Source organism: Thunnus albacares, chromosome 7 (assembly GCF_914725855.1).
Source record: "Thunnus albacares chromosome 7, fThuAlb1.1, whole genome shotgun sequence".
Classification (NCBI taxonomy): Eukaryota; Metazoa; Chordata; class Actinopteri; order Scombriformes; family Scombridae; genus Thunnus; species Thunnus albacares.
In genome coordinates, this window is record NC_058112.1 from 14,319,013 (window position 1) to 14,461,923 (window position 142,911).

The 142,911-nt window shown below is 40.7% G+C and overlaps 7 protein-coding genes across 15 annotated transcripts in view; 3 read left to right on the forward strand and 4 right to left on the reverse strand.

The window, feature by feature from the left end:
* Positions 1–10,108: 10,108 nt before the first annotated feature.
* kras (v-Ki-ras2 Kirsten rat sarcoma viral oncogene homolog) lies at positions 10,109–21,746 on the reverse strand. 2 transcript variants are annotated; one of them, XM_044356465.1, is made up of 5 exons: positions 21,350–21,667; positions 18,792–18,909; positions 17,612–17,790; positions 16,915–17,074; positions 10,109–12,586 (listed from the first exon to the last, which is right to left on the reverse strand). In XM_044356465.1, exons 2-5 carry the CDS (start codon positions 18,900–18,902, stop codon positions 12,470–12,472), a joined length of 567 nt encoding a protein of 188 aa, XP_044212400.1. In that variant the 5' UTR covers positions 18,903–18,909; positions 21,350–21,667; the 3' UTR covers positions 10,109–12,469. The 2 variants fall into 2 exon arrangements, with proteins under 2 accessions (XP_044212400.1, XP_044212399.1); XM_044356464.1 differs by having other exon boundaries at positions 12,510–15,240; positions 21,350–21,746.
* Positions 21,747–25,512: 3,766 nt separating this feature from the next.
* LOC122985878 (ras association domain-containing protein 8) lies at positions 25,513–39,831 on the forward strand. Of its 2 annotated transcripts, none has more exons than XM_044356867.1 (6): positions 25,513–25,878; positions 31,887–32,088; positions 33,664–34,457; positions 34,692–34,889; positions 35,518–35,662; positions 37,672–39,831. In XM_044356867.1, the coding sequence occupies exons 2-6, from the start codon at positions 31,986–31,988 to the stop codon at positions 37,791–37,793; spliced, it is 1,362 nt and encodes a 453-aa protein (XP_044212802.1). In that variant the 5' UTR covers positions 25,513–25,878; positions 31,887–31,985; the 3' UTR covers positions 37,794–39,831. The 2 variants fall into 2 exon arrangements, with proteins under 2 accessions (XP_044212802.1, XP_044212801.1); XM_044356866.1 differs by having other exon boundaries at positions 25,514–25,878; positions 33,664–34,463.
* Positions 39,832–41,789: 1,958 nt separating this feature from the next.
* bhlhe41 (basic helix-loop-helix family, member e41) lies at positions 41,790–45,006 on the reverse strand. 2 transcript variants are annotated; one of them, XM_044356332.1, is made up of 5 exons: positions 44,537–45,006; positions 44,376–44,442; positions 44,127–44,234; positions 43,908–44,019; positions 41,790–43,547 (listed from the first exon to the last, which is right to left on the reverse strand). In XM_044356332.1, the coding sequence occupies exons 1-5, from the start codon at positions 44,989–44,991 to the stop codon at positions 42,604–42,606; spliced, it is 1,686 nt and encodes a 561-aa protein (XP_044212267.1). In that variant the 5' UTR covers positions 44,992–45,006; the 3' UTR covers positions 41,790–42,603. The 2 variants fall into 2 exon arrangements, with proteins under 2 accessions (XP_044212267.1, XP_044212266.1); XM_044356331.1 differs by having other exon boundaries at positions 44,127–44,237.
* Positions 45,007–46,279: 1,273 nt separating this feature from the next.
* sspn (sarcospan (Kras oncogene-associated gene)) lies at positions 46,280–54,968 on the forward strand. The gene is made up of 3 exons (XM_044356333.1): positions 46,280–46,738; positions 48,512–48,598; positions 50,335–54,968. The coding sequence occupies exons 1-3, from the start codon at positions 46,514–46,516 to the stop codon at positions 50,692–50,694; spliced, it is 672 nt and encodes a 223-aa protein (XP_044212268.1). The 5' UTR covers positions 46,280–46,513; the 3' UTR covers positions 50,695–54,968.
* Positions 54,969–57,870: 2,902 nt separating this feature from the next.
* Positions 57,871–115,754, reverse strand: itpr2 (inositol 1,4,5-trisphosphate receptor, type 2). 3 transcript variants are annotated; one of them, XM_044356241.1, is made up of 57 exons: positions 115,313–115,754; positions 109,680–109,750; positions 109,328–109,446; positions 109,154–109,240; positions 108,077–108,235; positions 107,147–107,245; positions 106,801–106,884; positions 106,505–106,651; positions 105,659–105,754; positions 105,372–105,416; positions 103,828–103,979; positions 102,891–102,990; positions 102,628–102,788; positions 102,397–102,538; positions 101,944–102,102; positions 100,761–100,933; positions 100,262–100,381; positions 99,858–100,040; positions 99,428–99,679; positions 99,185–99,332; positions 98,616–98,763; positions 98,058–98,245; positions 97,840–97,963; positions 97,659–97,716; positions 97,278–97,443; positions 96,760–96,927; positions 96,107–96,193; positions 95,891–96,016; positions 95,669–95,791; positions 95,164–95,364; positions 93,329–93,580; positions 93,017–93,142; positions 92,708–92,836; positions 92,250–92,370; positions 91,758–91,939; positions 91,461–91,603; positions 90,552–90,660; positions 80,315–80,435; positions 79,859–80,046; positions 79,568–79,748; positions 78,567–78,820; positions 78,272–78,472; positions 77,063–77,173; positions 76,673–76,768; positions 76,424–76,543; positions 75,151–75,285; positions 74,880–75,072; positions 74,569–74,694; positions 72,176–72,351; positions 71,914–72,078; positions 71,590–71,773; positions 69,955–70,041; positions 68,668–68,789; positions 68,323–68,488; positions 68,069–68,229; positions 61,100–61,261; positions 57,871–59,304 (listed from the first exon to the last, which is right to left on the reverse strand). In XM_044356241.1, exons 1-57 carry the CDS (start codon positions 115,402–115,404, stop codon positions 59,224–59,226), a joined length of 8,070 nt encoding a protein of 2,689 aa, XP_044212176.1. In that variant the 5' UTR covers positions 115,405–115,754; the 3' UTR covers positions 57,871–59,223. The 3 variants fall into 3 exon arrangements, with proteins under 3 accessions (XP_044212176.1, XP_044212177.1, XP_044212178.1); XM_044356242.1 differs by lacking the exon at positions 69,955–70,041; XM_044356243.1 differs by lacking the exons at positions 109,328–109,446; positions 109,680–109,750; positions 115,313–115,754 and adding an exon at positions 107,855–107,870 and having other exon boundaries at positions 109,154–109,238.
* A 3,864-nt stretch (positions 115,755–119,618) lies between these two features.
* Positions 119,619–132,227, forward strand: plekhg7 (pleckstrin homology domain containing, family G (with RhoGef domain) member 7). Its single transcript, XM_044357789.1, has 17 exons — positions 119,619–119,912; positions 120,798–121,584; positions 122,428–122,453; positions 124,859–124,977; positions 125,684–125,724; positions 126,079–126,180; positions 126,645–126,794; positions 127,058–127,153; positions 127,429–127,527; positions 128,229–128,342; positions 128,734–128,908; positions 129,905–130,020; positions 130,374–130,461; positions 130,555–130,634; positions 130,737–130,890; positions 131,138–131,235; positions 131,937–132,227. The coding sequence occupies exons 2-17, from the start codon at positions 120,943–120,945 to the stop codon at positions 132,045–132,047; spliced, it is 2,211 nt and encodes a 736-aa protein (XP_044213724.1). The 5' UTR covers positions 119,619–119,912; positions 120,798–120,942; the 3' UTR covers positions 132,048–132,227.
* Positions 132,228–133,149: 922 nt separating this feature from the next.
* The window catches only part of eea1 (early endosome antigen 1), an 18,602-nt gene continuing 8,840 nt past the window's right edge, over positions 133,150–142,911 (reverse strand). For all 4 annotated transcript variants that reach the window (XM_044356611.1, XM_044356610.1, XM_044356613.1 and 1 more), the window contains 16 exons: positions 142,571–142,774; positions 142,219–142,419; positions 141,954–142,067; positions 141,586–141,741; positions 141,173–141,312; positions 140,664–140,994; positions 140,406–140,507; positions 140,116–140,310; positions 139,803–139,985; positions 139,254–139,439; positions 139,029–139,160; positions 138,382–138,567; positions 138,030–138,268; positions 136,515–136,635; positions 136,226–136,324; positions 133,150–136,126 (listed from right to left, as the gene is read on the reverse strand). In XM_044356611.1, the coding sequence (XP_044212546.1) occupies positions 136,004–136,126; positions 136,226–136,324; positions 136,515–136,635; positions 138,030–138,268; positions 138,382–138,567; positions 139,029–139,160; positions 139,254–139,439; positions 139,803–139,985; positions 140,116–140,310; positions 140,406–140,507; positions 140,664–140,994; positions 141,173–141,312; positions 141,586–141,741; positions 141,954–142,067; positions 142,219–142,419; positions 142,571–142,774 (2,712 nt within the window). In that variant the 3' untranslated portion in view covers positions 133,150–136,003. The remainder of the gene's footprint in view (positions 136,127–136,225; positions 136,325–136,514; positions 136,636–138,029; positions 138,269–138,381; positions 138,568–139,028; positions 139,161–139,253; positions 139,440–139,802; positions 139,986–140,115; positions 140,311–140,405; positions 140,508–140,663; positions 140,995–141,172; positions 141,313–141,585; positions 141,742–141,953; positions 142,068–142,218; positions 142,420–142,570; positions 142,775–142,911) is intronic.

Consider the following 142,911-nt stretch of genomic DNA (forward strand, 5'->3'; position numbering starts at 1 on the left):
AGAGCGGGAGGCGGGGATGGGGGGGAGGGAGAGTGGAGGGAGGGGGGTGACAGCGAGATAACTTGGTTCACTTACAAAAAAAAAGAATCCACACAGCCAGTTCTCTACATCAGGGAAAGCCTCCTCTTTTAACTTTTCATTGGCTGTCAGCAGTAAGTTGTTTAACTTTTGACTAATGGCCCTGCAACAGCTCGCCAAAAATAAAAACTATCGTTCCTTAAACGTTCATTCCTCAGAATATTGTTTTTTTTATGAGGGTTATAATTGATTACACACTGTGCTAAATGAATATTGTGGGAGCTGCAGGTGCATCTGAAAATATACCTCACACATTTAGAAAAACTGTTACAGTTTAAAAATAAAGTGCTGGGGTAAATAAAACACAATCCCTAACACACACATTTTGAATTTAAACCCCTTTCTTTCTATCTACCTTGTGAAATAGTCGTGTGCTGCTTTGTGGGGTTATTTATTTTCAGATACACAGTATAAACTACAAAGATGTGGATTTTCATCAAATGTGGCAACCTAATTGGGGCCATTGTGGGCAAACCATATGGCAACGTCCAGTCTTAACAAATGACTTAATTAGAAGAAAAAAACATAGTAAACAATCAACTCTCAGCAACATAAGTCCGAAAAGGATCCTCACGTAATATTTTGCTCTTCCAGGGCTTTTCTCTTCTATCCAGTTGTGACGTTCACTCACATTATTAGTAAGTTATTGCACAGCTGTACTGAATAATGAAAAACATTTAGTATGACCTTCAAGGGTACAACTATTACCTGGATAAAATACAACCTAATCTAAATCTGTGGCATGCTGTGTGTAATAAATTATTAATTATGGATATTAAATGGCTGAATTTATCACTTTCAAAACAACCTGGGTGGATTTGGGAGATTGATGGCAGGGAAACAGATGTGTGCGTGTGTGTGTGTGCGTGTGCATGTGTGTGTGCGTGCCCATTTATTTGAGAGTGTATATATAAGAATTTAAACCTTCTCTCGTGGCCCGGTAGGAATCGGCACAGAGAAAAGACTTAGCCAAGGAGCAAATCCCTTCTCCCCATGCCCTCCAGCATCTCAGCCAACTGCGTTCCACATCAGTGAGTCAGTATCAGGAGCAAGGACACTGGAGGCTGGGCTGAGACGCAGGGTTGACTACACATAAGGGGATTGTCTAAACTGAGACGTCTGCCATCTTGAGCTGTCACAACTCTTGTGTATAAACAAGGTTACACCTGACAAACTTAATGAAATGACAGATGAGGTAAATGGAGCCTCTAAGCAAGTCTGAACTTTTGTTTCCCTCCTTAATCATTCACCATCCTGATAATGCAGCACATTCGCATCAAGGACTGAGAGAGTACCTGCAAACTAGTCAAGAACCACAGAGTAGAACACAGTTACAGCTCTACAGTTTTTCCTACTGTGGCTGCTCTCTACAGCTTCTGATGCTTAACAATGACTAACATGACAGCAAAACATGATCTGAGTGCAATAGCAGGCTGGTATTAAATAAATTGGAGCTGTTCCCCATGAGTGGTTGGAGGTGAGTGGTGGTTCTTGACATCCTTGCTGGCTTTAAACAAGAAAGGGAGACAGGGAAGAGCCAAAAAAGCAGCAAGGAAAATGCAGAAAATGTTGAAACGAGACTGTTCGTGTCAGCCGTGTTGACTGATGCTTGAGCGGCTCTGAACCTCCCTCAGCAGCAAGTTGGAGTTGTCTTAAGCCCGGTATTGCTCAGCTCCTCCATCAGCTCGGAGTTATCTCCATAAAAAGCTGGTCTATCACCCTGACAGTGAGGCTGAGGCGGAGGCGCAGCACTCAATCCTTACATTTCAAATTACTGTAACCTACCTGCCAGACACTTTCCACTGTAGACAGAAGTGAGGCCATGTTACCTTGTAAGGATTTGTTATCACCGAGATATTGAAGTTGCTCGTCCATGTGATTTCAAAGCTGCGTGTGCGAGCGAGTGTGTGTGTGTGTGTGTGTGACATCAAGCAAGTGGCGCATGGCCGTGGATGACTGTGTAGCCTTCTCTTCACTTTTCTATTTTGTCTTGAATCAATCCCCAGAGTGTAACAATACCTATTTCTCTCTGTATAATTGGACTGGATGACAGGCACATCTGAAGTCAGTGGATGAAAGCCTCTCCTGACAATGGAGTGTCTGGCCTGTGACATGACTTGAATGAGGAAGAGATAACGCTGCCACACGCTGCCACATAGGCACACACACACACACACACATACTGTAGGTGCATACGACTTAGATAAGGAAAAAGGCATAAAACCTGCACATACATTTACTTACTCATTTGTCAAACATACATACAAATCAGAACAGCTAGTGAGCACAAAGACAAGGCAGAAGAGATGAAATGATATAATTTGTATTTGTGATGATCTCAAATCTGCCCCGTACAATAAATCTCATCAGTATAGCCGGAGATAAGTTGCAGACTGAATTTATTGCACAGCAGACCAAATATTTGCTATCAAATTCTGCATTCTGCTTGCTCTGCATAACGCTAGTGTGACAGACTGTAAGTTTGAATAGCTGCCAGTGAAGCAAATTATTATTCAGTTTCCCCTGTATTCTGGCTCGCCTATTTATATCTGCGCGTGAGAGTATGAATGTAATATCCTACATCCTGGTGCATATAAACTCACATGTAAGCACATGAGGATCACACACACACACGCACACGCTAACAGATTGTGAGCAAAACACTGTGAATACATCTTAATATAGCACTCAAGGAGGTATTTGTGAAACCAGATTCCCAACTTGCGTCCCCAAAAGCACAAGATGTCTCTCTCTTAGTGTATTTGCTGTTCGCTTTGTCACCACGGAAACCACCATTACCCAAACATCGCCACGCTGATGGACACTTACATTAAAAGTGTCTTCCCTTCTCTCCCCTCTATTAAGCCCCTTCCTTCCCTCTCTCTCCCCTGTCATCACTTAGCATCATGTGGTCGAGCAAGTAAACATCTCTGTGCAACTCTCACAGTCAGTGTTTTTTGTTATAAGCCCTCATAAGCCCCCTTTAAAAAACTCAGTTTATTCAATATTTTTTCAAATAAATTAAAGCCACTGGTGGAACACGACGTGGTGCCTAAATCAATAACATTACAAGGCCCAGAGTGAAATGTTTCTCTGGACAGAACATCGATTATCTCACCCAAGTTGGCTATATTCATACTGGCTAATGACACCCTCTGTGTCACATTATATACTATGACAAAGGTCTGTGTACATAGATGCACAGAATAGGTGGAAGAGTAGCAGCCATAAATCAATATGATACAATGTCCAAAAATGATCGGTTTTCTTTTTGTCCTTTAAATCCCCTTCACAACCTGAATATAGCCTCCTGGAGTATGAATCTCTCTGCCTATAAAGTGTTTAATGCAACACTAATTCAAAACAATGATTTATTTAAGTGAGAAAGTTCTGCAGCCTGGGAGCATAAAAACTGCAGACTGGGAAGATATTTGTGAATAAATAAGAACAAAACATTAATCACGCACCAATTTAATCATATAAAGAGAGAGCAGATTATTTTTTAAGAGGAATTCTGAGCTTCATCTTTCTACCAAATTGCCTATTTATAGTAAAAGCCGTGATGCTGTGCTCTCTGTGTATACAGGGGTTGGACACATTATCATGGGCACATGTACAGTTTCATACACCCCTGCAATAAATACTGAAGCTTATAAAGTCACATTTATGTCGACAGTCTCAGATGGGTCTTTGGGAAGTTTTGTGGTCGCAGTTTGTTGTGTTGTTGCTGTAGATAGCATTATAAGAGATTCATCTAAAATTTTGCCGACCTTCCTTATATATTTTGTTTTCCTACTGTACATACTTATCAGGCAGGATGAAATACCATTAACACCTTAAACTATACTGTAGTATTGTCTGTGTAGCTAAAGCTTGATAACAGCTTATTAAGTCAGTCCAACATTCTCTGTCCTGCTGATTTAAACACTCCCCTTTGATCTTTGGCCGGCTTTATCTTTTAAAATATAATGCAATATCCATGCAACGCCTCAAAAATTCAGCTCCTCTGCCAACAACATAACCACATTTTTTATTGACTGTTGTATTGTTGCATTAGATTGTAAATGCGTTCGTGATGTTGTGTCCATCTCCTACATAACAGGAGAGAAAATCAAGTTGTGTATTATGTATGTACGCTAGAGTGTGTAGGGTTTTATAATGAGGAGAGCAATGGAAATGATTTAATGATTTCTCCCACAGCTTAGTGTATCCATCATAATATGCCTCCCTGACACATTGGTCAGCAGCAGCAGGTGGTATGATGTGGCTGAAGTGTAAGTGGCTTTCAGAATGCAGGATAGCCTGTCAGCCAGAGGCCCTTTGGGGAACAGCTTCACACCATGTCTGGTTGCAGAATGGCCTTTACACACTCCCTCTCTTTCTGTGTGTGTGTGTGTGTGTGTGTGTGTGTGTGTGTGTGTGTGTGTGTGTGTGTGTGTGTGTCTAGTCGCCATAGAAGCTCATCTCTCTTGTTTTCTGTGTGTGTGTGTGTGTTTGTGTGTGTGTTAAAGCGAGAGAGAGAGAGGGTGTTAGTGGGTGGGTGTAAATCTCTGTCCGGCAGCACGTTGGGATGGGTGTTTGGGGACTGGTTGGAGAGCTGGCTCACAGGAGCTCAGATTGATGAAGTGATGGTGATGGATGGAGGTAATAAAGGCCTGGATGTCCTGTCTGTTGCCAGTGATGAGGCTGGTATGAATCACCCGTCTGGGGCTGCTGAACATGACGCTGCTCAATCCCCAGGCCTTCCACCCTGCCACCCCACTCCGCCTCCATCCCTCCATCCCTTTATCTCTCTGTCTTGTGCCTCACCATCATTATTTGGAGATTGCTGTCTGAATGGAACAAAGTATAAACATTCAACAGTATGCCATTACTGTACTGTGCTGATGCATACTTTGAAAGATATTATAAAGCTTGTTTATCCATCTCGAAACACAGCGTGCACACAGTTCAAAGCATTGCACGCTGTTCATTAATTTTGTGTCCAAACATCACTTGTTGAGTGATTGCGAAGCGTGCAAGAAAAAAATCCAATCAAGTCAGTCAGCCACTCCTCATGAATAGGGTCATTTGAATAAAGAAGGGCATCTGAAATTGCAGTGTTTGTGTCAACATAACAAGTTAATGATCTCAGATGATAATTGGTAGTTGGATGCCAGGGCGCTGTGTTGTGGCCCGTGAGGTTCAGTGGCAAGGACCTCCTGTGATAAAAGAAGCAGCATGAGGGCTTTCAAAGTGGCACGACGCTGTAGGCAACACAATTCATCACCGCTCCATGAATATTCATCCAGCTCTCTGTTTCCTCCAGGGCTGGTGAAAACACGTCGGTATTAAGTCTCTCCTATGTGTTGCGGTTTGAAGACACCTGAACCTTCTGGCCTCTCATTACCAGACTGTGCTCTTGCTGCCCCACACTCAGCTGCCTGCCAGAGAGGGAAGCCACGCTTCATTAAAATAAAAAGGAAATTCTCTTGCTCCGTGCACTAACAAGGCAGAGGTCAGACAGTCAGATGATTGTGAATTCACCCCTCTGCACACATTCACAGGGGTCAGAAGTGGTGATTGTGAATGTGCTCGCTCCATATAGTGTGCACAGGGCAAGTGGGCAGAGGGATTTGCCATCCTGGGCTGGATGGTTTCTGTGTGGAACCGGTCTGAGGCTTGGTTGGTTGGTTGTTAGCAATTTAGGAACATTTGCTGTGTCTTTTCCTCCCCCACCCTTCTGCCTGACAGGAGCCCAGAGTGCCACGGATTGCTTTCTGGGGCATCTTTTCAGCGTTTTTATCAGACCTGCAGGCTTCTCAGCGCTGTCCCCAGATTACAGTTTAGGGAGGGGGCGCTTGACTGACAGGCCTTGGCCTCTGCGGTCCCTGGGGGGGAAGGGAGGGGGATTTGTGATGGCTGCACTGACTCGTACTTCTCTTACAATTTTCTCCAGGCTGGTTTCAGACTGTCAGGCTGAGAGAAAGCTCTCTCTGCATAATTCATTAGATCTCCTCTCTTTTTCACTCCTGGCTGCTATGTGGCAGGCACCGTAGCCCCATTGTTTAAGAAGAAAGAGTAATGGAGCTTGTCACAATATGTTAACATAGTTTATTGTTCACAGCAACAGTCTGGAAACAACTTAACTTCCTTTGAAAAAGGCTATCCAGCACATCCGATGTAAAATAATTATGAAGATAAAAGAAAATTCAAATGGACTATTAAGATAAAACATTTAATAACACTTTTAATTTATAATTGACAAAAGGATTCAGTGAGGATCGTCTTAGCTCATGTCAATAAACAGCTTTGGCTATAAGACAGTAATCCAAAATAGCATACCACTGTAGAGGCTGCTTCTGCGCCAAACATTGTTTTTCAGCCAATTACCCCAGCATTGCCTGCATATGACACATACACAGCCATGTCCTTTTGAAGCTTGTATACTGTCCCTGGTCATGATCAAGTTGGCATTTATTTCTTGGAAATCTGCAAAGAAAAATATCTTTGATGCTACATGACATGCCCCCTAACAGAATATGACTAAACAAACACACAGTCCTCCGCGCTGAAGCCAGAGGACAACTTCTGTCACTGTGGCAGTAAATAAGGGCTGGTGAGCTGGGACTTCATATGAAACTGTGCCAATACAGTCATGCTGACCTCTAAAGCACCCAGTATGTGTATAATGTGTCAAAAACTCCAGAAATATGTTGACACTGGTGCTCTTTTTCATTTTTTTTGTCTTGTCTTGTATTGGTTGGATTTTGTTTATCAAACAGTACAGTGACAGGAAAGTTTAAACGCAGACAGTTTACGTCTGAGGTTACAAACGCAATATTCAAAAAGTAACAGGTATAAAATTGTACATTGTTCAATAGAATCAATTAAATCATGTTATGAAAACAATTTTGTTTACTTGCTTTTTGTTAGTGTGTTCCTAAAGTGTTCAATATATCATCTTACTCATAATGATGGATTGAAAAATACACAACTAAACTCAAAAGTTAAAGGCGCAGTAAGAAATATTTTTAAAGTCCAGTTATAGTGCTATAATGGACAGTTCCTGCATTACATTTAACTAACTTTCTATGATCTTTTTACTGTTTTACACTATTTTTGGCACTTTTTCAACATATCATCTATGTGATATTGATACAGGTACTGTATATTTCCTTTTGTAGTTGAATTCCAAACTAGTGAGTCAAGTCAAATTTTATTTATATAGCCTGATATCACAAATGAAAATGCCTCAAGGTCCTTTACAATCTGCACAAAATATGACACCCTCCTATCCTTAGACCCTTTAGATGTTTTATAAACAAACACTGGCTGAATAGTACAAGTCATTCCCAGTAAAGATGAATTTCACTGATATTAAAGTGAACTGATTTTTTTTTTTTTATGATTATAGCCTGATATAGTATTCTGATGCTGCTTTGTGCAAAACAGTCTTGACTTCTCATTAAGAGTTATGGATTACCTTTGCAGGCTAGATCAAACATCTCTTGGGTTGTTTTCTGTGTTGTTTAATACTGAATCTGAGCATGAGATGTTTTGCAAAATAGATTCAAACCAATTCGGTCCCACTCAAAAACATTCAGAATCAATACTGAAGGAATGGAAATGTGAAAAATAAAAAAGCAAAAATAAAATTGTCCTTTAATACACATAATAAGTAATGCTAGTGTTGATTTTAGGTTTAAAAACAAAAATATGATGTCCTTCAGACGTAATTCTCGACATTGGCTGTAACTGATGTAACTTTTATTCCAAAGGGACATACATTTTTATTTATATTTATTAATTGGTGATGGCTAAATATCTAATTGACTAACTAAGCTAATAAGATATAGTATGGCTACATTATGTTGAACCTGTACTGTGAACACAAGTTATTCCGTAGAAAAGGGCACATGCTGTTTGGACATGATGATATAAAGCAACGATGCGTATAATTAAAATTGCACAATGTCTGACGAGGAACTTCATCACATAAACATCCTCTTTATACCAAGGCATCAAAACTAGCAGCTAATGGGATTTGTTTGGAAAGTCTGTACACTATATTGATAATCTTAATTGCTGCATTGAAATGCAGCTCTGAATTGTCTACTTCTAAAAGCAGTTTTGCCTTATTTATCCACCCAACAATAGACACAAATCTTTTTAAGAAAGAGCTTTTACATAGAAACAAAAAATGTGAATATTGTGCATTTGCCTAAAATTACACTTACACACAAATGACTGAATCTAACACATTTGTTTAATACTGTTACATACTTTTCACAATCATTAATGTTTTGGGGGATTAAATCTATCTGTTGGACCTAATAATTTGTTTGGGATTTGCTTTACTAATGTTGCCTGGAGTTGCATTTAAAATATTTAGTCTAATGATAAAACATTTATGACATTTGGTATTTTAGCACCTTTTATAGTGGGATGTTACTCATTAGAGAGAGACAGGAAGAGTGATGTATTTGTAGAATGCAACAGAAACTCTGAATGACTCCTCGTGCCTTTTGTCTTCCGGTGAAATTAAATTGTTATTTATTCATTTCAAGGTTCAAATGATTGATTTGATTTCAAATTCAAAGAAAATCAACTTGACAATGCATGAAATGATTTCATCCCGACCAAAAGTAACTGCCCATGCATTTCAACAGTTGGAATGCCAGTGTTTTGATTAAATGAATATATTTAGTCCTTGTTTGTTTTGGTTTTGTAGACAAACTTATTAAAGCTAAATCCAGGCTCACTCTGTGTGGGAGTGTAGCTCCTTCATGGATTTTGTGGCCTTTAAGAAGCAAAGAAGCCACAGTGAGTGAACAGTGCCACCTGCTGGAAATGTTTGTGATGTGCAGACATTACAAAGGTGGAAACATTAAAACACACTGTCTATTTGCAATAAAGTCACACATTTGATACCTGATGAATGATAACCATAATCTCCAGTTAGGTGTGCTGTGATGGACCATACATGTGCAAATGGTTAATTCAAGCGTCAGAAACCAGTTAATAATAAAATTGTAAGAGAATGAGAATCATAGGACACTTTAAAGCCCCCCACCACACAAAATGTTTTTCTCATTGTTCAACTTGGATGTTTGAGCTTCACAGTGCAGAATGATGCATGTACAGAATGTTACTGGAAGGCTGTTTTCACATTCATCTTTTACAGAAGTAAAGATTCTCTGTGCTTACCTTAAATCTGCGTAGGTACAAGCATGATTTGTGACATCACAACTAGTTTAGAGCAAATCATGGTCCAGTATACAACTTAAACAAGTATGATGTAGAAACCTGAAGCTTCAAGTGCACAAACACTGAGAATGGACTTGTAAGTGCAGTTGGAAACATATTTCTCCATTGGTTAAACTTTTGTAATGACAAGTATTTGCAAATTCATAGATTCTGGATTTTCAATGATGGAGAAGTAGGTGTCATTTTAAGAATAGTTAAAAGGACGTAACTGAACATTTTGTGGAAAATAAGCATCGAGGAAAAAAAAAAAGAGTAATTATATGTATTTAAAGGTATACTATGCACGATTTGTCAGTTGGTGTTTGTAAACAAAATCCAAATTTGGCCCCTCCCCATCTCAACAAGCAACAGAGGGAAGCTATGGTCAAGCGAGCTAGTGAGTGAATGAAGAGAGCAAGCAACACTGGCAAGAACAAAGCAGTGAATCAGATAATTAAAACGTTATTTTCTGATTGTTTCATGGCGGTTGCATTTTAAACCACAAATAAACACACCCACACCTCTGCATTGCGGGAAGGTGCTGCATTACCGGATTTTGTGAATGTGGAGCTACACACCCTATGCCCAAAGATTGAGAACCAGAAGCTTCCCGAACACAGCAAAATAGTAACAAAATAAGAAAATGCGGGCAGAGGGCAGGGTCTCTATAGATAAATACATGTTGCATAATTCCAGTGGGTCATAAGTGATGATAAAGATTTCTTTTTTTTAGAAAAATCCTGCATAGCATACCTTTAAACTTGTCTGGAGGGGATCTTTAAGAAAGAATGACAAAGTTAGATTCCGCTTTACTTTGTTCTTTATTACACATTAAATAGGAGTGGTGAGATTCATGGCAAAAAATAGACTCATTTGAGATCAGATCACCACTCTACACTCCCCACAACAGGCGTGTTGTAAAGTGGTCATTCATTCACTTCCCTAGACCTGGACACAGTCACACTCTCTAGTCACATACACAGAGCGGAGTGAAACTCCATTAAAGCAACATTCATTTAGACACACCAACGAAATGAAGCACAATTTACAAAATATGCACCTTTCAGTATCACAACTATACAAAGGTTGTTAAAATACGATCAAGGTATAAATGATACATTTCAGAAATCAGCTGTTGGCACGCAATAAAGGAAGAGGAACATAAAACTACTTTTGAAACAGTATTGTTAACAAGAGGGCTCCATAATTAAAATTGCATTAACAGTTATTATCTACTTCATGAAAAAAAAAAAACGAGGTAATAATAAACTGGGTCAAAATTCATTAATCCTGAAAGAAAAATGTATCATGTCTGGATTTTCTGAGTCAATAACATTACTCCCCTAAAAACAGCATTTTGTGTATTTCATGAGCACACACAGACAAAGTAAATGTTGTCTCGGCTCTTTCTACCGTCTAAATGTAGCACCTAATGCAAACATAAAAGGCAAATAAAACTCCCCAGGGGAACAGCTTGTAAATATGATGGAAAAGGTGAAATACAGGTTGACCCACCAAAGAAACTAGGACTTTTTTTTTTTATAAATTCAGACAATCTTGTCTAAAAAACAATTTTATGGCAATTATTGCCTAATTTACAAACATCAGTTCCAGTTACATCACCACGATACACAAGCTTTGTGAGAGAAAATGACAAATTATCTCGCTGGACAATCATTTCTGTTGAAAGGCAGCCCACCAAACAATTTCAACACTTTGGGGAATTAATGCAAAAACTCTTTCAAAAAAAGGGAAGAATTTGAAAATCCATTTGAACAACATTTTGAACAATCTCCAACACCACACCAAGAGAAATATTCCTGAAAGCTGTTTAAAAGATGCATTCTGCTTTCTAGCCAGTCACAAGCAAACGAGTCAGCTTAGGAAAAAGTGGAAGGCGTGACACCTCTAGGGGTCAGCTACTGGAGCATCAGACATCCTCAAATTTAACAAACATTGAATAATAAGCGGGTGAAAATGTCCGCATTCTGTTTGAATATGACGCCGTTCGCTGAGGTCGACGTTCACAGGTGAATTCTGCCTTTGATTGCTTGTAACAAATAGCGATGAAATGGTTCTTGTCAGGATGAATTAAAACAATCCTGCAGTCGAGTCTTAGCACAAAGCATAGCAGGAAATATTTAACAAGCTGTTTAACATTAGCTTGTGACGAGGCATGAATCCTTGCAACATAAAATGACTCTGACCAACACAGAACCTGGCTGCTAGTCACATTTTTATATCACAGAACCGGTAAAATCTGGAACATCATGGATCTTTAAATTGTGTCATATACGAAGCAAAAACACATTGATTACTGTATATAAACCTGAAAAACTGGATTATTTGATGTCCACTTGGGTCAGAGTTCCTCGTTGCTAGCTCTGTTAAATGTATCAACCAGAGGCAGTTTGCAATACCCATGCCATCTAGGACACAATGCATGCAAAAAGAAAAAAGAAAAAACAAACGTCTCATGTAGGCAAGAAATCACTCCCCACACAATACAAAGCATTGACAAATTGCAAAATTAATTAATAGCTAATTAGGGTGTTAAAACATTCGGAGAAGAGTAGGAGTTTGCATGCATACTTATATCAGTGACATAACTAAGTCATACCTAGAGGTCATTAGAGATGGGGACATTACACAGTGGCTGGGACATTTGGATCTCATCTGGCTGAATGTTGGTCCTTTCTTCATGTCTGTTTTGTCTATGTGATTGGGATGAAAATTAATTCTTTGGCATCCCATATTTCAAAGGGCATTAGAGAATTTTTGCAGGTCAAGACCTTTCAAGCAAAGGAAAGAAAAGAAAAAAAAAAACTCCAAGTTGTTACTGAATAATTTGTCATGCCTGAGTTGTGATGAAATTTACTCACAGCTCAGCAGTTCTAGAAAATTATCCAAATCAACATCATCCTATAAAGATCAAACAAGCTGTTGGACCAACACATGTGGGCAACTGGCACTAAACTGAAAATAAAGCTTATTGGTGTCCAAGTAGCAAATAACAGAAAGGCAGAAAAATCGGGTCAGGTTTAGTATTCAGTATGGTGGGTATTGAGAAAGAGGCTAATAATTTAGTGTAATGTACAAAATGTATTACTTTAACTGTTCAACATAGTTTCTTTTTTAGTCTGTCTTGAAAAGGGGTGATTATTCACATAAGTGTACACTTTGTCTTGGACTTCTTTTTCTTCTTTTTGCCCTCCTTGCTCATCTTCTCCTTATGCTTCCGGATTTCTCGCACTAATGTGTAAAAGGCATCATCAACGCCCTGGAAAAAAACATGAAAAGGATGCAGGTTACAGTCACAGGTTATTATATTCATACTAAAAAAGGATCAAATAATCAAATAAACAAAACAAAACAAAAAAATTACAACCGGATAGCATTTTAAGTATTGACAGTGTTCTTTTATTATGACATGATCTCTTAAATGCTGCTTGATTTAAAAGGTAATATCACTCTATTAAAGACTCCACTAAAGAATAGTTGGGACAGATTAAATATTTCTGTTAACAGCCGTGTCCAAAACTAGAAATTAGACAACCAGCACTCCATTCTGCAATGTCAACTGACAGCATGAAGCTATTCCACTTCCAAGAAATGGCTTCATTCACAACTTTTGCAATCATTTTTATATCTATGCTAGTTTCATTTTATTGTTGTCTCCCCCCCAATTCAAAACCATAAATTAAACACTTAAATTTTGAATAATGTAAATGTCTTCTCTGTCCATTTTATGTCTTAAACTCATTTTCTGTCTGTGAAATGTAAATCAGCTTGACACACATCAGAGTGCAGGTAAATTCATCAATCCAGTTGAGGATTATGTGAGACACAGCTGAAAAAGAACAGAGCAAACGTATCTGTAACGTCATGTACCTCAGAAGTAAAAGTCAGTAGTTCACTCGCTGACAAATAGCTGCAGTTACATGGGCCGACTGTTTTCCTTCTGGATTTAATCAGTGCAATCGACGACTCAAACAGTGTTTAAATGGCCGCTAAATAAAATGACAGGGCAAGATGTCCTGTTCATATTTCAATAGTGTTTGTGCAGTCCGCCAACACAAACAAACTGTTTATAAAAAATAAAAAAAAGATGGGCCTGCATCAAGCGCCTGGCACCAGTACCTGTTTACTGCTGTGGTTTTGTACAAGTAACAGTTTTATAAAAATATTCTGCTATCAGAGTTATTGAAGGCGAGAAATACAGAAACAGAAGGCGAGCCTTCTGTTTATCTCTCCAAAACTAATAAACATAAACTATTCAAAGGCTGTTCCCCCAGAAGAGATGCAACAACCGGAAAAAGGTGATAAAAAAAATAAAAAACCTCTCATAAGCAACAAATAAAAGAAGAGAAAGTGGAACATCTCCCTCAGGTGAACATCTTTGATTTCAGTTAAATTAATGCAAAAAGGAGCATAGATACATTCCGAAAATCCAAAATAATCTGCGAGACAGTTCATAAAAAGGTTTAAAACCACTTTAGAACCAAATAATTTTTTTTTTTTTTTTGGAATGAGCCAATTTATTCTGACGTGGTGTTTAAATGAGGCTTTTATAGTCTAGCTGAGCTTTTGTTCTGATTGTTAGTGAATAAAAGGCTCCATGTAAATGCAGCTACTTTCTGTTGAGGCGAGTACATGTTAAGCACTAGAACAGTCTGAATACTTCAATAAATGTGACGTTGAATCTGCACGGAGCTGCAGAGGAGAGAGCTGAGCTATCTTCAGGTTGTGATAAAGACAGCAAGTAAAAGGAAAGAATAAAAGAAGGGACTTGTGTCTCCATGAAAAACTTTCTCACCCACAAACACACACCAACTTTTGTTCACAACATCATCTTAACACACATCCTCCTTGGAAACATTTCAGCACATGATTTGGTCCCAGATTCACCATAATCTCCATTAATCACACAAGTTGGCTTACGAGCCCATACCCGTTTCTTCAGGTTGATTTCAGCAGATTGAGACACTTTCACACTGGTAGTTTAGCCAGAATCTGGGGACGGTTCGCCTAGAAATTTGGTAATATGACTGCTTTTTCTGAATCTGAGTGAACACCAAGGAACCGTGTCGAAGCATGTAGTCTGAGATTGGTTGTGAATACAGATTGTGTGCAGTCAAAATTCAACCCGTACTCCCCCAGGAAAAACTGCGCATTTTATAGCATCAGTTGCATTTTTAGCAATTAAACAGGACTTAAAAAACCTCTCCGTAGGCATAGAATTACTATCAACCTATACTTGAGGTCATGTACATTTTTCCCCTAGTAGGGTTGTAGAAGAACTGATGCTAGTCTTTTTTACTTTGCTGCAGCTCGTTCTGATGGTCGCTCCGTCAATGGTGTGGTTATGCCTGCTTAAATACATCATCCACCATTTTCCTTACATACATCAAAATGGGAACAGTCATCATTTCCTTATGGAAGTGATGTTAAACACCTGCACCTTGGTGCCAACGTATCCCAGATCAGAACCAAATTACACACATATAGAGATGGAGTTAGAGGACAACCGAAATCAAGTTCAGATTCAAGTATATCAACCCAGTGTGAAAACAGCCTTAAATAATAATCAGCCATGATACACAGAGACACACAAATCATCAGCTGTTTCAACCTCCTGTTAGAGCCTCACCACAGCCCCAGTAGAAACCAGCAGGTTAGCTTTGAGAACCCATGAAGCACCAGCTCTCACTGCGAATCCTCTCCCATTGCCTTCTCCACAATCCCTTATAACATACACACACACACACACACACACAGAGCTGGTGGGGGCACGGCTGCATACACTTACCCCTTTCACATCACAACACATTTTTTAAGCTTGACACAGCGCGGAGTCTTTTCTTCCTTGCTGAGCCTATTGAGCCGGTACAGCCTGATCTCCCGTACCAGAGTGTAAAAGGCATCTTCCACTCTCTGCAGTATGAGACACAACTTCCCTCAATGTTGAGGAATACAGGGGACATATTGTATGTGATACAGCCTACAGATACAAAGAAGCGAAGCAGACTGATGGTCTGAGGTGGGTCTACCTGCAAACATCTGGCCTGCTGAATCTACAGGTGCTTTATCTACATAAACTCACCGCTCAAAATCTATCTTTTGAATATCGAACACTCACCTCCTGTAGGCTTGAAAGGGATCTCAGTTTCCTTCCTTGCAATGAACTGAATTCCAATAGTGACAAGTTTTAAAATTTCATCTCTAAGTATGTTCCAAACAATCATCATTTTGCCAAAAAGTACAATGCTTCTTTGTTGCACTTTTACCCTCTTTGAATCTCTGACAGAAGCGGTGTGGACATATAGAATATATGGGGCATACAGATGGACAGTGGTGCATTCATGTGCAGGAGTGGAATCTTCTAGGAACATATGAATTTAACAATTAATTTTCATAAACATGTCACCATTCAAATCCATTTTTAACTGAACCAGCTACAGAACAACATTATAAACTTTCAACTATAAACAGCCACCTTTCAAGCCTACAGTGGGTGAGCTGACACTAACAAGATTTGGGTGGAGTATCACTTAAACTGCATAGCCTTAATGTAAAAGAGAAGTGCATGCATTAGGAGGGTATTGTTGATTGTGTATTATATGTGGGAGATTTCCCTGAGATGTCTTGCAAAAAAACAAAAAAATCACTGAGATTTGGGAAACACTGAGTGGCTTTGAATGTAAGAGACAGATACTGGTCCAGCAGCAGCACCAGGTGGATAGTGAATTATCGGTACACTCAGGTACAAACAGGTGAACTGAGCTGTAAGAAATTAATCATTGTATCATTAATTTCCCCCGCACCAGAAGGAGCTGTGATTCACCCTGGGTCAGAGAGAGCAGGAAAAGGATGTTTTTACAGATCACCGCGTCAGCCAGCCAATCACCTAAGGCAATATTCACAATACACACCATTTGACGCGACTACGCCACGGCAAATCTTCCAACACCCAGTCACAATAACCAGTAAGCAGAATCATTAACCCCCTCGCCCCCGCTCCCCCCCCTCCCGAGAAATTACCGACAGCGTGTCCTTTCATGCAGACTCCTTGACACACATTTACAGATTTGCTGATTATTTATAATGCAGGATCCTGTGCAGATGGCCCTAATGATGAAGTAATTTCACATATCCATGACAAAGTAGCATGCAATGATTACATTATCACCCATAAATTAAAAATTCAATTAACCAGAGAGGATTTAATGATGCGCAGCACATTTCCAAGCAACATTATTATAAAAAAAGACCATTAGAGCCACTGAATGTGACACAAATCAATAGCACCACATGACTCAAGACTTTAACATTTCTTGTGAACCAAGTACTAAGATTATCAAGCCTTTGCAAGGACACTTGTCAAAATTACTTTGAGTTTATGCCTCTCGATAAATGAAAATTGATTCTCAAGTGAAATTTATAGTGATGGCTGTGTCCTTTAAGCCAGTAACCCTGAGACTGCATGCAACTTCAACATTCAACATGCTCTGCAGAGCTGCAGTGGAATACTACAGCAGTTTAGTGACAGATTGACAAGTTACGCTGTTTAAGTCTTGAGGGTGTGGCCGACTCTGGCTGGACTCTCACCTGTCTGGTTTTGGCTGAGGTCTCAATAAAGGGAATGCCGTAGCTGCGTGCTAAGTCCTGAGCCTGCTTGGTGTCCACTGTCCGGGACGGGAGGTCACACTTGTTCCCCACCAACACCATGGGGACGTCCTCAGAGTCCTTCACCCGCTTAATCTGTTCTCTGGACATTGACAGATGCAAATATTTGTTATTTTTTATTCAATTAAGGCAGTATCCAGATGACTATTGAAATGTGAAGCTAAAAAAGCTTTGACATTTTAACAGAATATGTCAAATAATGTTATAATAAAACAGTAAAAACTTCTACTTAATGTTTCAATCCATCTGCACATAGGTGGGTAACTCAGATTTTTCTGTATTTTAAAACGTTTCAATTTTACCAGCTCACAATCTAATAAATCGCATGCAAATGCGTTTTCTTTAAGTTCCACAAATGTGAACCACAATGTTTGAATATTCAAATTTTGTCCCAATATGATTATATGGAGTACATAGTGATATATTAGATTTGATTCTTTTTTTTTTTCTTTTCCTGAAATTGTGCATGTCAATAGGTCATCTTCACATATCAAAAAATCCGCCATGAACCACATGAGGCAATTAAATGAAGCGCAAATCCATTTAAAACGAGACGTAAAATCCTATTACTTTTATCTGTGATTAAAACGCCCTGCAGACTTTAAGCCTCCCAGCTCACCTATAGTGGTGAATGTCCTCGAAGGACTTGGTGTTGTTGATGGCAAAGACACAGAGGAAGCCCTCTCCTGTCCTCATGTACTGATCCCTCATGGCGCTGTACTCCTCCTGACCTGCAGTGTCCAGGATGTCCAGCAGACACGTCTCCCCGTCGATCACTACCTGCTTTCTGTAGGAGTCCTGGAGGAGAGAGAGGTCAGAAAAGTGATCAGTGATCAGCACAGGGATTATAGTGATGAATGTCCAAATAGCAGCTTCATAAAAATAAAACATAATTTATGCATTATTCATTTTCACTATTATCTTTAGTGCGTTTTAGACATCTATGTTATAATAGAGTGCAGACATTTTTAATACTGGGCATGATTCTCCTAGATTCAACATTCTCTTATGACCAGCTGATATTAAGACAAACTAATATCAAAATCAAATTTGACATTGGTGAATAACATATCACTATTATTATTAAATGTATATAAATATATTGTATGAGGCATATTTTCTTATATGTAAAACAGATCTATTTATCATACTAATATTGATTCATCATAACATGAACGTACTGATATGATTTTACTGGAAGATACCACAGTACTGTATTAAATGATTACCCTACTCCAACTGTAGTAGGCCACTCCATTTATCAGCAGGCCTCAAAATATAATGAGGTCCTAATTCCCACTGTGTCAAAGCACTCCCTCACTCCCTCACTCACTCTCGCACACACACACACACACACACACACAAACACACACAGATGGCCCCACTCACTCTACTCCAACAGAAATAATTACTGTCTGATGCAGTGAGCGGCTATTGTTTCAGATGTTATCTTGTATTCAAATAATCCATCGTGAAGGTCTAACCCTGCATCAGTACATCGATAATTGATTGAAATCATAATAAGACTGTTCACTCTGCACAGGTTGGTCCCCTGGGAAAAGTAGGCAGGCTGACATGCATGGAAAGGTATTAAAAACCTGTTTGGCGTCTTTTTAAAGACTTGAACCAGTAGAACCTGCTGTAACTACTTTTTTTTTTTTATGAGGAGTTTCTCCTTGTTCCACCCCCATGCCAAAATACACACATAACCATGGAGACAGTCATGGAGACTTGAGTGCACATAAACACACATATTCAACAGATACAAATGCATGCACGCACACATATAGCTTCTTTACCTCAATGGTGGGGTCATATTCATCCACAAAGTGATTCTGGATGAGCTGAATAGTAAGTGCGCTCTTGCCAACACCTCCAGCTCCCACCACTACCAGCTTATATTCTGTCATGATTCACCTGCGGGACCAAAGGAAAGCATGTTACACTCAGACACTCATCTGGCACAGCATCAATTCATTACATTTAAAGAAATTGTCAACGCCTAAAGGAATAGTTCAGAAGTGCGGATGCTTAAGCCTCTCTGCACTATAGATGTTGATCCTGTTGTGAATGGTTAGCACTCTTTCCAGGGCTGTGGCTTAAAACAATTTTGTTAACTGGCTCCATTTGCAGCTCTTCATTTCTGTCTGACAAGTGGTCAGCTTACTGGGAAGTCTCTGTACTTGGGATTGGCCGACTGAGAAAATGTCTCAACATCACTTTCAGTAAGTAAATCACACCGCCTAATGTAAAAAATAACCTCAACTATCCTTTTAATAACACTGCCGATTCACTGGAAAATTTGATTTCATACCGCCATATTTATTTTGCTTTTCATTTACAAAATGCCCATTTTATTATTCAACAAGAAGCTTGCAGAGGAAATTACAGTCACCACCAACAGAATATGATGGTTCACCTACAAGATATTGTGTGAAAAATGCTGAAAGTGTGAGAAACTGCTACTGGATTCAGGAAAAATTGCCAAATTAAATCATTATCAGCCCTGAAAAGCAATCAAATGGATGAACTGAAACAGTTTCCAATAAAAACTGTTTCTACGACAGAAAGAAATAACAGGCTTTGTATCACAATTAATCAGGTACCAAAGTGAAAGAAATGAAATGAATAAATATCACGGAGATGGAAGTAGTTACGTGTTCTCTTTGTAATCGAATGTCTAATTCTAGCAACACATTTGGTGGTATTTTCTGAGTAGCAGCCACACAACAGAAACTATCCCCAGGCAGAAATCTATGACATTACATTAAGGCTCCAAAATTGACAAGCAAGTGGGAAGCTCTCTGCTGTCTGGCTGCTTTGTGGAGCAGCAACCATCAATAGTGGCAACAGGCCTTTTCAGATGTTACAGTACATTCTGCTCACAGCCTGCAGTCAGGGAGGAGTTCGACTGAATATTATTGCTTTGTCTAGACAAACACAATGCAGAATGTGGTTTGATGGGTATTTAGCCAGCGAAAGATATAGTTTTACCACCCTGGTTAGCATTCTCAAGACTTTAAAATGCTCTCTGAATGTCATATTTTACACGCAACACAGTCTGTGATTTACACATAGTACAGTGACACTTATTCTGTCCATTAAGCGAGCCGGCGGTAAAAGAAACGGTCTTATCTTTACCTGAGCAGATAACCACTGACAGTGTTACAGATCATTTCAGGAGTACTTGAAAGCTGTCCTCCACATGCTTGCCATGCCTGTACAAATACTATCACCTCTCACCTTATTATGCAGTAAAAGTGCCTTTGAATGACTGAACATAGTTCAAGTACAGTCAGCTGTCAACTCTACTCAGCAGCAAACAGGGATGTAATGGAGGGTTACAGCTAATTTATGGTTCAATAATAGATCAAGTCAGTTTAATCGTTCTCATATGCGTAATATTAGATTTAAAATACCTTTTAAGGTTGTAAACTGTGGTTTAGTTGTGATGGTGTGGTATTTAAATGGATAAATCTCTTTCTAAATATATTTCTATGCCTGCCATGGTTGTTGTTTTTTTTTCCTTATGTTGACGCCATCTGGATGGCATAGTGTACCCAGCTTTTTATTTACTAAATCATTGACAACAAGGCAATATCAAATGGAAAGCTCCACATTTATCAGAGAATAACAAACCAGAGGAAATTACAAACACGGTTAAGACATATTAAATGTAAATAAGCAAGTAAGTTAATTAGCAACCATTTGAATATTAGACTACTTTGCAACAGTTAGTAACCTATATGAATTACCCGAGGTTAAAACAGGCCTCACCACTTTTCAATTAAAGCCCCTGTGCTGCGTTCAAGCAGGCAATAACACCTAAAGCAGGCTTAAAAGTCGAAAGGAATTTGATTTAAATCCACTGCTCTGTGCCCGCAGGGTTGCCAGATTTGGTTGTGTGAAAACCTCTGAGCACTGTTAACAAGCAGGCTGCTGTGTTAGCTGTTAGCTAGCCTAGCATTAGAGCTCGTCCACGAAGCTAACCGGGCTTTCATGGGCGAACCACACACGATTTACTAAAGTAATTCATTAATGCAGCCCTGTCTGCACCGTGTGCCCTGGACGAACTCGGTATCATTCATTCAAAAAGGGGGAAGGGTGCAGATTTTAAAGCCGCCATTGACAGGCTAGTTAGCCAGAAGGTCTGCATTGCAGGGCCAGCCGTTAGGTTAACAATTGGGCGTAGTTTGCACTTACAACGAAAAATGGATAATACTTCAATAACTAATATCGCTCAGTGGTTACAAAGTGGACGCATTTACCTAACCATGAAGTGAGGGAGTACAATACTGCAATGAACCCTTAAAAAAGGGGGGACACGGCATGTGTGAATGTTATCCATTTGTTTTACCTTTTAGAGAGTGGAGTTCCGCGTCCGAAGTAGCGACCAAATAAGTCAAGCTGATAATCCTCTCGTTTCACACGATCTCTGCATTTCCTATTTCACAGCGAAACGCCCGCATTTAAGTCGTTCTACCTCGTTTCAGAAGCAAGCGGGGAACATGCAAATAAAAAAAAAGAAAGTGGACAAATTAATCGATTGAACTTTCCATTTGATCCAGCGTCCGGGCCTCGCTGCTCAGGTTGGCCTCCTTCACGCGAATATGGGCGGATACCGGGGCGCACTTTACCCAGAAAGCATAGCTGGGGATTTCAACCGGTTTGGGGCATATCACTTGACTCTGTGTCGCAATATGAACAGCACTATAATAGGCTACGTTTTCTTTTGCCCTCTATAGGTATACTATTTGTATTTTAAATAGGTTTAATTTATAACAGTGGATGACTACAACCCATATAACCCCATATCACTACAACAGCAACCCCTTCTTGTCCTAATCCACAAATTATGCAATTATCACTAGATTTTTATTTTTTATTTTTACTAAATCTAATTTGAATCCAGCCAGACTGATTCACATTCATGTTTTAATGATCACAAATAATATTGTAACTATATAGGTCACATGGTGTCAGTTTCAGGACGTCTCCTTTCAGTGTGATGATCCCCTGCTGCTGCCTGCTGCAGAGTCAACAAAGCCTAGGGGGCGACTCCACTATATATAGGCTCTAAATATAACTGGAATGTGCTGCAGGGACGTCATTCCCAGGCAAGGAAATGATTTGGCAATCCCTTGTCAGTTTTCCTAAGTGTTCACGACTCTACCTCCTGCGCACTGGATGTGCATAAACACAAGGAAAGGTTTATTACAGAAAACACAGATTAAAAAAAACAACAACAACTTTTGAAAGATATGCTAAAGAAGTAAAATGAAGGAAAGGAATAAATTAATTCACATTTCACGCATATGAATACATAGTTATTTTAATCACAGGGACAGTCAGTCTCTGGTAAAAGACACAGTAACATTGTAATTAATATTGGCGGGACAAGACGCAACAAATTTAATAACTAATAGCAATAATAGCTACAGCACATACAAGAGGCATAGAATGACTCCATATACAAAGAGGCGATACAGTGTTTATTTCTTGATACAGTAGACACGCTAGAGGTCACTATTGACTCCTTGTCCATATACAGTCTATGTTTGTCTACTGAGATCACAGCTGGTTGTATGATAAAAAAAAACAGAAGTGAAAGTCTGTCTCAAAAAAGTATGTGTAGTTGTGTTTTATTCCTCGATAACACGATAATAATAAAAGTGTGAGAAACCAGAAATTTATAATTAATTTTTCAAAGGCATTTAATGAGAATCTATTGTACTGAAAGGTGGATGTAAACCTACATCTATTTTGTAAACTGCTCATAGTAATTTATAATCATGCACATCAGCATTTTACACCTAAATTGCACTCTGGTTAGATGCCAATGCACAGGCAACTTTTACACACAAATAGTTTCCCCACTGCATTTAGTTGTAGTTGCATGCAATGCAAATAAAATCATATTATGCATTGTTCTCAACCGGTCAACAAGTAAACATTTGTGAAACAGAATCTGCTATGAAATGTTTTTACTGTTAATCAGTTGGATATAATAATATTACATAATTCTGTCATTTTATCTCTCGGACCCTCGATCATTTCCCCAGTGATGGGCCCGTTCCTCCTGGATTTAACTGTAGATAATCCATATAAAAACTTCAATGCAAGCAGTAAATCTCCACCTAAAAGCAAAATCATTTCTGTATAATTACAAAAAAAACTTCAAAGAATAAAGTTGCCATATTTTTCACAGACAGGTGCTATAATATAGATAAAATATATAATTGATTTAATATCCTTTTTCACAGCAGACATTTTAACAAAGTTTTTTTTTAAATCATAGATGTTTTAAATAACAATTGTATTGGTTGCAGTCCATTGAGGGGAGCCAATTTCAGGGCCCTGGTATCATGTGTGCTGGATCACTGGATTGGTTACTGGGACACTTGATGGAAAAGAGCCATCATTAACTGAATTAGTAAAACCTGTGCTTTTCCTGTTATGACAAGTTATGTATGCCATGAAACTGGTCTATACTGGCATAGTTTTTTAACCGTTTGCCAAAGATTCAAATAGTATTTATGAAAGTGATTATTTCATTTATATAAAAACACTTCTGTAACATGAAACTCATCTTTCTAACTTTAGGGAAGACTTCCTGATCAGAGAATAAATCTGTAATCCTGATTTAGCCAGACTTGATGAATAAGAACACTTACTTACTGATTACAACACTCTATAGTTCCTGGCAACTCATCCAAGAAAGGACAATATTTAAAGACATGTTCGTCCAGTAGGCATTTTGCTACGACAGGAAAGTCTGTCCTGCTCCAAGTCTGTCACAAGAGGGCAGTGAGCTTCCATTTTTATATGGTCGTATTGCCAAAGCTTATCAGCTGCTCCAGTTGAATACATGTTGTATATGTTGTGTGTAAGGTGAAGTGGAAATATAATTAATTTTGCATTATCTTCTGTACAAATCCACTGTTTAATCCACCAATGCCTACTTTATGGAGTAAATAGTGAGCAAAATAGTGACTGTTTTTAATTATTTTCATTCAGAATGTGAAATATTAAGGGTTTGCATTACTATTATATAGATCTCAATCATCTTTTCATTACCCAGTGAATTAATTTTGATTGTCACTTTGTGTATATTCATGTGTATTTGTGCACAATGCCTATATAATGTGGAATATGGCAGCTGCATATTATTTTTAGCCATCTTAATTTGCATTTATGTGCTGTAATTATACTGTATTTCAAATAATGTTAGTATGGTTTGGGTTTTTTCCTTACAGAAGATTAGTTTTAAGGCTTTTATTCTGCAGAAGTACTTATTAACTCATTATGGACTCTTAACATCTCTTGTTCAATAACAAAGTTTCCATGAAGCAATGAAAGTACTCAGTAGTAAACCTGAAGTCTTAGTTCAACTTCATTACAGTTTAGATCGATGCCCTTCAACAATTAGCATCCACAGTCTCTCTGTGTCTATCAGGCCACCTCACCTGTCTCCATCTGTGAACATTTTCCAACCGCTGCTGCTATTATTGTTATTCATTTTTATCCACTGCTACCACTATTATTGTTAGTCATATTTATATTATTGTTGTTTTTGTTGTTGCTGTGTTTCTCTGTGTGCCTCCCTCTCCCCCTCCTTTCTCCCCCTCCTTCTTTCTCTCTCAACCCAACCTGTCAAGGCAGATAGACGCCGACCTAGTACCTGGTTCTGCTCAAGGTTTCTTCCCCTTAAAGGGGAGTTTTTCCTTGCTCATGGAGGACTGTTGGGTCTCCATAAAATAAGGGTACAGTCCAGAAAAGGGCCCTGAGATAACTTCTGTTGCGATTTGGTGCTGTATAAATAAAATTGACTTGATTTGACTTCCACTATTCATCTGTCATTTCTCCCTTTGTGCCTAAACGTCTCACTATCTCTTTCTCTCTATCTCCACATTGATGTGACCTGTCTTTCTCTGAAGGCATTCTCAGCCTCTGGTCTGTTTCTGTCAGGAAGGTGAAAGAGCAGCTTGTGAGGGTTTGTTTATGAGACACAGCAGCCATAAAAGACTACCAGCACAGCACCTACCAGGGGAAATAAAAGCAACTTTAGATGAAAAGGAATCCATTTTAAAAGTACCTTTATCTACAAGGGAAAGTAGGTTACCTGCTCTCTCGATTTAGTAGATGAGATTTGAAGAGGTCTCTTTAAGAAAGGAGCAGAGCAGAACTAAAATAACACAAATTGCTGAGAGACACAGCTGGACACGAGAGGACAACAAACAATGCATTGAATGGATTTGAAGTTTAGGCGGGGAAGCTCTTTAAAACAAATCTGTCTATGGATTGCTTGCTGATGCAAGACGACCCCACCTTGCTCAGATTCCTTTCTAACAACAGGTGGGACTTATATAGGTGGAGAGCTCCTCGTAAGTCTATATCTCATCAAAAGACGAGTCTGTATGATCCCCATTCTTCTGTTTAAATGTCCTGGATGCGTAAAAGTTGGCTGTAGGTAGCCTCCCCCCTCAGAGTGTATTGCAGCTTTAAACAGTCCACAATGCCTTGCGGTGTCCCAGTTCCAATGCGATGTATTTACCAGCAGGAGTAATGAAACGGGGAGAGGGGCATTTTCCGCAGCCTATTGGTGAGACCGCAAAAGACTAGCGCACAGAGAGGATAGACACAAACTTTCGGACAGTGATACAAAACGTCAATTATCTCTTTTTTTTGGAGGCGTCTGTTGTCTTTTTTTATCCCGTTTTCACCCAGCTGCCAAACGTTACTTTGTCGCAATTCGTTGGAAGTGATTTACAGGGCAATGGTGAAGAAGGACACATTTTGCGGAATTCTCGCCTTTAACGTGTGTTTCCCCTCTAAACTTCACTTCGGATAGGCAGCAGTGAGTTGAATCCTCTTTGCACCTTAAAGGTAAGACCATTACACGGACCTAATTATAGCAGAATGCGCCGCAGTTGAGCCTGCTGTTAATTGTGAGGCTGAGATAACGGAAACATTTCTGTAGTAGAGTAGTTCGGCTACTCTGTGAGCCCACTACAGCCCATTATCGCCATTTCTCCAGCCTCGTCCCACTACACCAAAAATATGAGGCAGAATGCAGGTCTGTGTCAAAAGATACCTCTGTGTTATATGTTTCAAGACGTTAAGTGCAAACATATCAAGCTGTTACTGCTTTTAAATCAAGTCTTTGTCTATTAGTTTGAGAAATAAGACGAGTTGTAAGTATTTTATGCGGTCTCAATTGGTTCAAATTTTATTACCTTGCAGTATTATATTACCAGGCCTAGAAATCCTGTAGAACATTCACTTTAAAAAGTTGCTTTGCCCTTTATGACACTCCTGCCTCTCATCAAGTTTCGCATTATTTGTAAATATAATAAGCTTTCCTGGTCTCAAAAAGTCTTTACTCATCATAACAGAATGTAAATATGAAATAATTTATAGTCCATTTCACACAACTTATAAACATACAGCAGGTGTAGCAGAACCAACCTGTAGAGTTGTTGCACTCAGCCGGGGTTTCATGTATATCTAACAGCCATAGACTCTGATCTTAAAGGACTGCTTTAGTTCAGATATAGAATCATGTAATTCAGTGGACTTTGCTCTATTTAATGGCATCACAGCAATACAAAGACCAGGCTGCAAAGAGCTACCTACAGACCGGAAAAATAAATAAGTTTTGGTGCTTTTTGTGAGTGGCTGCCATTCAGCCACTGCTGGCTTTGCAGCTCTGTAAATGCTATATGCAAGAGTGTGATTCAACAGCAGATGATGTTTTACAAACCGCAGTAACATCTAAACCTTGGCCAGAGGCCTCTTGCTGCCCTGCTGTGTTGCTGCTTTGCCTCTTTCCCCCCCCCCCCCGTGCAGGAGCCCGCTGCCTGCCCCACTGGCTCTTCAAAGCTGGCTAGTGAGCAGTGAATATGGCAAAGAAACAAAGGCGGCATTATAGCTGGCCGAACGTGCCGTCCAGATGTTCAAGATGCTGCCAGCACTGACCTCCCAAAAAGGGGGAGGCAGCTCCAGCGCCTAATAGTTTTAATATCAGTCAGGCAGAGAGAAGAGAGAGAGAGAGACCAGGAGGCTCGCTCCAGGGCAGGGGCCACTGGAGAACTTACAGGAGCTGAGGGTGTCTGTAGCGTGACTGGACATGGGTTCAATCCCAAACACCCCAACCTTCAAATTGGAGCAAGAGCAGAAACTTGGAATACAGTTAGAATAATAGTGCTCGGATGCATTTGGGAAGTGCTTCATCCTACTTTGGTTATATTTTTAGGTTGCCCCCTTGGTTCTTATGGTATCCAAGCAACATCTCATTTTGTTTTACACACTCAAAAACCTGTTAAAATAAATGAATTTATCTTAAAGATCCCCTCTAAATGTGTTTTTAAGATGTTTATAGAATAACTCTACTTTAAATAATTTGTGTCTAACACAGATTTCCCACAAAAAAAGTTCAATTTTCCCCTTAAAATCCTTAAAATGACATCTACTCTTTCTCTCTCATTAAAATTCCAGAATCAAGGCAAATATATTTCATCTCAAAAGTTTAACAGCTTTCTAGTGTCAAACTCTACACACGCATCATTCTGCACAGTGAAGCTTAAACATCCATCTGAAGTGACAATAAGCCAAACACATTTTTGAGTGGAAGGGGACTTTAAGCAATTTTGCAACTGTCTCTTATCCTCCTAATAGAGGGGTGGTACAGTGTCACATTTAATTTGTCATTCATGAACTATTATCTGTACTGCAGGCATTTGGTCCTGTCATTTTGTAGAGATTAATGCAACTGAGACACTAAATTACCTGAGAGGACACAGACATTTTGCACAGCAGCGGCTTTTTAGAGACTGCAGGAAAAAAATTGGAAGCATCAATTTATGGATTGGCCATTTTATTTGTGCAGAATGTTGGAAGCAAGTTCGCTGATCGTGTAATAATTCTTCAGTGTAAAAATATTCCACGTTTGCTGCAGTGTGTTGGCGTGTCATTCCATTGCTGTTGCCTGTTGCAAAGCCGTCAAGATCACAGAGCAGAGGGACCCATAGCTTTCTTATCTTGTAGTCATGGCCCGTTGCATTCTCACGGCTCAGGAATGTATACCCTGGACGTTATCAGTTTTCACTCTAAAGGATCAAGGCCTGTCTCTGGCAACAGTCTTTGCCATGCTCTGTAATGTTTACACTTCACAGAGGGTATTATAAACAGGCTGGCATATTTGGGATGAGGAACTTCCTTATCAGGTTCTCATTGCAAGACCCTTTACTTTTAACCGCAGCGGTTCCTTCCTGTCTGCATGTCTCACATAAATGATATATCGCTGCCACCCAATGTGCTTTAGGATCAGTGATTATTCTGGGTTGTAAGCACTTGATGACAATCTGAAGGAATTGAAAGGGAGGGATAAAGAGATTTCTCCAGTTTGTTCCACCCGAGACAATACCAGTGCCTCCACAATGAACCAGCGTCTATCCTGGTGCTCACAGAGCTCCGTTTCACAACAGATCTGTTACCAATTACAGCGGAGTATAAATTGCTAGTAATTACACATTGCTCTACAGGAAGTGAAATTTGAATTAAAGTTCGGTTAGCAATAGGCAAGAGGTTTTAAGCCCTCGAACAGAACTGCTGTCGCTCCAGTCTGTAAGAAGTATCCCATTGTCTTTAATTAACAGCAGCATGGGGTAGTTTTGCAAGTCAGACACTCTCTATAATAAATTAGCTACTTGTTTTAATTAGCTCCTTGGGTATAAAAGCATTCAAACTTACAATGGCTTAAACTTCTGTTCTTCATGAAAGGCTGCATTGTTTTCCACCTTAGTGAACAATGGTTAGCAAATTTGTTCAGGAACAAAGGTGTAATATCATCTATTCTTGGAGCTAGTACTTGTTGGAACGTAGAGTTTTCCTGTGAGATCCGTTTACTTGGTTGAGTTGCTGCCCCACCTGCTTTCTCCTGAGCAGAACTCACTGTTGGTTTTGTTTTAATCTTCTAAATGCCCATTTTGTTTTGCTCAAATACCCCCTTGTTCAGGAAACTGCTAAACTGCACCATACTCAGACCAGTTCATGATGCTTGACAGACTGTAAATCCCCAAGAGAGGCAGCGCCAGATTTAAGCTGCTATAGTAAGAACTCCTACAGTATTTTTTCACGGGGTATGTTACAGTCGTGTGTCGGTTCGTGATGAAACACCCACAGGACCATATGGTAGGTTGTTTACACCAGCAGCCCGTGGAAGCCTTTTCCCTGCCAACTCGGCGTGCTCCTGTAGGCCTGGAGAATTGTCATCAGCAGCCGGGCGGGCAGGCTGCTCAGTGCCGCTCACACACACACACACACACACACACCTCACAGCACAGGGAGGAATGCATCTTGAGTCAACACTACTCAACCAATACGAGACTGAAACAAATGCAGTGCTCCGGAGTCATGAGGGGTTGAGGTTTTGCAGCAGTTGATCATCTCTCAACTGAGCTCAAATCGATTTCACAGGAATTTAAGCCGTGTTCTGTCTCGTGAAATGCTTCTCTGGCATAAGACGAGCTGCACAAATCAGGGAGCGGGCATCTCCCCAGACTGCGGCTTTGACAGGCCAGAGGAATGGAGCTTGCAGAGCTCAGGATGGCACTCTGCCCCACACCGCTGTGTCTGTATGATCAGTCGGGTATTCTGGGTTAATGTTAATGAATAATATAAATGTTACGAGTCTGGACTGACATTTATAAATGCCCTGCAGAACCTTCTCGAGCTTGTGCACAGACGAGGCATTGAATCAGCTTGTTTTGTCTTTACTGCACAGGAAAATGTTCTGTTTTGTTTGAGCAGTCGTACCTTTTGTGTTTTTGGTCTGTTTTGACTAGAAACACAATAACTACTGTAACATTTCTTAATGCCGGTACATTTGTACAGAATTCTATGCAGTGGTTTTTGTAAATCCCTCTCATTCAGATGGCTTCAAAGGTTATTATTCTAGGTAGCTTTTTTTGTGTGTGTGTGTTTTTTTTGTAGTTTTTTTCGCCTTCCCCCTTCCCCCCTCCACTGTATTCAAACCCTCTCCCTGGCTGATCCGCTGTGCCTGCTTTGCATCAAGACCTCCTCAGTCCCTAATACTGTTTCCACAACCCCCCCTGGAAAAAGGGTTAAACAAAATGGTGACAGTGTTTTGGGTCAGACTCGCAGTGTTCTTGTGAGTGACTGTTTTCCTGTTCTCCTCCATCCTTCAGCCCTGTAATGCCATATAAGGGCAGTCTCAATAAAAGACAAAAGCACTTTCCAACCAGCTGTGAATACGCCAAGAATAGAGCAATCAAAAGCCAGGCCAGACAGAGATGACACTTGCCTACATGCAAATGCACAGTTTGTATGGAATTTAAATAGAAAATGAGACACATATATAGTCCATTCTTGCACATAACCCACACTTGAATCTGAATGCATAAATCTCTTACATCTGGCTAAATGTTGTTTGTGTTGGTTGGTAGTGCTGAGATGATTAGTCAATTAATTGGTTAGACAACTGATTGAAAGTTAATCAACAACACTTAATGTTATATTAAGTCACTTGTAAAGCAAAAATGACAAATATTTGATTGTTTCAGCTTCTAAAAGTGAGGATTTGATGCTCATTTTCTGTTATTTTTAGTGCAAGTTAGACAAAGCAAGTAATTTTGAAGATGATACCTTATTTACTTTTTTTTAATAAAGTAAACCATTAATCTGTCAACCAAAAGTGCTCAATAGATTATATAATCATTAACTGCAGCTTCATTTGTTTATCCAACTTTACAAATGTTACCTTGCAGCACTGCTTAATGTCTTCACCATATGTGGAAAAACAGTGGTTGGTGGGTAAGACAGGCTGGTGTGGATGACTTTGTGAATGTGGATAGAGAGTATGAGGGCCGGGGGGAGGTGTAATTGGTGGGGGGTTGGAGAACAAAAGGACCTTTTGACTCGGTAGTGTAGGTGCAGTGAAGGTTAGATCCATGAAGAGTGATACAGATCTGGAGAGATGCCATTCATTCTCTCCCAGTGCAATGTCCTTGAAGAATGTTTTTGAAGGATCCCTAGATGGATAATTCATATACTGTGTCATGTGGTTAGTTAACCTTCACATTTTTAATATGTACTTTGTAAATCTGATAATGTTAATGATAGCGTTTGCATTTCTGCACAGATTCATATGTGAATCGTTTAAATTGCATCTATAATGTGATCAGTGGCTATTATATCAAAACAAGCCTCATGAAAACACTCAAAAGCTTTACATTTTTGTTGTATTTTACTTGCATCATAGTACTGACCGCTCTAATGAGCCTTTAGGGAATGATGTACACTGTAAGTACAGACAGCAGGCCTCTTAACTCTGTTACATGTGTTACAGAACAGTGGCATCAAAAACAAAAGCCCACTTCACTCCCTTGTGTTATGATCCTTTCCGGCTCGTGCTCCTTTTTTTTTTTTTTTTTTTAATGAAACATTCCTTCTCTGTTTCACTCTCTGTTCCTGTCTTGTCGCGGTTACTGACTCAATCTTCCTGGTCTGTCTTCGCTGCTTCCATGTAATTCTCTATACAAAAACAGGAACTGGGCTTGGGAATGTCTGCTGGCAGTGTCTTCCTGCACCCCCAACAGACATGTACCTATTCATAGAGAAGCACAAAACAAAAGCATTATGGCCAGCTGGTCCTGGCAGGCCTGGCTGTATGAGCTATCCCTTTACCTTTTAAGCAACTACTAAAATAGCCTGATTAAACTTCGTATTAAATGATGCGTCATCACAGGCGGAACTGTTTGCATCCTTGTATGTCTATTCAGATTTGATCCTTTCAGGGAATAGAGCATTACAACCCTGGCCCTGAGCACATCCTGACTAACTGTTTCCTGTTTTCCCTTGTGTTTCCTCCGCAGAGAAGTAGCCAGAGGGGTTTCAGCTGCCCTGCACCACTGAAGCCTTCAAGAATGTCGGGGCCAACACACCACAACAGGCCTCCTCACTTCTGACCCAACATGGAGCTCAAGGTCTGGGTGGATGGAGTCCAGAGGGTCGTCTGTGGGGTCACCGAGGCAACCACCTGCCAGGAAGTGGTGATTGCTCTGGCTCAGGCCATAGGTAAATCATGCTCTAGAAGAAATCCACAGCTGTGATACAAGCTGTCATCAGGCCTGTTGGAACTTTTCTGCTGAATTAATGTATTTTTGATTTCGCTTTGAAGTGAAATTAGAGTTAATTAGTATGTTAGTTGATCCCTGCTATTTAAAAAAGCTGGAAACTTATATTTCCTGAGTTGACTAACAGCGACATGTACCCAATTAATGTTTACTTTTAAAAAACAAGTTATACCACATATTAGTTATACCACATTTCATGTCATGAAACAACCCACATTTCTACATCTTCCTTGCTGTATTTTTGATCCAAAGCTATTTCTGTCACCTATTTATTCCTAATCTTAGCTCCTCCGCCATGTCACACTCATGTAGAGATGGTGATCGTCAGACAAAGCAACTGTTTAGAAAATATGCAGATGATCCAGGCTCTCAACTACACTTTATGAAACTCCAGTGTAGCGTGGCTTTCATGCTCAGCTGAGTGTTGCCCTACCCACTACAACAAATCTTGCTTCATAATAGTTACAGCCTGATGTTGATGTTTGCCATACCTCCATCTCAAAGCCATTTACACAACAGGACGGACTGCTAAAAATGCCTCTCTCCCATGTAATGCTTTTTAAGTTCTTTGTTATGTTTGTTATTGTTCACACAAAGTAACTTTTAACGTTTTATTTCCTTCACACTCGGAGAACCTGAAAGTAAAAAACAGGAAAAGCTTTTGAATCGAGTGTGTTTTTAAGCATGCATCATCTCACAACTGTAATCTGGGTATAAAGCTTTCCAAAAATACCAATCTGCTTGTTGTTAACTGAAGAAATCTCTATGAAGTAAACAAGTACTTGAGTCCCCTGCCTACATGTTAAGCTCCTGCTGAGATACAGTGGGTCATAGTCATAGGCTTTATTGGTACTTTCTTGGGATCTACAGCCCCCTCCCTGTCCCATATGGCTCTGTCAGGAGCGGGGGCACTTGAGCAGACTGTATTGACATCACTTCCCACAAAAGGAGGGTGGGAGGAGGGAAAGTCTGACTCATCCTTGGCTCTTCTGCCAAGCTGAGAAAGCAGCACTTCTGAGCCCCCTCCTCTGCCTTTTCCTTTTCTATTAAAAACATATACGCTATGTTAAGTGATCAGACACCGAAATTGATTTGGTACTTTGGCATTTTACCAGCTGTTCAAGTGTTTCTGTCTACACAGTGCTACGAGTGTTTTGTCTAGGTTTTCTTTAAACAGCATTAAGCAATTTGTTTTTTATAAACATTAGATCAAATGTAATGTGAAAGGGCTGCTCGCAGTGCCAATCCCAATGAGAAAAATCACCACAACACTGCAAATCTATGCAGCTTTTAGCCACTTTTAGCTGAGTGTTCTGGTTTTCCAGCCTGCATGTTTACCGTATGCTTGAGACTCTCATCTCTCTTTTAAAACCACTGCTGCCTTTTTCCAGCAACTGAACTCAGAAAAGTAGATTGACATTGGACTCGCAATTGGGCTTTATCATCTACTACCATAAAAATCAGAGTCGAGTCACATATTTTTATTAAGTATGTTGTTCTGTTGCGTTGTTCACAGGTCGCACTGGGAGATACACTCTGGTAGAAAAATGGCGGGACACTGAGCGTCACCTAGCCCCTCATGAGAGCCCTGTGGCTTCTCTGAACACCTGGGGTCAGTATGCTGGTGATGTCCAGCTGATCCTGCATCGCACAGGCCCTTCCCTGACCGAACGGCCCCCCTCAGAGGGACCTCCTCTCAGGGGGCCTGAACGTGGGCTGCATCGGCAGAGCCTCCCTCCCCTTGCAAAGCTTCGTCATCCCAACGATCGCTCCCTCCGCCGCCGCGAGCCACGTCGCAAGTCTCTCACATTCACCGGTGCACCCAGAGGCCTTAGGGAGATACTGAGCGGAGGACGGGTTGGAGAGGCAGAAACCAAACGAAGACTTCTTCTGGGAAACGGTGGAAATCACCACCATGCAGGAGCAGCCATTGGGACTGCATCCCCTGGCCTGTGGGCCTGTCGCATGGAGGATCTGGTCAGACTGGTCGGTCTACAGAGGGAGACTCTGAATGTGCTGGAGAAGAAGCTGGGAGCTTATGAGGCTGAGCTCCAGGCCTGGGCCGAGGGGCGAGGGGGGCGAGGTTCAGGGAGCGGTGGGGACCCAGCTGGAGGTGGAGGGCTGATTGAGGAGATCCTGAGGCTGGAGAAGCACCTGAGGAAGAATGAGGTGGAGATGGAGGAGGAGGAGTTTTGGGCCACTGAGCTGCAGATTGAGATAGAGAGTGAGAGACAGCTGGAGGAAAGGCTGCAGGAGCTACGTGGGCGTCTGCAGGACTGTGAGCTAGAGATTGAAGAGAAGCTGGAAATGGTACAGGTGTGCTATATGTGGGAGATTTTTTGGGATAGTTAATTTTAAAAACTGCATTTTAGTTGCAAGTTTTGGGAAAAGATAAGGAATAAACAGAGAAATAAAGAATAAGAATTCATCAAATCCTTTTCATCTTGTTAAGCTAATAGCAGTCTCTCTAGTCTTTCTGCTGCAAGTATATTTAAGTATGTGGCTTCCTTCTTTTTCCATAGCTGCTTCTCTTTGTCCCATCAGGGTATAGAGGCAGGTCTGGAAGAGGAGCGGCTGCAGAGGGAACGACAGGAGACCAAGTGGGTCAATGAGGCAGAGGCTCAGGCTCAGGTCCTCAGAGTCAAAGCAGAGTTGAAAGCCCAAGAGAGACAGGCTGTCCAGCTGGAGAGCAGCTGCAGAGCTGTGGACAGGTCACTAGTACAAAGCAGCAAGAAACTGCAGGTGAGACATATGCATGCATTCAGGTACCTGTTTGTCATTTCCTTGATTTTTTTTTTGTTAGACTGAGGCATAACAAGATAGCGCTGCAGGGTGATGTACTGATAAGGGAGACCATCCATCAGTAAGAAAACCTTCATTGAGAATGCCATCTGTCCATCTGAATTGTGATGCTGAATCCCTGTCAGTCAAAAAATAAGCAAATCCATTTTATTTCTCCCACATTTTGGTCAAATAATGCTCTGTAATTTTCAGAAAATGTGTCTGATTTGTGTCTGAGAGTAAAATGAGGTGCTCTCCAATGTGTATTTCAGTTATTCAGATCTGTTAATTGTTAACAATTAAGCCTGTTAATGTGGAATTTTTCAACATGTTGATCTGAGAAATGGGTTAATAATTAGGATCTATGACATACACCAGATGTGTTTTGACCCAAAACCATAAAAACTTAGATGGATGAGGGCTTGGAGTATTTAAACTAATATTGCAAGTGTCTAGACATCAAAAAGCTCAAACACAGCAACTTCGTCTTATTTAACCTGCAAATGTAGAATTCATTCACTTTCACAAGCGACTGATAATGCTTTACTGTTCCCTGTACATCATTTCTCTTGGTGCTGTTTCATTGAAGGACATGCAGCATGAGCTGGAGCAGCTGACCAAGGAGCTGAGGCAAGTTAACCTGCAGCAGTTTATCAAGCAAACCGGCACCAAAGTCACAGTGCTGCCAGCTGAGCCCACTGAGGATGAAAGTACCAGCAACAGTCATGGTATAGGTAATGTCATTTTGTTCTTGCATTTTAAATGGGTAGATATTGCAACTTTGTAATATCCTATCCTATCCTATATTATAAGGGATAAATTGTGAAACTTTTGCTGCAGAACATGCTATAAGCATGAGTATACAGTCACATGTCATGTTATATATGTCCAGGTCTCTCCTGCTGTTCACATAAATGTCAAGTGGGGAACTGACCTTGTTGACATGTTATATAGTCTGTGACATAAGGGTCAGTTAAGTCTAACTGATATGAATTTGTCTGACTCAAGACAGACATTACAATGTAATTGTATGTCAGAGTGCGAGCAGTCTGAGGATAAATAGTGCTCTTAAGTTGCCATTCAGACAGGCAACATATGACTTATTTTTATTAAAGTGCATTAAGTGCAGTTTGTGTGTGACTCTGTCTGTGCATTAGTAAAGTCATCCTGTTCCATCAAGGTGCTTATTACTTTTCTACCTCATATCTTGACAGCCTGCTGAGTGAAAATGACTCAGCTGTGTGTACAGTATGTGTGAGTGTGTGTTAGAGACCCTGTGATAGAGAAAATGGAGGGGAGGGGAGGAGGGGGTGGGAGGTTAGTGGAGAATACAGTATTAGTTTTTACCTACTCCAGTGGCAGTTATAGTCTCCATGCCAACAGCTGCCTGGTTAGAGACTGACCTGGTGCCATTCATTCACCCTACTCTCTCCATCCTTCCTTCACTCCTTCCATCACACTGTCCCTCCATCACATGCTCAGCAGTTTCTGTGATGGGCTCATTTGACCAAAGCTCTGTCATCCTACAGGAGAATGGCAGAGAGCTGACACATAAACTAAGAGCATAATGAATAATAGGAGAGCAGTCAAGATCCAATAGAGGCCGTTCACATCAACTATCCACCAGCTGGTTATTAAAAACTTAATAGAAATATATATTAGTGATATTATAGTGATAAAGATCGACTTTCAGGAACAATCTTGTGGTGGAAATAGTGCATAACAGTGTTGTAACCAGGGATATAACCAGCTTGTTAAAATTAAGACTGAGCATGGAACTCCAAAAAAAAAAAGGTTTGTAGGCAGAAACTTTGCACGTTGTTAAAATACACCTACACACACAGAAATAATGAATAACTTAATAAATTTAACCTCTATCTTCAAGCCAGGCCATAAAACAGAGGTTTCCTTTCATTTAATAACAATAGTTAACAAATTAAGGAAATTGCATTTTTAGTGTGTAAATGTTATATTTCTTCTCCACTTTACTATTGAATGAACTGTGTGATTGTATGACGCTTTCGGAGAAACTAGTGGTACTGCAGCTATGGGACAGTGGTTTATAAATGGTTTATAAATGGTTTATATCTACTTGCACAGATTTTGGATGAAATCTTAAATACATCACAGTCTTCACTTGTAAAGCTCAACCTCCTTAGAGCCCAGATATTTTTCTTACTGCATGACATGTACTTCATCATTACATCGTTTAGAGCTTTAAGTCTCTTTATTAAACTTCATGGTAATGGTTTTCAATTATGAAAAGTAATGAGTGTTCAGGTCCTTCTAGTAACCTTCCTGTGTGTGTGTGTGTGTGTGTGTGTGTGTGTGTATGTATGTGTATGTGTGTGTGTATATGTGTAATATCAGCAAGACCTTTTGTGCCTGGCTATTAAATTCACTGCATCAGCTGATTCTCTGCACAGCTCAGTGCTGCCCCCTGGTGACGCCATATCAGGCATATTGTGTAGCATATACAGGACTAAGTTTTTTGCTTTTTAATCTGGGAATTTATTGCTATTATGAATGTTAATGAATGAGATATGTTAAAAAAAAAAGGTAAGGGAAAAAAACAAAATCATTTGAAATAAAGTTAAAAAGAAAGAAAGTTAAACAAGAAATTTCTCATTGAATGGCTCAGTTGTCACATGCCACAACTGAACAAGCTTTTTGTGGTCAAATTTTGAAATACATTTACATTATATTTTCTCATTTTATATCTTTCATGTGTTTTCATTCTCAGATTTAGTTCCCCTGTCTGGCTCCCTGAAGCGTCCCGTGTCCTTGCACCCTATGTCCAGTCACCTCCGGGTCCTCCACAGCCCTCTCAGCTCTGGCCTGAACCCAGAGGGGATCTATGTTTGAGGCTCTGCTGCGCACTTCTGCTCAGAGGGAACACACCAGAGCTCCCTTTTAAGAGCCCATTTCTCCCTAGAAACCATTTGTAAGTGGATATCTTGTTACAGGATACCTCAGTAGCACACCACTATGCACTGTTGTTTCAGTTACCTGAAGGCAACGTTGAGTGTGAAGACCTGCAGTGAATGAACAATGCTGATCTTTGAATGGAAGTCATGGAGCACTTGGTGGGAATGGAAGATGGTGTGAAGTTGTGGCGCGAATAAAAAGCACGGCAGTGCCACCATGTTTCATGGCGCACTGTCTCTAAACATGTTAGGACTTTCTAGATATCAGGCTGTCATGGACTTCCTTTATAAACACACCCACTTTATGTACTTTTACTCTCACTTTAGTACCTGCAGAATGATTTGTATTGTTTTCTCACTTGCATCATGATTCAAAACTATGGCCTTTTGAGCAGTATCCTTGAGAATCTTGGTTTGTGAATCGATGAATTATAATCCCTGAAAGCATTTGTAATTCTGCCATGAATACACTTTACCCAGCATAATGACTGGTTCTCATATAAGTAATGAAGGATCCACTTGTGTCTATAATAAAAACTATATCTATAGAGTCTATCATTTTGTAAATCAGAATCTATTCCCATAGCTCTGACTTTCTGTTCATGTTAAATCTATGCACAAATGGTTGATAGTTTTGTTACTGAAGAATGTTACTGTCTGTACGTACCAAAATCGTGACATACTGTAAATATGTTTTCTTACTTTGTAGCTTTATTTAGTGAATTATTATATTTTATTACAAAGCGGTGCATTCACAGTTACAGAAATGCAGTGCACTCATTCCTGCAGTAATATCTGCAAAACAAAAGTGTTAATTTTCCACATAAACTGTTTTTTTGTTTTGTTTTTTGTTTTGTTTTGTTTTCTTGTTTTGTTTTTTGTCAAGATGACAACATAGTATATTTTTGCCAAATTGATTGTGCTTGTTTTGCTGTTAGGATCGGTGGCCAAAGATTAGCAGGTCCTGTTGCATGATTGTGCTGTGAATATAGCCATATCTGGATGTGTAGAGCACCCACAGTACAGTAAAATCAGTTGTCAATAGAATCTAAAAATGGTGGCATGTAATATTACAATGGATCACTACAGTTACTGTGAGTATGAGTGAGTGAATCGGTGATTAAAGGGACGTCTGTATGTGTGTGTGTGTGTGTGTGTTCAGAGTCAACAAAGCCAAGGTGTGAAGCCCCTCTTAGACCGTAGTTCAGCTGCTAATCACAGCAAAGTGCCTTTATATTGTTTCAGCAGTTGGTGGATTTAAATAATGTACAGTAAAGCTTTAGTAGAGACATTGAAGCAATGATCATAGTCAGTATATGTTGGAAGCTGTATTAGTGCCACATTGCTGCACAGACACAAATGACAATAGCATGGCAACAAAGAGGAAACTTCATTTTTATGTCAGTATTTTGTAGAAATGGAAAGAACATTATTCATAGTGCTTTCCACTTTGCTACTGTATTATTGTCACTGTAATACTGCGTGCTGTAAAATGCATTCTCACTTAATCTGATTTATCTCCTGTCATGCACACATACTGTATACTGTAGTTACCAGTTTAGATCAGTACTGTTGCCCAGGAATAAATAGATGGTTGGTGTTATACAAAAGGGAGGTCCACTATGTACAAAACACACAAACACATCACTGCAGTGTGTCTCTCTGCTTTTTAGTTTAAGGAGAGTTTTTAAATTCTACAGTTTAAACTAGATCATGAAAGTATAATGGTCTACAAATTATGGTGGATTTTCCCTTTAAGAAACCACTTGTGTGCATTTTCCACCCTTGGACAAGTCGTAGCTATGGTCACTGTTTACAACTGTATATGTTCTAGAGAACTGTAAGATGTCGACTGTACATACCTGTTTCTATTTTTTCCTGCCTTAATATACTGCAAAGTGTTGACAGATGTATGGCTGTAACTGGCTGCTGATATGACATGGATTGCATGATTCAATAAAACATCTGACAAAATTCGATGTGTCACAACTGGTGCTCGTGGTAACTGTTAAAAATTGTTTGTGGATGTAAATGAGAAGGAATTTGTAATGTGTTGTTCAGTCATGTGCACTAAATGTCTGTCAAGCTTTTGGCCAGTAGATGGAGACATTTGCTTAGTAATGGTGGAAGCATTGGCGCAACATGGCTGGAAAAGAAGCACATTTTTTCCCACAGAAGAATGAAATAATAAAAGATGTTGTCAGCATAAATGCATATTTATCTTAAAGAATGACTGACGCAAGATACTAACAAGATGGTATATCTGGTCATATAAGGCGAAAAATACATTTGTTTAAACTTTCAATGTATACCTTACTGTAATTTGACGCTGAGAAAGCCTAAATATAAAAGACTGAAAATGGAGCTGCACCTTAAGGCAACATACCCTGAAACCTATAAATTAGCACTAATCAGACGTCTGTGTTGCCAAGATCACCAGAAAAACATCAAATCAGGCACTGGATCATCAAGAGTGATGTAATTATTCATAAAGATTCAAATGATATTACAATAAGCCATCAAATGGCAACAACAAAGACCGGGTTAGATCCTGCTCTAAGCTTCTGACAAGTTGGGAGGAGGCCCCTTGTTTTTCATCAGCCTGCAGAGACTGAGGGTAATCTCACTCCATCATCCTTTTATCACATGACATTTGTTTAAAGCCTTGGCTTACTGTACATTCCTCCGCTGTGACCTGTCAGCTGATTAGAGTAATATAATAATATGTAGAGTATTAGTAACAATATACAGTATTTCATCTACTGGATTTCCAGTATTCTTTATCATCTATGAACGCTATTAGAAATAAAATGCTTTGAATTGTCTGTTTTGTGCAATTTTACACAATTTTACTCATCCTGACTGACTGCATTTGATTACATTAGAGACTGTGAACCAGTACAGGGTTTGTGTTGAATAAGAAGAAAGCTGCAGGGTTTAGTTTTGATATTTATTTTACAACTCATCAGCAATAATTTAGAACAGCATATGTGTAAAGCATTAACGAAGTGTGCAACAGTTGCTCAGTTAAATCTTTAAAAAAAAAAATCCATAGACTTCTACAACATTGACATAGACATGTATACTTTATGGTATATTCACAAAAACTATTTACAGACACACATGCCACTTTATATAACAGTTGATAACAGATTTGAGGCAAAAAACCAGCTGAAGAGAACTACAAAAGCAATGTCATGTATGCAAAATACAATGAAAATCATCTGTTTATTCAGTCACGTGTGACACTTTAAAAAAAAAAAGAAAAAGAAGAAGCTAAACAACACTACACTTGCAGGAATTAATCTCAACTGATGGTCACATGACCACAGCTTCTTTCCCACCTTTGTCAAATATTTGAAAAGCGAGGTTTTACATAATGATAGCATAAAACAGAATCAAGGATAGTCTGGTGTGCAGTGGGGTGCGGGGCTTTGAAAGCTGATTATGATCTGAATCATTTTACCTTGAAAGAGCTATAAATGAGCAGTGATTTGTTAAATCGGGCAAATTACTTTATCATCACTTTACTGCATGAAATCATCACAAAGCATCTGGTATCTCTGCTCTCTCTTGTGAGTTGAAATCATATTTTTTTATTTCAAGAAAACACAATAAGAAAGGTTCAAAGAGAACTACAGTGATTGACTTTCAAATTGATTAGGTGATTGTTGGGGGGGCAGGGGGAAGTAAAAGCAGAAAAAGTGCACTTTACATCTCAAAGAGTAAAGATCATCCTACATACAAACTTTAACAGCTGGGAAAATACAGGTACATTCAATATCAAAGATCTATAAGGTGCTATCCTACAATGTTTCCTGGAGGTACAGGACAGGAGGTCATGGCATCTCTGTGCAGAAATGTTTCATTCAGGGGACGTACAATATGCTGGTCAAGCAGCCCCTTTTGTGAATGAAGGGCTTCTTTTTTCCCCCCATCATTCTGAATTATTTAAATAATTGTTTCTATTTTCTTTCCTCACAAGAACAAACAAGTAAAGGAAACCAGAGTAAACTCAGATCTGTAAAACATGAGTTGAGGGAAATCAGGCGTAACCCCTCTCCCATGATTTCATTTTTATAAAATGTGTGATTGTTGAACTGATAGATTTTCTTATTTGGTGGTATTGATGGAGATGAGTGTTTGGGAGGGGGGGTGGGGGGTAGGGTTGGGGGGTACAATTTATTTCCTCTCAGGAGGGACAGTAGGTTAATGTGCCTCCCAATAAGCTTACCCCAGTCAAAGTTGGGGATGAGGTACTGTAGGTGTACACTCCCAGGAGCACTTCTTTTATAGGCCCATTTAGTGCACATCTACATAGTAATGAATCTTCCAGGTAATAATATTTACAGTCAGAGTCAGCCAAGCTGTTAATAACCTTGGCAGAGGTCAGTTGCAGCTTCATACATCCAGAGAGACTCGCTGATTGGGATATTGCGCACTGTTGTAGTACTCAAAGTTTTGGCACCAATGCTGCCGTTTGAAAATATTTTATCAAAGAGGATAAAAAACTATCTCCAGCACAACACAGCCGTGTATTAGTGTCAATCATTGTCGATAATCATTCAGATTGATTAATCTAGCATAAGTGCAAAAGGCACACGCCGTCACAACTGCCCCGTTTCGCCAAGATGTTATTATACATGAGAAACTCTTCTGTGAAACCTCGTTTTAAAACTAGCCTAATTTTAAAAAAAAAAAATACATAAACTCCTCAGCAGAATGCACGGAAAGGTAACACAGACACGTTAGCTCGTTGGACAAGCAGAGAACTGATTGTGTGGACTATTCTTGCCCTCCTGGGACATGTCAGCTACGTCATCGTTACCGTCGTCACTCGCGGGACTTTCCTCGCGCTCCTCAGGTGAGCCTGTCTCAGCCTCGCGTGACCCGTCGCTGTCTGGAGAGAGGGAGTCCTTGGGCTGAGCAGAGGCTCCAAAGTGCGCAGACAAACCGGGGAAAGCGGCAGCTGCAGCCGCGGCCGCCGCTGCTGACGCGTGTGCGGGGTATAACCAGGGGAAAGGGGATGCAAGAGCGGCCGCAGCTGGGTACATGTACTTTTCAATGTTGCTCTTATCGAAAAAAGGCATATAAGACGCTGCGGCTGAGGGGTTGATGAAGTAGAAAGGCATGCAAATGGGTGTCTGCTGTCCCACACTGGTTATTCCCATCAGAGAGTTCATAAGCGCCACATCAGGCCTGGTGGGGTCCGCGCCCCCTAACCCGTTCCCCGACCAGTTCATCTTTGGTTTTTTGGCAGCGCGTTCATCTCCAAACTCCTGCTTGATCTTCACTGCCTTGGGTCCCTGCGTCGTATTGCGCTCACATTCTTTCTCTTTGCCATCGCTCTTTTCAGCCTCGCCCCCGTATCCACTGTCCGTGTCTGTGTCATTCTCGTTAAGCTCCCCGCCTTGGGTCCTCTGGATGACCGGGACACAGTTGGCTTGGCTGTCGGTTTTCTGCCCATCCTGTGCGTCCCCAGTGGGTAGCTGGTGCTGGAGCGGCAGCGCGCCGGGCTGGAACTGCGCCAGCACCTTGTGAAGGTGGTTGATGAGCTGCGCGCACCTCTGCTCTCGTGTCGTCCAGTTCTCAAATTGGCTCAGGTACTGCAGGACCTCTTTGGCACAGGCCTGGAACCCAGAGTGGAACGCGTCCAGATCTGCATGAATGGAAGATTTCATCGACCGGTCCCCTGCGAAACATTGCAGTTCAAAGATTAACAGAGCGTTACTCTGTAAGGTGCAGCACATCATAGGCTAATGACAATATATGGTGGGCAGGTGTAAACAGCACGCTTGCATGTCTGCATACTAAAACAGACTAACAGATCCGCTTGTAACATGTTCATTTGTCAAACAAGAATGTGGTATTCTCAAAGTGCACTCTCGTTATAATTCTGCGTATTATCCATAATACCATTTATTATATTCCATATCGTAAGCACACAGTTTCACAACTGGAATTATCACCTTTAAGGATATTTGATCTGACCAGCTTAAAACTGCAACCTGATCTTACTAATATTAAACTTGTTAATGTTTGCTCATCTTACCATTCTGCAAAGCAATAATCTTTTGGTGCTGCTGCTCGGTGACAGCAGTCAGTGCGTTTAAATGCTTCAATGTTAACTCCAGGACAACCGCTTTCTCCAAATGCCCGAGCGTCTATGGAGAAAAACAAAAAGGTTCAGTTGGCTATTTGCGAGATCTCTGTCCTGTAAAAAAACATGTTCGCTGAGCGCATAAAAACTTTTGTTATGTCGTGATCTTACCGATAGCTTCAGATGTTCGGGTAACAAATCCTTCAGCTGGCCAATACATTCGTTGATTCGGTCTCTTCTCTTCTTCTCTATCAACCGGTGGGGTAACTTGTATGCGTCCTGCTGACAGAAATAGAGGCGTTTATTGCATCAGAACAGAAATATGTTTATTTAAAAAAAAAAAAAAAAGTTACAGTAGTGTATATATGAATTAAGTTTTGTGAATACACAAAGTATTAGGAATTCTTTATTAGTCCGCACCTTCCCACCATCTTCTCGTTTGATTCCTCTTTTGGATTTGCACATGTAGAGAGAGGGGTAGTCCACCCTAAAGTAAAAGGGAAAGTGTCCGATTAAACACCAGGTTGTCATAACAGCTCATAAGACAGAGTTTGACAGAGTTTGCCAAAAGCGACACTCACCCCAAGAAATCTGCGTGCTCCATAAACTGCCTGTCCTGTAAATGCGGTATTCTTTCATCCATCACTTCTCTGCTGCTGGTTATTCGCTCCTGAGTTTCTTCGGGGAATGTTTGTTTATTCCACGAGCCACACAGGCACGGCTGGCTGAGGGAGATGATGCACAGTGCGTGTCCTCCAGTGGAGCTGCGCTTCAGACTGATGTCTATAGTTCCCTGAGCTGCCACTTTGCAAAGCCGTCGGTGCTGTGGTGAGAGCGCACGCGCGCCTCCGGTAGGGAACAGCTTCCGACTCACGTGTAGTCTGCACCAGCACAAAGTCCGGTAATTAGACCTTCTCTGTGTTATATCGTCGGCGCTCCTATAGCGAAGTAGTGTTAACCAGTTTGACCTGGTTGATGAAACGTGATGCCTGCGCACAATGTAGCAGGCGTGAAAAGAAACAGGAGCATCATTCATCTGACATCATTTGCCTCCTAAACTTTGCATCTCATCTGTATGATTTATTATGATACATTATGAGACCGAAATAACCAAACTATCCTGGACAGTTTAGAAGGAACCCCAAACGCTCCTCTGTCACTTTTAAAGGTGCAGTTTGTTCTTGCTATAGACTACAGGGGGGGGGGGGGGTATGGGGGTGGGGGTGAGGGGGGTTGGGGGTGAGGGGGGGGCAGGTGGGGGCTTTAGTTTAAAGTCAAATCTGGCAACTTCCCAATGTCTCTATAACCAAATAACGCCCCTGCTAATCCTTAGTGAAATCATATATGTTAATGTAAATATACAGCGTAAACACGGGGAGGACCCCTTTTGAATACTGAAGGTGTGCGCGTGTGCACGCGTGCGCGTTCACGCGAGCCAGTCACTCTGTGTTGTTGCCCGGGGCAGGACCGACAGGGTAACCTACTCACACATCTCCAGTCGTCTAAAGCTGCGTTGTCAGTAACCATGGCACCGGCCCAGCTGTGTGCTCGAACACGTGCATCGCGGTTCTTTATTAATCTCAGCATGAGTGCAGCTCTCCCACCTTCATCTGGGTGTTTTGATAAAATAATAATAATAGGCTAATAACAATAATAATAATAACAATAATAATAATGATAATAATGTGACAGTGATTGGCGGGATAATTACAAATGGAAGTTTTGTGACTTTGACTTTTTGATTTGTCTGATCTCCTAAAACAATTAATATAATTTTTTAATAAGATCACATTTCCCAAAAAGTAATTAATTGTTTTTGGAGACTATACTGTTTTTAGTAGTCATAATGCAAGTAAGCGCTTTCCACAAAAATATGTGTTATTACAAATTACAAAAGTTGTATAAATGACTCCATAAACTTAAGCTGATTGTCAGTGACACCTGTTCCCTTCTTATGAACATTAAAGTGTTCAAAAACATTAAAATCTGAGCCCCTGTAATGCTCTCACATGCCTTATGATCACATTACTTCTTCCTGTAAGTCATGTGACATTTTCTGGCTGGCAGCATATGGCTCTCTTGTGTAACAGTGCTGACAAAGAACGATCCAATCACTCCCGCTCTCAAATGAAGTGTGACCTCTTCTGCGCTGGCTTTTCATTAACTCATACCTGCTGCTCTGCCTCTGTACTTTCCCTTTCTTCTCTTAAATGTGACTACAAGTGAAATCATCTCGCAGTCGTCTGTTGAAATCCCCCTTTGTGTCTTCCTGCCCCCCTTCCCTCCTCTTCCTTTTCCTCCACAGTATGCTGCCTGCTCTATATGTGGCACTGGAGCTGCTTAAGGAATCCAGTCCAAATGTTTTCCATATTAGTTCAGAGCCTTCTCTGTTTCCAAATAGCTGCCGAGTTGGGTTTTATGGTGAGAGGAGGCCTCAGCAGGGAGGGGAAAAGAGGGGGAGAGAGGCAGACGGCAGGCAGGCAGGCTCAGCCACCCAAAACAGTACAGTAAAAGTCGTGAGTACAGAGAGGGGAAAGAGTTTGAAGACAAGAGGAAAAATGAGGCAGGGGCAGAAAGGTTCCTCAGACATGGAGGGCAAGAAGAAGAGAGATGAAAGCCCAGCGCCAACGGACGGCCATAAGTGCAGATTCTTTCGCTTCCCTTTGCTCGTCGCCACGCTCCAGCTGCTGTTGGGGGTGGCTGTCACAGCCGTGGCCTTCCTTATGATGGCCATCAGCCCCTCGCTCCTGGCCAGGGAGACGCCACACTGGGCTGGGATCATTGTAAGCTCCATCCTTACGCTCTAACATCATTCTCATATTTGCATGGAACTTCAGTCTCCCATTTCTGATACTTATGCATGACCCTCAGCTATATCCCTCAGTGTGTAACTGCCTAACTGCAACACATGAAGCCTGTTTGCACCGTCTGCTGGTTTGGTTGTATGTCCACTAAATCCTGAACATCTGGGCGAATGAGACAAGCCATGCTGTACTCCAACTTGACCTTTGAACGCCTAAGTAGCATCTAAGCAACTTGCTCTTGTTTACAACCGTGACGTGCATGCTTGCTCACACCTCATCATCTGTCATCCCACCATCCGCCTTATCAAGACACACTCATGTAAATACACCATACATGCAGCTACCTCATTAAAAGTTTCATTTTGAAGGATAGGTGTATATTTTAATTACACGTGTAATTTCAAAACTGACATTAAAATAACAGTTGAGTAAAGGCTAAATCACAAGAAATTAAAGAAAATGTGTCTTTTCCATGTGAGATAATGTTTGCAGTTTAACTTCATGCACTTAAAGTAGCTGAGTAACATGAGGTCAGTTAAGGTTCGAGCACTAAAAGGAGCTGATGTGTCACTTGAAGTGTTGGAGGTGAAAGCAGTCCAAATCAGTTGAACTCTAACCACTGAAAGCACGTGGAATTGTAGGAAGTTGAGTTGTTGGTTTGCACGTAAGCACTCAAAGAAGTTAAATTAAGAGTTGAAGAGTAAGAGGTGAAACAAGCTGAAATGTCTCTCCAAGAAAACAACTGAAGTCTGTTGACACGTAAGCAGTGAAAGTAGTTGAAGTGTGAGATGAAGTGTAAGAAATGAAAGCAGTTGTAATTTAATTTAAAGAGTAAGAAATAACAGTTTAAATGCCAACTGAATTTCAAATGTGATGAAAGCAAGTGAAATGTAAGTGTGTCGACAGTTGTCAGATTACATTACATGTGAAAAGCACTTTTTTTTTAGAAACCAGTTTGATTATGTTAACATTTTAATCTGTTCATCCAAAGAAAATTAAGATACATGTTTGTCTGTTTTGTGACAAAATGAAAAGAAACAAAAAGATGAATTGTATTTATCATCATAGTTCAGAATCAAATTCAAAGTCACGTTTTGGAGTGAGGAAAAAAAAAACATGTTGTTCCTGTTTGGGTCCTATCTATCACAGATGCCATCTGCTCTCAAAAACATCCCTGGACACCAACATCCCGAGTTAGATCCTCACGAGATTCAGCCGAGTGAAAAACACTGAGGTCATCAAGAACTTTCCAGAAAATCCTGAATGCTTAAGAACCTGGGAAAAACATTTAAATAAGATGCTGCACGTTAGTCACAAGACTCCAATTGCACTGAGGAGATAGAGTGTGAGTGTGTCTGTGTGTGTGTGTGTGTGTGTGTGTGTGTGTGTGTGTGTGTGAGAGAGAGAGAGAGAGAGAGAGAGAGAGAGAGAGAGAGAGTAATGTAATCAGATGACGGCTTACTGCTGAATCATGCAATATTAACAGACACCCCTGAAAAACTGGACACAAAGATTTTCTAGACCAAGATTCTCAATAGCACAGCAAACATACTATATATCTCATACTGTATAATATAAACATAATACAGTCTATTGAAATAATATCATGGATGCATCAAGTCAGGAATGCATGAGTTGAGTACATTCTTTGTGGTAATGAAAGCCCACAAAACAAATATTCTATTGAGAAATAGTCCAATATGAGTGAATCTTACCAAACTATGCCAATCATTTTTCTGTGTATTGTTGCAGCTGTGTTTGGTCGCCATCGTTGGCTTTGTCCTGTACTTTCTCCACTACCTCCCTGATGAGAGGTCATCTATGCAATTCTTTGTTAAGGTGAGTCTATACGCACCCTGATATGATGTTTTATAGAAGTTATTTGTGATTGACAGTCTGTCATGCCATGTACGGACCCAAATCAGGCTCTCTAATAAACTAATAACACGAATAACAATCCCATTTGTTCTTAGGGAACTGCAGCAAAAAGAGCTCTGCAGGGATTCCTCTGAGTGGATGAGCGCATTCATTAATATGACTCTATCGTTTAGCTTAATTAGCCAGACAATATATGCAGTTGGAATTTCAAGGCAATTAAAATCAGTCCACCATTGTTTGCTACTGAGAAGCAGATCATTGAAGCAGCACCCTTTTTTTTCTCATGTGTGCATACCAGTTTTCAAATATGCACATATGATGTTAAGAGAGTGTTTCAATACACTTTGCTAATATTTTGCATGAAGAGGTGCGGCTAATTTGCAAAATGGTATTTGAAGAAAGGCGAGATAAAAAAAGCCAATTTCAAGTGTATTTGTACTGTATAGTTTTACCACCAGACTCTGTGAATCACCAAAAACAGGAATTATCTCAATACATCTAAATATACAAAGTTTATAAAGCAGATATTAGATAGTCTAAGTATTTAGAGTTTGTCAAAGAAGCACAATTGCAGTGAACATCTTTTAAAACAATTAATATTGTGTGTGCCAGAACAGCTGCAGTTAGCACTCTGTGTCTCTTTATTTGGCCCTCAAAACAAATGTGCCTTCATTTATTAATATCATTTATTCAAAGAGCTCAGTAAACGTCTGGCTTAACCATATTCACTTTTCGCTTAAGAATTTCTGGCTTTACAGACAGCTCATTTATTTATTTCAGTTGCCCTTGGCATAAGGCGAGTAACAAGTCGAGTGAGTAGAGAATGTGCTGTAGCTGGAGACATTTCTCAAGTGAAGTGTTGCTATGTTGTCAGAAGAGGGTCTTGGCTCTCTGATAACCCTTTCAAATCTGTATATTTTATGTCCAGACGCTCACTTTCTCAAGTGTGAGTTTACATTCTCACACTAAAAGGTATTCCAGGATACCACATGGACTGTAAACAACAATTGAATGTTGACTCCTCTCAGTTTCTACCTGCTAAATCGGGCACATGATGTCCACGGAAGCACTTGTTGATGTACTTGCTGTACATACACCTCCCTGTCACCAACCACACTCCAGATTTCACAGCTGTTCCAAAATTAACATAAATGCCATTTCAAATCAAGCAGTGCTCATCACTTGCATAATTCCATAAGCAGCATGTAACTGCGAGCGAACACACCAGTGAATGAGGGCTCCTGTTATATAAGCGATGGATTAAGATGAAGGTTTAGCGTTATTGAGATTGTGCAATTGCATAAACAACACAGAGCCTCTGTCACATTTTACAGCTGTATTTTTAGACACAACACACTCGCACAGGACTTAAGGTGGGAAGCGCTGCGGCTGTAGCTGCAGGGCAGTCTTACATGTGCGGCGTCTGCTCTGTGTTAAGAGCTGGGCTCCTACTCTGAGGGTCAGACCTTGGCCTGTAGTATTGTGGGTAATCTCTTTGAAATGAACTTGCTATAGGCACAGAGCCAGCATGTCTGTTTCTAAGCTACAGTTTTGGCTCTCTGGGTTAATCATGAGACAACAGACTACAGCAGGAGCCAGATTTCTAGAGTACAAAACACACTGAGTGGAAGATAGGAAAAAAAAGCTTTCCTTGAAAGGTGAAAGTGCACGACCTCACACTTCTCTGCCCTCCACAGCTCCTGTACTTTGTCCTGTGTGCAATTGGCCTGGTCATTTCAGTGCTGGTTATGGCGTTTGCTGGACACCACTACTCACAAGCCAATAGCTTCACCTGTGAGCAGGTGGGAGAAGACTGCGAGTGCAAGCTGGAGCCAGAGGACCCAATAGCTCGCACCTTCACCTACGAGGGAGTCAGTGACTGTGAGGTGATCAATGGGACGCTCACACTCTACTTCCTGCTCCAGATTGTGCTGAACCTGGTACAAGCACTCGTCTGTGCCGTCGGTGCCTTCATCCTATGGAAAGACCGCTACCAAGTCTTCTTCGCTGGTCTGCAGATTGGATCTCCCTCCTTCCAGCAGTGGCAGAAGGTTTAATGTCATGACCATGGCAGGTCAGGATGAAGAAATGACACTGTTAAGGACAGGGACATTTGCCTTTTTGGTGTGCGCCTATGTGTGTTTTCTTTTATGTCGGTTCATATTTGTTTTTTTGTGGTGGTTGTATTATAATGGCTTTTTGTACGAATTTTGTATATTATGTAACTTTATACTTCCAGTTGCCACTGTTATGAAAATCCATAATATAAATAGATGAAGAGGAAAAAACAACTGATCTGTTTTTGAAAAACATTACCACATATTAATGTTTCACAATGTTCAAACAATCTTAACATTTGCTCCTATGCAGCTTATATACAATTGTAACACAAGACAATTTATAAGCATAATATTGAAAACAACATAAACTCCAAAACTCTATTTGGTCTCGCAAAATCCCCTTTAGTTTGAGTTACTGAGATTTAATAATCATGATCTTTTGCTGCAGTGATGCTTTAGGAGGCACACTGAATCACTGTGTTGTCAAATTACAGCTTGCAAATGTTAAATGGTACTGCTTTATGTTTTGGAAAACTGCTTTTCTCACAGTAAAAAAGATCACATACTGAGGCTACAGAAGCCAATGTCAGTGCAAGATCCCCTTTAATCTGAATTACATGAAAAAATAGCACACACTTTATTAGTTTATTGTTTTACAACCAGGAAATCACATTATTTTGAAGTTTTTAACTATATATTCTTTGCAGCTGTCTGCTGTTATACAAACAAACATTTAAAAAAGCAATCGGGTGAATTATTTCCATGAATAACCTGCTTTGTGTCATTTGCTACTCTTAAATCTTATGCAGATTTGTGAATATTTTGTGTAAAGTCCTTGATGGAAAACAAGAGTAAAGTATATTAAACCCTGTAATACTTCAAAAAGTCCAGTTACATGCACCAAAAACTGATCCTGACAGCAGACACACAACCCAGGCAGACATAAGTCTGGATCCAGACTGGGGCTCAGAGCTGGGCTGTGGCTTGCGAAGGTGGATGCCAGGCCACTAGCCAGCATGACTCAAACAGCCTGTAGGAGTCAAACTACTGCCGCCACAAAAGGGAGGGAGAACGGGCTGGGGTGAGGAAAGGGGGACTCAGACAGGCAGCTGGACTGTGGCATTCAAATCATCTCAGTCTGTTTGCAGGATGGAGGAAAGCCACAAAACAACCACATTTATTTTTGGTTTGCATTTTAAAAACAAGCTTGACTTGCCCAACCTTATAAAGAGTTTAAGTTTAATTTTATTCTTACTCTTCACAGCAGTCACCTACAGTAAACATGCTGAGCAGAGAATGGTGAATGTTAGGTAATTTCCGTTGCAAATTAAGTGGCACATGTACCCAGAGGGAGGATGTAACAAGTGTGCAGTGTTACATCTACTTTGTCAATGATGGAAAAAAGGTTGACTGACTGGGGGATTATAAATATGACTTATTTTTCACAGAAGTCGTACACGTCTTGATTAGAAACTGAGCGTTTCATCTGGATAGAGATGCAAATAAGTGCATTTCCTCTTTCATGACTGTCATATTGTTTGTGGTTACAAATACACATCTTTGTGTCAGTCATGTGCAGTTTTCTTTTTCTTGTTTTGTCACCATACATATACAGAGAAGCAGCCAAATCAGACCCAGAATGTCAGTCATATTCAAATGAATGGATTTGCTTCTGCAACTAATTGCATTATTAGTCGTAGTAAAGATTGAAAGCTGAGCACAAAGAGAGCATCTCTATCTTTGCATCCTCCAAGACATGCTCAAACGCAATAAACTGTACCTAAACATGCGTCCAGCATTTCCATCAAAATTTATGGTAAAACGCACATTGTACCAGAATCTGTCATTCATATCAACAACAGTTCTCAAAGTAAAGCCTGAATCCAAATGTATGACTAATCTGTGACATCAGGAAGGCAACGTTGTGTCTGTTTGAACATGGTTGTGATGGTTATCCAAGTACCCAAATGTACTATTTGTGTTTGGTGACTTCAAAATTGCTTTAGATGGTTCTTTAGATAAGTGGCCTCCAAGTGCAAACAATTCTTCAGCTTCTAATCTGATGGCATTCATGTAAAAGTCCCATTTGGTAGATATATGGATAAAACATATCTAATGTTTAACTTTATACATTGAATAATAAAGCATGCACTTCTATGTCATGCATAGATTATTGGTTAGTTTCTGATTGTTTAGATGGGAATAACATTACTGTTAATATAATAATGACTCCACTAACAGGCCACAGAGCTGTGTCACTCCAAGTCTCTTTTAGATCGAACACTAATCATATATTTAGAGGCTCAACATAATAATTCTGTTTTAAAACATGATTTAGTGATGAATAAGGTCAAAACATTGTTTCCGGAACAAAGCTTTAATTGCTTTTTCAGAAATTGGGCATTTTTAAAATTTGAGATGAGAAAATATTTAAGAGAGTCCTTTTTGTCTAAATCTAAGAAAATTGAAGAAACAAAGGTAATTACTAGAATAACTGCTCTCACTCAAATTATGTCTGAAAATCTATCAGAAAATGACACACAGGATTTAATTTTACAACAAAATTAATTGAATGAAATATACAGAATGAAAGTGGAGAAAGCTTTTGTGAGGTCAAGGAGAAAATAGTTGGAGGAAGAGGAGCAAAACTGCCTATTTCTTCCCATTAGGAAGCCAATTCTATTCAAAAACTCAATGTCAGTGGAGTTATTACTGATGATCCCCATAAGATAGTTAATTACTGTCCCACATTTTCTAAAAAAAATGTATGAGTCACAGTATAATGAGGTAGCAGCTAACCATTTTTTAGGATATCTCACCGAAACAAAGTCAATTAAGAATGACCGCAAAGATTTTTGTGATAGCCCAGTAACTTCAGGTGAAGTCCTGATTGCAATTCATCACCTAAAACTCAATAAATCTCCAGGGGTTGACGGCTTAATATTTTACATTGCTTTTGCAGATCAACTAGCCTTCTTCCTCCATGGTGTGTTTATAGAACGCAAAATCAAACTCTTCCTCTCACTTAATCTCAAGGACTTTTAAGCCTAGGAAAGATCCACTTTGGATTGACAAATGGCGGCCAATATGCCTTCTTAATACTGATCACAAAATCCTATCTCCGATTTTTGCCAAAAGAATAAAAGCTGTTTTGGACCATTACTGATGAAACCCAGATTGGTTTTATGAGACATAGACATATATCTAATGACATCAGGCTTATGCTAGACCTTATTGACTATGCTGACTATGATTTTATTTTGTTTCTAAATCTCTGCAAGGCATTTGACACAGTCAAACACAACTTTATATTTCAGGCCTTGGAGATCTTTGGTTTTAATTCTTACTTTTGCACAGCTATCAAGATCATGTGTAAGAATGCAAATTGTCCATTTAAAATGTATGCCAGCATCTCTCCTAGATTTGACTTAAATTGTGGAGTCACACAAGGCCGTCCTGTATTGCCATGCTTGTTCCTGATTTGTGCTCAACTACTGTCTGACTTCATTAAGCTCAGCCCCTTGAAAGGTATCACAATAGTTGAAAATAAGATCATTATTAGTCAGCTGGCTGATGATACCACTTTATTTTTAAAGGATGCTTCACAGGTTTCAGTCACCATTGATACAATTAAGACATTTTCTTGTGCCTCTGGGCTCTGTTTAAAAATCAGTAAGTGTGAGCTGTTCCCTCTATTTCTAACATTTCCTGTGAAAGATTCAGTCACTTACTTTGGAATTGTTATTAACAAAAACAAAGACACTGGATGCTCTTTGAATTTCAACCCCATCATAGGAAAGGTGCAGAAAAAAAATACATTCATGCCTTCAAAGAGCTTTATCTCTTAGAAGAAGAATTTTGCTGACAAAGACAGAGGGCATGTCCCGACTTACTTATGCAGCCTTATCTCTAGATGTGAACAAACAGACCTCTGTGGCCAGTGATTACATGCTTTATAATTTTGTGTGGAGAAACAGAATACATAATGTTAGAAAATCAGTCTTAATGAACTCCCATGAACATGGTGTCCTGAACTTTCTTTCTTCTGAACTTTCTCCACCCTTAACAATATTTTCAAGATACATTGGATTAAACAGTTTCTTAGAAACCTGATTTCAATTTGGAATTTTATTCCCAGTTATTTGTTCTCAAAACTTGAAGCCCCATAAAAATTCTCAAATTCTAACAAACAAATGCTCCTTTCCTGGTATTTAATTTATAAACATAATATCCCCCCCCCCCCCCCCCCCCCCAGAGATACCACATCTGGAACAATAGAGACACATTATATAAACATAAAATCATTATTCTTGGAAAACCGGTTTGTCCATGGAATTTATCTGGTTAATCAGCTCCTTAATTCTAGTGGTGCATTAATGTTATATTCAAGAATGGTATTCCTATAACATCAAGGGAAGATGTTTTAGTTTTTGATGAATCCCTTCTGGTGTCGTAATGCTTCTTAGAAACACAGCAGCATCTGAACTGATTGGATCCTGTTGTTACTAGTTTTGGTCGGATCTGTTTCTCCTCTAAAAAGAGCAATAATAACAGGGATATATGTGCTTTATTTCAAAGAGAAATAGTCTCTGTCACTTTTACTAAAGTAAATTAATACTATATCATCAATTTGATTTTATTTTGTGCAAAATCACATATTCATAAATCTAAGTTTTCCAATAATAAACCATCTTTTTTAAGATTTGAGCTGATTTATGAGTTCTGTCAGTGTTCTGATCCCCTGGCTTTATCTGTTATGTTCTTTCTATATGTTTACCATACTGTTTTTTAATAAATAAATAAATAAATAAATAAATAAATAAAGAGCCTGGTTGTGATTTACTGTGATCATTACTGTTAATTTACACTGTTAACTGTGATTGCTCACAGCCATTAACTGATCAGTTCCCTCTGGGATCACCTTTCGTGCTAATACATTTCTGAAAATGTCCTAAATCACATTATTATTTAACTTTTTCAAATATCTGAAACGTCATCACAGTTTGTTTTTTTTGAGTGATGATGGAGCTCTGTCGAAGAACAGTTTGCAAAATTAGTGTCGAAATCAATAACAAGTGTCATGTTTTACAGCAATGTCAACATCTCCAGTTATGTTGTTTTGAGCAGATACTAAATGTGGGTTCAAAGAGCTGAAATATTGTGGAGGTGATTTATGAATTCTGTTTAATGATGCATTTCACATATAATATCACAGCGTATGTACTGCAGCTACGTGTGATGGATGGCAGGCAAGTGTTTTTCCATGTGTTTTGTGTTATGGTGTCGATGCATCATGTGACTACAAAGGCTCAATTTCGCAGCCAGACACAGGAAGTCACATGCCAGTCATCATGGGGGCATGTTTATTTATAAAAAATGACAGCAAGGAGGGACCTTCCGCCCTGCTCCTCGCTGCTCAGTAACAACTGTCTGTGTGGTCAATTGATCTTTCAGGGCAAAAACACTGAATGATATCTGATTCTGGTGGCCACTGACACTGCTGTGAGTCTTTAGAGGAGACAGAAGAAAGAAGATCAATATGTGTATTGACACAAATCACAACAACTTTCACAGAAACTTGAAAACAACAGGCTGAACTCTGATCCAATATTTTAATTGTGCAGCTAATAATGTCTATCTGGAGTATATATTGTTGATATCTATTCAAATATTTAGTTTAATTTGAATTTATAGTTTAGATTTATCATTGAGAGATGTCAGTTTGGTCTGAAACAGTCTATTTAAAAGTCAAAACGTCTGGTTCACTCCCACTGGACAAACTGCTGCTTCCAGCCACAGAGTTTGGGATGTTGCCTTGTATTTATTGACTTTCTCTGGGTGTTTTCTCACTCTCACTATTAAATACACACCAGCTAAGCACGTGACTTTAAACTGTGGCTTGCAAAGAGATTCAAAAATGACTGTGATCCAGGTAGTGTGCATAAAGTAAACGATACACTGCTCACGTGCGTTAAAAAGGTTCAGTGTGTTCTGAGAGGATGTAATGTGATAGACCCTCTTGTGTATTATCCTAAGCTGATTTTTCCAAGTTATTTAAAAAGTTCTTTGGTAACTAGACGCCAAAGTTAAATGCTTTCTCTCCCTGGTCAAAACATAAATCTTGATACAGATCAGAGCAGTAGATGTTTGTTTGGTATCACACGATGGCAAGAAGACTTTGCCAGACAGTAATGATGGTCCTGGTATTATCATCTACCCTCCCCTCCATCTCTGAGTCCAATACATTCCAGTAATGCTGCACTTTAGCCTTCTTGTCTACGCAGTGACAGCTGCTCACCATTATGGCACTGCGTGAGCTAATTTTAATGGCTGTCACAGGCAGCAGGAGCAAATGCAGGCCTGCCAGCGTAAACAGCGGACTGGAGCCAAGAAGGATGGGCTTCTCTGTAGAGGGTAAATGACAGGACGGGATAAAAGACCAGTTGAGGCCTTTTGTGATTTGTTTATCATCTCAAATATGTTACACAAGCATAAACATGCAGATAATCAACCAGCCACAGCTTTGAATAATCCATTTCCAGTAGTGCTAAATTACCAACAATGTGGATGGATATGCGGATGACAGTCCTCAATATAACCAATGTTTTATACCTGCAAAGGAATTTCATTATTTCACAAATAAAAATATGGCTTGGAAAAGGAAAAAACTACCTTTTGAACAGACAGAAGTACTCAATACAGTAACTTCAGATGATTACATTTGACATCTGCTAGTCTAATCTGTATTTTAATTACTTCATTCAATTTTAAAGAGTATTAAACTCTCATGAGGTGAGCTGATGTGAGAACAAAGGTTAAATTCCAGCGTCTGGTCCAGATTCTCTGTGCATCATATCAGCTGCAGTATTAATTAGCTGCAATGAAATATCAAGATGAGCTAAACAAAAGCAGTGCAGTGACAGCATGCACAATGTATCTGTGAACTCTGCTTTTAATATTAGATGACTAACCGTGCTGCATGAGCCGAAATATGATCCTGACTTTTTCTGGGTCCTTTGCTCCCTTCATGGACAAGTCCGAGTGTGAGTTAACACTCTGTGTGGGTGGGTGGTTGGGTAGGGGGTCAGGGTGAGTGCGAGGGAGTACTCAGTCATCCCCAACAACAACAACAAGCGACTGAAACAAGCTGTAGACTAAAAACCACTCCAAAGCCACTCGTTACAAATTTATTATAACATCTGACCACATAAAAGACATTTTTCTATACACTTTGTTTAAACAAAAAGTGTCAAAATACAGTTTCCATCAGGTGCATGCACTCATAATTTGCCATTAGTATGTGCAAATTTAAAAACACAAGTTCAGACGTATCCATTGCAGTCCAAGAGAGACTAGTGAGAATGATTTACACAAAAAAACAGTTTAAGAAACAGTAGAAGATGAAGATAAGAGCAAATACAGTAAATATTACCTTATTAACTGACATCTCTATGGAAATGAGGATGTTCATATTGTAACAAAGAACTGTAAGCATACCATCTCCAGTCAGTACTACATTATGTACCAATATTAGATTTAGACATAAAAGAATTTTCAAGTAAGTTCTGCACATGTAATCATTATTTCTATTCACATTTCTGTTACTTATATACTCTGTAGAAATCTGTAAGAAGGCAACTGAAATGGTGCAGTGAATGCATTTCTAAACAGAATAAAAAGCATGCAAAAATGATACCCAAAACTAACTAATGTCTCCAGGTTACAGGCCTAACTTTTTTCCCTTTTTTTTTTTTTTTTTTTTTTTAAAAGTGCACTTTCAGCTATTGCAATGTACTGTTGATAAAACTTAATGAGTGAGGCAGCATGATTCCTTTTCCAAAATGCTAAAATAATATTCCAGTTATGAAGAGCACATTTTTTTAGCAATTCAAATAGAAATCTAAAAGGTTAAGGGGAGAATACTTGATGTTAGTGGACACACTCTTCCCCTGGAGACCAATCAAAGAAAAAACCACAAACTCCCCTTACTTCTCAGTTCACAGCCAATCACTGATCTCTGTGCGGGCGGTTTTGTCCGCTCACTGACACATCAGCAATGAGCCAGTCGAGAAATGACGGTAAAGAGAAGGCCGTCCACAGACTTGACAGCACTTAACCATTAACCTTACCTTAACATTTCCCTCGACCTCGGTCTGGCACACTAACACTACACTGGCAGATGTGTGCCATGCCTAGCCAATCATTCACAGAGACGAGTCCCTCTGCATACCAGAGTGTGTACAGACAGCCTGTAATGTGTGCTCCTAATGACTGAATGAGCACATAAGATACAGTTTGTATCCCATAAGGCAATGTTTGTGTCATAAAAAAGGCACTATGTCAAAAATGATGTGTCAGCAGTTGCTGGCCTCTTGCAATTTGACATTAGTAATTGTAGGTGTACATCTAAGTACATATATTGTTCTCAAGGTTGGAGTTTATGTGTGTCTGCATTTCTATCTGGTTTATACTGCGAGCCTGCAGCTGAGAGGCTGGTCATTGTGTCCTGTTTGAGCCTTGAGCCCTTCAGTGAGCTGGGATGTGATGGTTTGGCTGAGGAGGACCCAAGAATCCAAGCCTCTGCTTGTTCTTCCTCTGCTCTGTCATCTGTGGAGGAGACAGAGAGAAAAAAAACACCAAGCTTTACATCTAGCAAACACATGATATGCAAACGTGTATTACTGCTATTACTGTTCTAGTGGGCACTTTATTATGCAAAACAAAATGTTCCCACTATGTTCACACATAATTACTGCATTCCAGAGGGGAACATTTATGTATTTGAACTTGGAGTGTAGGTAAAATGACTTTGTAAATTTCTACTCAAAGAGCAAGTAAATTTATTTAGACGAAACAAAATGAATCTTCGGCTCATTACTTTAAGAAATGAATCTGGATTAGCTGATGCACGTTAAAAATACTGAATGGCACAACCAGACTTTTTGAATTACTCATTTCAAACTCTGCAAACAATTATTCTGTGACGGCTTAGTATTAATTTTAAATTTCCGTTTCAACATTTGACTGAGACGTTATAAAAGAGATAAATCCTCTCCATAGTTGTATGCAAATTGCTTTGTTCAGCACCGCTGTTATGACTGGAAACCAAAATGTCCCCTGGAAACTTTAGAGGACACCATCACGTGTGGGCGTGTTATTGTGCAGAAGTGTGACCTGCATGTTGGATGTTGTATAAGTGTGTGTGTGGGGGGGGGGGATTTCATGAATCAGAAGCGCCTGATTTCTCACAACCATCAGATTTGATATGGTTTCAGCACTGACGTCATATGTGAAGGCCACTGGCTCTGTAAACCATGAAGTGTACATGCAGATTACAGGAAACTGTAAACTGTGCAGAATCCTGAAACCCACAAAAACACATCAGAGCGCCCGCGCACACACACCATGCACACAATCTTAGCTGTGATGTGTCAAGAGCCGAAGTCAGTTCAGGTTGTAACAAGGGAGGAGCTGCAGGAGAATCTTCCTCCCAGTCAGAAACACTGAGAGACCTGCAGGCCTCCCCTTGTGACTGCAGAGCTGTGGCCTCACCTAGTTCTGTGCAAACACACTCACTTCTTGATGTCTTTGCCAAAAGTTCTGTTCATCATAAAGGGGGAGTGAAATCCTGACTAACCCCATGACTACAAATGAGTCAGTACAGCCCCATGTACACCTAGATGAGAATAAGACAGCCTGGGGTTGACCCAAACTGCAGATTCAGAGATTGCTCAAGGGAACTTCACCAGCTCACAAACTTAGTTTTTACAGGGGTTAAACCCAGGATGCCGACCAGCAGGAAGAATGTTACAGACTTAACTGCTTGTTAGGGTCGACAAAGGTTGTTGTTTTGTTTATTGGAGTGTGATCCTCCCCCAGCAGGAGCTGTTTTCACACATCTGGCAGAAGAGGAACAAGGACAGGCCTGTGACTGGGATCACATGCATGGGAGGCAGGTGATGAGAGTGAACAGTCACACTGCAGCAACAGAGCTAGTCATCCAAACAGCCAGAGGCTCACTGGCGGCTCTCAGTCGCGTTGATTACTGACGTGATAGTCACCTGTCGTGCTGCGTTCAGGAGCATCAAAGGTCTGATAGAATCCATTTGGACTGCTCAGTACAGAGATATAGAGCAAAATGAGACTGCTGATGCTGCCTCTTGCATGTGACCTCTTGCCCCGTGGGTGTTTTTAGGTGAAAGGTGTCTCAAGGTCAGTTAGCACGTGGAGTGAACAGTTGACTGAACAGCATACAGCCAAACACGATGTTGTTACATCAGTTTTTTTTTAAAAACAGGAGACTATTAATGTTATTCATTAGCCATGTAGTTCGGACTACCACAGCGCTCAGATCAGAGCTTTTCCCACTACAGTATGAAAATGGCCTGAAGTGGCACTCTACCTGTTCCTTGAGCTCAGCCAGCTGGCCAGAGAGCTGAGCCACCAGAGTGACAGTGCTGTCCAGTTTCTCCTGCAGAGAGCGCATCTCATTCTGCTCGTTGTCTCCCTCGCTGCTCACCAGAGACATGGCTCTCATTCGGGGGAACCACTCCAAGTTCTTCTCCTGGGAGACGAAAGTGAGACATGGGATATGAGAGAAGCGGTGAGAGAGGTGAAAGGAATAAAGGGCCGAAATAAAGCTGACTCAGTAGGTCAGAGAGACAGCAGCAACAGTATGTTGGCACAGACAACGACAAGCAGGATTTGCATAGACATGCGGGGAGTATTACAGTGCTAAAGCCAGACTGCAGGAGGAGAGTAAACAGAGAGGTATTGGTAACTGGAGAAGGGCGTGAAGGTTTAATATTAATCATTCCATCAGAATGGAGGCTGCTCTCTGCTTTGCGCTTGACAGTGTAACATTTTTTAACCAGCATTGCTATCTCTTGGATACTGCAGAAAGCAATTATACACCAAATGAACAGTAACTGGCATTTCAATTCTCACCCACTCCATAAACACACTGTTGATGTGGGGATGAGTCACTGTCGTCTATCAAGAACACAACTGGGAGTTTAGTGTTATATTCTGTATGTGTGTGTGTGTGTCTGTGTGTGTACGTGTTTGTGTGTGTGAGTGTGTATGTGTATGCTGATATGCAAAACAGACATTTAGTTTATTGTCTGTTTTTCCAACAGTGCAGTGGACAGAGCAAACCATCCGCAGTAACGCCATGAGAATACAGGGAGCAAAATGAACCTATAGCATTATGTAATGGACTTAAGTGCGTCTGTGTTTGTACATGTGTGGGTGTGTGTACTGTTGGTGTGCATCTGCATGGATATGTACATAGCAGGATGTGAGCGAGAGTGTGTGTTTTACAACACGCATGCTCTTGTGCGTCTCTGGAAGTGAGACAGACCGCCATTAGCTGATCTTATGTAATATTCCTTTGCCAGTTCTTCTGATAAAAAAAAATACTTAAAAAGGTGCTGAGAGTGGGATTTGACTGGCACCACAGTAAGTCCAGTAGGAGGAGTGAGGTATTCTCCCACCTACTCTTATATAAGAATAGACTTCAGGGATAGAAATACTGATGAGAGTGTGAGACGCTGAGGACAGTGAGGAGAACATGAGGAGAGTAGAGTCTGAGGATGCAGAGGAATGTGGGGTGTGTGGGTTATTTGTTTTTGTTCCTTTGGTTAATGAGTTTATCACACTTTGCTGAGTGGGATATTAATGGCCGTGACATATCATGGGATTCCCGCTCCAAAGTTAAAAACAAAATACTTTCGTCACCTATTCCAAACATTCAAATCATTACTACATAATGACTGGCCATGACAAACCTTTGCTTTAATTCGAAGTTTATACATTAAAAGTAAAGTCAAAATCTAGAAAATTGTTCTAAATTTGTGACATATTCTGCCCTTTGTTATAAAAACAGACATGTAGGCCTTATTCAGTGTGATTCATAAAAAACATTGCAGAGAAAGACAAGGCTAATCATCCATAGGTCTGTGAAGCCGTAATGCTCATTACACACCATGCAAAAACACTGCTGAATAGGTGGGAAATGGAAGCTTTGCCAATATTTGATCTTTACCACTAGTTGCGAAATACATGTCGTGCTTGAACTGAGGGTGGTGACAGAGGAAATTAAAGGATAGGTTCATAATGTCTCAAGTCTTTCTTGGAACAATAGTCATGTGCCCACATGAACATTGAAACAGGTTTTGCTCGCTGTAATCATTCCTTCTGTTCATATTGATCCCCTCCAAGTGGCTTTCAATGTAAGTGATGGGGGACAAAATCCCATCCTTGTTAACGACTAATTTGAACAGCTGAAGCCTCATATTATCTTCAAATAAACTTTTAAATACATTTTTTGCACTGAAGTGCATTTGAAGGGGATCTTTTTAATAGCCAGTATGAACAGGAGGAATGATTACAGCAAGCAAAACCTGTTGTTAAAATTCATGCATTTAGCATGTTGCAGTGATTTCAGCATGTTAGAATGCTACGTTAACACTTAGCTTAAAGTAGCTAACAAAAAGAGAGAATGAAAAGGGCCTTCTGACACTGGTAAGTGTGGAAATTAACTATAACTATAATAGTAGACATTTTACTATAACTGAGTATCTTTTTATGTAAGTACTTGTACATTAAGTAGGTTAGGAAGGTTCCTGGTTGGTCCTTTTGCAGTTATCATATGTAACAAAGTGTAACTTACTCAGATTACTGCGTAAAAGTCTACTTTACTCTTTTATTGAACTTTTATTATAGTAATCCTCTATTTCAAAATGTTCCACTCTGAGCAACATTAAAGTTAGCTATCAGTATTTTTGAATAGAATACTTTTTCATCCCTGACTACAGGGGAAGCAGTTAGACTGATTAAGTATGACTGCTGAGCTACACATTATGAATCAAGTCTTTCTATAAGAGCCTGTCTGGAAATCCTGGGCTAATTTGGGCCTTTGGCATCGAGGCATTCAAAGAATAAAATAGTTTTCTTTCTCACAGCTTGGAGAATACAGCAAAGGCTCTGTGAGCTCAAAGACAAAGCTTCAACATCTCTGAAACTGAGGGCTATCTGATGCTTGTTTTATCAAGTTATCCAGAACTGATGGATTAAGTAACCTCAAAGATTTAAAAACAGACACTACTAGAGGCGAATACAGTATCCAGTTTGAACGTACATTCACTGATGTCGGTTGAAGCATCATCTCTAAATTAATGTGATAAAGTTCAACTGTGACCGTATAGAATCTGAACTGTCCCATTCTTATCTTGTTGCTATTCATTCGATAGTACAGTAGTCCACTGTGTGAATGAGTCAGCTTTAGTGTTGCTTCAGTGATCAATTTAAACACCTCAGTGAGCATGAATTTACAGACGTTCATGTGCTTCTCACTCTGCTGCTGCCACCATACCACTGGTGTGTTTCACCACGTACTGCACTTCAACTGAGCAGAAAAGCTACAACAACAAAAAACAAAAAAACAGAAATGTCAGTTCGCTGCTGTAAACAGACTGTGGAAACAACCTCAGATGTTTCCAATGTCAGATACCGCAGAAAGTCCAGCAAGGCAAAAATTAGCATTACGGTCGCTTAATGACAAGTTTAAAAATTGTCCCCAAAATGTGTTTGATAAAGGGAAATGCAAATGACATTATTATAACCCCTTCCTGACTTTTTTGGAGCAAAAAAAAAACTGCTGTAAACTGCTGTAATGTAAATTAGTGCAGAAATAATAGCTGGTAATTGATTACCACAGTTGATCAACAGAAAATGATCCATTCATCAAAGAAAAATCCAAACATTTGACACTTAAAGCCTCTGAAATATAGAGATTTGGTTGTTTTTCTCCTTTTTATATACAATTTTAAATAAAATACCTCTGGGTTTTTTGACTGTTGGTCAGAAAAAAATAGATATCTGAAGACAATATATGTGATAACTTTAAGCAATTGTCATTGTTTAGATATTTCAGAGACTTTGTTATTCATAAATTATTGAAGGAATAATCATTTAATGTATTTATTATGAAATAGTTTGTGTTATGCTCTTTATATTCCTCAAGGAAAATGCTACCATGTTTTATTAAAATCACATAAAACATCACAGTAGCTCTTTGCATTTTGGGTTGCACTCTGTCCACAGTGATATAGATTATTTATCTTGTATGCAGTACTGCACTTTGGTCAGGAATTTAAACTAAAAATAACAGAGTTCCAGCTGTTCAATGACGTAGTGGTACAACTCATCTCATCAACAGCCACAAAGATACAGATGAGTGTCAAGAGATACAACGACACAGCACACGTAAATAGAGTGTACCAAATGAGTCTGTGGATAGTATCACTTTCCACAGTTACCACACACACACCAACAGGTGCTTCAACTGAGCTGTTTGTTAAATGAGCTCCAATCCTACTACTCATGAAGCAAAATTTGACCTCTGCCCTCACTTTACATCACAAGTGCAGGGTCCTTTTCTATTTGACCGTTTCTGTTACTGCTTTTTTTTGTTACAGACAACGTGTCACGTGTGTGTTGTAAAGTAAATGAAGGGTTCATGATGTGATGGTGACTCTGTATGTGTGTGTGTATGTGTGAGTGTGTGTATGTGTGTGTGAGAGAGAGAGAGAAAGGGACAGGACAGCACGTGCCAGGCAGGCTGAGCTATTAGCAGGCCACTTGAGATGGGTTATGTAACAGCGTTGTGGCTGCTGCAGTACCTGCTAGGCCTGTAGTCGCTGTCATAATTTTACACACAAACACCCGCACACAGATTCACATCGCATGCACAGCACACCAGCAGACAGTGTAACACGATCCTATTCTGCTGCTTGCCACCACATCACTCTATCCTACCCAACCAGATGCACTCATTATGAGAGCCAGGATCTGTATGTATGTGTGTGTGTGTGTGTGTGTGTGTGTTTGAGGTCATCAGGTTTCAGTTCTTTTCCAACATGCGGATGGGAGGGCACAGTTTTAATTAGTCCAGTAGCTTCATGTTGAGTTGTCGGCCTAAAATTGTAGTGCAGTAGTGCAGGAGATTAGGATAAAGATGGACTTTAACATGTGGAGACCCAACTGCACACTGGCCCCCCTCCCACCTGCCCTCAAAGACACACTCTCTCTCACACACACACACACACACACACACACACACACACACACACACACACACACACACACACACACTCTCTCTTACCTACATGTCAAGTCAAATCCTAAAATCCTACTCATGGCTGGGGTGTGGAGAGGACAGATGGAACAAGCTGGTGCAGAGATCAACATCATGGACTCTACTTTCAAATTTAGCTGATTTTCCATTACATCCTCTGTCATTGCACTTAACTTGCTGTATATGAGGCAGGTCTGCAAACATGCTAGTGGCTCTGTGAAGCTGCACTTAGTTTAGCATTTTGCTCAAAGCCCCTCTGTAAGTACCTAAGTGTTAGCATGGAAATGTGTGTTCAGTCTCAGGGGATCATCAATGTTGAGTTCATCTGAATGAATGAATGAATGAATTCATCCTGAGATTGACACGAATGTTTCATGGCAATCCATCCAACAGTTGTTGAGACATTTTACTCAAAACCAAAAATGTCAACCTCATTGTGGAACTAGACGAACATTTAGGGGATCTCCTGGGCACCCTGAATGTCTGTACCAATAAATGTAATCTGTACATTTATACCAATCCATAGATGTGAAAACTTGGATCTGCTGGAGAAAAAGTCAGTGGATCGTCACAGTCTTTAGGATGAATCCTCTGGACAACAGGGATGTCTGCACCAAATTTCATGGTCTGTTCCATCAAATAGTCATTGAGATATTTCAGTCTGGAGCAAAGTGGTGGACCAACTTGTTGCTCAATGTCCATAAAACTCAACAACCCAAGTCCAAACCAAGACAAATATTTCATATAGGATTAGCTATAGGGTAAGATAAGGTATCTAGAAAATAACCTGAACTGAAAGAGAGGTGTTCAGGAATTTGATTGGTCTAAAACAACTTGACCATGTGATTGGTTTTCTTAAATTTTAAATAAATAAATAAAAAGGTTTTCTTCCTTCTATTCCTTTCTTTCTTCTATTCATCTTATTTGAGCAATGGCATCCTACATAAACACAGCATTTTCTCACAGTTTTGGTTGATTTTCTGTACTTGTGTTTTTTCGTTTGGCGCTCCTCTTGCTGGTTTGATGTGGGGCGGGAGTTTTGTCCCATTTCCCTTCCCCATGCACCTTACAAGTAGGGTAAGTTATGTCAGAAACCCCCACTCTACCATCTGATCACAAGACAGCCTTAATTACAATTTCAACATTGTTGCACCCTTTTGTGAGCGTTATGAAAGAATATCGTTTTATAAAACAAATATGTGCTACATGAAGAGATAAAATAGACACAGAAAGTGGGTTTAGTTTAGAGTATGTTACCGTCCTGTGAGTCTTTCTGCTCTGCAGCATATCAGGAGGTGTTAATATAAATTCCTGACTCATCATTACCTCATCATACAGTGATACCTTGGCCTGGCATCAGAGAACCGACCTGTTGGAGGACCTGCTGATGCATATTAATTCGATGTCTGTCACCTGTTTGTTATGCAAATTGTTCATTATAATGCGACCATTCTTATGCCCATCACGGTCGAATGTTAATCACAAAATGTGCCATTGTGTGCCGAGACTTCATTTGAATCCATTAACCTAACGGCAACACCTTTAGTTGCCCTTACATCCTTCAACTTCTTGTCTGTGTGTCAGTGCAGCAAGTTGGTGCATTGATGATAATAGAGCTGGACTGGGTTTAATTAGTATTTAACCACAGTGTGTCCTAGCAGGTTAGGAAGACTACCTGAGCCCAGAAACCCATCTCTCTCCAGCAGTGAGGGAGAAGGAGAATAAATTGGGATGCTTGGCCCAGGCCTGGAGGCTCAGTCTCATTTTTCGATCGCTCGTCTGCTGTAGAGCCTCATGCTTCTCTAACATACTGTGCAAGTCTGCTAAATAAGACGGCTGTGCAACTTTCAAACACCAAAACCATGACATTTGTATGCGGATTGCTGGCACAGCTCGCCGACAAGATATGCATTAGGATGTGAAATGAATGTGCTTGTTTGTCCTTATGTCCCTGGAATAATAAGCAAAATGTTTCAAGCTTGTGTGTTTATGTGCAATGGTAAAGCTAGTAAAGAACAGTCTCAAATTCCCAACTCATTACACCATTTTACAGCTTGCAAAAAAAGCGTGATTCACTAATTGATGATGCAACCGTTAATGGATAAAACTGCAGGTACTGAGGTGATGTCAATACATTTCACTGTTATTGGCAATGTTGTGTGTGTTTGTGTGTATGTGTATGTGTATGTGTGTGCTGTGTGTTTGTGCTGTGTGTGTGCAAGGTCTACTTACCGCGATCATCTGGGCCACATAGCTCTCTGGGCCAGTGTACTCAGTTGGATCCTTCACCCTCACCAGAACCAGGAAGTAAAGGTAGTGCCACATGTTGTGTTCAGACTTGATATGCTCCTCGAAGGACACTGTCTTGTTGTCAAATTTGTCCCTTTCCAACCCTGTTAGACATGAATTCCATTTTATGTAGTTTTTCCAAGTATATCATGCAGTGTTTTCATACAGTACTGAGTGAACAGAAGGGTTGTACGCACCACAGATGAAACAGGTGGTTTTTAGGATCTCCTCCTTTCTCTGTTTTTCACTCCTCAAGTCCGCGAAAGTGTCAATGATAACGCCAAAGATGAGGTTAAGAACAATGATGATGACGACGAAGAAGAACAGAAGGTCGTAAACCACGCGGGCTGCAAACAGAGGCTCCTGGATGGTCCAATTATGTGTAAAATATAGAGAAAATGCATTATGTCACTTCTAAGATTTGAATTTCATCTTAAACAGAAGCTGATGCAGCACAAATGCCATTTATGTATAGCAATAATAACAGACATTAAGTATAGAAAAAATATTTTAAAAATGTAAAAACTGGAAGGTTCTCGTACCTCTTTGGAGGGTCTTCTGAGAATGTCTCCCACACCACCTCCATTACGTAGCCCCTGGTTCAACACTGTGATTATACACATGAGCAGCGTGTCGCACACCCGCTCTATCCCATCATCTTCATCTGTAACCAGACACACGGGACGACACGTGAGAGCAAGGCAGAATGAGATAGAATTTAAGCAACACAGGAGGAAGGAAAATAAATTAAGAGAAAATATAACAACATTAGAAAGGACAAGACTGAATGTTCAGCACTAGCTGCTAAATCCAACCTGTTCTAAAAGCTGTAAGGACAGCCAGTAACACATAACAAGCTAGAAATTACACAAAATTAACTTGACAGACTTGAAATGTATCATTTAAACTATCATTTTCTTTATTTTGTTTTCCTTATTTGATGACTAAAGGATCAATCAAATTTCTACAACTTACTACTGCAATTATTTTTTCGTACCATTAATCTCAACTGAAGCTAATTTGAGTTGAATTAAATTTAAGTGTTAACTGAGGGTGTGTAAAAGATTTTAATAAAACTCAAATTTGGAAAAAAAAAAGACTATTATTACAGCCTGACTTAATTCAAGAAATGATAAATCAGCTGACTCTCATGGCTGCGTGAGATGACAATTAAACACTCTTTTTTGGAAACAGCCAGTAATGGTGTGACTAAAGATCAAAATGACACCATCACCTCCCTCACCTCCTCAAATGTGAGGATAAAACAGGAGAAAATGAGAAGAATACGAGTGCTATAAATTATGAAGAAATGTTATATATTATTTATATAAAATATGAATTGTACATACACTATACATAGGAAATGGCATTCACAGCGTGACTGCTGAGGAGAAAGAGGAGGTGAAGTATGTGGATGAGATCACGTGCGTGCCCCTATAGTGCAGGTGATCCATGGAGACGCAGGAGAACAAACAGGAGTGTGAGTCACCCCCTCTGCCTCATCAAGTTTCTTTGTGTCCTCCTTGTATATGTGTGTGTGTTTGTGTGTGTGTGTGTGTGTGGGGAACAGTGTATGATTATGTGTATGTGTGTGTGTGTGTGTGTGTGTGTGTGTGTGTGAGTAACCTTTCAGGAACTGACTACTGCTGGAAAGGTCACATACACACCCACACCCCAGTCAGACGACTAAATCTTAAAACTTGCCCACTCAACAGTGACTTTTATTATGGGTTGGGTGTTGTGCAAAGCAAAGCAAAGCAAAGCAAAAAAAAAAGATAAAATAAAATAATAAAGAGACAGAAAATATGTCACTCAATAATACAACTTACCAGGAACAGATTTAGGTGAGGAAACGGGGCAGCTATCTTTCATACATGTGTCAGAAGCTTTAGTGTTACTCAATAAATCCCCTTTTCCTAAAAAGAAAAAAGGTGAAAAACAGTTGTGTGTAGTTGATAACAGCACATACACAGATTTTACAAATAAAAAAAGTGTGATAAAATTGTGATCTGGCTTTAAAACTCCTTCCCGCTAATTCTAATCAGCACCAGTAAAATCAGTAAGGAAGATATAGTCAGACATTATGTAAACTGAGGCAGCAGCTGCTAGGTGGGCGGTGAAGTGTTGCTGAAAAAACCTGAACAAATCATTTGCGCATCGGCAAAGTCCTGAGCAGCAGAGAAGCTGTACTTGAGTGTGATCAGCTCAGGCAGACAGGCAGAAGGAGAACTCTACACCTGGGCCAAAGTGTCACCAAAAGGGCTTTCTGCTATGACAGACTGGAGGACAGGGGGGCAGGGCGGGGAGACAAGAGGCGGAGGAAGACGGAGAAGGAGAGTGGAGGGGACAGGAGGGCTGCGGTAGGGCGCAGGGGTCAGAGCCCTGAGGCGGCAGCAGCAGCGTGGACAGGGTGCTACTCAGCCTTGATGGAGCTCGGGTTGTGCCTCAGCTCAACCCTCAGCTAACAGACAGACAGGCGTGAGCCCAGCTGGTTACATAACCCACCACTGCTCTGCCGCGTCTGCTGTGCTCTATTCAGCAAAACACAGGATGGCGCGGCCACCAGGTTATGCAACAGGTGCACATGTGCTAGCAGGTTGTCTTTCCTGACCATCGAAGCACTGTGCCAGAGCTCATTAACACACCCACACTCTCCACAGTGTTTTCAAAACATGTGTCTGTGTACGTATATGTACTGTACATATCCTTCTTTTTTTATTTAGAGGTTGTACATACGCAAACTTTGATTTGACAGTTTTTGTTCAATAAATTGTAAACCAGAAAGGTAAAAAAATTGCAGACAAAATACAGAAATTTCAATATGGTGAACCATCTATGAAGTTGAAACCAAGTTATGTAACAGTTTCATTCTGAGCCAAAGAATCCTTTTGATTTTAGACTTGATAGTTCAGAAGTTGGTTGTCAGCAATGTTAGATTGTTTGACATGTAGATCTGCCAACCGCACAGCCTGTCAGTTATCTTTGTTCACACCTGAGGTTTGAAACTCATTAACTCCTACGCTGTAAAATCACTGCGTTATCGATAAGTTTAAAGCAGGAAAACAACACATACAGATGTTTATGACAGTATTGTAAGAGAGCGCAGTTTTACAACATGTTTTAAAGTTTAACTAAGGTTAAATGCAGGAGCACTGCAGCCACGGCACAACAGAAAATAAAGTGACTACAAGTAAGGATAAAATAGGGGGCACTGCCATTCTGCTGGAGAATCAAAAAACCTTTTTTTGGGATATTTTATACAGTATAGACCTGACAGGAAATGAGGAGAGGCAGATGGGGGATGACAGGTCCCTTGCTGGACTCTATATAGAATTTTAATTTGCAAAGGTGACGTAAATATATACTTCACGTAATATCTACATTTTGTTGTAGACATGCTTACTTTATCAATCAGTAACGGGTCTGTTTAAGGCAGGGGATCAGTAAGGACTAAGAGTTCTGACCTGGTGAAGGAAGGCGGTCCACCTCCATGCGGAAATCGTCCTTGAGGAAGAGAAAGCCAATGATGGAGAAGAAGTAGACAAGAAAGATGGCCAGAACAGCTGTCAGAATAATTGAGCGGCCATTCCTCGTCACACTCTTTATCACGTTGAGCAGCGTCTCCTCTCGGATCACCAGGTCAAACAGCTGCAGAGGGAGATCAACCAACATCGGCGAGTCAGAAAATGTCTTTGACATGACATTTCTTACACAATTAGTGTAAAAAAATGATTATTGATCAATCAGTCACAATGCAAAGGAAGTGAAGTGTTTCTGAGATTTCTTACCAAAAAGCTGTAGAAGAACTCATGCACAAAGAGGCCCAGAACACAGATGATAGCATAGCTCAGATGGTAGATAAAGAGCATGTCCATAACAACTGCTTTGTAGCCACGGGTGAATGTTCCCTGGTTTCCAACAAAACTCACCAGAAAGACTATCTTGTTGAACAGCTGAAAGAGAAGACAAGGCTCAGGGAGTCAACAATTTTGATGTATATAGAGGCAAAAACACACCACTAGACGATAGGTTAAATGTTCAATTACTTACATTGACAGTACCCAGTAACAACAGAGCGGGGCCGAGACCCATAGTGTAGATGGCACGCAGAATGAGGGAGACCAGGAAGAACAGGATGCCCCACGGTTTGGGAAATACAGGAAGTAAGGCAGTGAACACCCCCAACGCCACCCACAGCAAGATATTCCAGAACGGGGACAAAATGCCTGGGCAGAAGAATAAAACATCAATCAAGGTACCGAGCATCAAAGCTCCGAAACATCGTGGCATTTCTCTAATGAATTATTCACCTGAGCTAAGAGCTTAACTTAGCTCAACACAGTCAGAGGCAACACTTTAAAATGTCAAACACTGGTCCATAGGGACCGTCAACTTCATCATTCAAACAGCCGTCTCTTCTTCAGCTAGGGCTGTAAAACCACATAAAGTCGCTCACGATTCTTCAGGAAACGGCAATGTTCTGATGATTTATTGATTAGAAAGGCTTTCAGGAAAATACTTCAACACTTACGTTATCAGAAGAGCACGAGAGCCACATATATGTTCAAATTTCAGTTGGGCTTAAACCATTTGATCTCACAATGACACAAAAACAACAATCTGCATTGCTTCTTAAAAACCCACTGATATGGCTGGCAGTGTCACGTACATTTAACCTGAATACAATATGGCAACATTACAGATAAATGCCATGTAATGGGATGGAGAGGGAGAGTGGGGAAAAAGTGATACTGTATATGATGTTTACCAGCTCTGCACTGCTGCACAGGAGTTACATGAAGTCACCAATCTCAACAAATAAGAATGATTAAAGTGAAAGTTGTCCTGTCCTCACAGAGCCAGGGAGATGTCAGTCAAGCAACACGCCTACACTAAACATGAGGCTAATGAGTCAAATAAGTGAGTCCATGGTGGGTGTGAGAAGTCTTTAAATAAATACAACTAACTGTGACATAGGGCAGCCATTTTCAAGTGCAAACACACAATAAAAACAATAAGCATTTTTCCACAGCACCAGACATTTAGACTTGTGCAGGTGTTACTAATTACATTAACGATGGCTCCGTTCTATTCAAGTGTCCCAGTAAGCCATGACAGTGTGACAGCGAGCTAGCTTGCACAATACCGGGACCCTGAAACTGAAGCAGCTTAACGAAATTCAGCCATCATTAACTTTTAATTTACACTTGTGCTATTCCTGCTGTGACACATCAAATGTCTTCTGTGAAAAAGGCCTATGTATATATCACAGTGTGAGAGACTCAAAGGCTTCTATTAAACTCTTCAACCACCGAAAACACATACATACAAAATGCACTTTTGATGCAGAGCATACTTTTTATAGTCAATACATTATGAATTATTTAATGCAGAGGCTGGCAATTAGTTTTGGCCAGGAGGCACTTTTATCATTGCAGTGGAGACACAGACATCTAAATTTTATTTGAAAGCAAACAGCTAAATAAAATTGGTCAATGTTGAAATGAGTTAGTAAGTAGATGCCCACCTTAGTCATGTTGTGTAGCTGCTTTAATATACATACAGCTAAAGTAGGTAATCACAAATCTGACATTGTCTGTTTGATCCATTAATGACTTGCAGGTCAGCTGTTATAACCAATAAAACATAGCATGTTTCTCTCAAACCATTCAAAAATAATGGTGGATAATGACAACAGTAGTTTTACAGAAGAATGGACAGTAACATGTGCGATCATCTTACTTTTAGGTGCCATCTCCAGGCCAATGTGCCTCCTTTTCAACATAAAAAACTAATACAATCACTTCATCATTTCTGTTTGTAACATTCAAAATGACTGTGGTTAAATAATACAGTTGGTTTTATTTGTATTTGAATTAAAGAAATGAAAATGAATGGTTTTATTTCTCATACGGTAAATTTATTCGACCTAATTTCAGCACTATGAGCTGTCCACAGCGTGACCAATCAAACAGCTTTGCACATGATGCAAAATAAGACACAGATCATCAGCTACTCTCCACATGGTTGTAGTGATTATTAAATGGTAAAATCATCTTGATGTAATTGGAATTTAAATGGGCTCTACATTTATATCGTCACATCTAGAGTATATTTCTGATTTTTTTCTAAAAGTTTTGCAACTCAATAAGGGAATGTTTTAGATTTCATTGCACAACCAAATAACTTAGATAGAGGTCCAGATTTTGCCCACAGGCCACTATTTGCAGACTTATTTCCTAGATCCTTCTATCACACTGAAAAGGTAAAATACACAAGTTTGAGACTGCAGGACACTTATCCAGAGAGGAGGCTGCAGCTCTAACTGGCATGAACAATACCTGTCTAGCTTTAGCCGCTCACCACATGAGCAGGATTGGCTTCAACCCAACACATCACACAGATCATTTGTAGCAGTAAAAAAAAAAAAAAAAATTTCTCACCCTCATCTCCATCATCACCAAATGGGTAGAAAACAGCCACAGAGATGTTGAGTAGACAGGCCAGGTAGAAGGAGATACTCCCCCAAAGAGAGATGTGGCGTGAGAACCAAAACAGAGCCTTATTTTCTGTCGGAACATAACAGGAAGAATAAGTACGGAGACAAAAAACTCAGCATACAAAATCACAGAATCACTACAGGAAATAACCAGACACTCTGGATGATAATCATGATTTACCATCCTGCACCCTGCTTTACTGCTGCCACAGTCATTATTTTCCCGAGCGCTGGATTCAGAATGTAAAGACTTACTGCGGATCTTCTTCTGCCACCTCATCTCATTGTAGAGGTTGTCAAACTGCTGGAAGAAGTCGTTAACCTTGCTGCCCTGGTCGTCTCTCTCGGTGGTGGTGAACACACGCACCATGGACTCCGCAGTGAGGTATTCGCAGATGTTAGGGACCGGAAACACTATCTGCTCCATGGTGCGGTCGTGACGCACAATCTGGCAAAAACAAGAATGTTGTGATTTGCTGTTTTAGAGATTCAGAGGATAAATGGATGAAATGATGAGGAGGTTTACCTCTATCTGAGCTGTGTGATTGGCATAATAATGAAGGGCGTCATCCTTCTCATTGTCGGGGTCCACCCCTGATCCCAGCCCCAAAACCGACCCTGGCCTCAGGCTCTGCTGCAGGATCTTATTGTGTCTGGCCAGCTAGGATCCAAAAAGAAAACACCTCATTCATTTCAGTTTCAACATACATGGAATACCGAACTCTCTTTATTGCACTTATGATTCCCGAAAAAAGTGGGTGTATCGTGTAGGGTTAGGGTGAGTCTGCAACACTGCAGCAAGACCCTTCTCCTTTTTCTCGAACCGCCGGTGGTTCAGACCAATCAGTGTCCTATGAGGATTCTCGCGTGATCTCGCAAATCCAGCTGCCTTGCAAGGTAAGATGGTGATAGATGGACAGATCATCCAATCACCTGCCAAGTGTTTTTTGAAAGTGCCTGCCCTTTTCCAAACAGATTCCAAGGACGACTTCTCAGATGGTTCTGTGTAACAAACCATCTGGCGAGTCAGGCTAATGTGACAATAGAGATAGATAGTTGTCTTGTTACACTGGAATGCAATGAAAACTCTGCTGTGAGGTTGAGTTTTTTTTGTTTGTTTTTCTTCTCCTTCTTCTTATTTATTTATTTTAAATATATAACTGTCAAAACAGGGTGAGAAATATATAGAGCTTTTGCAAATCTCCCTTCTGTAAATCCCATGGTTGCCAATAAAAATCTGTAGAGTAGTTTACGGTCCGCATTTTTATGATCTACTGTTCTAAGTTTGTGTGTGTGTGAGTTTTCACTTTCTGAGGTTAAAAAATAACAGTATATAAGTAAAAAAAAATCCCTTCCTTGTCATGATGAAACTAGTCAGTTGGTTGGACAAAAATACCCCGTCTGACACTCGGTTCTAAAGAGGCAGAAGTGAAAACCTGCTAGACTCGGCCTGCCCTCTCCAACTGACATAAACTGTAGAGAAAGCTAGAAGACATAGACTAGATGTGCACACATTCACAAAACAACCACCCATCTCATTTATTTACTGTTGATATGGTGGACAAGATGAAGCATGTTTGTTTAGTAGTACAGCCTATCTGTCTGCAGTGCCACATCCTGAAAACTAATTTTACAAAAAGAGAAGTCTTCTATCACGTAGCACAGAGGACACACACTCAAACACACATACACCAACTCCTGTGCTGTGCGGCCCCGAGGTCAGCCGGAGGTCAGACAGAGAGAGGAAATGCTGCAATGCCTCAGTCACACACAAAAACACGCTCAGGCATTTTTATTACTTGGTGGGCCAAGATGTAAATGTTGTGTCCGACGTCTCTGGGCTTGATCTGGTCTCCAAGACAGTCCCCTTCCTCCTCACTCTCCAGACCCTGAGTATAGGCCTCCTTCATTACATCCACCTGAAGCACAAAAGTTAGGAAATTTCACCACTCGGTACAGTACTTAAAAACAGATTTTACATTGGACCTTTCAATGTGTATGTGTGAACAAATGCCAACCCCCCCCCCCACACACACACACACACTTACCAGTTCAGTGGGTCTCATCTTGTAGAGAATCTTCTCTGCGTTCTCGCTGTCATGGCGGCTCTCCATGATAGCCAATAGGAGCTTGGACGCATTATTCTAGAAAACAGGGCTCAACCAATTAGCTTTAATATTACACATTACATGAATGATTCTGAGACACAAATTATTCAGGAACTATTGACTTGAATTTAAAGCTGATAGGAAACACAACATTCAAAAAACTCAGGTGCAACACTTGGCCAAAGTAGGTACTTGAAACATTGGGGAAATTTGTAAAACCACCTCCCAGTCATCTTGTGATCAGTCTCTTATACTACACATGTAATGAGTAATACAGAGCAAATTGTAAGTATTGCAATAGTAAGCCTCTCAGAGACACCTGCTGCTCACCTTAAGCTCCAGCACCAGATCCAGCCGATGCTTCCCCAGGGGGTTGATGGAGTTGACGATCAGTGCGATAATAATGTCAATGCCATTTGACTCATGCTTGGCTATACAGGTCTGGGAAAGTAAGACGGGTATAGTTAGGGTTGAAGTAAATTAGAAAACAGAAAATTCATCAGTAGAAGGTGTGTCTGTGCTTGACAAGTCATACATGCACATTAAAGAGTTGATCTAAGAGAAATGATTGTGAGATCAATGTTGAACCATAACTGATTACTTCATTATGGAAAATTACAAAAACATTTAAAATGGACATTTTTGCTCTGTGTGAGTATTTGGACAATGCCTGGTCATTAAGAAAAATGTTTTATGTAGGTAGCGTTTATATCATTTTTTGTTTTGTTTGTTTTTCTGTGTAAGGCATGTATTTCCATACTACATACAGTATGTGGTTTGCAGCAATGATTTGTTTCTGTTTGGAACATGAATGTCAATCACCGGAAGTTACTATTTATATGTTGTTTTAATTGCGTGTCATGTAATCCCATGTGAGATGGATCATATTTAATGGTATGATGAAAATAAAAATGAATTAATTCATTCAATCATTTGATATTTAAACACCAATGTTATGCATGGCGAAGATAACATGAAAATTTGGGAATAACAATAAACATATTGGTGTCCAAAGATACTGCCAAACAGTAAGGCTTTAAATGCAAGAAATGACCAGATTTAAACATACATGCTCGTTTAGTGTTTTATCTTCTGGGTTTGAATTTCTGACAACATACAGTCCCCTTTTTGGCAACTAACATCCAACTCTCAGATGTTGAAGATACCTTGAAAGGACCTCACAGGAGGGATTTAAAAATGGTTCCTCTACTGAACTATGTGACAATATGACTTCCACAAAAGTAAGGACCACAAAATATTCATTGTGATAAACTGCTTCAGTCAAGAGAGGTTCAATGTCCCTGCAAGTTGGTTTTTATCGCATACTGAAATGAAAGCAGACCCATGACTGCCTGGAAAGTTGGAAATCTACCCTCCGTTGATACCTATGGTATACTTATAGTTGGCAGTGATGCTTAAGTGATGTACATTTTGTAGTTAGTGGGCTATAACATTCAAAACTACCACTATGGTTATTCTCCTAAACATCATATATCCACTACACTAAACCTACTGTCTACTAATCAGTCCTCCTCCTACCTGGTTTTCATGGCAGGGGCCCTGGCAGTACTCTGTGATGGTTTCCAAGGTTTGGCGAACCAGGTCTACATTACTCTCATTTATATAAAGGCCCAGCAGCCCGAGGCCTCCAGTGGTGCTTCCACAAATACAATCCAGGAACTGAAGGGTCTCACAGACCAGATTGTAGTTAGTCTTGTTGTTCTGATTGCGTAGAAAGTTCTGGATTCAGAACAGAAAAACAACCGTCAATCAGTAGTCAGTTCAACAGTAGAGATGTGTTTAAAAGTATTTTTTGCAGTGGAGTAGCCAGTACCTGCAGGTCTGAATTGTGGTTCTCACAGAGCAGCTGTAGGTAACGTAAGATGGGTTTCATGATAGTGATGGCTGGGCTCATCTGAGTTTCTTCTAAAACTTCCTCAGTCCCAGCCACCTCATTATTCTGGCCCAAACCTTCAAGCTCGGGATCCAGCTCCTTTCTGAAGGCACAGAAGGCCTTGGAAGTCACGGACGAGGCCTCCTTCAGCTGCCCCCGCATGTCCTCCCTCATATGAAGACCTGAGTCTTTCCCTACAGCACAGCATGGAGGGAGACACTAAGTAGCACATTTCACTGGACAGTAAAGTAACATTTGCTGGAAGATGAGTCTTTGCAAGTGGAAGGACCTGATATATGAAATATGTAATGAGCAAGCACTTTGATATTCTAGACATATTAAAAAAGAAATTCAAAGACCCCACTCAACAAGTGGGCAACTATTGAGTGGGGTTCTGTAGCATGAAAGCACCCAATCTTGATACAATGGTCTTTTGATAGGCTTGTGATGTGGGCCGTCACATGGCCTCTGACATGTGACTGCAGGAACTGGGAACAACAGTCTGCAGAGAGGTCAGCACAGCAACAAAGATCATTCTGGATTTATCTGCCACTATTGTTTAAACTCAACTTCAGGACCACACATACTGTAAAAGCATTAACATTTTCAAGTTTATATCTGAGCCTTTTTTGTGGCTTTCACTCACTCCAGGCGTGTTTCTATGGAAATGCTGAGCCGTGCTCTGGACATAACTCCTATGACTCAGTATGTCACTTTTAAATGCTCATCTCTAAGTACCTTTGGCATTATTACACAGTTGGTTCACTTTAAAAAAAAAACCTTATTTACTTACTTTCAGCTACATTTTACACAGTGGTTTGCTCCATGTTCCAGACACCAGTGGTGAAAAATGTTTTCTGACCAACTTAGCCAAAGAGCCGTGGTGTGCTGGTAATAATTTAAGTACAGGAAGGTTAAAACGCATCATTACTCATTTGTACCTTTCTTGAACCTGACGCTACTGACATCACCATCGTCATCCCTTTTTCTGCAACTGAGTTCAAACATGTTGACGGACACGGTGGCTCGGATCTCTTGCTGGGCCAAGCGCATGCGGTCGTAGAAGACCTTGAAGAACCTCTCGGACTTCTTCTGCTTGTACAGCTGGTTGTAGAAGGAGTTCTGGGAAGGAGGCAGACTGGCAATGAGCATAAAGCTAATTCTGAATCTGTAAGTGTGTGTGTGTGTGTTTTGGGTTTCAGCTGGAGGATTTGAGCGTCTATATCGCCCACCTGTATCTGTGTGTTTCCGCCCTGTAGAAGGGCAATGCCCAGCAGGATGCTCTCCTCAAACACCCGATCATTCTTGGTGTTGACGATGAGATCAATCACCAGCTCTGACGTTCCAACATTGTCCAGCAGACACTGGATGTCCACCATACTGCTGCCTGGCTTGTCAGAGTCCAACATGGGGGAACCTCCTGCACAGATTCAACATAAATTATTCTCTCAACAGATATAACTGCACACATTATTGATAATGTTGAATTCTAATAACTTTTTTGACACGAATACTGTATATATTTATTAGGTGCTTAGAAATCGCTTTAGACAGGTTGAAAGTCTGCCAGCGATTGTCAAACAGCACTTCCTCTAAGAAGAGGAGTGCTGTCATGTTAGCTGCTGTTGTTTCCTCTGCTTTGAGTATTTATTGCAGTGTCTACTGGGTTTATTTGGGGTTCTCAGTACCTCCGGATGACGGCTTGACAAAGCCGCCAGATGAGCTGTTTCCACTCCCAAGCTCTGACTTGGAGAGAAGCTTTTGATTTCCAAAGTAGCGTGTGAGGAGAATCTTTCTTAACTCCCTTCCCTGTGGAGAGAGAAATCATAATGTTAAATCCATATCACAGTCTGAGAGAGAACCTGCCTCACACTAGCAAATTCACATTTATACACATTTGAAAATGTAGCTTTTTCTGAATCACGTCCATAAAAATAATGTCAAAATGAAGGACACTAACACATGTCCCATCTTAATGGTTATGTATTGCAGTGGTGTGGTGTATTCACTGGCATGAAATCCAGCCAATCATCCCTAAGAGATTTCATCTTCCACCTAATAGGAATGATCACCGTCATCCCATGATGCATTTCTGTCTTGATGGGAGCCATGGCTTGCAGGATGGCAACGCTTTTATCAACAAAGAAATTGGAGCCTCTCATTGAGGAGCATAACAATAATAGTGTGTCCATTTACTAGATCCTAAATGAGAATCTATGAGAGACGGCAGCAGAGACAGTGTTTATTTTAAAAAAAATCATGAAGATGAAAAGAGGTTATATTTAGGTTTGTTATAATTAGTGATGATGATCTTTTCTTTCTTTTTTTGGACTAGAAAAAGGTGTTTCTTTATTGCTCAGCCTAACAACTGCAATCACTATGACCACCACCTTCTGTCAATTACAACATATACAACAAATTCATAAATAGGAACATCACCAATATTTCTGTGATTGTGTAAATTTGCATTGAGTGAGAAGATAAAGAACAGAGGATGAAGTAACATTTGATGGATTAAGGATGAAGTAAACTCTGACTAACTGAATCTCATTTGAGAAGACACACATATTGCATGTGCACGGAAGCACTGATGAGAAAAAGTGATAAAACGAGGCTGGATGTGGTCATTTGCTTGAGAGAATGTTTTATGTATATGCAGTACATGATGTGTTACACAACACCACGTTGTTTCCAGTTACAAATTTATATAAGAAACACATTTATTTTCTTTCCATCTCTCACAAACATCTCTCTGTGTCTCTTGTGACATGTGACGCAGATGAGCAGAAATGAGATGAAAGGATTCATGGAGATAATCTCCCAACGGTGGTTGTGTAATCAAAGTGTGAGTGTGATTGACAGGTGGGTGACTTGGATTGTGCTTGTCACCTTATTTTTGTAGTGCAATGGGGAGGAGAAATGATGGACGGATGGATGGGATAGAAAAGAACTTATGGACACTAAGGGTAGTTAGCATCAGTTTCCATGGCAACCTAACAACTCAAAACAGCCTTGTTCTGATGACATCGTTCTACCGTCATTATTGATCATGGAAGGATGGATGAATAGATGGATAAACTAATTGATTAAAGGATGGAGCAAAAGGATGAATGGACTGTAGGGAGCCACCTGTGGTTTTCATGGAACTGTTTTTTTTAGGACAATCAGCCTTCCCTAAGACACAGGCGGTGGACAAAGTAACAGAAGTACCTGAAAATACTAGTTTTGCAGTAAATACAATTTTTATGAAGCTCATACTGTTTTTTTTAATTAGTTGATTAACCAATTAAAATAATTATTATAATACATTTAATTTGTACCGCCCTTTTCATTCATAGTGTCTCATGTAAAGTGTTTGTTGACAAGAATTTTGAAAACAATTAATTCTTTAATCAATTATTGAGTAAAAATGCCAAACATTTGCTGGATTGAGTCACACAAGCGTGTGTGCTGCTTTTTTCTGTTTTATATCGCTGTGAACAAAATATCTTTTGGTTTTGGACTGTTGGTCCAAGCAAAGAGTTTACGGCTAATGGGACTTTCTGACATTTTATACACTAAATGATTTATTGATTAACTGAAAAATCAATAGATTAATTGATAAGCATGACAATCCATTGTTCCTATCAGTTAATGCAGTTTTCCTGTGTTCAGCATACATTGTCAGTTTTGAGCCTTTTTCCCTTTACTATTCCATAACAGAACGTCGCAGTGTTTACGACTGACACACCAGCAATTCAGGCAGCGATTATGTGCCTGCCTATTTGTCCCTCTGCAAGTTCCCTTATTGTGATTGTCACACCTCTATTAAAGCTGACATATTCTTCTAATTGGTATTCAGTTTAATATGACTCATTTGTGTAGCCGCCTTTGTAAGCATTGTTTACAATAGTTGCTGCTTACAGAAAATTGCTGGTACATTGCAAATCTGTAATGTTGCAAATGGAAGTCTCTGCCAAACATAGAAAAATGACATTATCACAGAGAAATACTGTACACAAATGGCACAACCATTGACGGCATATTTTCTTTAAAACACTTGAAACAACGCCCTCAAAAAAAACACCATAGATACTATAGTTTCAACATAAACACATGAGATGAGACAAAACGAGGCAATGCCATGCCCCACAACAGACACTGGCCAGGTACAGTCCAGCTGAAGAGCCTCCAACTAAGTGCAGTGGAGAGCAAAGATGTGGAGAAGCACCTGCTCCCTGTGTCAGTAAACACTCCATCTCATCTGCAGTCAGCAGAGACACTTGTCTGCCTGCACTGTCTGGCTGCTATCTCACAAACACACACACATACACACACATACACACATACGTCTTGAACTGAAGGTGAGGATCCATTGAGCCAGCTCCTCACATTTCCATGCAGCGATGCACAGACACATTCTCAGGGGAACTACAAACTCAGCACTACACTCTATGAGGCAGTGCATCCCCACGTACGCTCTTTGACTGATTGCATTTTGAATCATGTTTGACTTAACATTTCCCCTTTTTCTGACAGAGGACGTGTTGGTTTTGCACTACTCTCAAACACCAGTAAAAAAGAAACGCTCTGGAGGGGGAAGTTGAAAGGGGGTGGGGGTGACAGGTTTTTGCTCGTGTTCGCCTCCCTTCTGGGCGATGCAGTCTGCTGCCTAGGTCTGCAGAGAGAGAGGAGAGCAGTGAAATAGAGGGAGAGGAGAGGAGAGGAGAGGAGAGGGGAGGCAGGATGGCGGGAGAGGAGAGTCAGCCCAGCCTGACTCATCTGCTTGCTGCTGCATTGACGAGAAAAACTCCAGTCAGGTGATGTAAGAGCCACGAGAAAGAGAGATAGAAATAGAGGTAGAAGAACTGACAGAAGTGAGGGGGGGGGGGGGTCGGGGGTATGTTGGCGAGGGAGAGGAGGAGAGGAGGAGAGGAGGAGAGGAGGAGAGGAACAAACAAAACCTAGCATGGAGCAGACAGTCGTGGTGTTTTAAAATGTGCACCGGCACGCCACACTGCGGCTCTGGTGTCCAAGCCGGGGATGAGCTGCCGATCCCCACCTCCGGCATCCTCACACCACCCTCTTCTCCCCCCCTCCTTCCTCCAGCCCCCTCGCAGCTCTGCTGTCTGCAGATCTCTCCGACTCCAGAGAGAAGCGTGCACAAAAAGACAAAGACATAGGCTGCCCTGTGCTTCTTTAGGTGGTCTGAAAACTCACACAGGCAGCAGAGGGTAGCAAGACAGACAGTACTGCGAACAGGCGGGGGGAAGGCTTGAACTGCTCAGGTCAGACAAGGTCGACTGTGGCAGAGACTCGGGCCACAAAGGAGGAGAACGTTACCCAAACAAGTTCACATCTTTTCTGTGTTACTTTCGCCTACAACAGAAACCTGAGAGGACTCTGGACTGGTGTCTTTTGTAAATAGTGGGGGGACACTGATCAAGTACACTGTGACACAGCCCAAGAGTTTCCCCACAGGCTATTTAGGCCATTTAGGTCAACAAACTATCAAACTGAAACTCTACCTTCTGAGTATTATTTGTTGTCATTAGCACATGATACTATCATCGTGTACAGAATAAAAGCATGTGGTGCATGTTATCTAACAAAGAGTTGTCTCTAAGGCGGCAGTGAGCTCCTCAAACAGCCTGGAACTGGAGGGAAAATGAAAAGCTTACCTTCCATAAAGGTGATACATATCCATATCAGTGTGTTTTGCAAGGCTCACTTGCCAAGGGAGATATTCTATGACTAGGACAAAATCAGGAAATCAAGACACATACAGTCGGATAACCCTGCTGCTTTAGTACAGACACTATGGGAACATGTGCAGTGAGAGAGACGTGGAGGGATACAGACAGGGTTGTAGCTGCCATCGAGGAGACTTAGGTCATATGTATTTTTTCTGGGAATTTGGTTTGTTTTAGCAACGTTGCAGGAGTTTGCAGGAGAAACTTTTTTAGTTTCACATTTTTTAGGATGATTCTCCTCCAGAATTTTATTCCTGGCAGTGCAGAGAGCGCAGTGAAACAGCATTTAGATTGTTACTTTATGGGTCCATCATGTTTTAGGAAGTTTCCTGGAAAGCACTATGCAATCTAGCACTAATTAAAGGGAATATAGAGAAACATATTTGAGATAGTTATAGTGGTTAACAGTGTAGTTAGTTGTGTTGAGTTTGCAAACAGATTTCAAAGAAGTGCTCCATTTAAACATAATTTGCAGAAAATAAAACTGAACATCGGGGACGATGGCTTAAACTCATGACCTCTTCATTTCTAAAATTCTGGCCGGGTGAGTAAACAGACGCTAGAGTTAATGTTATCTGCTGCTACTGTTAATCAGAGGGTGAATTATCGATCCTGCACTTAGTTTTATGGAGGGCTGTGCTATGCTACGTTAGGTGACACTGTTCAATGAAGTCGCATATCCACACCTTACATGCATCTCATGAAATTTTGTGAGAGACAAACATGCGCGGACACAGGCATCACGTGTCGCCATTTACAATGTTTTCAAGCAGCAATTCCACAGCATATAAAATGCTTTTATCCAACAAACAAGCACATCAGCAAAACAAATTAAGGCCCACATGTGAGAGCAATTGGTGAGACTCGTTCAGGGAAATACAAGACCAGCAGCATAAACAAGCATGCAGCAAAAGGCCAACTGTTAGCTGGCGGGTTCGCAGTGGAAGTGTTACATGTGATTCTCTAACATTGTTAAGTACTGATTGTGTTTGTTAGGAAGACTGTGATGTTGAAGATGGGTTGGCTGGCAAGATACAAGCAAGGCTTGTTTGTTTCGTCTGGTAACCGAGCATGGTGGACATGGTGGACAAAATAAGAGGAACACCTTGCAATAAAAACAGTCCTGCAGTAAATAAAAATGACTGAGGACTTGTTTTTTTTATTACAGGTGTTAAATCATTTCAACTGTCATTTTTGAGTCTGTATTCTGAAGTTTTTTTCCATCAGTGTTGGTGAGTTTCTGCTCGTGACCACTGGCATATGTGCATGATCACATTTTCTAATGTGTGTGACAGCGATTCAGTCAGTCGCAGTTAAAGAGTCTACACAAGTGAGTCAAATTGAATACAGATTTGCAGCTTTAATAGAGATGTGATCATCATTTTCATGAGCGAGTTACCAGAGCAACGTAAGGGAACTCACAGTGGGACACAAAACCAGATAGTTGCTACCTAAATTGCTGGTGCATCAGTTACAAACACTGACAAATTATGTGCCAAGTGGCAAGGGAAAAGTTTTAAACCAATGATGACATAAAGACGGTGCCAAATTCAGAGAAAATGTGCTGGCAAAGAGGAACAGTGGCAAGAGAGACACTTAATGGGATGTTTGCTTAATAGCACTTTAAACCTAAACCTCAAAAATGAACACTGACCTCTGACTGTCTCAACAAAAACCAAACACCAAATAATTATTTACTGCAAGACTGTTGTATATTATTTTGTCCACCAGGTGTGTGCATCCACACTCACACACTCTAATGTCATTAAAAAATGACAGCTAGAAGCAGTCAGTCTCAACACAAGCCTCAATTCATTTAATTCATGCTTGTTGCTTGTCATGTGCCTCGCTTGAGCGCAAGTGACCTAACTCACATGCAATCAGATTCAAATAACACACTATGAACCGTGTCAAAACACTGTTCCCAGTGACAATTAATCTCATTCATAGTGGCCCTCAGATTCGCAAGGCCCTGAACTCACTAAAAGTCTTTTCTTTTTTATTTTTTTTTACACTACATCTCTTTCCTCCGTGGCTTGGAGCTAAAAGAGTTTGCCAGGCACCGTGCTCCTGGTCTGGAGGCATTTCTACACAGCGAACACAGACTTCCTGTGCCCAGTCACGGCCAGAGCAGACAGACAAACAACATGTGCTAATCCCTAAATCGCCATGGAAACCAAAACATAATACTCCCCTAACAGACACCTGACTGATGGATCAAAGGAAGGGAGAGCAAGAGGAATGAAGGACAAACCTTTTCAGCAGGTAATAAAACATACTGTACATGTCAAAGATTTTCACATACTTTTATTTTTTTGGCCTTACATAAAAATTCATAAAATCTAAAGAGGTATTCAGGGTCTAGGTTTAGGTCTACATTTCCTAACTCCAACTTTCTGACTTGACTCAGCATGCTGTGTCAGCCTGAATCCAGCCAAAGGTCAAACCATTTGAGGTATCCATGAGCTCACCCAGCCCTCTGCCTGCCTGCCTGACCTGCTCCATGTGGATGAACCTAAGCCTTGTTCCACTTCTCCCATCAGAACACAGACAAAACAAGGAAAACCCTGCAGGATGAGCTCACACAGGGACAGCCAGAGTGGCACTGCATGCCTGGGAGTGTGTGTGTGTGTGTGTATGTGTGTGTGTGCGCGCGTGTGTGTGTATGTCTGAGCGTGGCTTTACGTCTACATGCGTGCGTGTGATGCGCTTAGCATCGAGAGAGTGGTAATCTGTAAATCTGCTTTGCCTTGGGCAGGTGGTGTGAAACTTGGCAAGCAGGAAAGAAATAGAGGGAAAGAGGGATGAGAAGAGAAGAGAAAGAGGGACAGACAGACAGCATGTGAATAACGGGGATAAGTGTGAAAGAGAGGGAAGAAAGGCAAACAGAGTGTGAGAGTGGTTGAAATTACATAACTGGCTTTTTCAATCCTCAGTAAACAAAAAGACGTGTACATGTTCATACACATGACAGGATATTTCATATATATGCATGCATATGTATGAAATGCTTCATTTAATCTCGTTTAATTTAACGTTTAATTTAATCTCACTTGTCTGTCAGTTGCCATTTAGTAAAAGGATAAGGTTGTTGATATTGTATATTTTTCTTATTGTCAATGAATCCCATGAAAAGACCAAAACCAACAATGAACTGTTCTACTAACAAGTATTATGAAAGCCTGCTACTATATATCTTATCCCTTTATTTAAAAACACATCAATGAGCCACAGCATTGTTCTGGGTGATGTGTAACATTCGAGTCGATCCAACAAACACCGTCCTCCTGCCATAAATAGTCAACCCGTGTACAAATCCGCAACTGAAAATAGTCCCCAACAAATACGCTAATCATTCATGTTTGAATGACATCAGTGAAACACTACAGTGCTCACATTTCTTAAGAAATCACTCACTTAAAACTGAAACTATATACATATAGTGAAATGATATAACTGTGACACATTTTAAAGATATTCGTCTTCATTAGCAACACATGAGCTGGTTTGCTACGGACAAGATGGGGAAGCTGGAAAGTATTGAGAGATGTATAGTAACAGGATTTGTATAGAATAATATGCTTCAAGTAAAAAAAAAGTGTAAGGCTGCAACTAACAATTATTTTCATTATCGATTAATCTGTTGATTATTTTCTCAATTAATCAAATAGTTGTTTGGTCCATAAAATGACAGAAAATGGTGAAAAATGTTGTTTTGCTGTTTCACAAAGCCCAAAGGGACGTCCTTGAATGTCTTCTTTTGTCCACAACCAAAAGATATTAAGTTTACTAAATTCAGAAGAAATAAACCAGAAAATATTCACATTTGAGAAGCTGGAATCGGAGAATTTGGACATTTCTTTTCTTGAAAAACATCTCCAAATGATCATTCGATAGTTGGCAACTAATCAATTAATTGACTAATTGTTGCAGCTCTAAAGAGAAAAAGTGCATTAGATAAATTTCTCTTGTGTATTTCTTGTGTAATATTTGAATACAGTATGAGTATGCATAATACATTCTTTCAAGGCTTTTCCCCCCTAAAACCCCTCCTCACCCGAGACATCTCGAGGGCAAGTGGAGGCACAAATATTTATAAAGCTGCTCTTATCTGACAGTCAAAACAAGTGAAGTGCAGCACTGAGAGCCAACACATCTCTGTACAATGACTGCTGCACAGCTTCCTTCAATGCCCGACCGGCGCTCCTGGCATGACCAAGGCAAACACAGAGCAGGGCCTGGGTGGGACTAGAGGGGAGAGAGATAGAGAAAATAACTCGGGCGGGCAGACAGAATGCAATAGACTGAGACAAAGCATGGAGGGGGCAAGGGAGGAAGAGAGAGGCAGCGAGCGGACAGAAGAGTGAGAGTAAGGAGGGAGGGAGGGAGGAAGAGAGAGAACATGATGTTCCACGTGACGCTGGCTCAGCCACTGCAGGCTGTTACGTAAGCGCACCCCCTGCCCTCTCTCCTCATGGACTGAGCAGACTCCGCTTCTCTCCAATCCCTCACCCTGCAGCCGCTGCCCACTTTTTTTTTTCCTTTCCACTCACATGGCTCCTCACATGGCTGCCTCCCTCCCTCTCTTCCTCAGTCGCTCTCTCTCTCTCTCTCTCCATCTCATTCTCTTTCTCTCACTCTCCTCCACCCACTCATTGCACCCCAGGGGAGCCACCAACCTCTGCTGCCTATGCTGTCACTCTGTCTCTCTCTCCTTCTGTTTTTGTCTGTCTGCCTCTCCCTCTCTCTCATTATTTCCATCAATCGTTTTCTCCCTCTCTCTCTCTGTCTCTCTCTCTCTCTCTCTCTCTCTCTCTCTATCCCTCTCTCTCTCTCCCTCTCTCCTGTGCAGTGAGGCTGCAGCTCCACGCTCTGGGCTACAGGGATATGACAAAGAGAGGCCACAAATACATGCTCGAGCACACTCATGCACACCTACACAAACTGACATTTCACATATCGTTACCGCACTGTCTGGCTTCTCAAATGCACCGACCCGCTTTTAAAAAGTGACTGTTTTTCCACTTTGAATTCCTCTGATCTTGTTCCACACAACTGTTGAATCATTTGCCTTTCGGAAAACAGCTTGGCTCGCTGACACAAGATGCAAACACACGTAGGGAAAACAAAACTATGACTCCTCAAGCAGTAAGTGACACTAGCTGGCATGTACCATATTGAGAAAGTAGTCTTGACAGTATCAGTAACGCAATTACGCTGAAAGAGAACCTAAAGGCACATACATAATATTTAAATAAGTGATGTTCTGAAGCAAGAAAAACAGCCTTTAGTAGGACAGCATTGTCAGCCAAAAATAATCATATCTGCATGAAATCCCACATGGTCAGAGGACAGCAACACATGCTTTTTCCTAGTTTACTTCAGGACAAGGTTTAATACAATAAACTGAACTCTAAGCAATGCAAAACAGCGCATAAGAAAATCTCAGCGAGAAAAACAAAAACTCTATGACCACAAATGTAATTCCTGATGGGAGCGGCACATTTTGTGTTATGTGAACTACACGGCGTCACCTCCTCTCCCCACACAGCTGGAATAAACTCGCCTAAACCTACCAAAGGTGATTACAGATCTGACTTTTTTTGTACCTTGGCCCACACTTTCAACCTCCACCCCGCGGTGCACACAAACATACACACGCAGCCACTTCTTTAAGTCTCCTCTAACGACTCATTCACTCTACAGGCCTCTGGCTGAGAAGGGGTGCAGCAGAAGACGGGCCCCTGCACCCCCTCCACCCCCCACCCCACTCGCTGCAGTATTGATTTGTTTGTTCAGTGCTTGCCCCCCTCCTCCTCCTTCTCCTCCTCCTCCTTCCCTTATTTCCTCTCTCCTATTCTCTCTCTCAGTGTGAGTGTGTCCTCAAGTGCCTCCCTGCCTTATGTAACATAGAAAGGCCCACAGCATACTGATGAAGGAGAGTCTGGGCTCTGGGCCGACAGACCTGGGAGAAAACAAGGACCAGAGCACCGCTGATATGAGTGCGGCGCTTCTGGCACTTGAAGACAGGGCTAATTCCACAGCAAACTTTTGAATAATTTCACTTAATCAGTGTGTTTTTGTGTAACAGTGAGAGTTTTCAAACAAAATCCTGATTTTTTTCTTTTGTAAGGTGACGGATGCATGAACAGAAACCATGTTTGGTGACTTATACACAGGGTCGTCTACTCACAGACTCCTGAAAACATTCCTTCTTGTCCAGCATCTCTCGGAGTGTCTGCAGGATCTTGATACACAGTTTCTCCTCTTTGTCCATAAGCTTCTTGGTGTGTTTGATCAGCCTGACAGAGTGACAATAGAAGTGCCGTATCATTTACAGTCATGTCCTGCTAATGCAGTCACTGGCTCACAAGTAAAAACAAAGCAATACTTTATTGATCTGCCACAGATAAAATCTCCTTTTCTGCTCTCCAGGGAGGTCAGACAACAGCAGCAGAGTAACAGCACTCCTGGAGGTTTGATGATGTATCAAACTAATTCTGTATTAAATATCTGATATGTTAGACTGAGTGATCTGCTGCCAGTATAATCCCTGACAACAGACACATAACAGTCTGTAAAACCTGCAGTGACGAGTTATTTTCTTTGCATATTTTATATTTATTCATTTTATACTTTAATTGTCTTCTTTACACATTAATACATAATTTCACTCATGTAGTTAGTCACTTTTTTTACTTTGAACTTTTTCCCAAGCTAATGTATTATGAGCCACGAGATTTAATTAACATAATGAATCATATTACATTAGTAAAGGTTTCAATGGGTGCTTTCAGTTTCACATGGCTTCAATGCTTCAGTTTTTCCTCTGGCAAAAAATGACGTTTGATTTTTTTGACAGTTGACAGTTTGGACACATCAGTTGTCAGCATTGGTTTTCGGTGACTGAATATCAGCAAAAATAACAGATCGCCAACTTCAGTCAAAAATCCTAACTCATCGAACCCCAGACCACTACTTCATGCTGCTGGTCTTTCCTATAGCCAGGCTAACACTTTAAAATGTGGCCTGCAGGTCTTCAAAAAAAGGGGGAATGTGTTCTGTTCTTTGTTCCATGTACAAGTTTTCAGCAGTGACTTACTTTGACATGAAAGCTCCGCTCTCGCAGCGTAACCGAGCAGCCTCTGGAAACAGCAGCTCAGGGCTGTGCAGAACGTCCACCAGCACAGAAAACTCTGCCTGAACCTTCGGACTGAACTGCTCCTCTAGTAAGGACACAACCCCCTGCACACACACACACAAAAACACACACATGCTCAATCCAATGCTGTTATGGAGAGACTCCTGGAGAAACATACATAAAGCCCTACATAAATAAAGCCCTCATAAAGTCCTTAACTTGGATTCTCCTGTTGATGTTATCTTTGTAAATGTGTACCTGTAGTTTTTCAATGATGTTCTTGTAGTCAGGGCCACCCAGGGGCTCCTTACGGGGCCGCGTACGTGCAGAGATTCTCCAGTCTTTGGCTGCTCGCTGCACCATATGGCTATGGACCTTGAGAGATAAAGTGTTGACCTGACTGTCCAGGTCCACTGGGATGGCTATTGCTCGTGCCTTGGCTGGGGAAAAACATGAAAGATTAGCAGTTGGTGTGAGGAAGGAAACACGGTGCAGGGGTCAGAGATCTAAACCACAAATGACCCAGTAGAGCTGCTCTGTCTCTGTCTTATTAAAATAAGAATATGTGACATGAAAAACAATCCATCTCTGGATAAATACTGATACAGAATCAGTTTTAAAGTGCAATTAATATATTCAATATTGCACTTATTATTAATTTACATTTTAATAATATATTTTAAATGTGTTTCAATGCCTCTTCTGTGTCTCTGTCATTTTTCAATACCAAAGGTGAGTAGCAACACTTACCCACATCAGCCAGAGTTTTGATACAACTCTCAATATTTGCCTTCTGAGCTGAGTTGATCCAGGTGCAGTTGTAGATCCTGAAAGCAGACTGGAGCAGCTGGATGAAGACAGACTGGTTTGTCTGTGAAAAGGGAAGAAAGCAGGGAAAACTGTGTGTTTTAAACCGGCGTAAGTGGAGGGAAAGACAAAGATATTCCTAATGGGAAAACTTCAATATTGTCTCTGATAGGAAACATTAACACAAACTTCTACCTAAACACCTCAAGCAGCTGTTCTAGGTACAAATGTCTGCAATGAAACAAGGAGGTCCCAGCTGAAGGTGCAGTGAAGGAGGCAGTCTGCTGTCAAATATTTTTAAGGTAAAGTAGCTGAAAGTTGGCAAAGGATTTGGATGTGCCATGAATGAGCATTACTCTGCAGGCACATTTAACCTGCTTGTTGGTGGAGGGAAACTATACCTGCAGGTTGGAGTGGTTGACAGAGAAAGGTGAGCTGAAGAAGCCCTTGACAATGGCCATCACCGTCTCAGTCACATACTTCTCCAGGGCCAGATCGGCATGGTTACGGTCTGTGGTAGTGTTACACACCTTGAGATGCAAAAAGAAGACCCATGAACAAGCTCATCTTCACATCACATTGTTAAGGGTTTTCTCTGCACATGTATGTGACTAAGCATATATGAGGAAGCCTTGCTGTATCTCGACAGCCGCCTCATTAGAAAAGGATCGTGTGTACAAGTGTGACCTTTCAATCTGACAGAGCCTTACACTGGACATGTCCACTAGGAAGTTGTCAAAGAGCTTCCAGATGTGGTTGGAGGTGTAGATCTCCTTCATTTCTACCTCTGTGTCCACATAGCAGTGATTCACAAAGTTCACGTACGCAGTTTTCACCTGAGCGAAAAAACAAATAAGAAATGAAATGCCAGGTTACTTTAAGATAAACAAGACAGACCTTAATTATACTCACAAAATTTATAAAAATAAAATATGAATATAATAAATATGCGTATATCATTCATTTAGACCATATAGTTCAAGCTATATTATTACATCTAGTAAAAATGATCTATCCTTTACCTCTGGTATACAGTTGACATCAGTGACAACTTTGACAATGTCGTCCAGTGGTAACAGAGAGTTGCATTTCAGCTCAGTGTAGACATTCTTGCCCTCAGTGCAGGCAGCCAGGAGCTCCACGAGTGTGTTGTGATAGGCCAGAGCTCCATCTTCATCTGTTCGCTCACGCTCAGAGCCCATCATCTGCAGCAACACCGGGAACGAGGAGCGGTCATTGTAGAACACCAGGACATCCTCCCCACCGTTCACCAGCTGGACACACAAACAGACAAAGAAACGTGTGAAATAAATGCTGCAACTATCACCAAGACATACTGAATGTAAAAAAAAAATTTCAATTTTTTAAATGATTTTTGTTGGCCTTTTATACATTTATTGGATAGAAATAGTAGAGAGATGACAGAAAAGGTCCCAAACCACATTTGAACCAGGAATATTGAAGTGCATGGTCTTAACTTCATAAGCCTCAGATGTCTTTTTGTTCTGTAGCTCTTTAAAGCTGCAACAATTAGTCTATCAATCCATTAGCCAATCGACAGAAAAATAATCAGCAGCTATTTTGATGATTGATTAATAATTGATTAAAATGCCAAAATGCTTTGATTCCAGCTTCTCACATGTGACTATTTTTAGGTTTCTTTTGTCTTCTATGATAGCAAACTGAATATGACTGTTTGGGGCAAAAGAAGACATTTGAGGACATCATTTTGGGCTCTGGGAAACAGTGACAGTCATTATTTTTTACCATTTTCTGTCATTGTATAGACCAAACCACTAATAGTAATAATCAAATTAATCAATAATGAAAATAATCAGTAGTTGCAGGCAGGGCTAGGCAATATATACATATTATATCGATATCGTGATATAAGACTAGATATCGTCTTAGATTTTGGATATCGTAATATCGTGATATGGCATAAGTGTTGTCTTTTCCTGGTTCTAAAGGCTGCATTACAGTAAAGTGATATAATTTTCTGAACTTAACAGACTGTTCTAGCTGCTCTATTATTTGCCTTTACCCAATTAGTCATTATATCTACATTACTGATGATTATTTATCAAAAATCTCATTGTGTAAATATCTAGTGAAAGCACCAATAGTTATCCCTATAATATTGTCACAATATCAATATTGAGGTATTTGGTCAAAAATATCATGATATTTGATTATGTCCATATCGCCCAGTCCTAGTTGCAGCCCTGCTGTATAGTTCTCTATAAATGTGCATCTCAGCTGTAATCCTACTGCAGATATACTCGTACATAAACAGTTAAAGTAACAAATGTATAAAGACACAGATGCTTTTATTTGCAAATATTTCTTCTTGTAACACATGGGCAAAATTACAATAAACTGCATACCTTAAAGCATTGAATTTAAATAATTTCCAGAAGCTTGAGCAATATGAAATTTTATGCTGCAATGTGCTCCGGCTAGTAAACAATACGCATACATACTAGCATCTGTTTATCCCATAAGATGACATAATGATATATACACAGAGACTAAAATGAAAATATGAAATTAGACCTCTTCAGGGCATGGTAATCCCGACAAATATAATGTTATGTTTTATAATAATACTAATCTCAGATACATATTAAAATCTTCAGGAGATCTGTGGGGAAAATGAGTGCAAATCATTCATAATGATACTGTTGAAACTTAAGGAGAGCTACAGTGCAGCTGCGTGGACTGGGTCTGCATTGTCCATGAATTTTATACAATACATTCTCTCCTCATTTGTGTTTTTTTTAAAAAAAAAATCTAAACCATAACCTGTATCTGTGCAGTGCAGGATAAAATGTAAGTGGAAAAACAAAATTCTCACCTCTGTCATGACTTTGTCTTGACATTTCTTCACGTACTTCCCATCAGCTTTCACAATGGTTTGCAGGAACATGAGGTACTGAACATGTCTCCCGTGCGTTTCAATGCAGTGGACAAAGTGGTGAACCACGCGGTCGCTGATCTCATTGCAAAGTAGGTAGTTGTTCATAAAGATGTGACGCATCGTCTCAGCTTCTAGCAACTGGTCAAAAAACAGGAGCCATGATTCAGTCTTTCACAGAGATAATCCTCATGAAAGCAGTACTTTTAATCATTTGGATATAAGAGAAAATGAAAAGAACATTTATTTTTTATTAAAACACAAACAAACTTTTTTATACTGTCAGGCTGCCGTTTTTGAACCTTGTACTTATGTATTTTACTGATGCAACTGCAGTTTCTTCTTGTTTTACATTACTCATACATTACTTTTACAAAAAGTGCCTTCCTAAAAAGTGACTCATGTTGATCAAGGAGGAGTAAATCGAGGAGTAATATCAACATACCCCTGGAGTGAGGAAGAGGTTGAGGTGTTTATGTAGCAGAACTTGGTTCTGAGGGTTCCCTCTGCAGAAGTTCTGCAGAAAAACATGCGCCAGGTTCATGATCTCATTCATCTTCTCATCACTCTGTGAAAAGACAGAACCAGACAGATAAAAGAAAAGATGATTTCACAGCAGCATTAAATGAGAGTAGTCATACAGTTGGCTGTTGCGTTTGTTCCTCACTGTCTCGTAGGGGATCTGCAGCAGGTCCAGCACCACAGTATGGGCCCCCATGTTCTTCAGAAGCCTCTGCTGCTGCACACGACTCTTCTTGCTCGGGTAACACAACTTACTGAGTCGCAGTAGGATCTACAAATGAGACACACACATTTTATACACAACTACAGAACAAAAAGACATCTGACAAGAATAATCTGGAGATAAAGACATGGAGCTCACCTCTTTGACTATGTTGTAGTTGTTTGCTTTGTTGCTATCAATCTGAGGTTTATTATCTCCATCCTGTACTGGGCTCAAGACAACCTCCTGGTGAGAGACAAAAAACAAGTCTTTAGTAACCACATTCAAATTTGATTTAATTTATGAATTTGACAATACATGAGATATTTCAATTATTCAAGCTTTATGACGTGGCTGACAAGGCACCACAATTCTCATGTGTTCAAACCCCACAAGGTTTATCTTTTGGCACACAATAACCCCTATATCCTGTCTCTAATTACCAGGATTTGTCACAGCATGATGGGAATAGTCTCTGCACTGATTCTTATCATTACTTTTCTTAAGCAATAAAGTAACAATAATAATGTTACAGGCCTGACTAATAAAAACTGATTTACAGCCAGTTTCCGTTCTTCCAGACATTATTATTCATTATTCCTAAGTGCTAAGCTATGTAGTTTGCACTGTGTGGTTTCCATCGGCTTTGATAAGCAATGATAACAAACAAAGAAACCAGTGTAGCTGAATGACAAATGGGAGGTTTAAGACAAATATAGTAATATCCTGTGAAGAAATAAATGCTACACAGAAATCTGAATTGTGAAACTTTGCCTTTAGATGCTGGATACTATTAAAAGATGGTACAGCACCTCTATGTTCTGTTCTTTGCCCTGCCTGACTCCCAAATCTTCACTGCTGTAGACTCCACTCTTCTCCACCCACAGCTCTGACTTCTCAACAGTCAGACGCAGCTGGTCCAGGTCGGCCTTGATCTGCTTGTAGTTCTCTACATCCTGCTCTGACACCAGCAGCTGGACCTGGAAAACACATAAGAAAAATACACACTCAGGATTAGAAATAAACCAGACATAGTGATATTAAAAGAACAAATGTGTATGAAAGCAAATCTCTGCCAAGAAGTGTCAGTGCAACACTTTGGAAAGTCAGCTCGCTGTTAAAATGGGAGCTTGTGCAGTGCTACACGCCAGCCGAGGAAGCTCTTAGTGAGACACTTTACACCAGCTGCTGCTTGGCCCCTTTGGAGAGCCTTAATCCAAACTGATTACATCAACCATGACAAAAATGACTTAAGTTAGGAAGTAACTAATGCCACAGTCTGTCAGCTCACCAAGCATCAAATACTCAAGTGTAACTGCTGTGTCGCTACCTGTTTGAAGGCCTGCAGGACCTCAGCTCTCTGGCTGAAGTGTTTGAAGATGAGCTGCAGTGAGCCAGACACCAGTGGGGGGTAATCTTGCATTATGAGATGGATCAGAACCCTCAAAAACGTTCGGCCACCCTCATCATCTAGCTCCACTGCACTTAACTCCGAGCTGAAATCACAGATACAGCAGTCAGTTAAATTCTCACACACCTATGCACAATAAAGCTCTGACTATAGTTTTGCGCAGATGCTGTGATCTCCGTAGAGATAAAGGAACCTGATAGTTCAAACAAAGTCAACTTACATCTTTTAAGTTCCTCTGTGTGAATGTTTGAGAGTGTATTAAAATACAGGTAGTCAGTAAACAAGCACAACTTCACCTACCTCCCTGCAAACATGCTCTCTGCTTTAGTTGCAATCTCATCTATGTCTGGTTCAGAAGCTGCAGACAAAATAAAGTGAACAACAGGTCATTTAAGTATAGCAGGCTGCAGTGGCTTACATCTAATAAACAACAACAAAAGAAATCTGCAGTAGTTGCATTACGGAAAGAATAATGTCTCACGTGTCATTAGGGGCATTTCAGCCAGTGAGACAGAGTTGTCACTTAAGGTCTTGTCCCCAAACTCTTTCTTGTAGATGGACAACAAATATGTGATTCTGTAATCCAGCCTCACACTCAGGATGAACTGACAAGGGAGAAAAAGAGGGCAGAAAAACAAAATCAAGCAGGTGAAATTGCACCAGAAATCACAACATACACATTCAGCTGGCAGCACTTACTTGCAGGATCTCTATGATCTTCAGCTTGGTGTCCATCACCATGACGTCCTCGTTATCTGGCAGGAAGTGTCCTTTCCCGTAGCGCAGGGAGGGAGAGGTGTCAGGGAGGCTGTGTGGGACACCTCGACTCATCACCATCTGAGTCATCATTTCCCCGACACCATGGATCGTACGCAGGACATTGTTGCCTAAAGGAAACCTTTGTCAGTTAATTACTTACTACCTTTATCTCTGTGTGTCAAACCATTAAAAAAAGATCTGATTTTAGTTTGACCTGCAGAAAGTAATCTTTACCCTCATATCAACATGTTTTGATTACTGTAACTTCACCCAAGCGTCTTTATCTGGTCCAAAACACTGCTCCCAAATTATGCCCCCAAACTATGGGACTACCTTTGTCCCCCCATGTGAGTATTTAAGTCCATGAATTAAGATACAGCATTGGCTTTTAACTTTTTAATCAACTCAGTTGCATTTAAGAGGTGCTAAATAAAAAAAGTTAACCTGCCCTGACTAAGAAAATGACATAATGCACTTGCACAGTGTAACTGCACTGACCAGCTTCTGGACTCTTGTTGAGCTTGTTCATGAAAGTGAGCGGGTGCTGGACAATATCCAGGATGGCCAGCAGGGTGCGTGTGAGACGCAGCAGCTCACTGAAACTGTAGAAACCAAAGTAAACCAAGTTACGTGCCAGATTCACCACCTGGAAGAGAGAAGTAAAACAAGCAAGTTATCATTAGAAAAACACTTAACAATAAAAAATAACTTAAGTAATGAAAGCATTTGAGTCATAACCTGAACAAGACCAAGTCTACAGCCACACTGGCAGCTCTGTGAGGCTGTACTTGCTAACATGCTCATAATGAAAGTGCTTGTAACAATTAATCAAATAGATGTTGAGATATTTCACTCTGAACCAAATGTCAACCTGCTGGTGACACTAGAGAACAAATCGGGGGATCACCAAAGTCAGTAGGATAAGTCCTCTGGGCACCATGAATGTCTATACAACATTTCATCTAATAGTTGTTGAGACATTTTAGTCTGGACCAAAGTGGTGGACCTACCGACTAACTGGCATAGCTATTCCTACATATGTATGCATCATATCTGGTTTATTTTACCTCTAGTGTGAGTTCATTCTTGTCTTTATCCCCAAATGGAAAAGGCTGGCTGACCACATCTTTGAGGTATTCCTCTACAAACTCCATGGTGGGAGCAAACTTCCTCTTCATCTCCTCTCTTGAAGTGTCAGTGGACTCATATTCAAACCTGCAGAAAAGCACAACAACAATCTGCATGTGGTGACTTGCTCCATCACGTATGCCCGCACCAAGACACACATAATCCCACACATAGATGCTTACTCATGGATGGTGATCTTGGAGGGGATCTCAGTCCAGAGGCGGGCGTAGCGCACAGGAACCACAGCCTCCTGTGGGTCGCGGTCCACATGCATATGTAACATGAGGCGGCAGAAGGAGGCTCTCAAGTTGAAGGGCAGGCAGTCGTCGAACATGCAGCGCAGGATCAGATCCACGGGCAGCTGACAGGAGATCTGATTGATGGCTAGGTACTGACGGTCCAGACACATTTTAGCAAACAGGTTCAGCTGGTACCTGCAGAGAAGGAGAGGGACATGGAGAGAGAAAAGAAAAGAACGTGAAGGAATTTTTGCTTTGCAGATTGTACATGGGAAGAAAATGGTCAAAACATTCACTCTTGCTTGCTTGTTTCAGTCATTTGTGTTATTGGGGAGAGGAGGTTTAGCACATAAGGCAAGAATGCCACAGACACCTGTAGTAGGTGATTATGTCTACGTCCATCTTATGGTTGCCCTTAGCATCCTGGGCCAGGTGGCGGATGGATTTTCCATGAGGCTCCTTGTGGCTGTCGATCCAATAGAGCCAAACCTCCTCCTCCTCCACCTCCTCCTGCAGCAGAGAGGACTCCAGGGTGGTCTCCGTGTTAGGGATCAGTCTGCGGGGGGAGGAAGGAGAGGAAGGGAGAGAGTGTGACATAAAGCAGTTACTAGAAAAACTGCACACATTAAACTCTGACGTAAAACTGCTGCAAATACATATTTCAAAACAGACACTAAACAGCTCCCTGCGTGTATGCACATGTTTAAAAATGAACGAGTGAAATATGACAGGATCAACTCAGATGTTTTAAATATAGATTCCAAGGGTGTGACTCACTTGGTCTGGATGAGGATATCTGCGTTGGTGGGGTTCAGCATAAATTTACAGATAAGCTCTTGCGTGACGGGGATGGCAGTCTTATTGGACACACACAGATCGGAGAGATAATCCAGGAACCTGGACAAGCAGACCAGACACGATTTATCATGTTTAACAACTGTTTACACAAGTTTCAGTACAAGAACAAATACCTGAACTAATTGTACAGAAGGGAAGTTTGTATGTGTTACTGATATATGCAAGATCTGTTCCTGTTGGTGTTGTTTTGGAAAAGTCCTAATTCTTCACATTGCTTTAAATGACAGATTTTGTATGTTTTCTCTTGGTCTCTTACAGTTTCTAAATTTGATGGACACAATAACAGCAACACCTTATAATATACCAATAATGGAATGAAAGAATATAAGACAAGAATACAAGACAACAAAATATATTTGTTTTTTCATTAAATTGTTCCTTTGGGCTGTCTCATGTTTGGGAGGTGCACATGTCTGACCTGGGTTCTCTGTTGCGCCTCAGCAGGCTGACGAAGGTCTCGATCTCTCTGGCTGTGATGTGTTTTTCCAGCAGCTTGCGGTTGTTGTGCAGCAGAGCTGTGATTGTGTCCTCAGCCAGAATCTCATAACCGATCTGAGACTGCATGATTGTGAACTTTTTGGCTATATATTCCTATGTGGCAGAAGAAACATATGGTCATAATCACCTCTAATGTAAATGGTAGTGAGGTAAAGTTAACAGAAAGAGCCTGAGTAACACAGAAGCTTGAATCTGTGCTGAATCGCTGCTTCCAGTTTGTTTGTTTAACCATTATTTAACCAGGGAGAACTCGCTGAACAAGAAAATCTTTGAAAAAAAAAAAACCCTCATTCACATTCATGAAGTTCCATAATTACATAATTACACCTGAAACTGTCTGTCACTTCCACAGCCTGTTAGCCACTGAGCAGCTCCACAGGAGCTGTTTGGGGTTAATCAAGGGCTGCTGTTGCTTTTATCAATGTCATTATAAGGGGAATAGACTGACAGAGAGTGAAATTAGAACAAAAGCGGGAAATTAAAACAACAAACATGTCTTCTAACAGAGAAATGTGTGTCTACTTCTTGTTTTACTCATGTCATAACCAAAGGTTTGTCTGTGACATGCTAAAATGTAGCATAACAGTAGCACAAGAAGAGTAAAGTCCTGAAGTCGGGGAAATGACTCTGTAGCATCAGATACATAAAATCAACTTGCTAATATTAGCTAGCCATCAGCCACAGTCGTACCTGACTCGACCTGAAGACTGTAACAGCAATACTAATAAGTTTAATTGCTGCATTGCATTGCTTATTAATTCAATTTTTTATTTAAATGATTGAAAATGTGCTATTTCTTCATTCAAAAATGATATGAGCTCACTTTCATTACTGAACTTGTCATGAATTATTTTTCTGTCCGCTAATCGATTAAAATAACTGTCAAGCACCTATTAGGTTTAGGATAAGTGCACCATTACATCACCTGTGATCCCTGCATAGATTTTCCCAGCCTGGCAAAATCTATGCTGATAAGCTTCCAGTAAAAAGCAGACTCTCTATCCTTTGACTACCCTGCATCCCCGGGACAATACGCCTGTTCATGAGCTTGATGACAACTCAACAAAACTCAATTTAGACATGTGTAGAAGGCAGAAACATGCCTGGTTTTTGCGATAGTCCTGCTGGGAGTGTCGTAGCACCCTGTAACAGAGTCTCAGCATGTACTTGAAGTGAGCATAGCGTTGGTCTCCCAAATCCTCCAACTTCAGCATCGGACCATCACCCTGATCTGTGAATGGAGCCTTCAGGATGCCAAAGATCTGGAGGAGCAGAAACCTGGATTAAGAACTGAGCATCTAGAGACTTTGAAATAGCATGAAAATACATGTCTCAAGGCCAGTCTGCAGTCATTGTACAATATCTCGCTAATGGTAATGCAAGAGTCAGTTTAACTGATGATAGTCTTGTAGTAATGGTAAGATTTGCTCTGGGCATCACTCTCATTCCTGGACTCACTGCTGTCACACTTCAGACCAATCTGCATTCTGTCCCAGAGAGGACAGAAAGGACAGACGTGGGTGTGTGTGAGTGAGTGTTTTTGTGCTTGTGCTGACCTGGGCGAGGATGTTCTGTTCCCTCATGAGTTTCTGTCTCTCTCGGTTGGGTGTAGAGGTGACCACGGACAGGACATCCTGACCGTTGTTTGGTACCACACACACAAAGAAAACCAGGTCCTCCAGGAGCTTAGTCACAAACCTGAAATATATATGAGGGCAAAAATAACATATGAAATCATAAAAGATGCACCACCCTGTGTCCCGCTGTCATCATGCTCATCCCTGTACCTTCTCTCATTCTGAGCGATGTTGCCATATTGAAGCTTCCTCACGGTGGACTCCAGGACCTTGCTGGCATCGTTGGCAAAGTCCAAGTCTCTGACCTCCGACAGGGGAACAGATACAATGGCAAAAGCCTCTTTGTCCTCTTTAGTGGGACAGGTACCAATCTATTGTGAAAGCCAAGAGAAATTCCAAAGTAATGCATCTGTTGCTTTACGTGTGTGTGTGTGTGTGTGTGTGTGTGTGTGTGTGCGCGCGCTTGTGTAGACCTTGAGCATGACCGGACGCTCCTCCTCTGCATCAATGGGGACGTTGGTGCTGGTCACCCATGTGTTGGTGCACAGGTGCCTGAGCCTCACATAGGAGTTTCTGAGGAAAGATGAGACCAATCATTTAGACCACATAGGATTTTTAGTTAATTGGTTTGTTTTTAATTGAAAAAGTAGCTACACTAGTGAGTCAATTAGCCTCATATTCAGTTTTAAATTTCGCTAAACTAGAGTTGTGGCTCTATGGATCGTTTGGTTGGTCAGTCGGTCCACCGTTTTGATCCAGACTGAAATAACTCAACATCTACTGGATGGATTTCCATGAAAACACGTGCAGACATTCATGGTCCTCAGAGGATGAATCCTACTGACTTTGGTGATCGTTTGACTTTTCATCTAGTGCCACCATGAGGTTGGCATTTTTGGTTTTAAGTGAAATATCTGGTCACATTTTCGATGGATTGCTGTGATATTTGGTACAGATATCCATTGTCCCCAGTGAACCTCAGTGACTTTGGTGATCCCCTTATATGGTAAATTTAACATTTAGCTCAAAGCACCACTATGCCCAAGTGCAGCCTCACAGCCTCACGCAGCTACCGTGTAGATTAATCTTGTTATAAAACACGTTACATATTCTTCCAGTTGGATGAGAAACTTCTTAGTTTTACTTCACTGAGAAGTTATCAAGTAACAAGTGTCAGTATATTTCAAAGTAGATTGTTCCATTACAAACAACAAAACATTTATTTGACAGAAATTCACAAAAGCAGATGGTTTTGTAGTCGAGTGACATTATTTCACCCTAATGGCAGATGTTCTGACAAGAGCTGCTGTGCTCTGGGCTGTGAGCTCTGGTGAAAAATGCCCCCTGTGAATACAACTACAGCAGATGTAACTTGTTATTGTTGGTGTTGCCCCCATGTGAGTGACTGACCTGGGCACCAGACAGTCAGCCCTTTGCAGAGTGGTGGCATCCAGCTCAAACAGTGAGGCAATGTCATTCCCATGGGGAACAGAAACCAGGGTGAAAGCAATCTTCTCTGCTGCTTGATGCTTCCTCTTGGAGAAAACAGTATCCGTCTCATTCTGCAGCAGCCAGACACACACATGCACCAGGATACACACACACACACACAAAAAATGCAGTAGAAATGAGTGGAAATAGAGCTTATTGTCACTATTTTCTAAAATTTTATAGACAAAGCGATTAATCTAGAAAATAAACAGCAACCTAATTGATAAGAATTGTTAGTCGCAGCCTTATCTCATTTTCTAATAAACAAGCAAATTCTCACATTTTTAAAGTTGCAGCCAGCAAGTATTTGATATATTGCTAAATGATTACTAGATTACAAATGATTGATGAACAAGTCACAACAAACAGTTGAGGCACAAACAGCAGGTCTCTCCTCTTCACATGCAGCAGCACTCGCTCACTCACTTCCCCACAAGGCCACAACTTTAAACTGCACTTACTTAATATTCCACAAACTTATTGAACGATAGAATTTTGCTATATTCTGAAAACACAGCTTCATTTTCCTAGACGAGACAATTTTTTACAGTGAGCGTTGGTCTGTCTATATGTGACCTTGTTGTTATTGACATGTTGTGTGTCGGGCTGCCACGTCATGGCGGTAAATACTGATAAATGAGCGCAACAGCTGATAAAATCTGTAATTAAGGAAGGACAGATGTGAGCCAAACTATACTGTCACAGTGTCTTACACTAATGAGGGAGCCATGACTTCTGTGTGTGTTGTGTTATACACTGCAGCACGTAGGCTGGCACAGTCTGCGCTGTGCAGATGCAGCAGATAATGGCGAGGGTTAATTTCTCCCACTGTTCTCTGCATGTCAATGGGAAGCTCCCCAGAGCTGCCTCCACGCCTTAGCTTCTCCATCCTCCCACTCCCCTCTCCTCCCCTCCTCTTCCCCTCACCCCCACCAACCCACCCCCTCCGCTGGTGACTCACCCCACCAGCTTAGCACAGGCGAGTGGAGCAGAGCAGACAGCACGTCTGCCTCCCCTCCATCCCCTCTCGCAGGGCACCCCCACACCCAGACGTTATGTAAGGAGCCCCCCTGTGTGTCTGAAATTCAGCATGTGCATGAGAAAGTGTGTGAGGGTGAGAGAGTTTGTGTGTGCGTGTTCCTTGCATCGCCAGAATACAAATGTGCAAGGTAGCTATGAGCTGAGGAGAAATGTCTAGATATAGATTCAGAGTTTGGCAGAATTTTGCGTATGTGTGTGTGTGTGTGTATGAGAAAGAGAGCAATTGGTGGTATTGCATAACAAAGGATAAGGAGACGGAGTTGGAGATCTGTTGAGATAATCGTTCTTTCCACTAAAACACTCATATAATCTTCTCTCCTGTTCACAACTCATTCGCTCTCTCAGTCAAGTGCAATCTGACGACCCAGTCTGAGGTCATCTGTATGACTTTGCAGCTCAATGTGCTTGTTTGACTGACTCACCTCTCCTTTAGACTCCACCGTGTTGTCTTTGAATTCAGGGTTCACCTGAAGAGAGAGAGCGGTCAGTGGCCTCAGATCTAGAAAGCTCTGATGATACTTATGTCATTATCATCCTCATCACCCTTCAAACTATTCAGCAGTGAAGGATGGGTGACACTGGCAATATCAGTGGGAACACTGCCACCTACAGCACATCAACTAAAGTCCCCCCTCAACTGTGTTCAGAAACTGAAGAGCTGCCTCACAAAAGTAGATCGAAAAGTAGACTGCTGAAGAGTGAAACTCACCTCAGCTGCGAGATAATTCCCCGTCGCCAGGTGTTTGAAGCGGAAGAGACTGTTCCACTGACCGGCTCCACCTCTGCAGGGGTCATAGTGCACAACCTGCCATGGAGACACAAAATAACAAATGAGAGTGATACTACTAATAATGTACAGAAAGACATATGACACTGTTCACAGTTTTCAGTTTATGCCTTGATGGGTATCACAACACCGCACGCACATTTGGTTTTCTGGATTCCTTCAACGGACAGAAATGAATGATTGGTTTAAAAGCTGATTTCTGCCAAATATCACCGACCAAATGAAACAGGGATGCATGGCTTCATTTTCAAATACTTGATACACCAACGTCGGTTTAGTGCCTGTAAGAATGACTCAGAATCTGAGTCAGCCATGTGCCAAGTACAACAGGAATTGGTGTTTGTCACACTGGCGCAACAACATGTCAACAACTGATATGGTAACATAAGTACGTCCTGGCACAAACAGCGGAGGGACGACAGGAACTTGAATTTAGTGCAAGCTGATAAAGAGGAACATGCCGTACAATAGACAGAGGATTACAAACAAAAGGTTGAAATGGCATACAGGCAGATATTATAGCATGTAGTGTAAAAGGGAAAATTATAGCCTCACTTTAGGAAAAATGATCCTTATTTATAAGAAAACTGCAAATTTAAGTGTTTTCCATTTCCATTCAGCTGGCTATAGTGGGACCTTTATTTTGTTGATGAAAGTCTAGTGGTTACTAAAGTGACAAAGCAATTACTATAAAAGTCTTTAACAAACCACTATCAATTACATTATTAAAATTTTTAAAAATGACATTAATTCCTGTTTGTGCTTTACCTCAATCTCCCAGAGAGCCTTGGAACTGGTGGCGGAGGTGGCAGACTGCCGCAGCGTGGTCCTGAGGAAGACATGCTGCTGCTTCTTGTACTCGTCACCGGTCAGAAACTTCTCCTGCTCAGCGTGAAACAGCCTCACCACATCTCCCTGACAGAGGATATGTACAAACATGAGACCACAAGATGACCGCATACCGTTTACTCTCAAAAAAAATGCAAACTACAGTACATCCAGTTCTGCTAAAAAAAAAAAAAATACTCTAAATAAATCACACTGAAGGCAATAAAGCAACATACCCCCTTCAGCACATCTTCTCTGTAGTCGCTAAACTTCATGAACAAGGTGACCTTCCAACTGGTGTTACAGTTAACAGCATTAACCTGCAGCGTGAAGCAGAGAGAATAACCACATGAAATCAAGATTTTTTATAACATGGTCTGCATAGTCAAGAGCCACATGATGTCTGCTGAAATCCTTGTAAAAGCACGTTTTTGGGGGTGATTTTTAACCACAATTAAAAGATTACATGTAAAGTGATGTAAAACATCAGATAAACTATAAGCTAGAAGTTTTTCTAAATGAAAAGTTATAGTTTGTAGGATTTTATCTGACAGAAAAATATAATAAATGAACTAGTCCCACCTCTTTGCAGCCAGGGTTGTCTAGTAGCTCGATGTTACTGGCGTGAAGAGGCTGCCCTGCGTTCACCGGCATCAGTACCACCTTGTCTCCAACGACCACCTTGAACCCAATTAGAGACAGTCATATCCCAGCAGGAGACACAGGTTGGTAAACTTCCAATAGTGTTCAAATGATTAAATAGACAGTAAGAGTGTATCCATGCGAGGGGTTTGTCTAAGGTCTACAAACATCCCCTTATTATTTTTTTTCTTTTAAAAGAGGGTGCTATGTGCAACAGCAACAAGATGAGCTTCACATGAGATGGTGGTAGAGCTGTTCACAGCAAACAGGTTTATGTCTACCATGGTGAGCGGACGTGAATGCAGCATACAGAGAGATGGTGACTGAAAAGACACTACCTGTAATTGTATCATTGTTTCTACAGTTCATGCTCTCTAACCAAGTCTAATATATGTTATAATAGACTAAATATCTCATGTTAAGCAGCCACACACAAGCACACTGTGGCTTTAAAAATGGTTGGCTCATCATCACGCTTATTCCAATGCTGTACTGGAATATTTAAAAATAAACATTTCAAATACAATGATGCAGCATCGGTGACATACAGTAGATAGAAAGAGGAAGGCCGGTGCAACCATGCGTTTACATGATATTCTGTGTCTGACCTTATAATGCACAAACATCATGCACAATCAAGAGCAATACCTTTAACCATAGGATGCTGAAGCCAAAGGGGAAGGACAAAATCAGAAATGTTACTGGAACAGGACAAACAATGAACTGACAATCTATAGGATGAAAAAGTCGGCTAATACACCAAACGACATCTGCTGTACTTGTAACAGAGAGGAACACCAGTGTCAAGTTGCTCTGCAGTATTTGTGTCTATAGAAAAAAAATGATGACTCCAAGCAGAGGGAAACCTACATTATCTCCTTCGCTGCGGAGCTTCCAGAAGGGCTGAATGTAGAACCAGGATCCCTCGTTCCCGGCTGGGTCCAGAGAAACCCGCATGGCATTTTTTTCCAGCAAAGCAGGGAGACGCTTGTTTACCGTCAGGTACTTGTTACTCTTAATGTGCAGGAGCTGAGACAGAAGAATCGCGGTGTTTAGATAACACAAGAGTAATAGCAGATCCAATTTCGGGGGGAAAAGCAATTAAAGCAGCAGGTGGTTAAAGGACAGGTTCACAATTTTGTCTGAAAACAACAGTCAGGTGTCCATATGAACACTGAAACAGGTTTTGCTCACTGTAATCATTCCTCCTGTTCACACTGGCCGTTTAAAGATCCACTCCTAATCCTTTCAATGTAAGTGATGGAGGACAAAATACAGTCTTTGTTTTGTGCAAAGCTACATTCAAAAGTTTATCAGAGGCTAATATGAGTCAAGTGGACATTTTCCAAAGTTAGTCTTTTTAATGCAAAATTCCCACTTTTTGTTACTGTTAATGCAGCTTAACAGGGAAACACTGTCCAGAAAAACAGGGAACTTTGTACTAAAAAGACAGTAATTTTGAAAGATATCCACTTGATTTTACTCAGACTGCTGAAACCTCATATAAGCGTCAAATACACTTTTGAATGCGGTTTTGCACAAAACAAGGAATGTGGATTTTTTTCCCCATTACTTACGTTGTAAATGCATTAGGAAGAGATCTTAAACAGCCAGTATACACAAGAGAAATGATTACAGCAAGCAAACCCTGCTTTAATGTTAATTTGGGCATCTGACTGTTGTTTTAAGCCAGACTTGAAAATTTGTGAATCTATCCTTAAATGCTTCAAGGTAACTTCTTATTGGATTCAAAAGAATTAGTCTGTGGTGTAATTCAATTCAACCTAATTTGAAGAAATGTGTACTACAAAACACATTTCCTGATTGCATTTAACAAACTAAATTGGATGACAGTAACACAACCTCGGTAAACAGACAAACAAAAACAAGGCTCTGGACTCAAGACAATCCGACGCCACAAGTGTTTGCTGTAGAGATGGGCTGTACCTGGATGACATTACTGTATTTGACGACTTCTCCAAGGAGCTTCTTGTTCTCTGACTCGTTTTGTTTCTGCTCCAGTTCTGCTGCATGCTGAGTAATGAAAAAGAGATTTGTTGAAGCCTTGGGATGCAAGGAAAAACTGGATTAAGATCATTCTCTGTGATTAAAAAATCCTACCTGTAACTTCTTGAACAAGTCTCCCTGTGTGTTGTTGTTTCCTTGTTTTCCTTGTTTTGCCTTCCAGAATTGCTTCTGGGCCGAATATCTGTTCATGGGACATACCTTAAAGAGGCAATCTATGGAGGAGAAAAAAAGAGCCTTAATTGCATTTTTGAGGTTAATGGTTATTTACCGAGCTGGAACCTGTAGAGTCAGTTACACCCATCAAGGCTTTCCTAAAACCACAGTGTTGTGTAAAACAAGGTTGGCCGCAAATGATCTGGTTAGCCTTGAGAGGATTTTTTTCATGTTTATGTGTGTTTATGTGTGTGTAACCTCGAAACAGTGTGACTGGTATAATCCCACACACCTCTGAACTTTTTGGGAGGGTTGGCCAGGTCTCCAGCATCAGGCTGGACCACACACCTGTCATCAACAAGCCTGCAGAGAAGAGCAAAAAATGATAAACAATTCAATCAACATATTTCTTAAACACATTATTGAGGTAGCTACTTTCAAGCTCTGTGTACATTCAGTGCAACTGATACGCAATGTTTCTACTGGCCAGTAAATCACTTGCTTTAAAAGTAAAGATTAACACTGCATGCACCGTACCCCAATTATGATGATATCACAGAAAAATGCAAATACATAAAACAGTCTCAGACTGCTGTTAAAACCAGTCATTTGAATACACGGTTCAAAACCAAGCTTCAGATGACTGGCTGCCTGCGAGATGAAAAGCTGGGCTGGTGGTGACACAAGAAAGAGTGACGGCTCTGTTCACCATCATATCCCTCTCCTTAAAGCTCTCCCAGTTATCTGGACCGATGCTCTGAACAGTTCTGGACCGAGCTCATCTAATTTAACGGCGCTTTGATCTCTGCTTTCCAGCCCAGCAGGGGGAAGATCTGCTCAGCCTTGTGGTTTGTAGCGAGATAGATAAACTGGAGTGAAACACATCCGGGTTTCTTTGACTTTAACATACTGCAGAGGGATAATGGATGGATGGAAAAGAGACAGAACTAGATTTCAACACAACAGTGTATGGAAAAATACACTCTTGAGAGTGGACATTATGAAAGTAATTGAAGACTGAGCTTCATGTTAGCTGAGGGTTACTATAGCATGCATAGGCTGCAGAAGGCTGCTCAGAGGAAACTGTGTGGTTTCTGTGCAGGGTTGATTAGAGGGAAAACGATGAGTGTCGTTCTCTTAATAACTGCCTCGCTTTTAACATCCTCATCATTTTTTTGTCACTTACCGACCCTTTTACACAGTGGAGATGTTTTATTGACAGGTTTAGGTTGGCCAAGCAGGTCAGTGGAATGCACCTGTTAGAAATCTACACATTTGACTGAAGTTTAGGGGATGATTCTGATGATATAAGTGGTGGCACTACTGAGTCACTAGAGCTGGCAGGACTAAATTAATATTGCAAAAGAGCGTTTAGGAGAGACTGTGCTGAGAGTTCACTCAGTAAGCATTCATCTATACAGGCTCATTTACCACGTTTGTAGGAGATTATTTTAAAAAGAGCATGCATTTATCTGTCTCATCACATAATATGCCAGTACAGATGAAAATGAGCAACATCTGAAGACATGAAGTTATACGGTGGTTTTCCAGACAGAGTGTAAATTAAACCAGGAGTTTGTCTTAATCTAAAATATTTAAAAAGTGGCTTTCTGCAAAACATCTTATTTTTTGATGAGTTTTTTTTTTACTTGATTATGGATTTCTGGACTAAGAAGATCAATTTCTACTCCCACTATGGATGTTAGTCGTCATTGCACAGAGCCCATTATTTGTTGGGATTGGACGAGTTAAAGCAGACAAAACATTGAGGGCAGAAAAAAGAATGAGTTTGCGAACAGAATAACTACAACATTAAGTGAGTCTGAGCTTCAGTTTTCACTGCAATTTCATTGAAAATGCAAGAAATCTTCTCAAAATTACTGAATTGGATGAAGCTGTCAGTATGTCCTTGTTTAGGAAGTGGTGTTCATTGCTCTTCTTTTTAACAAACCAAATAATTCCTTAATCTGAAGTTACACCTGCCTTGTAAATTCTATTTAAGGCTTCGTTTAGTCCTGGAGTAACTCTAATCCTCCTTCAGGAAACTGGTTCAGTTAATTCAGGACAAGACTCAAGCTAACCAAACCATGTCTGCATATTTGAGATAATCTGATGTGAAAGGACACAGAAGTAGGTTTAATGCCAGTGTGGAAAACCAGTTCTCTAAGGCCAAGAGTCACAGCATTTCAGGAAGTCTTCCTATGTGCTGTTTAGGACACACGGTGTTTATGGGTTATGCACAGCTTTACAGTTGCAGAATGCTTTACACAAGAGAAAATGGTGCCTTAAACCTGCTGAAATATATTGATGACACCCACTATGAATTTCTATGCAAAAGTCTCCATATCATCCGTCTCCCTTTATCCCATTTACACCAAAGGCCGAGGTGAACAAGCATATCCATTCATCCCATTCGCTGAGGAGAAACATAATGCAATGCACAATTCCTCCAATTCATACAAAAGCTGGCAGCCTTGCTGAATTGAGCCAAGCTATTTCCTATTTATGTCACACCGCTTGATCAGTGTCAATCCACAGGCTTTACATTATTTCCTGGAGCTCTCTATCACAGTTAAATCTAGATGAGAAACAATAGAGCCCGACAGGAAGCATTATCAAGTGCTAAATGGCTAAACAGGAAAGGCTCTCTGAAAAAGTCCCACAAGCTCATAAATAAGTAACTGCGAGTCCGCAGAGAGCCAAGAGCTGTAGTTCAAACTGAGGGGCTGTGACGACGCCTGACACTCACAGCGTGTCCAGCTTGCTCCGATAACCGAGTTAAACATGAACCAATGATAAATATACCAGGCTGGACACAGACAAGCTAATTATAGCTCCTTGCTTGTGTTGAGCTGACTGAGACAACAAGGCAGGAAAAACATACAGCATGTAATGTGCAGCAGCATGTCTGATACATGTCTTGAAACATGCTGTTTTCTGAGGAAAAGATGGCAGAAGAATGACTCATCTGTAAAAAAAAAAAAAAAAAAAAAAAAAAATTGCGTATGTGTGAAAGAGTGATGTTGGTTACTGCATGTTTCAACCTGCTGATAAAGCAGAACAGTAATCTAATTTCCTCATTAAACATATCCTGTTGATATTTCACTTGTATGAAAAGTATAAATCAATGGGAATATCACCATATAGATAAGACCTTAATAATTTATCCTTTACCTTTTTATTATGTGCAGTACCACAGCTCTGCAACATAATAAATTGATTAATAACTATGGAACACACAAAAATATCATGAATCTCCAAAATGAACCTTCCTCATGAAGAAAAATGTGAGACAGCACAAGATCCAAGAGGTCAAGGACGCTAACGGCACCGGATCACCCAAATGGCCTTACGAGAAACTGAAAGGTCATTTGGCTTTTGAGTGTTTGCCAGGGTGCGTGAGGAATTCACAGATTTAATGTTATCCTAAGCAAACAGAGGTATTGTAGCCAAGGGTACATTGTGCTCACAGGGGCTGTGGCTCAAAAAGGTTCCTGCAGGGTCTTTGTTTTGCCGCTCTCTCCGAGCCGTGGTGAGCTGTGGCACGACACGGCCCTCAATAAAAAAAACTCTCCTGTCAAACTACATGAGTTATTGAATCACTGATAAGAATTTTGCTGTTTTGTTTCACAACAATGGGACCTGTGAACGATAGTCACTGTGCACTTTTTGCATTTTGAATTTTACAGCTCCTGTTTGCTGCTGCTGCTTACATTTGCATTGGCACAGGCCTTATCCAGTTATAGGAGCTTTTCAGCAAAAAGACATGTCGGCTGTATGCACTCCTGCAGATAGTGAGCCAGTGAGTGTTGCTGAGTACAACCAGGTTGTAAATCAAGGTATAAACATATTTCAACTGCTTTTTATTTTGATCCTCTACGGCACAAGGTATTGCAGGAGATTACAGAATGTACCAGTTGTTGTCAAGTTACTGTTAAGAGGAAGAAAAAGTAAAGATATTGAGAGTGAGAAACAGAGAGTGAGGAAAAGGGAGAGGATGGTGGGTGGGGCAGACTCATTCCTCAGGGCCAGTCGATCTCTCCATGCTCGTTCTGCAGGCTCAGAGGCCAGAGTGCACCCGGAACCAGCGAGGCGTTTCACCTTGCAGTGAGGAGGAACTGCAGCCAAACAAACTGCTCGTGGCATATTTTGCACGGCCGTGTGGAGAATGACACAATGCAAAGCCGTTTACATCACACCTACACAAAACATTGAATATGTTTATTACCTTAGTACTATCTGTCGACCTGCTGCTCATATCTGTCTTTGCGTATGTCTGTCTTTCGCTTGTCTGTTTTTGCAAAGCTGTATTGTAATTTTTTGTTTTTGCTTTGCTGAACCGTAACTTGTTCTGCTTGTATTGCTGCCCAAGTCTGTGTTCTGCTTATTTCTGTCTGTGTTCTGTTTTTATTGTAATTGACATGCCTTTCATCATGATTATTGTTTTAAACTTGTTTCTTGATTTTAGGCTGCCAACTTCACATCTGGCTACAAATGAAAACTAGCCTCCTGGCTGATTCTGGCCGACTTACAGTCATGTTTATTAATGTTCAATTTCCTTCAAATCATTTATATAGCGCCAAATCACAATTGAAGTTATCTCAGGGCACTTTTCACATACAGCAAGTCTAAACCGTACTCTTTATTTTACAGAGACCCAACATTCCCCCATGAGCAAGAACTTGGCGCCAGCGGCAAGGAAAAACTCCCCCTTAACGGGAAGAGACCTCAAGCAGAACCGGGCTCTAGGTGGGAGGCCATCTGCCTTGACTGGTTGGGTTGAAAGAGAAAGAAGGAGGGAGGGGGAGAGAGGATATGCACTGTGTCTGAGAAATAAACTGAATAGATAAAATAAATAAATGAAGTCTTTCAACAACTGACTGGTTGACTGTATGACCCACGACACAGAAAAGATAAATTACTCACATTATACTTTATAGCAATGGTTCCCTCAACTTTTTTTGGTTGTGACCTATGAACCTTCATCACAGGTTGATGTCTTTGAGCTGTGAGCAGTTTCACTAAGAATGATTTCATCCTCAAAACATCAAATATTGATAAATTATTGGCAACTAGAGAGTATTTCAAAAGAAGAAAAAAGGAAAGCTCAGGGAAAAAAATTAAAATATATATATACATAAATGTTGATGCCTTTCACCATCTCATGACCCCTCAGATTCTTCGTGACCCATTGTAGGGCTCCTGACCCCCCAGACCTAAGATTCTGAGCTCCAAATTGCTCTCTCCCAAATCAAAATGTATCGAAACTTACTCAACTATATTGCACACTGAGGGAAATCATAAGGACACTTCAAAGTGTGTGTTCATTTGCTCAAATAAATACTAAAAATCCTTACAGGATCATCAGAGGAGACAGTGCAGCGTCCTGTAGGGTCACTAACCTCACATACAGACAAAATCCAAATATGAAACGTCGTGCTGCATGTGAGGAGGATTGAGAAGCAGGAGTGAGAATATATCACAACCTTTCAACCCAACTTTCATATGAATGAAAGACAAGTGTCACTTTACTCCTCCCTCATTGTGCTGAGGCCCCTCAGACACCTCCTTATGTATCCCTGTGTGTCCCCGGACCTTACTTTGGGGACCCACAGCAAACAAATCTGACTGTAACCTATTTCCACTAGTCTACCTGGGTGACACGCTGCTTTGCATTCCTGTTACATTTGCGTAAAACGTGCACGAATTTCCTGAGAAGCAGCAGATTGCGCGCTGACAGGCCTTGGTCGCAGGTCGCACGTTAAGTTGTGATTTGAGCAGTTTAGGGTGAAAGTATAGAGATGAAGAGGTGGACAACTCGTGTCATATGTTAAGTGTAAGTGGTTAAAATTGTGCATCTGGGAGGATTAATCCTTATTGACTCCCTAGTGAGTAGAGAATGAGAAGCAGACAGGAGGAACATACCCCAAAGTACTGATGAAGCCATTCACCGAGCCTTCCGCGTACAGAGACACAATGTCTCCAATGTGAAGAAAACTGGATCTGTGCTCTGACATTTTTTTTTTTCTTTTTACAGAAGAGTTGCTAAAAATGTGTCCTGGATTTCCATTTAGACGAATGGCACTTCTCTTCGGGTGAAGTAATCCACACGTTACAGCGCCTCCAGTTCAGCAGCAAGTCTTCATTCTTCCATTTCTACATTTCAGCCAGTCGATTAAGAAAAAGCGAAAGTACACCAAAACACAAACAGCGGGCGATTTTTCTGTGTTTTTAGACTTATTCAACTTCTTCCTGTATGTCAGACAGACCCGGAGAAGCCTCTTCTTCACATCCACTTCAGGGGGAGGAGACTGCTGCTGTCAGGGCTGTGAGCAAATTCCGTTCACAGGCATGTTTTCATTCAGAGCAGGCCCTCAGCATTCATTTAATCACTACATGACAAGTTTTAGAGGATATACGTCACAATAAACCTACAGCTGAGGGGGGTAGATAGCTGATAAAGTAGATATGCTGATGGAGATCAAAATATATGAAAAAGTCTGCTCAGTAGACTACAACACAGGTAGCTCACTTGTTTATTATTGGATTTAAACAGAAATTATTGTTTATTTTATGAAACTTATACTTGTTTTATGAATGTGTGGATGGAGAGATAGTAAAATGATGGGTTGTATGAGGAAATACAGGCAAAATATACAATATAACCATGACATTGTGAAATAATCTTTTTTTTTTTTCACCATAACATTCCAGTTTAATGCATGTCATTTGCTTCGGTCTGAATGAGCAGACAGACGATCAAACATAATTGATAGCTTTGTTTGTCTTGATTGACAAAAGACTTGAAAGTGACTTAAAGGTCTCAAAATAGTTATTGGGGAAATGGTGTTGTGAAATTAAAAAAAAAAAAAAAAAAGAGAGAGAGAGAGAGAGAGAGAGAGAGAGAGAGACATTTTGAAATAAAACTGCTGAAATGAAATAAAATGACCTGCAAGAATGACCTACTAGAGCTCCACAGAAGCAGGATGATATATATATGATATATATTTCATTATAATGAGCTGCGTTTTAACAATTTAAACTCATAAATTGTTAATGTCTGGTAGGATTATTTCATTTTTTTATATTATAGTTCATATTTTTGCCCTGATTTATTCAAATGTCTATACCTTGAGGTGCAGACAACAGCAGTATTTCAGAAAACAAATCAACCTGAGCAAAAACAACAAACATGTCACAAAACACAAAGCAAAGCAAAAGTAAGCAGCTATCGTCTCACTTTAAATATTTGTGGGAAATTGATTTTTAAAATCTATAAATCAACAGCTGGGTACAAGCCATGAGCTCCGCAGCTAGACAGAGAGGACAACACGGCAGGAGAAATCATAAATCACACATTAATAGCCTGACAAAAGGTTGACACATTATTTGACTTTATCCAAATAAGTTAGGTTGTGTGTGCTTGTAGGGCACTGCCTTCACAGACCAATCACAAAAGTTTGGCAGTGAATCAGACGTTCAGCTGCATTTACACAGACACCACTGTGACCTATAAAATGACAAGAACGAGACTTCAAAAACAGACATGTTTCACTTCCTTTTATATCACAACTGGGGGCTGCAGCTATTATTTTTATTATTGCTACTGATTATTTTCTCAATTCATCAATTTGGTCTGTAAGAGAAAGAGTGAAAAATGCTTGTTTTAATTTCCCACCGCCCTGGTGAGATGTCTCCAAATGTCTTGTTTTATTCAACTACAAGTCCAAAACCCAAAGATATTCAGTTTACTGTCATATATAAGAAAGAAAAACATCAAATCCTCATATGTGAGATGCTGGAACTGGAACCAAATAATGTTTTCCATTTGTGCTTGAAGAGTGATTAAATGACTAATCGATTATGAAAATACTTGCCAATTAATTTTCTGTTAATCAACTAATCAATGAATTAACTAATCATTGCATCTCCAATCATAACCACACACAGAGGTGCAGTTTATTTAAATATATACCTGTAGGGCAGGTTAGCAGAGTGACCTCATAAGAAACATGCAGAACAAAAATAAAGCAGACCTGATCCAACTTCATTCTTCTGATATTTTATCAGAATCGAGAACAAAAGCTTACTTCTTCCATCTGTGAAATGCTGCTGCATTTTTTGTTTCGCTGATGTGTTTTTCACTTCACAGCCACCACATCTATCGGTTAGTCTTCTTTCATAATCATGATGATTATGATAATGATGATGGCTTCAATGACATCTGAATCATTTTGAACAATAGAAGTTTCCACATGCCTTCATGATAGTGATGATGTTAATAGACAGGTGCAACTTTCATTTTGAAAGTGTGTGTGGAGGTATTGTGGTGCCCAAACTAATCCTATTGTTCATCCTCAAGTACATAAATTATCTTATTTGTCTCAGTCATTAAGTGGACTAAATGACCTGCAGTGAAACAGTAACATTGAGGATCATAATAACTATGTATACTGTGTATAATACGATGACTGTGGTGGGAGACATTATACTATTGTACTACCTGTGTTGATACACCAGGGGCCGCTGGAGGTCACTCCTCATCCTTACAGGGTTCAGATTCAGCTGCTACGTCATCCAGGCCACCATCACATTATCTGACCTACATCTCCCTCTAGTGTTCACATGAACTCACTAACAGGTGATTCAGCTGGTCTGAGACCATGTCTGTGTGTGAAGTACAAACAAATGAAGCAGAAGAGGTTATTTCCTTCTGGTTACTCAGGCTATTTATCTGCAGGTGAGAGACAGTGACACACATTTGAATCCACAAAAACTATATAAGATTAACACAAAAAACAATATGCTTTACTTTATATACTTCAGCCTAAATGTTGCATAATGGTAGACTCACTTCTGTGGACCAGAAAAATACCCTGGAGTCCCTGGAAGAGGTGTTGATATTTATAGTCTACTCTCGCCTCCCAGATACTGACCTTTTTATGCTGCAAAATGATTTAGTGTCTTCAAACAAACTGCCTGGAAGTAACATGTTTACAGCCCTGATGTGCATAATAGTCAGTTGATATAATGAAGCATTTAACAGAAAATAGGAAGTTAATATAAGAACAGTATTTAACAGTTTATCACATATATATGGTGGAAAATCCCATAACTAAATACAATATTGCCAAAAGCATGTTGTACAAATTCAAGTATGCTTGAAACAACCTCATCTGGTGATGTTCAGAACTTACCAGCTGCCTGCTGCTTATGATTCAACTTGTGTCTCTGCTCTGGTTTACTGTTTACTGATAATCAAATTTTAATGGTGTTTTTTCATGTGTTTGTTTTATTTATTGTGTTATAAAATTTGTAGAGCACTTTGAAATTCTACTTTGTATGGAATGTGCTGTATAGATCAATTGCATCGCCTTGTCTGTAAAAATTCACCATCAAAGAAAAAAGACAACAAACGTAGCATATTACTGCACTGAATCAATACTGCACAGCTACATTACTACTACATAGTATACAGAATGAAAGAAAAACAAATCGTGGAAAACAAATAAATATAAGATTAAAGAATTTTTATTGTATGATGAGATATAGTTAAACAGTATTGAATGGTAGTGGCTGGAACAACTGATGGAAAGAGATTAAATAAAATGATTTAGCTATAAGTTTATACAGACAAGCTATAATATATTTTAATTTTTCTATTCACACTGCACTGTTAGTGTTTGTTTGTTTTTCATCTCCTGTGATACCACTAATAAAAAGATAAGTACAGTGTAGTTTATTTTTTATTGGACTAATCATTTTGTGAGCGCACGTGTGTGTGTGTGTGTGTGGAGAGAGAGAGAGAGAGAGAGAGAGAGAGAGAGCATTGGTGTATAATGAGATATAGTTAAACAGTCTTAGGTGATAGTGGCTGGAACAACTGATGAAAAGAGATTAAATGAAAGGATGTGGTCTGTCATAGGCTACTTTTGGGGACAAATTTCAGACTTAGGACCAGTTAATTGGGGACGGTTTATCCAACTGGGGACAAAAGCAGTGTCCCCAATTGAGAAAAAGCTGATTTTTGGGTCAATAGTCGAGGTTAGGTTTAGGTTAAGTCTCCAGGAAATTAATATAAGTCTATCTAATGTCCCCAAAAGTGACCATGATCTGATATGTGTGTGTGTGTGTGTGTGTGTGTGTGTGTGTGAGAGAGAGAGAGAGAGAGAGAGAGAGAGAGAGAGAGAGAGAGAGAGAGAGAGAGAGAGAGAGAGAGAGAGAGAGAGCGAGCATTGGTGTTCCCATGCAGTCGCACCTTTTCCAGCAGAGCTCCACTCCCACATTTCATTCACTCCCCTCCACACAGACCTGTTCCTTTTCTCTTGTCTGTTGTCAGGAAACCAAACACCGTCTGCCGGAGACTTTCTCCCTCAAATCCCTTTCAGCCTTATATCTGAGCCTGGCTGTTTAGTTTGCCTCCGACACCACCAGGACTACTACACCCCCCTCCTCCGCCTCCTCTCTTCGGGTCACACTTCACTTCACCGCCAGTCGGTCAAGTCGTCGCGGAGCGCCGGTGGATGTAAGTAAACCAGACTTCTTACATTTCAATGAATGCTTCTTTCCGAGCCAGGTGCGGTTTCTGTTGTCACACAGGTGTTATCCAGTAGAGTGTATTGTGAGCTGAAAAGTTACGGGCTGTTGTCGCATTGTTTCTTCTGTTGCCTTTGTTGCCTCGTGGATGAGCTCGCGCGGCTTTGACTAACCAATGAAATGATCTTGATATGGTGAAAGAATCGTAGTGAAAGCGACCGGAGAGTATCTTTATCAGGCTGCTAATAGGGCAGATCAATATCAGAGTACAAACACGGCCTCTTTAGCTTCTTTTTTATCTCAGACCACATTGTCAACACTTACATTAACAAACTGTGCAGCTCCTTACTGTACTTATGTAGTGTCTCATTAGTTCTATGCATCATGAGTTATGATTTTTAAGATTTCATTCCTCATTTTTATAATATTAATGTATTCATATATTTTATCTCACAATCCATGTGCAATATTTTACATATCTTTGTTGTATTTTGTTATATGTAATTTATTGACCATTGTATCAGGGTTTTTTGACTATGTATAGACTTAATTTGATTGCAGTTGGGTGTAGCACTGTTGCCCAAGTCAGATTTTCCTGGAGACAATAAAATATATCTTATCATTGTCCCATTGGTTTTTAGGATAGGAAAGTCCACTTGGTCCCCCCACACACAAACACACACACACACAGATGTATTCAGACACACTGAATTGGACTATATCTTTGTAAGGCTACTTTATTGCCAACCAGCTATTTTCAACCCTGTTCAAATCCCCTTTTAGAGGATTAGGTGGTACATGTGTGCCCGACCTGCTTCGTTTTGCTTGCTTGCGGGTATTGACACGTTTTCTACTTCTTTTTTTTTTTCCTCAGAAGCTTGAGAAGTGAATGGTGTGATCAGTGTTGGAATGCAACAGGATTATCATCTGACCTTAACCCAGAAGAGGCAAAGCAACCAAGACCATTGAACCACACGTTTTCTGATCTTTGCTGCAACTACAATGACTTTGTGGTTAAAATGTCTACACTGAAGCACGTTATTCTGCAGGATAAAGGCCAGGACGTTGACCAGAAGTTGGACTGGAGTTACATTGAATGGGTTGAAAATGAAGTTGTCACCACAGGTGTGGTGGACGCGCAGACACAAACGGATTTGGGGCCCTGTGAGCACAAGGAGAGTCAGACCAGCAGCCCGGTCATAATGCACATAGATCTCACACGGACACACTCCAAGCTGAGACATTCGTCCCTGGTGGACAACGATGGCTTGGTTGCACCTTTCTTCCAGTTTGACCGGCAGGCTCCCGGCCGTATCTCCACATCTCCCACCTTGAGGAGGATGAGGAGCACTCGACGTCCTCTGACTGATTCCCGGGATCCTGTCAAGATGGGGAGCACGCAGGAGGAGCGTGCTGCGAGCACGGCATCCCCCGTAACCCCCCTTTCCCCGGTACACAGAGTCAAGTCTCCTCTTGCAGCGAGCCCCCTCTCTGATGGAGAGATCTGTCACGATCATCAGCCCATTTCATCCTCCGGCCGACAGAGAACCAGATCACAGAGATCAAAGACTTTTGACAACAGTATTACTTCCACGAGACAACAATGTCGCAGTGCTCATCCTACTCTAATGAAAGATTTTGGATTTCCTAGTGAAATACAGGTGAGCTTTTACCTGTCTGTCAAAGCATTATTTTAATTGAAGCATGTCTACATTGTAAGGGAATCACGCAAACCTCTTCCCACCATCACCACGAGCCATGTGCTGATTTTTTTTTTTTTTATCCAAAGCCTATAAATTAAATTGTTACACATTCCTTCCTTGCGGAAGCCCTCTCTCCCTCACTCTGCCTTGCCTCCTGCGGTGGTCATTCACAATGCAAGCTTTTGACAGCAAATGAATCAGCAGTTACATGCACTGACAGCTCTGACCAAACCCACTGCCCAGAGAGCCCTGGGAAGTGTTCTCCTTGGGCCCCTATTCACCGCAGTCAGCAGTCACCCAATAATGGAGGGGTCAGTGAGCGATGGAAAAAGATAATGGGGAGATCTATTCATCAGCTCCTGGTATTCAACCAGGCACATTCTCAATAAAGTCCCGACATTCTCCTCAGATATCAGAGGCTTTTGAATCCAAGCGACCACTTAAAACACTGAGTCAGATTTGAACGTCTTTGAAAGTGATATAGTGGTGTCGTTAGCAGTAGGAGGCCTGTGCGCGCTTTGTTTAATGCTGAGTGTACAGTCGGACACTGCTAATATGGCATGTAAATAGTATAATCACAGCTTTTGATACTTGAGAGCATTAAAACCTACTGTAAGAGCATTTTTTACACTGTAAAATCATCTTACTTGAAATGTTTTCACTTAAACACGGCATCAACCAAAGCCTGTTTTCCATTTTTAAGGATTTATTGTATTATATGATTTCAGTAAACAGTGATGTATGATTATAGAAAGGTTAAAGTTTCACATGAACTGATGCATTGTTTTCTTCTTTTTGCAGGAGAAAGAGCACTGCCATACCAATAGGTAGGTGCACCTTGGGCTGCCTTTGCATGTTTAAGCGTAGTTTCAAGTTTGTATATCAGGAATGTAGTCAAATTTTTTTCCTGTATCTGATAAGCTGAACTACAGCGCTCACCTTTGTTTTGTCCTTGTTTTTTGTCCCTTTGATTTATCTCTGATTTGCATGATGAGCCATTTCTGTCTCCAAAATATCTGTCAAATCATCTCATTAACACAAGAATTTGAGCTTTAACATTTTGCTTTAACAACCAGAGCGTCTCGTCTTAACGTGCTCGTCGGACACTCGTGAGCAAAAATGATTGGACCTTTTGGTTTAAGGAGCCCCATTGTGCATTCATTGTCAGTCATGTCTTTGTTAATGGAGCATAAGCTTGGTGGGTTAAGTTTTGAGAGTCCCATGGTTATGTATGGGCTAGACAAACCCTCATTAAGGCTGTTTTCTCTTACCGCCACCCACACCCCTCCTAATGGGCTGCCGGGCTCTTCCCCTCACTGGATAATTAGGCAGCTATTGTCCCTGTAATTACACCCTGGCACTGTGCCTCTTACAGTGACCGGGCCGTGCGAGCCATTGGTCGGGACAGTTTTGTTTTTGAGCATCATTATTTCTCTCGTTGTGCGGGAACAAAGCACCCATTTTTACAAGTGCTCTCGGTGGCAGAGAGGCTGACACAGAGAGAGCTTTCGGAGCGGCCACAAAGCAACAGGATGTCATTGTGAGGATGCTGTGGAATGAACTGCACGGAGGCACTGACCTGGTTTAGAGGAGTAATCGTTCCTTTCTTTACTGTCCCATTAGCCACGTATCCTCCATAGTGCTCAGGTACGGCTGCTGCTGACTGTTATATGTTTTACTGTTGATTCAGCACTGCCTGTATATACATTGATCTGGCGGGAACAGGGTTTATATAAGTTTACCAGAAAGAACACGGTCCTTGCCAACAAGAGAAAGGAACAGTTGGTTCTTTCACATTTCAACAAAAGTGCCCTGGAGGAAAACATACCAGGTTACAACTGTTCAGCTGTAGAATAACTTATCCTCCTAGCGTACAGGTTGGCCTACATGTGCATTCGAGTTTGTCTTGTTTGCTGTTTGTGCAACTGAGCAGGCGCGGCAGCAGATATGCAACTACTTACATAGGGATATTGGGTTTATAGGAGGAAGAAAATCTTCTCGTTCAGTCTAACTGAACAGTTTTTACATACAATAGTAGACAGAGACAAACCAGTACCAGCATTGTTCCTCTTGCTTGTACTTCTGCTCTAGTTTTATTGTATTGTTAACATAAACAGAAACATTAGCCCTCATGTGTAAGCCAGGCTTCCTCATGGCCTTTTCCAAACCTCCTTTTAAATTTTGTGTAATTATTTCTCCTTTATCAGTTCGTTTTCTATCTCACTCTGAACTCTAAACTGTTCTTTTTAACTCCAAGCCTGAAAATTTCAGAAGTGAAACCACAGAGCGTAGACTCAGGTCACTGACCAGCTGTCGATCAGTGTCAGTGTGCTGAAAGTGAATCTAACCTTTGGCAAAACCAGCCTGTCTGGTTGCTACGTACCTTATTTTTGCTGATTGCAGCCATGCTAAACGACTAGAAGTCACTTGTTAACTTTGGCACCGTTTGGATTGTGACTGTTGTGATCAAATAGTCACCACTCAGGTTTTACCACATTAAGAATCTTTTTATTCTTGCAATGAATTGAAACCTTCACCTGGCCTCGCTTTTGCAAGACATTCAATCTGCTTACTTAATATCAATCACCCTTAACTCCATAACATGATTGAATTACATCGGTTATGGAGTTTGATTTTTAATTTCCACACGTGAATGCTCCTTTTTACTTTCAGCAGTAATCCTTGAAGTACAACAGCAGAGGATAAGTCAAAACACTTGAGAACAGTAGCAGCTCGAGCTTTGCCCGAGGCTAAAAGGCAGGCCTGTGTTTTTCCAGCCTCAGCTATGGCTTGGTTACTAACTATGAAAGGAGACAAAGAGGATTATAACTGGTAAACACTGACAGCTTGCACACAAGCAGGGTGATCCATTAATCAGCAGCTATCCACATATAAGCCAGACACATAATACTTGTCCTTTATAATTTCTGCGACTTGTGTTAATCGCCAATTTGCTGCACAATGCGGATGGTATTTCAGTGGTATTTCAAGCATGTAAAATGACAGAAGGAATTCTGTTATTTCCTGTGGCTTGCAGTAAGTCTATTCTCTTTGGCTGTATTACATTTACAATAGAATAATAAAACGTCTTGTTACAGTGAATCTCGGATGTCCAATGGGGCTGTTTTTAAAATGTCAAGCAGTACTACGAGTTTTCATCTTAGCGTGTTTCCAAAAGAAAAAGTTTCAAGTGGGGGATCTCATGACGTTCACCTGTCTACCGTGTCCTCAGGCTGCAGGAGAGGAGGCGGAGCTCTGTGGTGGTCAGCTTGCCCGGATTGGATGTTTCACCAGGAGACCTTTTTGTATCCAATGGAGTCGCTGACATATTAAATGGTTCCGACGTCTCTGGTAAAACGATATATGGTGTAATAGATGCTTTTGTTATGTTGTTTATTACTCTGTGAGCCAAGTCTCTATCAGTCCAGGCAGAGCGCCAGGGATCCACCCACTGTTAAGTGATGCTTGCACATAAACTGATTTATCTTGCCATCAAAGCTAGCGTCAGTCAACTTACCATTAGACAAGCAAACAAAATGAGGCCTTAACAAGTAAAATGAGCTATCACGCTGTTCCCTAGTCAGAGTAAAAGATGTGCTTATTAAAGTTTGGTCGTGGCCCGCTCTCCATAACAGTGGAACGGGCTTTAAAGAGTTCACCAAATAGTAGCTATGTTATATACTGATTATGATGGTTCTATAAACTATCCCCATTCTAGGTTTTGACCCTTGAGCCCCATAAAGTTAGAAGGACCTCACAGATTTCACTATTTTAGTTTTCATACTTGAATTCTAAATACTTGAGCTTTGGCACCTTTAGAGCTTTTGTAGGCAAACCTAAATTTGATTTATATGTAATCCATCGTAAAACTTTAACCAGTCATATGTGCCAAAGTAACAGCATATTGCACTCGCTGTAAGTCGTGTCCTTGAGTCCAACACAGTTTTTATCCTAACACACTGTTCTGTTTGTTTGTTTCTAATCCCATCTGTTGGACAACCAACATTCTGCCTCGTACCCTTTTTAATCAGTATTTTGTGTTTATTATTTTTTACAGATACTAAGAAGTTAAAGTGGCCTTTTTCAAGGCGCAGTACGGTAAGTGTGCTGTGTGTCTTTTTGTGATTGTTGGCTTCATACCACCAGTGTGTTTGTGGTTTGTTTTGATGTACTTTGTTTTAGCAGTAGGCAGTTGGTTCGGACATTGTTCTCTGACCCACTTCTCAAAGCAGATTAATGTGGCTCCTCTTATCCGCAGTGTTTGTAATTGGCCAACACTTGAAATGCGAAACTTGAGCCAAACTTGTTAATTTGGTTTTGTGTGCAAGATGGTTACAAATGTTTGAACAAAATCACAAATATGCACACATATGTTTCCTTGATCAACACACACCCATAACTGTAATCCCTTTTTTAAAATCCGCCTAATGTCTTTGTTTTTTCACCTTTCAGACTAAAGGGAAGTCGCACATAGGCACGGTGTCAGATATCGAGAAACATCTCTCGACAGCACAGATTCCAGACTGGAGAAACCCTGACCTTCAAAAGTATAAGGTGAGAAATGAACACAACAACAACAACAGCAAAAAAAACCCCTTTAAGCATTGTGGTTTTTGTTATGTAAATCGTGTTTGTTCTGACTGCACAGAGTGACTTCTAATCCAAACGAAGTCACAGTTTAAACAACTAAGACATCCAGATTTCCAATCCAAACAGAATACAATGTTTAACTTGCGACTCTGAAATAACAGAGCAGCAGTGAGAGGGAAGCTCCTGCAACATTTAAATGACACAAGTTATGCAAGAACCAGAATTTCTAGGCAGTAACCAGTCAGGTACTGTACACATGTACATAAACAAACACGGCACATGCTTGAGTCTATCAGGATGGTGGTAGCAAAGAACATACAGTTATTAAACAAGAAAAATGAAGATAAATGTCTCATTCATCTCTTTTTGTGTCTTTCTCTTGCCAATCGGTGATTTTTTTTTTTTTCTTTCCATCCATCTGTGTACAGGACTACTCTCTGGCAGAGTTCCTGCGGGACCAGTCTTCCCAGGTGAGCGCCACCTCTGACCCTCAGGGCTTCAAGAGAAAGGAGGCCATCTGGGAACTCTTCACCAGCGAGTGTGTTTACTTCCTGGATCAGCTCATGGTTCTCAAAGAGGTGACTCTGTCCGCACAATGCCTCGTATTGCACACGCACATGCAAATACGCACGCACACAAACACACCACAGGACCACAAATAAATAGACCAAACCCAAACGAAACCCAACACCTGCTGCTTTGTGCTGTCTGTCTTGTCACTGAATTCCTCACGGAAAAGTCTGAAAGTTTTCCATTCTTTACAGTTGTGAATTAGAAATGTTATGCCAGCACGACAGATAGCCTGAGTCTGTTCTCTCTCTGACTTCTTCGTTGCATTCAGGTGTTTTTGGCTACACTCACGAACCTGCAGACGAGGAACTGCCTGACTGATGTTGACTTGTGGAGGCTGTTTGCAAACCTCAATGAGCTTTGCCTGGTGAGACATGATGCAAATAAGTAACACTTGGCCTGCCAGCTTTGGATGCACTATGTAAATAATATAACAGCAGCCTTCATGCAGCTTATTGTGCAGCGTCAAAAGCAAAATAGGAATATTGGGAATTTTTGCAACAAGCATCTTCATGTAGCATCTATAGCACGACTCTGCTCTTATGTAATTTTCTCTACTTTTAACAAACTGAAAGCAACGGAGCTTTGACAGTATTTTGTGGTTGCGTAGCGACACTTGACACTGATTGTTTTCTGCTGCAGGTGAGTTTTGGTTTCCTGAGCAACCTCCTCCGCGTTATCAGGGACATGTTGGAGATTACTGAGGGTGGCGGGCCCACCCTGCTGGAGCTGCTAGGCAAGGCAAGTGTGACTCACATGTGGACACACACTTAAACTGACACACTCTCTAGTCTGCACGCAATCATTCATTCAATTGCAAAACTCCACTGATTAGACATTGGAGGCAAAGGAAATTATTACATTTTCAATCACAGACTGATAAAAGCAGCTAGATATTCAGTTTATGTAAACTAAAATGTTATCAATAATCAAAGATTGTAAGGTTTAGAGTTATTATATATTATATGCACACCAAATATGTATTAAATATATTGTAAATATATGTATATTGTTTTTGTGACACATTCATTGTTGCTAGTATTTGGCTGTCTCATCTCACACTACAGGAGCCTATCCAGAATAAAATATAACAAGTAAGAAACCATATTTATGGCTTTGACTGGATTGGGTTGTCTCAAATAACGTGCACATCCTCTGAAACATCTACACTAATTCTAGTTTCATGTTTTGTTCTTTGATGTTAAATAATTTTGAGCTCTTGAGTTCAACAAAAAAGAACTTCTTCCTCATGCTGTTAATTATACATCACAAAAAGCAGCAGGGAAGGAAATAATTCAGTTCACGGGAACTGAAAAAACATGTCACACTTGTTCCATCACAGGTTATATTTTCTTCTTCTTCTTCTCTTTTATGATCTGTCTATCTGCAGTTTATTAGGTAACGTGATGCAGTATTTGTGTAACACTCCTATCTGTTGGCAGGCTTTCCAAGAGAGCATATGTCACTGCCTGGAGAAGTACTGCCTCAACTACTCCGCGGCTCTGCTTTATCTGGACAGCCTGAAGCCCAGAGAGGACTTTGGATCTTACGTGAAGGTACAGGAGGAGAGTCACTGAAAGCAGCTAAATTGTATGTGTGTGTGTGTGAGTGTTGCAAGGACACCGTGTACTTTGACAACACAGCAGGCAGAGCAGTGCCAAATATGAGAGAGAACACACAGCAACATCGCTGCCTAAACGGCAAACAACCTGTTCAGTGTCACCGAGGCCTGCCAAAGAGAGGAATTTGTCCCCTGTGTAACCTTCCCTGTCATCCATGCTTATGAACCTGTTTGGGGTTTTAATTGTGTTGTGGTTTTAGATATCATTTCTCTTCACACGCTTTTCACTGCCCATCCCCCCCCCCCCCCTTTTCTTCTGTTCTAACACCGTGTCGACCTCTTACACCCCTCTGACCTCCCCTCTTTTTCTTTCCTTTTCTCCCCAGTGGTGCGAGAGGAATGAGCAGTGCCGGAGGCTGCAACTGCGTGACCTGCTGGTGGCGCCGTTGCAGAGACTAACCCGATACCCGCTCTTGTTGCGGAACATCGCGAAGAGATTTCAGACAGAGGCGGAAAGCAAAGGCCTGCAGACTGTAGCGGAGCAAGTGGACACATCTATATGTGAGCAGCATACACCGTTTTCACTTTCATTTAAATGAAAACAAATACATCACTTAAAGAGGCCTATATTTCCCCAAAACATGCCGTGATGCTCTTTACCACCTGCCTTATCAGCAGACTACTCTCACTGATTAAGTGCGTATTGTTGCACAGCTAGTTATGTGACTTGAGACACTTCACACAGATCTTGTCAGCTGCTGATGACAAGCTAAACTTCCCTCTGCGCCTCATGTGTCATTCAGCTGATCATGACTGAAGCGTTACTTCAGCAGGGCTGTAGAGGTGGTTTACAAACATATCATATCATAACAAGATCCGAGAAGAATGTTAAGCAAATGTAAGTGAGGTTATCTCCATCAATACAAACACAGAGAGACCAGGTTGTGTGTTTTACAGCAAACAGGCTACATGACTTGGATGGCAGCCAGCAGCCCTGACTGGTCATTCTTCACTGCGTGCCTCTGCCTGTAGACCTGTTGTGGCAGTTTACTCTGTAACTAGATGGACAGGCTGTGGGAAATGCGCTGCAGCAACGCACCTCACTGTCATTTTGTTGCACTGAACAAATAGCCTTTCAGAACCACACAGCGTAGGGCTCACAAATCACTTTCCCATAACCATTAAAGAGGCGCGGCAGAGCTGCGGAGATGATGTGACAAAGATCATTTTAACCTCTGCTATGATACGTAGGCCAATGTCTTCTGGGTGTGGGGGATAGTTACTGTAAAAGATGTCGTAATCTCTCACGATATCGCCACACCCGTGTTTGGCAGGCAACCATGACTATACAGGAAAACATTACTCATGTTGTCACACTGTGAAGAGCAATTTATCTGTTATTTGAAATAAAGATCTCACGAATGTGAACAATTTGATCCCAAAACTCAGTAATACTTACCTAACATGAAATGAGTTTTTAGCAGTACATTCCACTCAGAGGTAGTTGTCTGTTTTTGTCCCTCTTGACTGAAACGGCATCTCTCTGTCTGTCTCTAGGTGATTTAGAGGGAAAGGTCAAATGGCTGGATAACTACCAGAAGGTGAAACAGCTGAGAGATGCCCTGGTGTGGCTGCCTGTATGGGAGAGAGACAAGCGTGCCTTCGTCCCTGAGGTTTGTCTGATTATATGTATATGTTAATATATTAGTATTTAAGTTTTTGTGTGTGTGTGCGTGTGTTCGTGAGCCATGTTGACAGAGCAAAGCATAAAAGTTACAGCTGTGCACGACGCTTCGCCCGTCTGTATTGTACAGATAAGATAATCCGGTCATTTACCTATCTGGGTGGGAAATCAGACATCACAGTCCTCATGAAAAGAAAATTATTTCAGACTATTTACATTTCACAAAGCAGTGTGTCATTAGCGGTTACTTTGGTCTCAGAAACGCAAATGTTGAAATATCAGCTTACATGTCAAAAGGTTGTAAGTATTTCCTCCTCATCTGAATGACTGTTTCTCTTTCAGAATCTGAAACATCTCTTGAAGGCCGTAACCCTGGAGAATCTCATTTCTCACAGGAGCCTGCTTCACGAAGGGAAACTGGTGCTCATAGGTTTGTACAGTCGGCACCGCTCCAGCAGATTTTACGTTAACGCTTAGATTTGAGCACAATCTGACAGCATCTCTCTTCGGTTCCTTTAACCAGAGAACACAAAGCTGATCGATGTCTATCTGTTCCTGTTTGACGAATTCCTGCTGATCACAAAGATAAAGCGAAACAAGAAGGTACATACCTCTCTGGTAGATATTCACTACAGTATGACTCTAAGAGGCTGTTGTAATGCGACCTCATATCACCCTGTGTCCTTTCTTCCTTGTCTTGCGTAGCGGTCCATCGGTCCAGACCAAAATCCTCTGAGGACACCGCAGCACCTGGAGCTGGATCAGCTGCTGAAGGAGGGAAGCACCTTCACGGTTCTCGACCAGCCTGTCTCTCTGGACCGACTGCAGCTCAAGAACATTGATCAACTAAACGCCTCAAGTAATAATAACAACACTAGTACCATACACATTGTTTATTACATATTTCGGACATCTTCAGAATGCTTATTTACTGTTAAATTTGATGCTGTGATGATCACTAACGGTTTATTTTTCACTTGATTATTTATCTGCTATCAGAGAGTGAATACACTGAGTGCGATTTTTTTTGTCTGTGTTTACAACAAGTATCGCTTGCTATAGATGTAATTTCATGGAAGAATTGTTATATTCTGCTTCCTTTGTAGCATCAGGGCTGCCTCATTCCTTCATAGTCATGCACCAGAACCGCTATCAGCAGTGTATAGGTGCATTCATCCTGCAAGCTGCGTCAGAGGCTGCCAAGGTAGATCACTTCAGCTGTGACATGCAGTCCAATGAGAGCTGGCCGAGCACTGATTACTGTCATGAAAATAATGCGTGCATACCATACGGATGTGCAAAATGATGGATATGTTATTTATACATTCAAATTATATTCTGACTAGCATTTATGTAAGACTGCACACTTAACAGAGAATCACAGAAATAAGGCTAGTTTAGGGTTTTTACTCTTGATTATCTTTTTAAATGTATGTATATCTCAAGGCAGTTTTGTATGTAGGTTTATTAGTTTATCAAATAAAGCAATTTATAACTTTCACATTAGTTCAGATTTACTTTGGATGCTCAGTTATTTATGGACATGAGCCCAAAACTTCATCTTCCTAAAATATTCATTGGTTTTATCTGCAAGTTAAACTTTTAAAAATTGCTATGTAGTTTGGAGCTTTGTCATATTAAAGATTCTTGAATATTACAATATAATTTCCAGTACAGTATCAGTTATTTGAGCCTCTCTGTAAATGGAGGGAAAATGTTAAAAAAGTGACTGAACAGGAGTGATTGTGCATGCATGAAGCTGTTTTTTTTTTAGCTCTAGCAAAGTGTTGCTAATGGCTCATATCAACACACTTTACAATTGAAGGGGGGATGCAAATGAAATAATCAATATTATCTGAGGAAACCATCTTAACAGTAAACCTGATGATATCTCTTATTTTCCAGAGAGCGTGGATGTCTAAGATAGAGGGCGCTGTGACAGCACTGCTGAGGCTGGACTCTCAGCAGCCGCGAGTCAAGGGCTACTCACTGTGGCTGGAGTCTTCACAGATATGACTCATCGATCAGCACTAGAAGCCATCTGTACCGTCCCTGCTGTCAATGTGCACTTCACTGTCCCCCTGAAGTCGTGTAAATGACTGTACTAGCACTAGGATCATTTTTGTAAACTCATTGTTTGCCTTGAGAGGCAGCTGCTGCAGTAGTGTACAATAAATATCTGACTGTGTAGCACAAGTGGTTCTCAAGTGTTTTTCATTTTTAACCCTCAAAGACTGTTTATATCCTGTCCCTTGACAGTATCCCATAATAATTAAGTCTCTATACCAAACTTCTGAACCACAAGTCTGTTTTACACTCATAAATACTTAAGTAGTAATTAATAAATGGGTGATTAATCCATAATTAAGCTTAAACAGAGAGAGAATGTTTAGGTTTTACACTATTTCTCTATAGAGAAAACTCACAATCACACTATCTTATTGTCTTATTTTACCTAAAACAGGACAACATAACAGCCATCATGATTTTAATGAATTTTATTAATTTGCGAAGAGTGCAAACATTTTTGAAAGGTGATTTTTGAATAAATATGGGTCAAATTTAAACTGGAATACTCTCTATAGTATGTATAAAAATGTGTATCAGCTTCACAATTTAAAAAAACAAAAACAAAAACATTTTTGTATATTCTGGGTCACTTTGGAAAAAGAGTTAAGAGCATCATGTGATTTTAAGAATATCACAGTCTTCATCGGCAGATGAGTTTGCTCAGTTGCTTCATAAGAAGTCCCTGAAGTGCTCAGAACATCTACATTACTGAACAAGCTCAATATGCTAAAGATCATGTGATATGGTCAAAAGCTCCAGAACAGCTATATACTAAACTATTATATGGAGCTGTTATTTCATCAACTGATGTTTCCAAAGTCAAGAATGACTTGATGCACAAACTCACAATTAAAATGTATAATTTATTCCAGAAAGATGTTATTGATGAATTTGGTTGCTATACTTATTAAAATATACAATGCAATTTATTCATTTTTAGAGGCCTTATGCATTTCTTAAATTCACAAACTTTCCTGGGCTGTGAGAGTCTTGTTTCATGTCTAAACAAATAAATAAATAGATAAATAAACAAACACCACCAAGAAAATAGAAACATACTGTAGGTTTTATTTAGGTTCGTCATGATGCTGAATTTAAAAAAAAAAAAAAAAAAATCAACTGGTGCATGTGAACATAAATGCCATTTTTTTTTTAAATCTCGTCCCTTCAGGTGGACAGAGGTCACCCTGACAGTGCACGGTGCTTGTCGCCGCTCACCGCTAATGGTGAGCGGAGACGTACAAGACGTCGGCCTAAGGCACACCTTCACAACCACCGAATAATGACAAATGAAGAAAAGGTGCGAGCCACAGGCCAGTTAAGTCATCATGCATGATAACTGACAGCAACACGAAGCAAGCCACAATTCAGTGTGTACAGGTCTGTGGTGCCATTTTGTAAAAATGAGTAAGACCGATGAATCCACACACAGTTTCACTGTTGTCATGTTTCTACATCCACAAGTGTTATATATTTCCTTTTTCTCTTTCATTACAAACATTTACAAAGATAATTATGTCAGCCTTAATATTAATGAGCAGTTAAGTACATCGGGGCTAGAAATGCTGAAGCCTGTATAAAGTTGGTGGTCCTACGTTTGTGGCTGGGTTCTCATACTGACGAGCCCAGAATATAATAAGGTGCAAATCATCTCTCTAGGTTTTAGGGTCTGTACAACTTGATAGATCACAAATTCTTGACCAAATCCAGGCAATGATACAATATTTGTGATCTCTAAGGTTTAGAAATAGTGCTTTTCCTGTGCCAATCTGAGGTAGACATAACAAAACCAATGCAATGCAAAAAAGAGACAGGTGGTGTCGAGAGCTTTTGCAGCTGAGATGGACATTCTTTTGCAATGAGCGTACAAGCATAAAGAGCTCATTTGATAAGTCTGAAGATAAAACGAAAAAAAAAACAAAAAAAAACTGCCAGAACAGTCTGCGTTGTCGTCTGGCTTACAGTGTTATAGCCTGCTCCAGTCTTAAGACAAAAAGATCTTACCAATATCTGACAACTTGACAGCAATTATAAATTATACAAAGGAGGAATTAACTTTTACAGTGTTCTCAGCTGCAGACAGGTTGAACAGAGAACCGACCAGCACCTGAAATCAGCACCGACGTCCCCGAATAACGTGCCGGAGAGATACTGAGGTTCCGAGCAGCCGACATTCGTACAGTGCATCTCAGGCAGACAACACAGCAGGGCCTAAAGTGTACACACACTAATACACACGCTCTTGTTACAGCAACATCACACGCAGCCACAGTTATTGCTTCAAAGCAGAGCACGCATACACACGCACACGCATACACACATACACAGCTCCAGCAGTAGTCAGTGCTGTTGAGTGGAGACAAGCAGCAGGAAAAAAAATTTAAAAAACAAACAAACATGCAGGCACCTTCAACGACTGCATCACCAGTCTGCAGAAAGCACCACAATTTTTGCAGAAATTAGCATGTAAAGAGAAATGTGGCACAGCAAAAAAAAACATCCAACTGTACATTAAAAAAAAAAAAAGCCTCTCAGATCGTCATACATGCTGTGTTCAAGATTAAAATGTTGAACCCTGTGGTTTAAAAACTCAAAAGCTTTCAAAAGAGACGCTTAGATAAAAACACTGATATATGAAACAAACTCAGGGCTTTTCCTCTCGTCTCTATTCCTGCTGCAGACATTCTTTGGTCATGAAATAGGCTGAATACATTAATTTCAACACACAAACAAACACTCTGCCGCACAAAGGCAACATGCAGTAACCGATTTGGGGTTACGCATTAATTCAAGACTCGTACAGAAAACGGCTGGTGCACAAAACGGTTGCTGAGTTGTTTTCTTTAGGTTAGTAATTTCACAATTGACGATTTATAATCCCCCCCCAAAAAATTACTTTTGACCATTAAAATCTCAAGCTGTAGTTACTTCCCTTTAGCTATCTATACTGTACAACAATATTCTCCAAAAGATCTAGTGCTCTTTACCCACATGAACTTAAAATCTCTACTTTATATATCAATGAAATCCTGTTCACAAACATCAGCTGATATACAAACACACTTTTATAGCTTTGTTTTTGGGGCCAAATGAACCATTAATAGCATGTAATTCATGCAGATAATATGAGGCCAAGTTGTAAATATAACCTTAGTATTCATATGTCAAATTTGTATTACACATATTTATCACAGTATGCCAGTTAAATGTATTAATTATATGAAAAAAAAAAAGTTTGCATTTACTGATCACTTGATTTTAACTTCCTTGCTACAAAAATCTTTATAATTTCTTTATTAATACTTTTACAGATTTTTTTTTGACAAAAGAGTTACTTGCATTTACCTTTGTGGGGCAGCAGTGATTTTCAACATCACTATTACAATATTTACTTCCCTCCCAGTTCACTCTTGCAGTGTCACACTGACTTTACACCTCCTGACAACTGATGCTGAACATTTTACAAACTCACGAAGCAGCCACCTCGCCGTTGCCAATGATGCCAAACAACAATGCAGATGTGAATATGAACGTAAAAGAGATGGATGGTGTTTAGTTCTCTCTGTCTCCGCTCTCTGGCAGTCCACAGGAGTAGCAAAGGCACAAAAACAGATACAGACAATCCCAACCAAACCCCACTCTATCCCATCACATGGCTCTGATGTCTCTGCAATAAAACCCTTTACTGAGCTCATAAACCCCCCCCCCTCCACACCAGAGCCAGAAGTCGCATGCAGGTGGAGGGTCTTTGCAATGGGTCTGTCCTTTATAGTGCACATTAAATGCGACAAAGACGCGCCTTCTTCTGTCCGCTGGAGCAGGTAGGGGGAAGGGAAGGAGGGGAGGGGTGAAGGGGTGTTGGGGGGGGGGGTGGGGGAGGTAAGGAGATGAGCAGGGGGAAATCAGCCTTGGAGCTCCTCGAAGCACGTCTCACAGACCCGTACTGGCTTTTTAGAGGACGGCGTGAGGGCGTTCTTGGCCGAACACTCGGCACAGAAAATGTTTCCGCAATGTCTGCAATGATGCTGGATATTCACAGGGGAGAAGGAGAGACACGACGTTATTAAAAGCAGACAAATAATAGTGTCTTGTCGTCTGGCAGAACATAAAACTTAATTTCTTACCTTCCTGACGGTGACGGTAAAGCCTTTCCCACAGGCCATACAGTTCTGTACCTCGTGATCCTCGGCCCACTTCCTGGTGAGAGACTGCGACTGCTTGATCTGAAGACCAACGGAGAGAGAAATTTGAGCGTTTATTAACATGTGTATGTGCAAGAAAACCTAAGACAAACTGTTGGGTGCATCATAGCCAAGTAAAGCAGGATGTAGCTGTACTATAGTGTTTTTTCCCCCCTCCAATATTTCCTCATTGTACATCTTTAACAAGACGCCCAGTGTTTTCAGGACTGACCTGGAGCGACTGGTTCTCTCTGCCCAGCTCCTGCATGGCCGCCGTCGTGTCGTCGAGCTTCCGCCTCAATTCCAACACCTTGGCCTGCAGTTTCTCTATCTCACCCTCGCCCTTCACACACCTGAAAACACAACAACACTGATGACTTGTGTGCACAATAATGAGAGGCTCAGGGGAATTTCCCACCGCCACTACTCTACTTGGCTGGCTGCTTAATCGGTTTGTTAATTAATAATTTCAGCGCTCAGTGCTTACGGGAATGAAGATGATGTCCTCTGGGTGAATTTATTTACCGCCAGTCTGTGCTGCCAAAGCTCTCTATTGTTAACAGGTGTATTTGTCTCATTTGAATTCAATATTGTGACTAAACGCGTCGCACCTCTTCACCTCAAGACAAGTCAAAACAGCGCTTAACTACACTTAAACTCAACCTCAAGATGTTAAATTAACGTGAGTGGAATCTTAACACGTGTTTTCAAGAGTTACTCGTCCGTGGTGCTTTTATAGATAAGAGTACAAAAAGGAATGAATATCAAAAGCTGCACACACCTGCGCTCTAGCAGCTGTGTGTGCAAGGTGTGTCAGCAGCTATCCGCTATTAATTAATAAGACTTGGAAATTAGGTGCTCTTCTCTTTCACAGAATGCACTCTGACAAGTAGCGTTATTCAGCGCAGTGCTGCTGTCTGATAGTTGCTGTAACCGTCATTTATTTTCTCAGAAATTCATGTCTGCAGGTGATGTAACAAACATTTTGTGTAGATTCATTTTCTTTAAATAATCGTACAGATCTAATATTTAACTATTAATAGTGCAGAGCAGTGTTGTTCCCTATATGTGCAATATCACAGCAGGAATTTAATAAAGCACATGGAAATTGGCCAAATACATCCTTAAACCTGCTCAGTAATATTGAGGTCAGCCTTTCCTGATCTGCTATTTATATCCTGATGAACGTCTTCTTGCTTATGTATTATCAGTGTATCCACGTTTGACATGCTGATGCCGTCCTTGATGTCTGCCAATTCCTATTTTCCTTCTCTGTTGTGGTGGTGATTGGGGGCAGTGCAGCAGCCGTTAATAGACCTAGCATGAGATCAGTTTCATATTTAATTATCATTTGTTATGCACAGGGAAATGAAGTTCATTAAAAATTAAGACTGTAAATGAGTGAATTTGAAGTTGTAGGAGAGATGTGGGCAAAATGTCCCTGAAGCGACGTTCAGCAGCTCAGGGTGACTAATCTGTCTGGAGGTTGATAGATTTTACATTTTCAGCTGTGATAAAAGGCTCAAGACAACCAAAAGGTATAATGTTGTCAGTCTTATAATATATTTTTGACTTGGAACTTAAGGCAAAAGTTTGTTTTAAAAGGATGTGTTAGATACTTTGGAAAACCTCATTCTTCAAAAGATCAACACAAGAAACTCCTGGTGACCTTGGAGAAACTGGATGTGGTTAATTTCAATAATCTGACTGTGGGAGGGTGACATGAAGGGAAACAACATCAACACACCTTTCCAAAAGAGCCCGTCTCTCGTCCTGGTTGTTCTGGACGGTGGCCTCCAGCACAGCAATCTCTCCTCTCAGCTCATCCGTCTGCTTCTCCAGTTCACTGACCCGCCGCTGGCTGCCCTGCCACTCCCTCTTCAGCGTGGCCACATTTTCATTCAGAGCCGTCACCTGAACGCTCATCTTAGCTTCTGCCTCCTCCCCGCGCTTCACCTGCTCTTCTCTGGCTCGCTTCTCTGCCACCTTTTAGAGGGACGCAAAGATCATGTCACAAAAAGAGGAATCAAAAGGAGAGTGAATGACACTTTAGCTCCTCATTTAAGCTTAATTTGGTGGGATTTATTAGAATAGCCTACCAGCTGATCCTGGACATCCTTGGTTTTGGCGAGGAGCTGCTCCTCTCTCTGGCTCCTGCTGTCCCTGGTGGCCTGGTGCTCCTTCTGCTCCTTCTCAAGGGCACCCTGTGCCACCTCCACCTGACCCTGTAGCTCCAGTTTCTGCTGGATCAACAGCTGTTTGGCTTCCCGCAACTCACCCAGCTCCTGAAAAAAATCAACAGATATGCAAACAAGAAGCATAACGGTTGGTAGAGACACTTATCTCAAATGTGAATATGAGGTCATGGATGGGGTTAAACTTCTAAAGGCTTGAGCGGGTTTAAGTTTAAGACGTTATTGCTACGACAACAGCTTTAGATACATTTTACGACAGCTTTGAAGAACTGAAAAATCCAGGCTCATGTCACATTGTCGACTCAAGCATGCTCAGCTATACCTTTGAAGTATGAGGCCCTGATGACCTGCAGTATCCCCGAGTTAAGCTGTTTACATAAGACACATGCATGGGAAGCAGGTCATGGGGGGCAGTATGGGACATATAATGGCAGTCAGTCTCTATATTATCCCAGACTCTTAACACTTGCATGATTTTTCTAAGCTACATTTTGATTTTCAGCATCTCTTTTCCCATTTAAATTAAAAGATTATCATGAAAACTAACTGACCTTCTCGCTCCTCTCTGTTAATTCCTTTAACTCTGAAGTCAGTCTGGTGTTGTTCTTTTCCAGGACACTCTTGGCTTTGTTCAGCTCCTCCACATTGGCCCTCTCCTTCTCCAGTTCCTCCTTAACTAGACCCTGAGGGAGTAGCCACAATTTAGAATATATGAACCTAATCACATCGAGTCACGTAAGTGTTTACATATATGCGTGTTAATCATGTTGTCTGACCTGTTGTTTCTGCAGCTCCTTCTGGGCTTTTTCAGTCTGTTGGAGCCTCTGATCCCGTTTGGTAAGCTCCTGCTCCAGAGAGGCCCGGCCCGCCTTCAGTTCCTGGATCTGAGCCTCTAAACCTGTTTGATGGGTCCTGTTAGCAGCCAGCTCCTCCTGGGTCACACTTAGCTTCTCCTCTGACACCTACAGACAGAGAAAGGTCAAAAGTCACTTAGGAAGAATTAATCGAAATCTGTCTTGTAGAAACATCTGAGAATAGCTTGTGTTACAATTTTGTAGGAAGTTGAAAAAAATTAGGTTGTCTGTTTACACATCCAGCAAATATGTAGCGACATTAGCATTCATTTGGAGTCATATTTCTGGCCGGAAAACCAAAACAATGAGCTGAAAGACACTAAAATGTCCCACAGAGCTGAGGGGGCCCCGCATATTCAGGTGATAGTTCTCTGTCAATTTTTGTCAAAGAGTCATTTCATCCATTTTTAATATAAACATATTGAGTAAAGCAGCTTTAAATTGAAGCGGCTCCTCACTGCATGAACCTACTTTGAGGTCTTGGCGCAGGGCAGAGACCTCGGACTCCTTGCCATAGAAGTCAGACTGTAGCTTGGTGAAGCTTTCCTGACTTTGCTCTAAGGACTTCTGCAGCTCTGCAGTCCGGCTCCTCTCAGAGGCCAGCTCCTGGCTGAGCCCTGACACCTGCTCCTTCAGCTTGCTCTCCTCCTCTGCCTGGAGATGAGAGTCAAATACACAAATTTATATACTTAGCACATTTTAGGTCTTAAGATGATTATATTTATAACTGTGTCCTCACAGTACAAAAAGCATGTTTGTAACTGTAGTTGGGAATGCTACTTACCTTCTTGACATTGACTTCCTGTAACTCTGCTACTTTGCCTGTCATTTTCTTCATCTCCTCTTCAAAAGACCCCTGGGTCATCTTAAATTGTGCCCGCACCTTCTCCAAGTCATTCTCCTTTTCCTTCAGCACCTCCTGAGTCTTTGAGTGCTGCTGTTCCAGTGAGGCCAGCTGCGCTTTCAACTTTTTCTCTGCCTGACATTTGTAGACAGACAACAGTTGTTCAGGTGTTGCATTTAAAACAAATCATGCTTCATCGTGCAATCATCTCCGTTTTTTAGGAAGCTTACCTCTCTCATCTGCTCCAACTGCTCTTTAGATTCTTTCATTGCCTTGGTGATGCCCTCATTATTCTTCAGAAGCTCCTGTTTGGCCTTTTCATTTGACTTTTCCTGAGGATTAAAACAAGATTAATATTGTTTAGACGACCTTTTACGTACAGATTGATGCACTGGTGTCGTAATTAGGGGGCTATTTGTTAAGAAAAATTTCCACAAGGAAAGAAATTATGTTGACGTTTGTCGCTGAGAGCATTTTACTGAACCGACCTTCTCCTCCATGGCTGACTTATGGCTCTTCCTCTCAGTGTCCAGTTGACTCTGACTTTCTTTCAGCGCCTTTTTTGCCTTGCCCAGGCTCTCCTGAGTGGATGTAAGCTCCTTCTTTTGAGTCTCTTTCTCCTCTTGGGCCTTTAGTAAGTCTGCAGCCAGGCTCTGAGCTTTCCTGTCCAGCTCTGCATGCTGAGCCTTCCCCTCCTCGGTCACCTTGTCGAGGTTCACCTTGAGAGCAGCTTTCTCCTGCTCGCAGCGCTCCAGCTTCTGCTGGGTGTCACTCAAAGTAGTTGCCTTTTGCTTTAATTCCTCTTGTAGTGTTGAAGCCCTAAACAGTGGAAAGACATATATGCTGTATTTAGGGTACTGTAGTATGTTAAAATGTAATGGAACAAACAAGAATACAAAATACTAGCACCTTGAGTCACAGTTAAAGATGGTTAGTTACATTTTGATATTTAATCATATGTTTATCAAGTCCAACACACCAGTATATTTTTTCTCACCCTGCTATCTCAGTCTCCAGCGAGCGCTGCAGCTCCTTGGCTTTGCGCTTAATCTCTGACCCCTCCTTCTGCAGCTTCTGCACTTCCTGCTGCGCCTGATCCCGTGTGGCCTGCACCTCCCCCACCTGTGTCTCCAATTTCTGTCAGATTAAAACAGCATCTTAGTTTATAAAAAACTCAATTTGTGCCTACACAGGGCATTCAAAAATGTAGGCCAAATGGACCCTACAGATTGCTGGGCATCCATATTTAAGTCTAAGGTATGGTATACATGGATAGATAGATAGAGCACTTTATTTATCCCCAAAAGGAAATTTCAATGTTACAGCAGCTATCACATAAATGACAACAACAACACTTGCATGCTCTTGCAGTTCAGTAGCAGGCATTCACAATAAAGACTCAAAACAAACCTTATTGAACCCCTCCAGCTGCTCTATACGCTGTTCTGAGGCCAGAAGTCGGTCTTTGCATTCCTTCAGACTGGCTTCCAGCTGAATGCACTGCTCCTGTCTCTCCTTGAGCCTTTGAGCCTTCTCCTCCACCTTCTTCTGAACTTTATTCAGCTCCTACACAACACGGTCAGAGAGGGTGCAACATAAAAAAAAAAAAAGGAAAAAGAAGGAAATGGAAGAGAACAACACAGACAAGTCAAGGAATGACTTGTTACACATATATTTATAAAATCAAAGCCAAGCCACTCTTAAGAAATAGGATACATAATAAGGGACACTGCATTTTAGTCAAATTTCAACATCATCGGTCCAAAGAATGAGCCAACCTGCTGCTTGTCCTGCAGTGCATGCTGAGCAGTCTCCAGGTTGTTCTCCAGGTTGGCCTTCTGTGCAGCCTTAGCTGCCTCTGTAGACAGCAACATCTCAGTCTTTGCCTTCAGCTAAAGGAAAACAGACCAACAAAGACATTCTCATGATCAAAAAATACAATGTACTCTGTAGAACAAACAGCTGAACATCATCAATAATCCAACTATACGTATACCTGAATCTACAGTATATTACACAGAAGTGCTTGTATAGATGCCTTACCTGAGAGTCCAGCTGGGCCACTTTCTCTTTGCTGTCTGCGAGCTGGGCAGTGAGTTCAGTGACTGAAGTCTCCAGGGTGTGGGCTCGGTCCTGGGCTGAACGCAGCAGGGTTTTCTGCTCCTGGACCTGCTCGTGTAGGTTATCCTGGGCTTGCTTGTTGCTCTCTGACTGGTTCTTCAGTTTGTCTGTCAACTGTGTTACCTTTAAATTCCCCATAAACAGAAAAACGTTATAAGCGATAACCAATTATTCCCCATCATTATTGTGGTAACCAACTGGCTACTTTTTAATCTACATAGCAGGTTTTAGTAGGTCAACAGTACTACAGCAGTACACGTGTGTGTTCATGCACCTGTTCTTGTAGTGCATGGTTTTTCTCTTTTAGCTGGTTGAGCACAGCCGTCTCTCCCTCCCCGGCCTGGATCTTGGCGCACAAGTCCTCTCTCTCGGCTTCCAGCTGGCTCACTATGTCCTTACTCTTCTGCAGCAGAGCCTCCAGGTTCTGGATCTTCTGGTCCTTATCTCCAATCTGACGCAACACCTGCTCCAAGTCGTTCTACAGCACAAGGGCAAACCAGCACAGCATAAATATAATAAGTTTTATGTTGTATATATACGTCATGGGGAATGGGCTAAAAGCAATACATAAGACTGCACCCATTTATCTACACACACATATATTTTACCATTATA

Bases quoted from the DNA above. Each gene is read 5' to 3' on its own strand.
- bhlhe41 (XM_044356331.1), bottom strand. From the start codon at position 44,991: ATGAATGATGCTCCTGTTTCTTTTCACGCCTGCTACATTGTGCGCAGG. The intron at 44,238-44,375 runs GTGCGGACTAAT...TATTTCTGTCAG, and splicing joins AACGAGAAGATGGTGGGAAG to CAGGACGCATACAAGTTACC. The intron at 44,020-44,126 runs GTAAGATCACGA...TTTTCTCCATAG, and splicing joins CCGAACATCTGAAGCTATCG to ACGCTCGGGCATTTGGAGAA.
- itpr2 (XM_044356241.1), bottom strand. From the start codon at position 115,404: ATGTCAGAGCACAGATCCAGTTTTCTTCACATTGGAGACATTGTGTCT. The intron at 96,928-97,277 runs GTAGCGACACAG...TGTGTTTTCCAG, and splicing joins TCCTGCAGGCCTTCAAACAG to GTCCAGCTGCTGGTGTCAGA. The intron at 80,047-80,314 runs GTACTGAGAACC...GAATCTGTGCAG, and splicing joins TGTCAAGCCGTCATCCGGAG to GAGGTTCCCCCATGTTGGAC.
- kras (XM_044356464.1), bottom strand. From the start codon at position 18,902: ATGACAGAATATAAGCTGGTAGTGGTGGGAGCTGGAGGTGTTGGCAAG. The intron at 17,791-18,791 runs GTAAAGAAGCTA...TCTCTCCTCCAG, and splicing joins AATATGACCCCACCATTGAG to GACTCCTACAGAAAGCAGGT. The intron at 17,075-17,611 runs GTGAGCTGGGAG...GTCAATGTCCAG, and splicing joins GAGGACATTCACCACTATAG to AGAACAGATTAAGCGGGTGA.
- plekhg7 (XM_044357789.1), top strand. From the start codon at position 120,943: ATGTCTACACTGAAGCACGTTATTCTGCAGGATAAAGGCCAGGACGTT. The intron at 121,585-122,427 runs GTGAGCTTTTAC...TTCTTTTTGCAG, and splicing joins GATTTCCTAGTGAAATACAG to GAGAAAGAGCACTGCCATAC. The intron at 131,236-131,936 runs GTAGATCACTTC...CTTATTTTCCAG, and splicing joins CTGCGTCAGAGGCTGCCAAG to AGAGCGTGGATGTCTAAGAT.
- sspn (XM_044356333.1), top strand. From the start codon at position 46,514: ATGAGGCAGGGGCAGAAAGGTTCCTCAGACATGGAGGGCAAGAAGAAG. The intron at 46,739-48,511 runs GTAAGCTCCATC...GTATTGTTGCAG, and splicing joins CACACTGGGCTGGGATCATT to CTGTGTTTGGTCGCCATCGT. The intron at 48,599-50,334 runs GTGAGTCTATAC...TGCCCTCCACAG, and splicing joins CTATGCAATTCTTTGTTAAG to CTCCTGTACTTTGTCCTGTG.
- LOC122985878 (XM_044356866.1), top strand. From the start codon at position 31,986: ATGGAGCTCAAGGTCTGGGTGGATGGAGTCCAGAGGGTCGTCTGTGGG. The intron at 34,890-35,517 runs GTGAGACATATG...GTTTCATTGAAG, and splicing joins AAAGCAGCAAGAAACTGCAG to GACATGCAGCATGAGCTGGA. The intron at 35,663-37,671 runs GTAATGTCATTT...TTTCATTCTCAG, and splicing joins CAGCAACAGTCATGGTATAG to ATTTAGTTCCCCTGTCTGGC.